The sequence below is a fragment of the Malania oleifera genome, chromosome 9, assembly GCF_029873635.1.
Source record: "Malania oleifera isolate guangnan ecotype guangnan chromosome 9, ASM2987363v1, whole genome shotgun sequence".
In the NCBI taxonomy this organism is placed as follows: Eukaryota; Viridiplantae; Streptophyta; class Magnoliopsida; order Santalales; family Ximeniaceae; genus Malania; species Malania oleifera.
In genome coordinates, this window is record NC_080425.1 from 56,036,870 (window position 1) to 56,181,048 (window position 144,179).

The 144,179-nt window shown below is 35.2% G+C and overlaps 2 protein-coding genes across 2 annotated transcripts; one reads left to right on the forward strand and one right to left on the reverse strand.

The window, feature by feature from the left end:
• The first annotated feature begins 32,658 nt into the window (after positions 1 to 32,658).
• LOC131164361 (protein transport protein SEC16B homolog) lies at positions 32,659 to 42,544 on the forward strand. The gene is made up of 14 exons (XM_058121493.1): positions 32,659 to 32,790; positions 32,918 to 34,925; positions 35,026 to 35,346; positions 36,295 to 36,423; positions 36,520 to 36,642; positions 36,743 to 36,913; positions 37,224 to 37,349; positions 37,457 to 37,591; positions 38,018 to 38,145; positions 38,231 to 38,339; positions 38,418 to 38,735; positions 38,884 to 39,030; positions 39,138 to 39,436; positions 41,581 to 42,544. Exons 2-14 carry the CDS (start codon positions 33,207 to 33,209, stop codon positions 42,098 to 42,100), a joined length of 4,245 nt encoding a protein of 1,414 aa, XP_057977476.1. The 5' UTR covers positions 32,659 to 32,790; positions 32,918 to 33,206; the 3' UTR covers positions 42,101 to 42,544.
• A 2,344-nt stretch (positions 42,545 to 44,888) lies between these two features.
• On the reverse strand, positions 44,889 to 84,817 carry LOC131164597 (asparagine--tRNA ligase, chloroplastic/mitochondrial). The gene is made up of 15 exons (XM_058121898.1): positions 84,204 to 84,817; positions 83,946 to 84,014; positions 83,528 to 83,638; positions 82,159 to 82,263; positions 78,513 to 78,650; positions 62,092 to 62,172; positions 61,202 to 61,279; positions 61,005 to 61,073; positions 60,786 to 60,860; positions 60,599 to 60,682; positions 60,391 to 60,477; positions 56,178 to 56,273; positions 56,028 to 56,102; positions 55,549 to 55,675; positions 44,889 to 45,252 (listed from the first exon to the last, which is right to left on the reverse strand). The coding sequence occupies exons 1-15, from the start codon at positions 84,648 to 84,650 to the stop codon at positions 45,137 to 45,139; spliced, it is 1,758 nt and encodes a 585-aa protein (XP_057977881.1). The 5' UTR covers positions 84,651 to 84,817; the 3' UTR covers positions 44,889 to 45,136.
• Positions 84,818 to 144,179: the final 59,362 nt, after the last annotated feature.

Below are 144,179 nucleotides of genomic sequence, written 5' to 3' on the forward strand. Positions count from 1 at the left end.
AGAGAGAGAGAGAGAGAGAGAGAAATATTTTAGTACTGAAATTGAAATTTATATAGATTCCAGCACAGTAGTCTGCATGAGAATACATAATGAAGTTCAAAATGTGCTATGCTGTGGTTTTGTGTGAAATTTTGGAAAATTATGACCTAGGCCATGCTTGATTCATGAAGGGTCAGTATGGATCAAGGATTTTGCTTGGAGAAAGAAAATAAAAGGAATATTAGGAAGAAACTCATTTTTTCTTGTATTTTCTTTCTCATTTTTCCTAACAATCAAGCAAAAAAATATGAATTTTTTAATATTTTTCTTTCCTTTTTTTAATATTTTCTGAGTTTCAAACGAACCAAAATGTTTATTCCTAGAATTAGAACAGTTGTAATACAAAGATTTAATGAAAGGTTTATTGCTAGAATTAAAGTGGTTGTAATATAAGGATTTGATGGTTTAAAGATGATCTAATGCCACTGTAAAGCATGTCCAAATTGATGAACCCATTCCAAAATTTCATAATATGAATGCCCACTTTTTTTTACTCTTCATGTTTGTGGGAACAACACAAACTTTTGTACCATGATTTTTTCGCTTAAATCGATTATATGTACATACAATTCTTATTATACTTTTATCTAACTCTGTTATATTTTTATAATAAAACCATGTGTAAACCTTAATGTTCAAAACTCAGGACCGGCTGCATGCTCAAGCCAGGGTGCACCCGCGGCAGCCCAACAATCTTCCACGTATAAATTAGGTCCGTTTGACCTTTGGCAAGGACTAGAAAAAAGAAATGTGAAGGTTGGTCATTAAGGAAAGTTGTTAAGATAAATGAAAAATAAAAATATATATATATAGTTAATTAATAAATATAAATTTAATTTATACATAATTAATTAATAGTTAAATTTTTTGTAATTTTTAATCAAATTAAAATTAAAATTTATTTTTAATAATATTTGATGTAAAAAAGAAAATAAATTAAAAAATGATTTTCTTTTTCTATTTTCTATTTTTTTATTTCTTAAAATAATATTTTTGTGATTAATGTCGTGGCTTTTGTTACTTTAAAAAAATGCCGGTTAAGTACCCAACAAGCTAAAACATAATAATAATAATAATAATAAGCCGTTTTGTCATTAATTTCATCATCATTCTTCTTTAATTTATATATAGTCGTAATTAAGTGTAACTCATTTTCTACTTAATGGGTGTGTTTTCCTAAGCAGTGGCAAGGTCAATTCTGCCATGCCACGCCATGAATATGTGTTAAGTATGAACAGAGTGTGAGGGTGGCAGCGTCGGTGATGGGCTGCCAACAATGGGGGCAGGCCAATGAATGTTTAATTTAATTTATTGGACGGCTCATTAACTAATTCATCACATGTTTGGCCTTCCTCGTCAAAATTCAATTTCTTCAAATCCAGTGAGGAAGGTGGTTGTAATGTCTTACTTTGGTTGCTAGTATTTAATGATAAAATAAATTCAGAAAATTCGAAGAAATGATCAATAATTTTGAAATAGAAAAAATTAAAAGTGATGGGTTAAAGGTAACCCAAGTTAATAAATAAGAACATTTAAATGTGAGAGAAGTCTAGTTTTTTAATAAGGTAATTAGGTCTAACACATATTAAGTTAGTTATTAAGTCAATTACCTTATAAATAAATATACCATTTTTTGATATGCCTTTCTAATCCACTATTAGGAAAAAATTAGATCTTTTCGGAGGACCAATATGGTCCCCCACTCAAACCTCCCTACCCGTAAAATCATGTCCATTAAAGGTTGTCATCAGGTTACATATAAGGTCAATCAAATGGACCCATGTGGGGTCCAGTATTTTAACTTGCTTTCATTGATTTTTGGAAGACTTGCTCGGAGGACCAACTAATACAATATACTAAATACAATTATAACATTGTCTTGTGACTGTCAATACATAAATATAATTAGGTTACAACTAGTACTTCACGAGGACTTAATTGTTTTCAAATATACTAAATACAATCATAACATTGTGTTACAATCCGATTATTTTCACACCCTTATGAAGGGTCGTGCGGCGCTAGATAAAACACTGTTGCTTAACTAGCCAACCTATCGTTTACCAACATTCATTCACGAAATACTTTCATTAACATTCATTCAAATAGCAGCGGAAGTAGTAATCAATTCATGAAAGTTGTGACAAGCAAACAGTAAACATTGAATCTACGAAATTCATTAACAACACTTCCGTTGACATCATGTGTTTAGTGAGGGAGGCAAGTAGGCTAAATACGTTAACAATAGTTAGTGAGTTTTACAATGACTGATGAACACTCACCCTCCCCTAAAGAGCTTTCTAGACCATTTCCACTCTAGCATTAGGAAACATCAAAGTGACCGAGTAGTCATACTGTCTTATTTGGCATACAAAGATACTATTAGCAGAAAATAACCCTACACTAGTATTTACAGGATGAAAACTCATCTCAAGCACACAAGATAAGCGGTCACAGACAAGCATAATGCCTTGAACAAGCTTAACTTGTGACACATTGCCATGTAACTATCAATACATAAATACAATTAAGTTATACTTAGGGACAAAGATGGGAGACTTGTAGAGGCCTAGACCCTCCTTCCATTATGATAGTCCCAAAGTTTCATTAACCTGATTTTAACGATAACAAACTATTGTAAACTAATGATTTTGTATAGAAGTTGTGTTCTACGAGATTAAAATCACCGAAATTGAAAAATTGAGAAAAGAATTGAAGAGTTAAATTCTCATTTATTTATATATATTTTTTTCTCTCAATTGTATTGCACTTTGAATTATAAATCAATGAGAAAATATAAGACATGACATATTTGGACCAAGACTAGAGAATTGGAAACAAAAGTTTATCGAACCCTGGCCTTTGTGCTAGGGCAATCAATCGGCCCCTGAAGGCAATTGACCGGTATAGCAGTTTTTACCCTCAATAGTCAGTTTTTGCTCTCTAATAGCTAATAAGCGGTCAATTGGTCTAACAAGTCAAATATCTCTAATAGGTAGAAAGGACTAGATTTGATATAATCTTCATATATAAGCCTTTTAAAGTCTTAAGAATCTTAAAAAAAAAACTAGTATATATTGAACTATAAAGTGCTCTAACCTCAAATTCACTCTTTTTCTCCCTTTGTGCTCTATATTGTCAATCTTTAAGAGAAAACTCTTGTGCCACTATTTTGATTATTCATTGAGACTTTCTTATGTAAGTTTAAGTTTATAAATCTTCATTGTCAGGAATCTTTCAACTGTACTCTTGCTTATATTAATTCCTTGGTTTCCATAGAAAATCAGGATTGTAATTTGGTTGCCTTGTTTTTGAAAAAATAAAGGGTTGTAATTGCTTTATTGGTTTTCATTAAAATAAGGAAATAGTGGAATCTCAACTGGTTCATCTTGAGAAGTAGACGTAGGCGGGATTGTCGAACCACTATTGAAGTGTTTGTTATACTCCTCCCTCTTGGATTGCCACTTTAGCCAACACATTCTAAATTTTTATATAGTATATATTATTTGTAAAAAAAATTAAATGAAGTTCTCCTTACGAATATATAAATGCCAAATAATTTTAAGGAAACATATACTTTCATCCCCTAAATTATATACGATGCTATAAATTTTCCTCTTAGTTATTAAATCTAACATTGTTAATTCTAAATATCTATTTAATTATACAAAATCCCTTTTTATTAGCAAAAATCATTAAATCTTACCTCAACTACCATGTTTATGCCTCTTGTATAACTTATAAAGTTTTTAGACAAAATTTTCTTATCAGCTAACAAACATACAAGCGTTATACAAATTAACTGACTTAAAAGGACATAACATCATTAAAAAGTGATTGATTTAAAAAGCATACAATACATGGAGACTTTTATTTAAATTTGTGATATTTGGTTATATTTTTAAATATTTTATATATTTTAATGTTTTTTATTAATTGAATTTGACAAGGAAATTATTGGAGGTTGTGATGGTAGTTAATTTTATTTTATGTTTGACACTAAATGCATTTAATTATGTGACAACTATTGCCTATTTGAGTTTGCTTAAGTGATAAGGGTAAAGTTGATCTTTGGTGACCCATGATCGCTTCTTAACTCCTGGTTTTCCTTTTGAATTATCAAGAATACATCAACAGGCGGATGACGTTTTTTTTACCCCTTCCCCCCTCTCTGTTTTGGTGCCACTTGGGTGGGTTTGAGGGGCTTGGGCAGGTTGGAGTTTCAGGTTATAAATAAATTATGTTACAACTATAAAAACCTTCAATATTTACATAAAATTCTTTACTTTTTCATGCTGTTGATTTAGGGATGGTTTGGTCTCACTATAAAAATTATAAAAAAACCAAAATGAAAAACAAAAACTAAAAACCAGAAATAGAAACTAAAAATCAAAACCAATAACTTATTTTATTTAATGGTTTTAGAATTAAAACAAATTAAAAACTTGATTAAACAAATACTCATTTTTGTTCGTAAATCAAATAATAATTAAAAAATATAGTTAAAATTATAAAACTATAAAATAATAAAAATTAAGAATACTATAGTGAAATACTATTATGATTTATTTTACCTCATTATTATATTTAGAAATTCACTTTATAAGTACAATCTTATTGTACATAATAATTAAAATATAGTAAACATATTTTGAAAATGACTTATTATTTTTGATATTTTTTGAAATTCGATATGCATTTTTAATTTAAATTATATTTTGAATTCATATCATAAATTTTATTTTAATTTTTTTTTAAAAAAAGTATAGATAAAACGAATGCTTTAATTTTTTAAAAAAATCTAATTACTAAAATATTCTGACAACATATTACCAAAATAATTAGAAATCACGAAATATGGTTTTCAATTTTTTTGCGAATAGAAGAAAACTGTTGACATAAACAAAAAACCAATACCGTAAACAAACACATTTTGATAATGTGTTTTTTCAATGTATAAAAATAAAAATTAAAAATAGAAAACAGAAGTAATATCAAACAAGCCCTTAAGGAATTAATAATTCTTTAGGCCTATTTTTGTGGAGGAAAATATTTTTTATTTTTTATTTTTAGAGATTTAAAAAAAAATTTATTTTTTGGTTTTGCAACATTTGTATAAAAAAACAATAACAAGTTTTTGTTGTAAATGAAATAAAGAGAAATACAAAAAAGTTTGGAGTTATAGAAATGCAACAATTTAATTTTCAAGAACTAGATGTTGCTAATTATCTTATTATCTCATTTTATTGTAATGTATGTCCTTATATAGGCAAATACATTGGCATCCTAAAGGTTAACCACATAATGAACCATTATGTGGGCATACCAAATAGTCATCCACATAAATATACATGTTTTACAACACTTCCCCTTGGATGACTATATACTATGAATATGTCTTGTTAAAACTTTCGCTAAAGAAAACTCGATGGAACAAAACCTTAACGAAGGAAAAAGAGTACAATATTCAAACTTCTCCTAAAAAATACAATCAATTAAGAAATGTCCTTAAGTTGTCGCATTCCAATGTTATGTACATGTTTCTTGAAAATTGAAGTTGACAACGCTTTTGTGAATAGATCTGTTGAGTTGTCACTTGAATGAATTTTGCAAATGTCAACATTTCCTTTCTTCGGAAGTTCATGAGTGTAAAAGAACTTTGGTGAAATATGTTTAGCTCTATCACCTTTTATGTACCCAACTTCGATTTGTGCTATAGATGTTGCATTGCCCTCGTGCAATATTGTTGGTGTGTCATTCTCGAGTGATAATCCACTCGTCTCTTTAATGTGTTGGATTATAGTTTTTAACCATATGCATTCACGACTTGCTCCGTGAACTGTCAATATTTCTGAGTGGTTTGAAGAGGTAGTAGTGATCGTTTGCTACACAGATCGCCATGAGATAACGGTATCACCACATGTAAAAATATAGCCTGTTTGTGATCGAGCTTTATGAGGATCAGAAAGATATCCAGTATCAGCATATCCTTTCAACACAGACTTTACTCCTTTTGGGTGAAACAAACCCATATCAGATGTGCCACGGAAATAACGAAGAACATGTTTTACTCCATTCCAATATCTCTGAGTTGGTGTAGAACTAAACCTTGCTAGCAAATTTACCGCAAAAGCTATATATAGTTTAGTGCAATTTTCAAGATACAAGAGTGCTCTTATTGCACTATAATAGGGTATTTCAGGACCAAGGATTTCTTCATCATCTTCTCGAGGACAAAAAAGATCCTTTTTCACATCAAATAAACGAACAACTATCGGGGAGCTTAATGGATAAGATTTATCCATATAAAATTGTTTCAAGATTTTTTCTATATAAAATGATTGATGAATAATAATTCCACTTGTTAAATGTTCAACTTGAAAAACAAGGCAAAATTTTGTCTTCCCAAGATCCTTCATCTCAAATTCTTTCATTAAGTAGTCACTAGTCGTTGAGATCTCTTCTGGAGTTCCTATTACATTTATGTCATCAACATAAAATGTGACTATGACAAATCCAAAATGTATCTTCTTAATAAAAAAACAAGGATAGATAAGATTATTTTCATATCCAATTTTCAACAAATATTCACTTAGACAATTGTACCATATTCGTCCAGATTGCTTCAATCTATACAAGGATCTTTGTAATTAAACAAAATACACTTGCCGTTATTTTGGATTATATGTTTTAGGCATTTTAAATCCTTCAGGGATTTTCATATATATGTCATTCTCCAATGAGTCATACAAGTAAGTTGGTATTACGTCCATGAGGCGTATGTCGAGTCCTTTAGAAACCATTAAACTAATTAAAAATCTGAAAGTAATTTCATCCATATTAGTGGAATAGGTCTCATTATAATATATACCAGGCCTTTGGGAGAAACCTTGTGCTACAAGACGTTCTTTGTATCTCACAATTTCATTCATTTCATTTATTTTATGTACAAAAACTCATTTATACCCAACAGGTTTGACATTCTCAGGTGTTTGGATTACTGGTTCAAATACCTTACGTTTGGCTAATGAGTTTAGCTCAGTCTGTATTGCTTCTTTCCATTTTGTCCAATCATTTCGATATCGGCATTCTTTTACAGTTTGAAGCTCAGGCTCATTATCATTAATAATTTCTGAAGCAATCACATATGCAAACACATTGTCAACAATAACTTCATTTCTTCTCTGCATATTTCCAAATTTTAATGAGATCTCATAATTTTCTGGTACCGAAACCACTTCTGGTGTTGCTTCTATGGAAATATGGGATTGTTGATCTATATTTCTTTTAACCTCTTCTTGAGTGTTAATGAACTCTTTTGGAGTGTCACTTTTATTCATTGCCTTTTTCTTTCGAAGAACAATATCCTTTGCACCAATTGGTCTATCACGCTTCTAGCGCACTTTAGATTCATTAGCTGTTATTCCCATTGGGTGTTCTTCAGGAACAATCAATCTAGCAAGAATATTTGCGGCCGGAACATGTGATTGAGTGACCCTTTTGGTGTCTGTAAAAACATCTAAAAATCGATTTACAACATTCTCAAATGAATTATTGTTTGAACTTCAAATTTACATTGATTTGTACATCTATCAAGATTAGACAAGTTGGCGTGTTCCAACAAATTTCTTGTGTTTTTAATCCTTTACCTTTTCCTTCTCCTAATGATGGGAAAACTAATTCATCAAATTGACAATCTAGAAATCTTGCTCTAAAAAGATCACCTGTTAGTGGTTCAAGATATCTAATGATAGAAGGAAAATCAAAACCAACATAAATACCAAGCCGACATTGTGATCCCATCTTACTTCGTTGTGCAAGTGTAATAGGAACATATAAAGCACAACCAAAAATTCTAAGATGAAATATATTAGGTTGGTGGTTAAATACAAGCTATGAAGGTGAAAACTTGTGATATGCAGTTGGTCTAATTTTAATCAAAGATGCAGCATGCACTATAGCATAACCCCAAGCAGATGTAGGAAGCTTTGATCGCATAAGCATAGGTCTAGCAATAAATTGTAATCACTCAATGAAGGATTTCTCTAAACCAATTTTGTGTATGAAACATGTGCAATAGAATATTCAACACTTATTCCTATTGACATGCAATAGTCATAAAATGCTTTTGAAGAAAATTCACCTGCATTATCTAAACAGACAGTATGAATCGGATGATCCGGAAAACTTGATCTTAACTTTATTATTTGAGTAAGAAATTTAGCAAAAGCAATATTACGAGTTGAAAGTAGAAAACATATGACCATCGAGTGGAAGCATAAATTAAAACCATGAAATATCAAAATGGTCCGCAAGATGGATGGATTGGACCACAAATATCTCCTTGTATTTTTTGCAGAAAAGATGGAGACTCTAAAGATAATTTAGATAGAGAAGGTCTAATAAGTAGTTTTCCTTGAGCACAAGAAGTACAAAAATAATCACCAGGTAAAAGAACTTTCTGATCCTTTAATGGATGTCCATGTGTATTTTCAATGATTCGTTGTATCATAGTTGAACCAGGATGGCCAAGATGATCATGCCAAAGTATAAAACTTCTAGGTTCAGAGCACTTCCAGTGTATAAAATTTGATTACCATCCTTATTTTTGTGAAATATAGGCTAGATGAAAAACTTGAAAAATTTTCTAATATGATCTTCTGGTTTGAAACTGTAGGTGTAATAAAAGATATTCCATATCTCTTTCATTTTTGGTTTCAATATGATATTCATTGCGACATATATCTTTAAAACTTAGTAGATTTCTTCAAGATCTACTAGAATACAACGCATCATCAATATACAATTTTGTCTCTTTTGGAAACATAATGTGAACTCTTCCAGAGCCCTATATTACATTTGCAGAGTTAGATTTTGTATTAACATTAATTTTAGTTAATGTTAATTGTAAGAAATATTTTTTAACACGAAGAATTGTATGATTCGTGCCACTGTCCACCAAACACATGTCATCCGCCATTTTATCAGGTTTATTTTGTATGATCTAGTAAATGAAAAATAAAATTTTAGAATTAGAAATATAACAAAATATTACCAAGCATATTATATGTAAAACTTTTAAAAATTACATAAATTATTTTTTTCAAAATAACATAAACATGAAAATAATTTAATAGTAGACATTTCCATCCCCAATCAAATGATCAATTTTGCCACTAGGATCTTAAAAAAAAAAAAAATCAAAATCAACATCCAAAGGAGACTCATACTTAGCATCAATGAGTTTAGACAAATTCACTTCAGCATTTTTCCCTTTTCCTTTTAACGATGCCTTGTAAAGATCAACTAGGTGTTTAGGTGTAGCGACCTGATTTTTCATGCCATTTTTTTCCTTATATATATATATATACATATAACTGTAAAATTCTACCATTCGGATACCTGGTACTATAAATCAAACCATCATCACGGCCTAGATAGGACCTGCGGTAATATAAATCAAACCAGAGTGGCAGAATTCTTCCCAAAATATACATACATAACCATTTTAAAAAATATCCTCATCTAAACCTAGGGGCTACCCAAAAATGACTACTCAAAATACTCACCCTACAGTCAGGGCAGTAATATAGTCCCCTCTACATGCGAGTCTGATCTGCTCGCCTAACTGGATCACTTGAAAAATGTTAAATCACTGGGATGAGACAACGCTCAGTAAGACGAAATATGCTATTGCTAGCATGTGGCAGGTGAGTTTACATATTTGTAAAATCTGATTTAGAAATACCATAAATAACTGAATCTGAGAAAACACATATAGATAATGTATAGTATAACTTATACGTATGTTACTTAACATAAACCGTTTTTCTAAATTTTCTATTCATAATACTTCTAATACTCATAGGTATGTCTACGGTTTCTGTAAATATGGATATATATATATATATATATATATATATATATATATATATATAAAACTGAGAAAATTCCCTAAATAGATAACTTAAAGTCATAATTTAACCCCTCGTGACAGGATTGTGCAGCCCGAAGGCGGGACCTACCCTGGCTGGCCGACCACGATAAGTCAACTGAACTCCGAAAGTCAGATCGACTTCCTCAACCCTAATTGACGGGGAGCTTGTCCACAACATAGGCATGATCGACTGCTGATATCAACATACTATCTGAGTTATGTGGTTACACTCTGAACTGAAAATAGTTACGGTACTGTGCTCTACTGACTGAATCTGGTCCATCAGGGTCTAATACTATATATATAACAGATATTTTTATATTACCGTTTTACTATGATTTTGAAATAACCATAACATTGTAAAACTGATCTAAATAATATGAAAATCTAAATAAATGACTGAATATTTAATATTTGTATAACTGAATATCTTTCTGAATATCTGAGTATTTGGGTGTTATGGTTTTGAAATCATGATATTCTGAATTTGCTGAAAATACATGTTTCTGTACATATATTGTAAATCATGATATTTTCGAAATACCATAAATCATGTTTCTAAATATACTGTATAATTTCTATCTATATGTATACTAAAAAGTCATCATTCTATAAAACATGTATATATATATATATCTCATGATATTCTCTACTAATATACTGTAAAACATGGTATTTGTAGCTGCATAAATATTGTGCTAATTTGCTATAAGCTCATGCCACACGATTTAAATAAATAATTTCACATGCTCTAAAATCTTTATTTTCTACTATAGAAATATTTTATAATCTGAGTAATAACAATCTGGTAAAACATATAATTTCTGTTAATAGTCATACTAAAATTCCTAGCATAGCATATTTCCCTTATCTCGTAATTTAGCTCGTCTACTAAAGTTCTAAATTACACCTCTGACATTTATAATTTCATAATCCTGAAAATATTATATATATATACCCTGTCAATCAACAGAATACCCAAAATTTTCTTCATTTTTCCATCTTCGGAATCATAAACTATTCATTATTTACCTGGATTTCTGAAAAGATATCAACTGGGGTCTTAACCCATTCTTGCAAGGTTTCCAAAACACTCTATTCTTGAAAATATAATACCTTAATTTTACTTCACAAAACTCTAGTATATTCTCATATAATACAAAATTTAGGCTCAAATGAACTTGGTAATATTGGAAATACTCAAATAATCCACTTACCTTGGTTTTGGGACGGTTCCCATACTTCTCAAATCAACATTTCGCTTCGACTATGTTGTAGAGAATCTCCTCAGGATCACCGTGGTAGCTCTTAATCGTTGAACCGGGGATAGACGGAGCCAGATTTCTATAGAGAAGTCAGAGGAACTGTGTAGAAAGAGAGAGAAATTGTAAAAATGATTTCCTTTCATTAAAATCCGATTTAGGCTATATATAAAATGTTGTCCACGTAGCCTCGTCGACGAGCCACGTCACCTCGTCGATGAGTCCAAACAATAGTCTTGTCAACGAGCGTCTACTCCTTATCGACGAGATTCAAGCCTTGAAAACGGCCCTCTCGGTAATTTCTCGTCGACGAGACGAATGTCCCTCGTCGACGAACCCAAGAAGGATGATCGTCGACGAGTGCCCTGCGTTCGTCGATGAGACTCTGTAAGTTCCCTTTTAAAATTTTCTTATTTCTCTCTTTTCTTTATTATTTAATTATTAGAATTCTTCGGGTCTCTACATTAGGAGTGCAACATATTCGAGACCAATAACCTTTTGTTCCACACCTATAGCAAATATTATCATTATTTTGCACTTTATTATTTTGTTTAGAACTTTCTTTATTCTTTGCCCATTTTCTTTGAGTCTTTTCAGCACCTTTGCCTTCAAACATTGAAGGATGATCATCACGAGTCCAATAATTTTTCCTATCATGACCCCTTTTACCACCACGACCTTGTCAACAATCTTGAGAAAAAGCTACATTCACTTTAGGGAATGGTGTTGAGCTTGTTGGACAAGATTGATGATTTTTCAACAAAAGCTCATTATTTTGTTCAGCCACAAGTAAACAAAAAATTAGCTCACAATATTATGTAAATCTACGCTTTCGATATTGCTATTATAAGAGCACATTCGAGACATGAAAAGTCGAATATGTTTTTTCTAACATATCATCATCGGTAATTTTTCTCCACAGAACTTCAATTGAGAGCTAATTTTGAATAAAACAAAATTATATTCACTTACAATTTTAAAATCTTGTAGTCGTAAGTGTATTCAATCATATCGAACTTTTGGAAGAATTACCGTTTTTTGGTATTCATATCTCCCCTTTAAGTTGTTCCAAATGACTAATGGATCCTTACTAGTAAGGAACTCAATTTCTAATTTTTCGTGTAAATGGTATCGAAGGAAAATCATTGTCTTTGTGCGATCCTGCAGGGATGCTTGATTTCCTTTTTCAATTGTACTTCCAAGATTCATAACATTAAGGTGAATCTCAACATCAAGTACCTATGACACATAATTTCTTCCAGAAATAGCAAGGGCAATGAGTTCAAGCTTTGTGAGGTTTGACATTATAAAGTCACTTTGAAAACAAATAAAAATTCAAAATTAGGTAAATATTAAATGGAAATGTTATTTTCACATATATCCCAACATAAAAATATTTAAGGACACGTACTCAAGATAAGAAATATAGTTAACATATAAATATAGTTTGACGAAAAACTAAAGTTATATAGATAACAAATGTTAAAAAAAATAAGATTCTTACCTTAAAATAATACCAACAAAACTTACTATATCATTAAAGACTTGATTGTGCTTGATTGTGCTGATAACGTGTTGTAAAGGAAATAAAGAGGAATAAAAAAAAGTTGGAACTATAGAAATTCAACACTCTAGTTATTCATGAACTAAATGTTGCTAATGATCTTTTTATCTCATTTTGTTATAAAACATGTCCTTATATAGGCAAATACATTGGCATCTCAAAGATTAACCACATAATAAACCATTCTGTGGGCATACCAAAGGTTGTAACATATTTTCTAGATAGTCATCCACATAAATATACATGTTTTACAACAATTTTAACATTATTTACTTGTGAAAAATAATTTTATTTTTTATTTTTAATTTTTCAAATATTTACAAAAATGCCATTGTATCTTTATGATTTTCCAAACTTGTATAAGAAACACAGAGAGCATCTTTATTGTTTTTGGATTTGTAGTTTCTTATATAGTTTTTGAAAAATTGAAAAAAAATGATATATTTTTTTTGTAATTATTTTGAAATTTAGAAATGAAAAAATAAAAATTAAAAAAGTATTTTTTTTTTCTACATTTCTAATACGAACTTGGAAAACTAAAAAGTAATTTAGAATTTTTATAATTCTTTGAAAACTAAAATTGAAAATTGAAACTCTTTTTCATAACTAAAAGATTCCAAGTTTTTCCTTTTTTTAGTGTGTTAAATTTTTATATGACAAGTTGATAAGTAATTTTTATTGCTTTAGTTTGTTATTTGATGGATAAATATTTGTATTTCGTAAAAAGGAAAAAATGTAAGAAATATTTCGTAGGCTTTTCTTCATGCCATAAAATAAAAGTTTTTAATCATGATATTTTTTAGGCTTATAAAATCAATTGAGTCTAAAAAAAATTATTAATCACGCATGTGCCACGATGTACATAAATTAGATTTAACCATTTTTGTTAATTGTAGATATCTTTTGTAACTAAATAAATAATTTAAAGGGCTTAAATATACTTTCCCACAATCAAAAAATTAGTTAATCATTTTTTTTAGTTTAGAATTTTTATTTTTTCTTATTATCAGTTTGGGTTTGATTCGACCCATTCAGTAATTATAATTAACTGAACCAAATCAATATATTATAAACATATATAAGAAATGTATATTATAACTAATATTATATAAAATAAAATAATATAAATTAAAAATTGCATGACACTAAGATTGATATTCAAATTTTAATGACTAATATTTTAAATTTACATGTCGATTATGATGAAAGAAAAATATTATTTATAGTGACTAAAAAAGTTTAAATTGCATTAAATGGTTCGGTTTGGTTAACTAGTAGATAAAAACTAGTTAACTAAATTTTGATTAACTGTTTTAAATGGCTCGGTATTGGTTCACATTTTCTATTGAACCGAAATTTTAGTTTGGTTAATAATTTGAAGTGTATGGTTTGGTTAATCAAATCATGTCCACTCCTAATTTTAGTACTTTTAACACTATATGCATTTTTTTTGGGGTTCATTTAGGTCTAAGTTATGCAATTGGAGATAGCTCACCGTGCATCCCATATCTCTTCCCACCCCTTGTTAAGACCGAATCCAAGATATCAAGCATGCGAGTCTAAAACTGCTATTGTGAGATCTCTTATCGGACATATTATGTGCATATATTACATGAATTATATTTTCTTCTTATCCCCCTCCCTTCCATATTGTCATTATTTTGTTGTGTCTATTTGCAAATGACCAAAAGTGTATTCAATCTAGAATGAGTAAATATCTTTTAAATGCTCCATCTCAATTTTAACTAATTAAACTTCATTACTATTGTCATCAAAATTACATTTTTTTAATTCTTTCTATTATGAACTTTCATATTAGTCCTTCCAAGCATAAAATCCAACCTCGTCCATAGTTTTACTCATGCCAATCAAACAAATTGGCTCACCAAAGAAGCCCAACAATTAGTGCATATTTCTTAAAACGAACTTGTAACTTTGTAAGCAAAAACAAGATGATGCATTTAAACATTAAATTATGTGTAGGGATCAACATACAATTTTACTTGCACTTCTACACCTTTTATTAGCTTAGACATTGGAGGGTTGTTGTTGAAGTACTTTTTAGATGATTTTTTCATGTAGATTCTCAGATCGAATATCAAATTTTAAGTCTATTCACCTACATATGCCATCAAACTCAAATTTGAAATCATCAATTAACGTTGGATGTAGAAAATTTAAACAAAGTTTACAATGACCCTTTGAAGCAAAATACAATTCAAGAGTATATTGTGTTGTCAAAATATTTAACTCCAAGCTTCTATAAAACAAAACAAAGTAATCTTTATAAATCAAGTAGTAAAAATACAAGCCCATGCGAATCTCATCATCGAGGGGGCACAAGTCCTAAGTGCAAAAAAGGGTTAGTAAAAGTTACTCATTGAGAAACAAGCTATCAAACCTTGTGAGGAATAGGACAATTACAATCTAGGCTTGGAACAACAAACTTCAATGGTACCAAAGCCTTAGGTCTCATTGTAGTCCAAACCTGCAATGATACGAACAACACAACCAAGAAAACAACTAGGTGAAGATATTTGATCGCAAGGAAATTGAATGGAAAAAAGAATAGGATGCTTATGTAGTATCAGACCTCACTCCCACTATAATGAGGATGATAATTGTACATACATGCCTATGAAAAAAAAGTAATCTAACAAGTTAGGTCCTTAAACTGTACCTTAAAAAGGGCTAACAAGGTGGAAAAGTGAAATATTGGTAATAAGAAACTCAATAAAAGTGGAAAAACAAGTTGTTGACATCAAATCTTGTTCACCTAGGATATTATAGAGAATTTGTTTTCCAAAACTTCCAAGCAAGCAAGAGTTCCAATAGGTTAAAGGACTTAAAAAATGTAAATAATTTTAAGACTATTTGTCACACTCCGAACCCACAGATGGGCCCCAGGTGTGATTTTAGTAACCTAACCTGTCTTTGTATCATTTAAAACATACATGATATTACACTGAATGAGGGTCCGACCCCGTGGGGTATATGTAAACCCTATACACAATCACATACACACACATACACATCAAATACGTAGCGGAAATGTTCTTTCTAATACATACAACATACCATACCAAAGTCTATACATGACTAGAGTTTATGCTCCAAAATACAGTCATACCCCAGGTGTCTACAAAACCCAACCATGACAATTCAGTTACAAAATCAGTACTTACTCAAGTACTATATGTAGCTAACCGACACCCATGCTCCCAAACGTTAGGACGCTAGTGACGACTACTTGAAGGTCCTGAAAAACATTTGTATAATCGAGGTGAGACACCTCTCAAAAAGGAAGAAAATAGGTTATATCAGCGTGTGACATACAAGTGTTATTTCGACATAAAACATCATACGATACAGTTTCAGTATTTTCACAATCCAGTTCCAGTACATACGATACCAAACATACAGTTAGTGTCATCACACTCAAGCACTTGATGCCCTGCAATAACCGAAGCCCCACAACGATATTAATACTAATACGGTGTCCACTCTCACCCATCGGTGACCAGTTGAAACAAACAGGAGATATTTCACACCCTCAAATATAGAGTCAGATACTCTCACCCTTGGTATTTAGCCGAGACATGGCATTTGCCCATGGTAATTAGCCGAGAAGTGGCAAATTTCACAAAACCTAGAATAATTTTGGAACTCATGTTCCTATACCCATCAGCTTACGGTAATTAGCCGTCACAACTGTTTTACAAAACCTGGAACATTTTACATACAACAGTTCATTCCATACTTATTTGAGAATACAACTTAATACAAATACAGGTACGGTCATCTCATTACTACAGTTTTATACAACATACGATTTTTCGATAAAATAGAGATGATACTCGAAACCCTCAAATTTTTTCCAAAACTGTAACCTGAAAATCTCGCATTTTCACCCAATAGATTTTCCCAAATAAGTAGCCAAAACATACATACAATCATAAACTATATGTTTACTGATTTCGATTTCAAAAATAAGTGATATAAATAGAATCCCCTTACCTTAACCTGAAACCAAAACACGAACTCTACGGCTCCAAAACAGCAAACCGAGGTACCAAAACCTAAACTACGAAGAAAAATATTTCCTTACAATACTATTCTCTACAGGTCTATCGAAACGAAAACGAAATCAGACCCTCACCTCAATTTTTGGTCAAAACCCGAAAATCCTTGAAACAAATTTTCGATCCGCTATAAACGTAGAGATTCTCCTCCTGATCTACGTGACAACATCGGATTGTTGATTCCAGAAACTAATGACCTGAAATCCTAGAGAGAGAGAGAGAGAGAGAGTATTCGAGTTCTAGAGAGAGAGAGAGAGAGAGAGAGAGAGGTTTTTGGTTTCTTCCTCATTAAGTAAAGCTAAAAGATATTTATAAGCAAGTTGACTCGGCCAGACTCATTGACAAGACAATGTCCTCATCGACGAGCCGCAGAAGAAAGTTCGTTGTTGACAAGGTGGACTTGTCGACGAGCCTGAGATTTCAGGATTTCCCAAAATCCCTCGGTATCTCCTCGTCGTTGAACCACTAGTACTCGTCCCCGAGCTGCACAAGAGACTTCGTCGACGAGAAAAGAAGCCTTGTCGATCAGCCTTGTAGATTTTTACCTTTTTAATTTTCCTTCTCTTTTTCCTTATTTATTTAATACACCTATCTCGGGTTGGGTTCTTACACTATTAGGATGGAGCATCTGACAGAAACACCATATAGTGTGTCAGGCATTCACTGTGATCTTTAAAAAGGTATTATACTGACTGTCTTAGTTCGCCATTTAGATTGGCTTATAATTTCAATCAATTATCCAGATTATTTGCCACTCGCTTTATTAATGACAAGAAAGTGAGGAACTCAACTATAGATTTTATAGTTATAATTAAGATAAGGAGCATGAATGCCTATGCAACTATATACAAAGATTTAACGTAGAGTCCTTACACATATCGAACCGTAGCATTTATGTGGGCTTTGTAGGAATAATGGAATTAAGTTAAATTGAATTTCTCTCTTCCAAAGTCACCCCCAATGACTTCATTGATTTATTTGTTTTAATAAACAAATATGGTCAAATCTTACAAAGGCAAAATACCTAAAAGGAGATAAAACAAAAGGAAAATGGGGAGAGAAAAAATAAACAATCAATGAGTGGATTGAAATTTCATACCTGTTTCTTAGTGGGAATCAAAATTTCATATGATCGCCAAATTCACCCAATAAAGATTAGGTTTGACATTAATTAAGGGAGCATCAAAGGAAGATGGAGCTTAACAAAGTGAGGAAGTTGTGTGAAATGAAAATTTGGGGGAACCAATTTCTAAAGAAATAGAATAATTGCAGAAACGAAAATTTGAAAGGGAAGACAAATTTCATCCCCAAAATTACACAAGTTCAATTGAAGGAAGAAGTCATCCTTATGGACAATTATAACTAAAACTAGCTTGGAGTAGGGCAAGCCAACACTTGAAAGGGTACTACTTTGGTACTGGATTGTAGAACTTTAGTTTTCGGTCTTAATAGGAACTTTTTTGGAATAACCAAAAATTGAATTGATTTTATTTTGGTAGAAGAATCAAGACCAAACCAAACTGAATAAATTATGAAATCAAACGAAATGCCCTAAACTAGTACGATTCAACCGTTTTTTTTTTTTTTTCCATGGAAACTAAAATATGCACACCCCCACATGTAGATAATGTTAATTTAATTATAAGCCCAACAACAATATTGATTTTTTTTGGTATGTCAATAATGAAATGAAGTATCTCATCAAGAATGGTTTACATGAAAGATGCCTTATTGGGCACTGGCAATTGGAACATTAAGTTAAAAATAGTGTGAACATAGTGGACAATATATAAGCCAACAAATAGGTTATCCAAGTAATCTCGCATGGATCGACTAGAGGTGAGAGCTTAATCAAAAAGCATATGATTAGGTGGGATATATAAGAAAATAACTTGAGAGAACAATAAGGAGCTGACAACCATATTAGATGTTGGCCAAAAGAGCATAAAAACATAAAGGTCCACAGTGATTTATCATATAATGCCAACTATATTGATGTGTTGTTTTGACATCTTCCAAGAAATTAAGGTAAGTGACAAAAAACTAAGGTCAATTATAACTATCTCATCCTAAGAATTGATTTGCCTTTTTGTTCATGCCACCTCAAGTCATAACTTGTTGATTTCATGGAAGCATTCAAGATATATTTTATTACAAGGTAATGCCATTTGGCTTAAAACACAAGGATGACAGTACATTCAGCAAACAAGATGTTTAAGAAGTAAATTGGTCAAAACATGAAGGTTTGGGGGAATGACATGCTAGTTAAGAGCAAGGATGTCATTAAGAACATAATTGACTTGGAAAATGTTTCCACAACTTTATGAAGTATAGGATGAGCTGAACGTACGTAGCAAACTGCACCTTCAAGACCTCTTGCAAGAAGTTCATAGGATTCACAATAACTTAGAGGGAATTGATGATATATAACCTAATTAAAATACATGCTTTGGTAGAAATGATTCCTCTAAAGATGGTTAAGGAAGTTCAGAAGTTACTAGGAGTTTAGCATTTCCATTCTCTACAACGTAACATAACAAACTTTTAGTTGATGCCAATTATAGGATCTTCAATAAGCTGAAGTAGTATCTTAGTTCTCCTATATTACTCGCAAGGCTAACCTAAGACACAATCCATTCTCTACAACGTAACATAACAAACTTTTAGTTGATGCCAAATATAGGATCTTCAATAAGCTGAAGTAGTATCTTAGTTCTCCTATTTTACTCGCAAGGCTAATGTAAGACACAAGTTGCAAACATACTTTGTCATACTAGAGCAATATTTAAGTATAGTCTTGGTGCGAGAGGATAGCAAGATTCAAAAACCTATTTATTGCATTAATAATGCTTTCAATAGACATGAGGAAAGATCCAAACTATTTGGTTATGCACTTCAAGCTATAGCTTGTAAGCCCCATATATACCTCTTTCTAAACCTATATTATCACAATTTTGACCAATCAAACTAGATGCTTTAGGTTCTTTTATGAAGTGGTCACTGGAATTTAGTGAGTTTGACAACATGTACATGCGTAGGTTTGCCATAAAGGTCCAACTCTTGGTTGAATTCATCACTAAGTGCATAATACCTCATGCAAGGGCAACAAAGATGAGCAAAGTGGATATTGCATTTGAATGAAACCTAATGAATGGGGGAAAGGGGATATGTTAAAATACATCCCCAAATTTGTCTTTAAGGCGTATGATAATGAATTTAATTATGAACTTTTATTGCAAGCCTAAGCATAGCTCGAGAGATATGTACATGTCCTCAAAGCACGTATTGAATCTTAGTTGGTGTGGTTAGTCAAGTGTTAAGATCATATGAAGCTCAAGACGGTGCAAAGATACTTGTACAAGGTAAAGCAATTAACCTTATCATTATAGTCAATTATAATAGTGTAGCTTCTCCAAGTTGAGAAAGCAAAAGTTGATATATTCTCAAAATTGGTGATCTCGACTTCTTTGAAATTCTATAGCATTGCCTACTTAGAGCCTAAAGAAAATGGTGGAGTCATGTAAATTTATGCCAATTTGAGCTAAGATAGACACTATGTTAAATGTAAATTTATGTCAATTTAAGCTAGATATACCCTATGTTAACTTGTTGGAGGATCGTGTGGAAGCTAAAAGACTCTTGAAGCATTTATACCAATGCGCCATCCATGGAGGAAATTCATGTAACCTTATTTGAATGCAAATATTATAAGCCATTTCGGGCAACCAATAATCCAAAAGAAATTCTTTATTATGGTCATATACTATGTGAGTGGGGGAGTGGGTGGGTAGAATCTTTTGGTCTAATAACAAACAAGGTCATTCACGTGTTTGTGTACAAATTCATAGTCAGATTTGACATTCCTTATACAATTATGACATTGTTCAACACTTTGATGCTTTATGTCTTATGTGCCAAATTTACAATACAAATCTATTTTAATCCAATTGTTGGTAGCAAGGAAATATGCAAGTAAAGTTGACTAATTAGTCATATTAGTGGCATTACGATATTGAATCAAATCATTCCTGATATACTCAAGATATTTTAAACTTAACAGATCAAAATCAGGCTATCTCTAAGAGACATTGTTTAGATTGAGGAGTTTGAATAATTTGAGTAATTTTATATAACCTTCCATATCATTTTATACAGATTTTATTTCTCCCTATAGTAACATGTCACTGAAATTTTATCTAATTTAAACTTTGACATAGAATGTAATATGTGGCAACAAGTTATTTGTTTCTAACTCATTTTAAATAAAAAAGAAATAAGTTCAACGACTAAAAGATATTACTTTTTATGGACATTCTTTCCTTATCATATGCTCCCTATCCATTGTTTTTATTCATTAATTTAACTATCTCCTTTTGCACGCTATTTCAAGGAGAACATTTGACTATTAAGATTGATGCAAGGAGTTCAATGATTTAGGGTAGGATAGGTTAAAACATTCACATTAGAGGTTTTAAATTATAACCTTAAGAGAAGGGCGAAAAAGGATAGAGATAAAAGATGAAATGCCTTTGACTACCTGGGCTTCCAATAGATTAACAAGGAAATACATCCACATTAGCCTAATTACACGAAAGGTGGTAACATATCTACCATCCCATCATTCAGAATTTGAGCTTAAGATCTCAAATATAAGTTTTAATCATTCCCATGCCCCAAAGAGAGCAAGTATAATAATAATAGTATCTAAAATTAAGAATACAACATAAATGTCACCTAAAGACCACAAGTTTTCTCTATTGAAGTAAATTTAAATTATTTTTTAATGTTTTCGTAATAAATTTTTATTTATTAAATACAAAAACATATCCACCAAAAAGAAAGAAAAACATAGGCTAAACACTTTTTTACCATTCACCCACATAATGAGCAACAAAGATATAAAAAAAATCCTAAAGAGAGACAAATTCTCTTTTGCAAAGACGAGCAAGGTCACACGGTTTCTCTTATATATATATATATATATATATATATATATATATATATATATATATATATATATAGTACATATCAACCATGGAACACACCTTATTTAAAAAAAAAAAAAAATTTTAAAAAGTTATAAAAAAAAAGAAGAAGAATAGAGGGCATTTTAATTTAATTAGGACGCTTGGAGAGTCGAAGAGTAATAACCAAGTATACAAAAAAGATTAGAAGAGTCATTATAAAAAAATCAAGATGTTTAAGGCATTCAAAAAGTTAGATTAAAATTGGGTAAATCATTTTTTTAATATTAGAGATATTTTAATATTTATGCAAAGTATAATATAGACTTGAAAGATGGTGAGAATTAAAAAAAATAACAATTTTAAATTTACTACTTTTAAAAGATAATGAAAGTTGGGAGGGTAAATTTTTAAAATTAAAATTATTTGATTAAATTATTGATTATATTTCATTATTTAATAATCATAAATTTAATTTTGAAAATTTTGAAAATTAAAATTATTTTATTAAATTAATTATTTGATTAGGTTTTATATATGGATAATGTTGTAAAACATGTATATTTATGTGGATGACTATCTAGATTATATGTTACAACATTTGGTATGCTCACATAATGGTTCATTATGTGGTTAACCTTTGGAATGCCCATGTATTTGCTTATATATAAGGACATGTTTTACAACAAAATGAGATAATAAGATGATTAGCATCATCTAATTCTTGAAGAACTAGAATGTTGAGTTTCTATAACTCCAAACTTTTTTGTATTCATCTTTATTTCATTTACAATACGTTATCAGTACGATCAAGTCTTTAATGGTATAACAAGTTTCGTTGGTATTATTCTAAGGTAAGAATCTTATTTTCTTTAACATTTGTTATCCATATAACTTTAGTTTTTCATTAAACTATATTTATATGTTAATTATATCTCTTATCTTGAGTACGTATCCTTAAATATTTTTATGTTATGATATATGTGAGAATAACATTTCCCTTTAATATTTACCTAACTTTGAATTTTTATTTGTTTTCAAAGTGGCTTTATGATGTCAAACCTCACAAAGCTTGAATTTGTTGTCCTTGATATTTATGGAAGAAATTATCTGTCATGAGTACTTGATGCTGAGATTCATTTTAATGCTATGAATCTTGGAAGTATAATTGAAGAAGGAAATCAAGCATTCTTGCAGGATCGCGTAAAGATAATGATTTTTATTTGACACCATTTACACGAAGAATTGGTAATTGAGTACCTTACTATTAAGGATTCATTAGTCCTTTGAAACAACTTAAAGGAGAGATATGAACACAAAAAAATGGTAATTCTTCCAAAATCTTGATATGATTGAATACACTTACGACTGCAAGATTTTAAAACTGTAAGTGAATATAATTAAGTCTTATTCAAAATTAGCTCTCAATTGAAGTTATGTGGAAAAAAAAATTACCGATAATGATATGTTTGAAAAAATATATTCGACTCTTCATGCCTTGAATGTGCTCCTACAACAGCAATATTGAGAGTTTAGATTTACAAAATATTATGAGTTAATTTCTTATTTACTTGTGGCTGAACAAAACAATGAGTTTTTGTTGAAAAATCATCAATCTCGTCCAACTAACTCAACACCATTCCATGAAGTGAATGTGGCTTTTTCTCAAGGTCATGGACGAGGTCGTGGTGGTAAAAGGGGTCATGGTAGGAAAAATTGTTGGACCCGTGATGATCATCCTTCAAAGTTTGAAAGCAAAGGTGTTGAAAAGACTCAAAGGAAATGGGCAAAGAATAAAATAAGTTTTGAACAAAATAAAAAAGTGCAAAATAATGACAATATTTGCTATAAGTGTGAAACAAAAGGTCATTGGTCTCGAATATGTCACACTTCTAAACACCTAGTTGATCTTTACAAGGCATCGTTAAAAGGAAAAGGGAAAAATGCTGAAGTGAATTTGTCTGAACCCATTGATGCTAAGTATGAGTCTTCTTTAGATGTTGATTTTGATGTTTCTGATTGTTTTAAAGGATCCTAGTGGCAAAATTAATCATTTGATTGGGGATGAAAATGTATACTATTAAATTATCTTCATGTTTATGTTATTTTGGAAAAATTAACTTATGTATTTTTTTTTTTTTAAAGTTTTACATATAATATGCTTGGTAATATTTTGTTATCTTTCCTAATTCTTTAATTTTACTTTTCATTTACTAGATCATACAAAATAAACCTGATAAAATGGAGAATGACATGTGTTTGGTGGACAGTGGCACGACTCAACACAATTCTTCGTGTTAAAAAATATTTCTTACAATTAACATTAACTAAAATTAATGTTAGTATAATATCTGGCTCTGCAAATGTAATAGAGGGCTCTGGAAGAGTTCACATTATGTTTCCAAATGGGACAAAATTGTATATTGATGATGTGTTGTATTCTAGTAGATCCTGAAAAAATCTACTAAATTTTAAAGATATACGTCGCAATGGATATCATGTTGAAACCAAAAATGAAGGAGATATGAAATATCTTTTTATTACATCTACAATTTCAAACTAGAAGATCATATTAGAAAAGTTTTCAAGTTTTTCATCTAGCATATATTTCACAAAAATAAGGATAGTTGAATCAAATTTTATGCACCGAAAGTGTTCTGAGCCTAGAAGTTTTATACTTTGACATGATCATCTTGGTCATCCTGGTTCAACTATATTGCAGCAAATCATTGAAAATACACATGGACATCCATTAAAAGATTAAAAAGTTCTTTTACCTGGTGATTATTTTTATACTTCTTGTGTTCAAGGAAAATTACTTGTTAGACCTTCTCCATCTAAATTATCTTTAGAGTCTCCATTTTTCTGCAAAGAATACAAGGAGATATTTGTGGTCCAATCCATCCATCTTGTGGACCATTTCGATATTTCATGATTTTAACTGATGTTTCCATTCGAAGGTCACATGTTTGTTTACTTTCAACTCGTAATGTTGCTTTTACTAAATTTTTTACTCAAATAATAAAGTTAAGATCAAGTTTTCCTAATCATCTCATTCAGACTATCCGTTTAGATAATGCAGGTAAATTTTTTTTAAAAGCATTTTATGACTATTGCATGTCAATAGGAATAAGTGTTGAACAAAGAAGCAATATAGGCTAAGCTAGACTCATTAACCAAACGTAAGGTATTTGGACCAGTAGTCAAAATACTTGAGAATGACAAACCTATTGGGTATAAATGGGTTTTTGTACGTAAAAGAAATGAAACGAATGAAATTGTGAGATACAAGGCGCTTCTTGTAGCACAAGGTTTCTCCTAAAGGTCTGGTATAGATTATAATGAGACATATTCCCCTGTTATAAATGTAGTTACTTTTAGATTTTTGATTAGTTTAATGGTTTCTAAAGGACTCGACATACGCCTCATGGACGTAGTAACATCTTACTTGTATGACTCATTGGATAATGACATATATATATATATATATATATATATATATGAAAATCCCTGAAAGATTTAAAATGCCTGAAGCATATAATACAAAACAACGGTAAATGTATTCTATTAAATTACAAAGATCCTTGTATGGATTGAACCAATCTAGACGAATGTGGTGCAATCGTCTAAGTGAATATTTGTTGAAAATTGGATATGAAAATAATCTTAACTGTCTTTGTGTTTTCATTAAGAAGATAAATTTTGGATTTGCTATAGTCATAGTTTATGTTGATGACATAAACATAGTAGGAACTCCAAAAGAGTGTTGGGAGAGATATCAATAAACAATCACAGTGGAATAATTCTTCTCCCCATATATAAGAAAATATAGTGTGTCTCTACTTTTATACGTGCTGGAAATAATAAGAGAAATAATCAATCACACCAAGCCACAAGAACACAAGCAGTTTTTTATGTGGAAAACTTCCTTGGTGTGAGAAAGAAAAACCACGGGACCTAGTCCAGTTAAAATCTCCACTATCAATCAAATAATGGGTATACAAAGTCTTCTCTAATCGTAATTAGAGGATACAAAAATCTCTCATCAAGATATCTACAATCTTGGCAAATACAAAGAGAATATACCAAATTCGCGGTTACTGTTCATAGGAAAAAACCTCAACTCCCGAGCTCCAAATCCGATCTCCACCGTTCATATTGTAGCTCCTTGAGTTGTGAACCTATCCTCCAAATTTCAGCTTGATCGGACTACAGATGAAGTGGGATCAAAGTCTTGATGAAATCTAGACAGCATGAGAAAAAACCACGTTTTTCTCTCTTTCTTTTGAGAAGTGACGGCTCCTCTCTTCTCCCCTCTCTTTTTACAAATTCCTTTAGGTTTTCCACACTAAAAGGGCTGGGTTTTGGTCTTTTAATAAAGCCCACTTGGGCTTTCCTCCACATGGAAGGAAATAACCCAACAAATCTCCCCATTTCCGACTATATGGAGGGAATCGCCATCCCAGCGATTGAACAACAAATTTCAAGCTTCTCTCTTGGTAGTGTCTTTGTCAACATATCAGAACCATTATCATCAGTGTGAACCTTCTCAAGTTCCAATAACTTATCGTTCAACGCATCTCTGATCCAATGGTATCGTACATTAATGTGCTTCGATCTTGCATGGAAACTGGAATTCTTAGCAAGATGAATAGCACTCTGGCTATCACAAAACAACTCATACCTCTGCTGCTCGAAACCAAGTTCTCTCAAGAACTTCTTTTCCCATAACAACTCTTTAGTCCCTTCCGTTGCTACAATGAACTTTGCCTCTGTCGTAGAAAGAGCAATGCACTTTTGAAGTCTCGATTGCCAAGCTATAGCCCCACTTGCAAAAGTTATCAAATAACCCAAAGTAGACTTACGAGTGTCCACATCCCTAGCCATATCTGCATCTGTGTAGCCAACTAACAATGGTTGTCAATTTCCCAAACCAAGTCTCAAACTGGAAGTGCCTCGAAGATACCTCATGATCCACTTCACTGCATTCCAGTGCTCTCTTCCCGGATTTGACAAGAATCGGCTAACTACACCAACTGCATAGGCTATATCTGGTCTTGTGCAAACCATTGCATACATCAAACTTCCTACTGCTGAGGCGTAAGGAACTCTTTCCATGTCTTCCTTTTCCTTATCTGTAGAAGGACATTCCTTTGTACTTAGTTTGAAGAGGGTAGCAAGAGGAGAGCTAACCACTTTAGCTTTGTCCATATTGAACCTTTGAAGTACTTTCTCAATGTACTCCTCCTGTGACAAATATAATTTCTTGGCACTTCTATCACGACTGATTCTTATGCCAAGAATTTTCTTTGCTGGCCCCAAGTCCTTCATAGCAAATGACTTACTCAATTGCTTCTTCAACTGGTCAATCCTTGAAGCATTCCTGCCAACAATTAGCATGTCATCCACATAAAGCAATAAGAAAATAAAATCATCATCAGAGAATTTCTAAACAAATACACAGTGATATGAAGTTGTCTTCTTGTAGCCTTGCTCCCCCATAACAGACTCAAACTTCTTATACCACTGTCTCGGTGCTTGTTTCAAACCATATAAGCTTTTCTTCAGCTTGCACACATAATCCTCTTTCCCTTTCACTCTGAAACCCTCTGGCTGCTTCATATAAATCTCTTCCTCCAAATCACCATGAAGGAAGGCAGTTTTCACATCCATCTGCTCAACTTCCAAGTCAAGACTAGCTGCTAAGCCGAGTACTATACGGATCGATGACATCTTTACAATTGGAGAGAAGATCTCATCAAAATCAATACCTTTTCTCTGACCGAACCCTTTGACAACCAATCTAGCTTTGTACCGTGGTTGTGAAGAGAACTCATTTGGCTTCTTCTTATAAATCCAATTGTTCTCCAAAGCTCTTTTTCCTTTAGGCAGCTTTACTAACTCAAAGGTTTGGTTATCATACAATGACTGCATCTCATTTTGCATGGCCTCAACCCACTCTGTCTTGTGTTCATCTTCCATGGCTTCTGCAAAACACTGGGGCTCTCCCCAGCCAGTCAATAACCCATATTGTTCTACTGAATACCAAGTGGAAGGATGTCGGTCTCTAGCTGACCTCCTGGATGGAATCTCTGCACTATTTACTACTTATCAGTCTCAACATCTCCCTAAACCTATAAGGGAACATCCATATCACCTCTACCCTGGTGGTCATCCTGAACATCATTCTCAACTTGAGATGAAAAATTCTTCAAAGGAACTGGATCCACATCAGTTAAACTGCCACCCTGCTGAGACATAGGTTTCTCTGCCTTCTCAATATCCTGAATCGTCTGATCTTCTACAAACACAACATCTCTGCTTCTCACAATTTTCTTCTCAACTGGATCATAAAGCTTGTATCCAAATTAATCTTGACCATGGCCAAGGAATATACACTGTCGCGTTTTCTCATCAAGTTTGGCCCTTTCATCTTTTGGAATATGCACAAATGCTTTGCACCCAAAAACACGTAAATGATTATAGGAAACATCCTTACCTGTCCAAACTCGGTCTGGCACATCAAATTGTAGAGGAACACAGGGTGTAAGATTCAACACATGAACTACAGTGCTCAATGCCTCCCCCCAAAAGGATTTTGGCAACCAGGCTTGTGAAAGCAAACATCTCACTCTCTCAAGCAGTGTTTTGTTCATCCTTTCTGCTATGCCATTCAATTAAGGAGTTTTTGGAGGAGTCTTTTGATGCCGAAAAACCTTGTTGTCTGCAATACTCATCAAATGGACCAGAATACTCTCCATCGTTGTCAGTCCGGATGCACCTCAGTTTCTTCCCAGTCTATCTCTTAACTAGGGCTTGAAATTTCTTGAACTCAGCCAACACTTGGTCTTTTGACTTCAAGATATATACCCACAACTTCCTTGAATGATCATCTATGAAGGTCACAAAGTATCTGGAGCCACCAAGTGTTCTCGTCTTCATAGGGCCAAACACATCCGAATGTACTAAATCCAATATCTCTGACTTTCTCGAATGAGGGGAATTCTTGAAGGAAACTCTGCTTTGCTTCCTTGACAAACAATGAGTACACCTTTTCAGAAGTGTACTTTTCAGTCCACATAGTAGACTTTTCTTCCTTTCTCACTTATGTGAGCCAGTCTCTTGTGCCACAACTCTGCTATACCATTATCCTCCATCGCATTAATAATGTCGTTGGAGATCTTTGCTTGCAGAATGTACAATGCAGAGTGCTTCATGCCTCAAGCCACAACTATAGCACCCCTGGTGAGCTTCCACTGGCCATCACTGAAAGTGCTGCAGTACCCTTCGTCATCAAGTTTACCTGCAGAAATCAAATTCAAACGAATGTCAGGAATATGCTTCACATCTCTAAGAACTAAACTCGTGTCATTATTTGTCTTCAGATACACATCCCTAATTCCAATGACTTTAACCAAGCCATCATTTCCCATCTTTACTGTTCCAAAGTCACCAGATCTATAGGATGTAAAGAAATCCTTCCGAGATGTAGCATGAATGGAGGCACCACTGTCAATCACCCAACTGGTCTCATGATATGCAACATTTATCATCTCATCATCATAAACAATGAGGAATTCTGCAGGAGTGGTAGTAGCAACTCTATCATCACCATCTTTGTCATCTCCATTCTTCATTCCCTTCCCTTTCTCATTCTTGTTTTCTCTCTTCAATTGCCTACAATATTTCTTGATGTGTCCCTTTTTCCCGCAATGATGACACTCAACATTTGCAAACTTGTTGGACTTGCTTCTGCTGTTATCTCTATTCTTCGGACCTCTGCTCTTACTTCTCCCCCTCTTTTCTGTAACCAAGATCTTTGACTATGAAGAGGACCCCTGTGTTTTTATTTTCATCTCTTCATTTAGCAAACAACTCTTAGCCATATCCATTGTGATTACACCTTCTGGAGCGGAGTTAGACAATGAAGTTCTGAACGAGTCCGGTAATGAACCAAGCAACCATAACCCTTGTATCTCATCATCAAACTAATACCCATTCTAGCCAACTGATTAATAATTCCTTGGAATGTATTCAGGTGATCTGATAAATGAGTCCCATCTTGGTACCTCAAAGCCATCATTTGTTTAATTAGAAACAACTTATTATTTCCAGTCTTTCTAGCATATAACTGTTCAAGCTTATGCCATAAAGAACGTGCATTTTTTTCTCCACTAATATGGTTCAAAACATTATCATCTACCCATTGCCTGATATACCCACACACCTGTCGATGTAACAAAGTCCATTCCATATCAGACTTTTTTTCTGGTTTTTCAGCACTAAATACCAATAGGTAATAATCTTTCACATAAAGAAGATCCTCCATTTTTCCTTTCCATATGTGATAATTCAAACCACTGAGATTAATCATTTTACTAGTATTTGCTTCCATAACTCAAACTGCCAACCTGATAATTTGGAAACCGGGCTTTGATACCACTTTGTTTGGAGAGATATCAATAAACAACCACAGCAGAATAATTCTTCTCCCTATATGCAAGCAAATATAGTGTATCTCTACTTTTATACGTGCTGGAAATAATAAGAGAAATAATCAATCACACCAAGCCACAAGAACACAAGCAGTTTTTTACGTGGAAAACTTCCCCGGTGTGAGGAAGAAAAATCACGGGACCTAGTCCAGTGAAAATCTCCACTATCAATCAAATAATGGGTATACAAAGTCTTCTCTAATCGTAATTAGAGGATACAAAAATCTCTCATCAAGATATCTACAATCTTGGCAAATACAAAGAGAATATACCAAATTCGCGGTTATTGTTCAAGGGCAAAAATCCCAATTCCCGAGCTCCAAATCCGATCTCCACCATTCAAATTGTAGCTCCTTGAGTCATGAACCTTTCCTGTAAATTTTAGCTCGATCGGATCACAGAAGAAACGGGATCGGAGTCTTAATGAAATCTGGGTAGCATGAGAAAAAACCACGTTTTTCTCTCTTTCTTTTGAGAAGTGACGGCTCCTCTTTTCTCCCCTTTCTTTTTACAACTTCCTTTAGGTTTTCCACACTAAAAGGGCTGGGCTTTGGTCTTTTAATAAAACCCACTTGGGCTTTCCTCCACATGGAAGGAAATAACCCAACAAAGAGATCTCAATGACTGCTGACTACTTAATGAAAGAATTTGAGATGAAGGATCTTGGGAAAAAAAATTGCCTTGGTTTTTAAGTTGAACATTTAACAAGTGAAATTCTTATTCATCAATCATTTTATATAAAAAAAATCTTGAAACAATTTTATACGGATAAATCTTATCCATTAAGCTCCTCGATGGTTGTTCGTTCACTTGAAGTGAAAAATGATCTTTTTCGTCCTCGAGAAAATGATGAAAAAATCCTTGGTCCTGAAGCACCTTATCTTAGTGCAATAGGAGCACTCTTGTATCTTGCAAATTGCACTATATCATATATAACTTTTGCGGTAAATTTTCTGGTAAGGTTTAGTTCTACACAAGCTCAGAGACATTAGAATGGAGTAAAACATGTTCTTTGTTATTTTCGCGACACATTTGATATGAGTTTGTTTTACCCAAAGGGAGTAAAGTCTGTGTTGAAATGATATGCTGATGCTGGATATCTTTCTGATCATCATAAAATTCGATCACAAACAGGCTATATTTATACATGTGGTGATACTGCTATCTCATGGCGATCTGTAAAGCAAACGATCACTGCTTCCTCTTCAAATCATTTAGAAATATTAACAGTTCACGAAACAAGTCATGAATGTGCATGGTTAAGAACTATAATCCCACACATTAAAGGGACAGTTGAATTATCACTGGAGAATGACACGCCAATAATATTGTGCGAGGACAATGCAACATGTATTACACAAATCAAAGGTAGGTATATAAAAAGTGATAGAACTAAAAATATTTCACCAAAGTTCTTTTATACTCATGAACTTCTGAAGAAAGGAGATGTTGACATTTGTAAAATTCGTTCAAGTGACAACTCAGCAAATCTATTCACAAAAGTATTGTCAACTTCAATTTTCTAAAAACATGTACATAACATTGGAATGTGACAACTTAAGGATATTTCTTAATTGATTGTATTTTTTAAGTGAAGTATGAATATTGTACTCTTTTTCCTTCGTTAAGGTTTTGTCCTATAGGATTTTTTTTAGCGAAAGTTTTAACGAGACATATTCATAGTATATAATTATTCAAGGGAAAGTGTTGTAAAACATATATATTTATGTGGATGATTATCTAAATAATAGGTTACAACATTTGGTATGCTCACATAATGGTTCATTATGTGATTAACTTTTGGGATGCTAATATATTTGCCTATATAAGGACATATTTTATAATAAAATGAGATGATAAGAAGATTAACAATATCTAGTTCTTGAAAAATTAGACTGTTGAATTTTTATAACTCTAAATTTTTTTATATTTTTCTTTATTTTATTTACAACAAATACTTGTACTTAGGATTAAAGATAGCTAATAATCTTTGCACGTGCCTTAGTCATAGTCATAGTAAGCATAACTTTTTATGGCCAACAAGGGAGGGAAAAAACGTTTTGCTAATTAGAAACCGCAGTAAATTTCTGTTACTACTTACCAATTAGGGAATTACCAGCTTTCCTAAGAAAAACAAATTAAAGAAAATGTCAGGCGGCCTAATTTCCAGGCATGACAATCACAGATTGCAACAGTGCATTGAACTACGCTTTTCCCAAATTACAATTTCACCCCTCTATCTCTATTTCTATTTCGCCCTAAAAATTACAAAAATGGCGAAAGTATAAAATCCAAAATTAAAATGTTTTTCTAACAAAAAACGAAGGCATTGGTTGTGGGTTGGTGTTGTTGTGTTGCCTCTGGTGCGAAATCCTGGGCTCTCTCTCTCTCTCTCTCTCTCTCTCTCTCTTCACATTCTTTCGATCTGCAAATTCTCGCCTGGATCTGTAAGTTAATTTCCTTACGATGAAATTTGTGGCTTTTTATTCAATTTTACGATTTGAATTCGAGCCAACAAAACATTAAAATTTTTTGAGTTTTTTTTTGGTTGGATGTATGGTTGTGTTATTGCAGAGATCGGGAGATCCTAGATCTTGTGGGTTTTGCATTTTTGTTCCTGATATTTAGTGTTAAAAGGTTTTGTGATCAGTGATCTGTGGTCGGTTTTTGTTTATGTTGATCTTCGATCTCGGGTTTTTGTGACGGTGCGAGCTCGAGTTTTCAGGTTTTGTATTTGAAGAATTGTGAAATTTGGGGAGGTTGAAGAGGGGTGATGTTTGGAGAGCTTTAAGAGGACGTGGTGTTGAATTGTGTATATTTGGGTGGGACGCGGTATTGAATCGCGAGGGTTGGGGTTTGCTAGATGGCTTCGCGTCCTCCATTGCAGGTGGAGGATCAGACGGACGAGGATTTCTTTGACAAATTGGTGGATGATGATTTTGCAGGCACGGAATCGGGCCCTGGGCTTCCCGAGGGTGATGATTCTGACGAGGCAAAAGCGTTTGCGAATCTAAGCATAGGTGAGGTTGGCACCGACTTAGATGATTCGAGCAGTGGCGAATCTAAAGCGAGAGAAATTCATGGGGGTGCGGCATTAGTGGATTCTCATGCGGAAGGCAGCGATTCATTGGTTAAATCTAATTCATTTGGTCTTGATGGTGTGACCGAATCTAACAATGATTCCACAGAATTTGGGGGTAGGTCGGACTCCACTGTGAATGATGGCATTGGATCTGCCGCGTCAGGTATTAAGGAGGTGCAATGGAGCTCTTTTAATGCAGATCCTGCACAGAATGGTAATGATGGATTTGGATCATACTCGGATTTCTTCAGTGATTTGGGAGAAAATTCCCGAGAATTTCCTGGTAAAGTGGAAGAAAATTTGAGCGGGGAAACAAAGGTTGTATCTGGTAATGAAGAACTAAAAAGTGATGGTTTTGCAAATTCATTTAATTGTGAGCAATATCAAGAAGTTCAAGGTTATGCACCAAGTGCAGATCAAAATGCGGACATACAGGATCTAAACAGTAGCCAGTACTGGGAAAATCTGTATCCAGGATGGAAGTTTGACCCAAATACTGGGCAATGGTATCAGGTGGATGGTTATGATGCAACAGCAAATGTGCAAGGGGGTTTAAGTTTTGATGCCAATTCAGCTGGTGATTGGGCAGGTTCTGATAGGAAATCAGAAGTTTCATATTTGCAGCAAACAACTCAGTCTAATGTGGAAACTGTGACTGAAGGTATCACAACTGGGAGTGTTTCCAGCTGGAATCAGGTGTCACAAGGGAGTAATGAGTATCCAGACCATATGGTTTTTGATCCCCAGTACCCTGATTGGTATTTTGACACAATTGCCCAAGAGTGGCGCACATTGGAAACTTATACTTCATCTATACTATCAATGGCTCAACCTCAGGTTCAACATAATCAAAATGGGTTTGCTTCAGCTGGTACTTATTCTCAAAACCAGGATCATGGAACATATAGTGAATATGGACAAGCTAATAGTAGCTATCAGTTACAAGGGCCTAGTAACAGAGGTCAAGATGGCAATTGGACTGGAGCTTACAGTAATTACAATCAGCAGAGTTCGAGTACCTGGCAACCTGAAACTGTTGCTGAGAGCCAGGCTGCTTCAAATTTTAGTGGAAATCAGCAATTGGACAATCTGTATAGCTCAACTGTTTCCACAAATAACCATGTGGATCAACCAAAGTCTTTTAGTTCAATGGGAACAGTTCCACTGCATGAGAAAGCAAGCAGGAGGCATGACGATATTAATGGGACTGTTGGATTACAAAGCTTTATCCCTGGTGGGAACTTCAATCAACAGTATAATAAGCCAAAAATGGAGCAGAATGAACAAATTCATTTCTCAAATGATTACTATGCCAGTCAAAACACTGTAAATTTTTCCCAGCAACCATTACAAAGTAACCATGATTTCTCTTGTGCTTCAAGTGCTAGAAGATCATCTGCGGGGCGTCCTCCTCATGCTTTGGTTACTTTTGGATTCGGTGGAAAACTCATTGTCCTGAAAGATAATAGTTTGCTTGGGAGCTCGTCATATGGAAGCCAGGTTAGGTCCCATGGCCTTTTTCCTTTTCATTTTTCTTGTCCTTTTTGTTTTGAATTTTGCATCACCTTAAGCCTAAATTTGATGTTCTTTTTGTGTGAAGGATCCTATGGGACGTTCTATCTCAGTTCTTAATTTGATGGAAATTGTAACCGAAAAAATTGATGCTCCTGGTGTTCGATTGGGTGCTTGCAATTACTTCCATGCTTTATGCCAGCAGTCCTTTCCTGGCCCATTGGTTGGTGCTAGTGTTGGAAATAAAGAGGTGAATAAATGGATTGATGAAAGGATTGCAAATTGTGACTCTCCTGGTATGGATTATAGAAAAGGTGAAGTTTTGAGGTTGCTTCTCTCTTTGCTCAAAATTGCTTGTCAGCATTATGGAAAACTTCGATCTCCTTTCGGCACAGACACTGCTTCAAGGGTAAATTAAAATTTTCCTTTTTTTCCCTTTCTTCTTTTTGAATGTCTTTTTAGTGTAGAATAATTTCCTCCCATCCCCCATTCCACATCATCTGTCCTAAAGTATTTATAATAGTCATAATCCAAGTCTTATCTGTAATTAGGTTTGAAGTTATGCTTCCAGGATTGCCAATAATCTTGTTCAGATGCCATCTAAAATCCAAGTGCCTCTGAAATAGCATTGCTTTTAAGTACATTCAATATTTTGGTTCTAAATGTACTCTATTTATGACTTTCTGCCAATCCGTGTCCCCAGAAAACAAAGATTTCAGCTGGCCTGCTTTAAAAGATTGTTGGTGGTTATACGCTTATACCACATACTTGGGTTCTGGTTTCCTTATGAGCTTGAGTTCTTTCCTCACCTTCCATCATTCCACTTTTTCATGCCCCCTAAAATAGTCCTCGAAATCAATCCTAAATTTGTAAGCTTTTTTATATCATCTTTTAAGGATTAAATTGATTGGGTTCCCTCATGATTTCTTTGCAATGCATCTAATCACTTTGGTTGGCTCTTCCTTACTTTTGTGTAAGAGCGTACTTTACTTTTAGGTTATAGCATTAATATTCAGGACAAACTACCCTTAATACATCAGTCAAATAACAGTATACCCTCAAAACTGATGTTAAAATACTGTTATGAAAAATTATTTTGGTTCAAGATGAGTGTAAAATTATATGCTCTATGCACTATTAGACAAATGTTTGTCAAAAATTGATGACTGCATGGTTCAAGGGGTATTTAGTTACTGCACAAGACAATTGAAGAGGTCTGTTGTACTTCTTTAGGGGCGTGATTTTATGATTGGCCTTTACCTTTGCCCATGGCAACAATACAGTTAAGAGTTATCTGCTGGTATAACCATATAAATTAAGACATCTGATATTCTACTGGGTTTGTAATTTTAATCAGGAAAGTGATATTCCAGAATCTGCAGTTGCGAAACTTTTTGCTTCTGCCAAGAGGCATGGTGAAAAATTCAATGCATATGGTGCCATAACCCACTGCTTACAGAATTTGCCTTCGGAAGGACAGATTCGGGTATGCAACCTCATTTCATACATTTGTAGATTCCGCATTGTTTCCACAGGAAAATTTGTTTCTTCCGTTAGTAACATATCTATTTTTTTTTTTTAGGCTACTGCTGCTGAGGTACAGAGTCTTCTTATTTCTGGTAGAACCAAGGAGGCTCTGCACTGTGCACAAGAAGGTCAGTTGTGGGGACCTGCTCTTGTTCTTGCTGCACAGCTTGGTGATCAGGTTATCTACTTTGCCTGTCTCTGGAAGGATGTTAAATATTCAATTTTTACTGAATTGTTTCATTTATGCTTTTATGTTATATTTGTGGGAATCATTGCAGTTTTATGTTGATTCCGTGAAGCAAATGGCACTTCGCCAGCTGTTAGCAGGATCACCTTTGAGAACATTATGCCTGCTAATTGCTGGGCAACCGGCTGATGTGTTTTTGACAGACACCACGGCCAATAATGGTTTCCCTGGTGAAGTAAATATGCCTCAACAATCCGGACAGGTAACGTGTCAACTTGAATACTCTGTTGAAATTGGTTACTGTTATTTTCTGCATGTCGCATTTATCTTCTTCTGCTATACTATGGATGATTACAATATTTCCATTATATATAATGTGAAGGAATTAAATTGTTTGTCAACAAGCCTGACCTTGGCAAATAAGTCTGTTCCTGAGAAATGGTGTCATGTCAGCCTAGCTTTTCTTCTTTGTTATACTTTTATTATCTTAGATATCATTGTGTCTGTCTCATGCAAGGTCCACGTTTTTTCTTTTCTTTTTTTTTTTGAAAAAATTTGGTTATCAATTGCAGCTTGGTGCTAATGTTATGCTAGATGACTGGGAAGAGAATTTGGCTGTAATAACTGCAAATAGAACAAAGGATGACGAACTTGTAATTATTCATCTTGGAGATTGTTTATGGAAAGAAAGAAGTGAAGTATGTTCAGCATGTTCTTTCATATTCATTCATTCTCTGCTTTTTATTTATTTGGTAGTGTTTGTTGCTGAAGCTTGCTTCATGCTTACATTAAAGTTATGCTTCAGATTACAGCTGCACACATCTGCTACTTAGTTGCTGAAGCAAACTTTGAGCTGTATTCAGACAGCGCAAGATTGTGTCTTATTGGTGCAGATCACTGGAAATCTCCCCGAACATTTGCTAGTCCAGAGGCAATTCAGGTTCTATTTTATGTCCTTCAGTTTTTGTGCATCAATTTTTCTGCAAAATTTTGAAATTTTCATATATATGCGTGCTGAAGTTGGTCCTTGGATGCATTTTTCCTACTTGGCAAATAGTCTGTCTTCTGGTAGTTGTAGCCATTCCTTACTGCTGAAGTAAATGGAGCGTCAGCTTCCATTGCATCCTGAAATATGGCCAAAATATGATTTATATGCGTATTTGTTGTACGACCTTGGGTTCATCCGTATATGTAAGAGTGGGACAGTGTGCATGCACAATTATCACTCACATGCACACACTCTTGTATGCATATGCATGGTACGACCTTGCATACATGTATGTAAAGAGTAATTGTGCATGTGCAATTGTTACACACGATTGCGCTTGGTGGATCTTTTGAACATGACCTTTTGGTGTATGGACAGAGGACAGAGTTGTATGAATACTCCAAAGTGCTTGGAAATTCCCAGTTTATCCTGCTCCCATTTCAGCCATATAAGCTTATATATGCACACATGCTAGCTGAGGTGGGAAAAGTTTCTGAAGCATTAAAGTAAGTGTGTATATCTCTCTCTTTTTTTATATATGGTTTGTGCAATTTTACCTTCAGTTCTTTTAGCAAAGTGTGGTTGATTCAGGTACTGTCAGGCAGTATTAAAGTCTCTGAAAACTGGACGAGCACCGGAAGTAGACACGTGGAAACAATTAGTATCATCACTCGAGGAGAGGATAAAAAGTCACCAACAGGTAATATTCCATCTTCAATGTGTATCTTGATCAATCTCTCTTGTTTATTTATCCCTGTAAATGAATGTGAATTTTCAGGGTGGGTTCACCACAAACTTGGCTCCAGCTAAATTAGTTGGTAAATTGCTCAATTTATTTGATAGTACTGCACATCGTGTTGTTGGGGGCCTACCTCCCCCTGTGCCTTCAGCATCACAAAGTAGTGTCCAAGATAATGAAAATTATCACCAATTGACTGGCCCAAGAGTATCAACTAGTCAATCTACAATGGCCATGTCATCTTTGATGCCTTCAGCATCCATGGAGCCCATAAGTGAGTGGACAGCAGATGGTCACAGAAAGGCAATGCATAATAGAAGTGTTTCAGAGCCAGACTTTGGTAGAACTCCTAGACAGGTTTGTAATTTCATTCCCTTCCCCCCCCCCCCCCCCCCCCCCCCCCCCAAAAAAAAAAAAAACCTATTTTGAGTTTCTACAAATGATTACTGAATGTGCATGTATGTTCCCGTCATAAATGTTATGATGATTTGCAAGTCTAATGCAGATTGATGCATCAAAAGAAGAAGCTGCATCCAATGTGCATGGCAAAGCTTCAGGCTCAGGGGGGTCCTCCCGTTTTGTTCGTTTTGGTTTTGGTTCACAGTTTTTGCAAAAAACTGTGGGCCTAGTCTTAAAGCGATCAGACCGTCAGGTAGCTTGTTGCATTACCTTGTATTGGACTTACATTATGGAGCAAGCCTGGGTAATGTATTATCATTATTCGCTTGTTTAATTTTTTTGTTTATTTTTTGCATGAAGGCTAAATTGGGTGAGAAGAACAAATTTTATTATGATGAAAACCTCAAGAGATGGGTAGAGGAAGGTGCTGAACCACCAGCTGAAGAAACAGCTCCGCCACCTCCACCAATGACTACAGCTTTCCAAAATGGAATGTCAGATTATAACTTGAAAAATGCTTTAAAAAATGAAGGCTCTCCCACTAATAGGAGCCGAGAATCTAAAACCTCGACCTCTCCAGAATTTAATTCAGGGATTCCACCTATACCGCCCAGCTCAAACCAATTTTCATCTCGTGGACGCATGGGTGTTCGATCAAGGTAACTTCAGAAACCTTTTTTGATTGACTTTGATGTTGTCTTTTAATTTAGCTGCAATATAATTTTCTCTGTGCTAGTATTTTATACTTGTGTAGTTGACCATGTGATGGGGGACTATAGGTAGCATGAAGGCCCATATTACGATGCGCAAGCGAAAGGCCAGTAATCTAGTTATTATAGTCCATATGACATTAATTTCAAGACTAATTGAGCTTGAACGCATCACTTTTTGCCAACCACAGAATGTGGGGAAATTATGCTACTACTACTACTTAAAGAATGTACCATGTTTGGCAGAATATGCCCCGTCGCCATAAACCAATGGTGAAAATTTGATTGGTTTTAATTTTAAAGAATGATTTAGCAGATGTTAGAGCCTGTAAGGATGATAAAAACTCAGGTAGTGAGAAGAAAACTCTCTCAAAGAATGTTGACCTAATTTCTGTGGCCTATGCTACCCTGGTGGGACTTCATGCTTGCTCTGTTGTAGCACATTGTTTCAAAAGCATTCTCTGCAAATGTGTAGGCTTTTCCTGTTTTTATTTGGGGACAGTTTTCGATTTTTCTGGTTAATGGTCCGATTTCGGTTTGGTCCATCCAATAACTGCAGTTAACTGAACCAAACCGATATCTTATAAATATATAATTATATAGTAATTAATAATTTAAATTAAAAAATTCTTTCCAACTATTTAGACTTGATTCGCTAAATTTTTATCTTATTTTGCAAGAACTAGAACTTGGAGCATGGATTTTGTTTATCTTCAATTTATGGGTAGATGTTAAAGCAATTAAGCTTAGGGCAAAAGACATTTACCTCCTCTGAGGTTTGGCAAAAAGACAGATCTGCCATAAGGTTTCAAAAATGCCATAGACCTTCCTGGAGATTTCAAAAATACCACAGACCTCCCCTAAGGTTTCAAAAATGTCACAGACCTTCCCTGAAGTTTGCCAAAAAGAGACATACCTCTCCTAAAAGAACTTGTCTTTTTGGAAAATGCAAAGGGAGGTTTGTCAAGGGAGGTCTTTGAATTCTTAAAACCTTCAAGGAGGTCCTTGAAATTTTTGAAACCTCAGGGCCAAATCTTAGGGGAGGTTAGTGTCTTTTGCCCATTGAAGCTTATGTTGGATGCTAATTTAAAAGTTTATTAAATTATATGACTTCTTATTGATGCTTGAATTTTAAAATTTATGTATAGATTAGAATAGAATAAAAAATATTAATTGGTAGTGAATTTAAAATAAAGTGGAGCCAAGGGTTTGGTTCTTATTGGGCTAAAAAACTTGTTACTTTTGGGATAGTTCAGTTTTGGTATGCATTTTCTAGTGAGCTGAAACTTGGTTCGGCTAGTAGTTTGAGGATTATTATTCAGCTAATCAAACCTTGCTCTGCCGTATCTCCCATGCTTAGTTAATAATTGGATGAACTTTTTGCTTTTTGGGAATAGGATAAGACCTTGCTAAGATTTAGTGGTTTTCCCAATTTGCTCTCATCTTGCCCCATCTATCAAATATGGTAAGGAAGAAAATGACAATCAACAACATGTTAATTTTAAAGGCTAATTTTGCTATTACAGTTTATTCTTTGTAACCACAATTTAAAAATTATAATACCCAAAGGTTTGGACGAATCTGCTCAATTGTACTCAAGGTAGATTAAATCTTGGATATTTGTTTCCTAAACCATGATACTGCTGACATTATTGCTTTCCTTACTACATTCAAGAATTAAATGATGAGATAAATGAATAGAATCAGCAAAAAATTTCAATATAGACCAGAGAAGGGAATCAAGAAAGATGAAGTAACAGCTGATTGGCCCACTGTCTGGATTGCTTAATCAAATCAACACTTGCATGTGCTGGAAGCATAGTGGACACAACCTCTCTTTCTGGTCTAAGTTTTTCATGAGGAAATTTTAGAAGTGACGACTTTTAGGTTTCTCCTTACTCATACCTAGAAACTAAAAACACCATCCAACTCTTTCTTAATATTGTAGTCTTAGTTGTGCCTAGTTCTATTTCTGGAAACTTGAACAGGGAATCTAGCAATTGAAGACATCATTTCATTAAATTTTGGGTTTGAACTTTTTGGAGAACCAGGCCTGGACTTGATTAAAAATTACTTTTATTGGCTTTTGGCAGGTATGTTGACACTTTCAACAAGGGTAGTGGAAGTGGAGCTTCAGCAAACCTATTCCAGTCACCGTCCATACCATCTGTTAAATCTGCTGGTGGTGTCAATCCTAAGTTCTTCATTCCTGCACCAACATCATCAGGTGAACAAACATTAGATACTGTTGCAGAAAATTTGCAAGAATCTGCTGCAGCTGATGAAAATCCCTCAACATCCGGTATGAATGACTCATTTCAGTCTCCAACATCATCCATGTCAATGCAAAGGTTTTCAAGCATGAATAATATCCCGAATCAGGGGGTTTTGGCAAATGGCAATGGCTCAATTTCCTCTCATTCACGACGAACAGCGTCATGGAGTGGAAGCTTTAATGATGCATTTAGTCCTCCCAAAACGGCTGAAACAAAACCATTAGGGGAGGCACTTGGCATGCCACCATCAACATTTATGCCTAGTGACCAACCTTTAATGCAGTTGCAAATGAATGGTGGCAGTTTAGGGGATGACCTTCATGAAGTGGAACTGTGAGCCTGAGTAGTGGGGATGTAAATATCAAGTTTTGCTTTGCCTTGTGATCATACTTGAAATAGACTGGTAAGCAGTGGATCTTGGTTCTGGAGAAGAAACGAAATGTCACTATGAGACCCTCCCCCAGTTCCATATCTCCTGTGCTGTATAATGAAATGCAGTTGATCTAGTTAACTGTTTACCCCTATACACAGATTTTGTTTGAAATTTTCAGGAAATGCAACCTTTGGATACTTGAGGAGCTGGTATTCTTTGGACAATACAAAAGTGCGCATGGGCGCCATTGTACAGTTTATTTGTTCATTTATTGAAAACAGAAATGTTGGGAGAGAGAGAGAGAGAGAGAGAGAGAGAGAGAGAGAGAGGAGCCTAAAACAAGAAAGGGTAAAGATAATGTACTGAATTGCAAAAAATAAGATGCTCTGTTTGTCCTTTATATTCTTATATCCAAATGTGTTTTTCTGAATTTTAATTGAACATTTGGTAAGTGAAGGCTGAACGTTTCGATAGAAACAGGTTTTGGGTGTTGATGAGGTATTTTGTTCACCGGTAATATGGATTTCATTTGGTATTTTTGTTGTTACATCTGTATAGGAAGAATTTTTCATCTGGGAGTCGCAGTAATAACCGTTTGTGTTCATATTGCAAGCCAGTTACATGTAGTTGGCTTGTTGTGCCATGGTCCCAATTTTTAGTAGCTTAAGCTTCAGAAGCTAGCTTTTGATTTCAAAGGATTGCTGGTACCTGCGGGATTATGTTTGTTTACCTATATTATATATTGGTTAAAACAAACTCTTCTTGAGAGCTTGATGATCAATATGCATTCTTGGTTTCATGTCCTAGTCCACGAAATAGTTTTTTCTTGAAATAAGATGAAAAATAATGTTAAGTTGGGAGCCTAGGAAATAATATCTATTTCATTCAATTTCTAATAAGATGAATGCAATGCTGCACATGACTAAATTTGAGACTAGTTTTTTTTTTTCTTATCTATTCATATTATTATTTAATTAATAATAATTTAATTTTTAAATAACTAATTGTATTTAATTTATTGCAATTATTCTATTATTCATAGAAAGTAGACATTTCACGAATCAAATGAAGGGTTAAAGTTTTAAAATATAGGTGACATCAAGAATCTAAAACTGCTTTAAGCCCTGGCTTCTCTTTAAGCTTTTAGTTGCTCAACTATTGATTGGAGTGCTAAAAAACATGGCTCTAAAAGCATATGTATAAACCGTCAATCCTGGTTGGCAATGGCAGATGGATGCTAATGCAGGTTGTGATGGAATATAGATCAATCAATTTATCTTGCTCAAGTTCATCCACGCCTACATGCTTGCCATATCTATGATGGCCCAATTGTTTTTAAGATTGCAAGTCGGCATTGCTTTTCCCATCAAAACAGAGAGAACCCTTCTACCACACCCCTGGTGAGGGGGTGAATCATATGCACCTTCTTAATCCCTGCTGATTTCAAAATTCGACTTCCAGCATGCTTGGTTTACAAAATTGAATAGAATAGAGAAAAGAATGGAATGATAGTATCATTATGAAAATTAGATTCCACTCACAATTTCTTTCTATTCCTACGGATCAAACGTTCATTTAGAGTGCAATAGAGCATGTAACACCTGCAGAAATTTCCATTAACTTACAGCAGAGCTAGGAGCATGCTCATGCTACTTCCCCCTGCCATTGCTCTGAAGCATCCCTGCGCTTTCTTGTAGATTTTCAGTTTCATGCATCATGGGATAGTTCAAGGACTTGAGTACACAACCGCTAACTTGAGTAGGAAACCCTTTTCTCAAATTTCTGTATGGCAACATTCTATTGTTCTTTCCCTGGCTTGGAGCATTCAGTGTTTTAATATTTGGGAAAAGGACTGAGAAGGTAAGGGATTTGAAGGAATAGTTTAAAGGGAAAGAAATACAAGGAATAGCTTAAAATAGCTTCATTTGAGAATTTTACTTTTAGGGAGAAAGAGGGATCAGAAGGTTAATCTTTGCACATTAATAGTAACCTAATGTGCTTGTATTTAATTAATAATAGATGGGAATGTAATGGAAATGCACCCCTTGAAAAACTTGAATAACATTCAAGTGCATAAATTGATTCTTTTGCACAAAATAATAATATGCTTTCTTCATAAGTTAATCATAACTGTTTTATCATAAATACAAAACAAAAAATACCCATTTATTGGAAGAACAATCCCTCCATGGAAGTGTTTTAAGTAGCAGTTTTTTGGAAAGAAACAGGAAGGAGTGCCAGCATGCATTTGGCGGCTTAACAAAACCCTCAGGTCCTCGAGTCTTACAGAGGTCATAACCACCCAGAAAAGAATTACTGTCTGTATTTTTAAATTATGAAAGCAAGGGCAAGTCGACAACTTGCCCGAACGGCGTCGTTTAGCGCTCTTTGGGTTTGGGAGTATAACTAGTGTCATTTTCGTAATGTTGGAGGTATGCATAAAGTAGTAAATCTTTCATGTTCTGTTGCCAAATATTTTCTATATTTATATTTTCCCTCTATATTTATTTATAAAATTTTTTACTAAGGTAAATTCTCTGGTATCTCCAGCAAGACTACATAATACAAATAAGATCCAGATCAGATATGCAGCATTGCATACATGATCTTGTCTCAATGGCAAGCACAAAAATCCTAACAGAAGGAACAAATGATCAATGGACCAAAAGAAAAAAGAGAACTTAATTCATGCAGGAAATTGATCAAATTCAGTGACTTAACTGCATAGAAACAACAATCACTTTGATGTCTCTTGGAGTTCAAATTCTCCGGAATGAAGATTAAGTCATATTTGTTCAAATGTCTCTTGGACACAAGCATGAAGATTAATATACAGCAATATTATAATTTTTCAGCCATTTACACTATCTTATCTTTCGATTAATTGGAAAGTAAACCAATGAAGCTAAACATTTAAGTTAGTGGGAGCATGAGATGAGAAGGCAATTATTTTATAAAGAATTTTAGAACCAAATAAAATGCATGAATGAGATGAAGACTTCAGAATTCAGCTGAACCAGGTGTTCGAGGAAAAGGTATTGCATCCCTTATATTCTCTATTCCAGTTGCAAATTGCACAAGCCTCTCAAAACCCAAACCAAAGCCAGCGTGTGGAACTGGAAATTGCAAAACAAGAAAACAGGACATAACAATGCACAATTTTAGTCAAAGATATTGAAAAGCTACAATTAACATGCAATAATAACTTTCAATACTTATATATCTGGCCCACGACATGATACCTTACATTAACCAGAACTCACTTTCTTGCGTTGCATTATACCATTAAAATTTCAAAATACTTAACATTAAGCACTTCATTAATCTTAGAGCAGAAACCCAACTATCCACATGTCTGTCAATTCAGAGCCTGTATGAGCGTGACCAGAATTCATGCCAGTCTGAGCTAATATGAACCCATGAAGACAATCATAATGATAACAATAAATTGACCACCAACAGATGTTCTAAATTGGCCCACCTTGAGTGTACATTATGGAGAAGATCAATCCAAAAGATAGCACATGGAGTAGCCCGTGTATTAGCAACTACAAGACAAGAAAATTATGTTTATAGACACTAGCCCTACATCCATAATCTGGCAGGAGCAAATTCAATATCAAGGTGAAGGAAAATACCAGAGAGCTTAACACTCCATCTTCACCCCCCAAGCCCCCCGAAAAAGAGTGTAAACCTACAAAACATGTTATAACCCTAGACATGGGCATGAGATAGACACCTGTCCTTCGATAGATCTCGTTAAAATATCAGGTAATTGGAAGATCTAATCACAATGATGGGTCTCTCCTTCTGTTTATAATTATGCCAAGTACATAATAGTGACCATATTACTCTTACTTACTAATTCATGCTTACTAACACAACAATAACACATGACAGTAATACTAAATAACTAAAGTAACTACTAACACTCCCCCCTCAAGCTCCTAGATATTATATGCTCTCCCGGATTGTTACAAAAAGTTAACCCAAGCACCCCCCGAAGGGAACTTTAGCCAAAAAATCAACAAGTTGGAATTTGGACTTCATGAGTTGTAGTATTGAGCTTCTGCAGATGTTTCTCTGAACAAAGTGACAATTAAGTGAATTAACTTCAATGCATTTTGTCTGCTTTTGATAGACTGAGTTTGAAGCAATATGAATAGCAGTTGATTACAAAAATCAACTCTATAGGCTGAGAATATGGAAAATCAAATTCTTGTAACTTTTCTTTAGCCAAATATGCTCGCATGTAATGTTGCAGGCCATGGCCCATACCTTGAATTAGCACTCAGGCCACCAGAGTTTGTTTCCTACTTTTCTCAGATAACAAGTTACCACCAACAAAACCACAATACCCGGTCTTCTTTCGGAAGGTGACCCAAATATTTGCATATGTATATCCCTGAAGGCCTAAACATAAGTGTGACCTTGATTTCAAAACAAGAGACCTCTTAGGTGCACCTTTGAGGAATCTCAAGATACAAATGACTGCATCCCAGTGACTTGTCCTCTGAAAATGAAGAAACTGGCCCACGACATTTGTTGCAAAAGAATATCAGGTTGAGTAACTGCGATAGTTCAACTTTCTGACAAGTCTACGGTATCTTCTAGGGTCAGCAAACAAATCACACACATTTGGCACTAACTTGCTGTTAGTATCGGTGTATTGACATGTTTGGATCCCTACAACCAGATCTCATCTAAAAGGTCTATAACATACTACATCTATGACAAAAAGGTCCACATACGAGATTAATGGCCCTGAATTCTTGGTCTAAAATTTAGTTTGTTGAAATTCTTTATGCATTGGATACCTCGACCATCGTCAACATAATTACAATATCAACTGCATACACAATGAACAGAATACTACCATAGTATGGCAATAAAATACAAAGTGATCTACCACGTACTACTAAAGGCCAAACTCAAATACTACATTAGTGAATTGACTAAAGCATTCTCTGGGATATTGCTTCAAACAATAAAAGGATTTGAGCTAACCCACTAATGATGACTCCCTTTAAGCAGCAAACCTAGGTGGTTGCTCTACATAGACCTCTAGAAAACCATATGGAAAGGCATTCTTCACATCTAGCTGATGCAGAGGCCAATGATACATGATGACTTAATTGATGGACAAAACAAACACAAACACAAACACACATAAACACAAATATACGAGGAGGAAATGAGAACAAAGAAGCCTTTGGGAAGATAATTGAATATGGGATTTTACTACCAAGGATAGTGGATGGCATTTTTTAATTGATGCGAGTGCACTTAGTGAGCATGGTATCACTCCAGAAAATTGTGGGACCGTTCATTTGATACAATAGAGTATGCGTGACTTTGAGAATGTCTTTTTTCCGTTGTGCAACCCCATTTTTTGCAGAGGAGTGCAGGCTCAAGATGACTGATAATACTAGTTAGTCATATAAGTATGTACTCTTTAGCATTATCATTATGAAGTATCGTGACTGGCACATAATCCTTATTTGTGAATAGATGGCACAAAAGATATTAAACAACTCAAAACAATCTTTCATTAAATACAGCCAAGTAATCCTAGAGTAGTTATTGATAAATGTAAGCATCAGAACCCCAACTTTGATGTGACACAACTAGCACCCCAAACATTGGAATAGCCTAGCATGAACGAGCTGACTGCCTGTTTATTGACTTGGGAAGCAAAGGGAACATGACGGTGCTTTCCTAATTGACAAGAAACACTTGAGATTAGACACAGCTCAAAGTAGGAACTAGTTGTTTTCCCTTGTCCAATGAAGGATGACAAGTCGAAGTGGATTTGAAGAGCTATAGCAGAACACTGCAGGCAATAGGAAGAGAAAGCAACTCAAAGTAAGAAAGTTCACCTGCCATTCATCTTCCTCCTCTTCAGATCCTGAAGATAACAAAAGAATTAGGAAAGAAGGTTTCAAAACAATTAAGAAACTTCATAATCTTACTAAAAAATGTGAGATTGAGAGGATTTAGGAGTGTATAAAACAGAAGAAAGAGAGATTAAGGGAGTAGGATTTACTGTTCCTATCTAGCAAAGGAACCAACAGGGAAACTTGAGGTAGATTTTAGAATACTGGAGGATAGAAAAGAAGTTGGTTACACCTGCCATATGGTTAGTGGCAACAAAATCAATAACCCAAGGATTAGCGGGAGCCGAATAACATGCAGCTTGTAGGATTAATTTTTGGGAAAAAGATGCAATGTGATGAGATGCTTGTTGGAATGCCTAATACTGTAGGAACCTTGGATACTCCTCAAGACAGTTATAATATGTTGTTCATCAAGGGCCAAACAAGTGATTGATGAGGGAAACATACTTTTGAGATTTGTGGACTCCATTCCCAAGACACATACAACCTTGATCACAGGAGCAAATAAAAAATACACAACAAACAACATACTTTTGAGGTTCGTGGACTCTTATCACAACATATGCAACCTTCAACATTGGATCAAATGACAAACACACAAATAACAAGATAAACAACTGAACGAATAACAAACACAGCAAATATCACTCTTTCAAACCCCGATGAACTCAGTAAACATTGACAAACAGTTTCAAGCAACACCATTCAATCATTCACGGAATGCCACACATGAGCAACCAAAAAGGTGAGATCTTTGGACAGAAAACTATAGCCAAAAACTCAATTATATGGTTATAGAGGGATTAATGTAGGATTAACTTGGGCCAAAAACATGCATGCATGAAGCTTCACACGCTGGAGTGTGGGGTCAGCCCTGCCTGCCTTCAACTGGCGCGTGAGGATGAGTGGGAGCAGCTCTGGTGATGGGATTTCAATTGTAGGCATATCGTGATCTCTGTGGGTGGCTATTGGGTTGGTTCTTGCAATCTAAAGGGGTTTTTGTGTTGCTGAACTAGCAGTGTCATCTAGGGAGTTTCTGGCAACTTCTGTGGCTTCCCGCAGCTGCTGCCTGGTTCTCAGGCCTACAGTGGTGCTGGAAATTATCATATGATGGTAGTTGTGCAGCAGATTTAGGGTTTTAGGCTTCAGCTTGATGGTGGCTGCGGCAATTAGGGTTAAGGTCTCAAAACCATGCTCTAATACCATGTGAAAATATTGGGTAAATTGGAATACCTAATCAAAATGATAGGTCTATCTCTTTGTTTATAATATTTGCCAATTGCCAAGTACATAACAATGACCATATTGCCCTTACTTACCCTTACTAACACACTAAATCATGCTTACTAACACAGCATTAACAGACCACAATAATACTAAATAACAAAACTAGTAAAAAATCCAACATGCATAATGGCCAATTACTTATTAAATAGCCCGTACAGGACAATTTATGCATTTTTTTTGCCAAAGCCAAGACAAATACTTAGCCAAACATACACTCCTACGAAAGACGCACTCACATGTGCACGCAACCCCAGTTTGACATGATCTTGGAAATAAAAGAAGATGCATTTGTATTAAGCTTGACCAAGCAATAAAGCAATCACAAATCCAATGCTTATAAGCACTATCAGGCATTAATACATGCATGCATTAGCTCTTAAAAGTTTACCACCAACCTATGTTAATATCATGCTAATAAATCCATGCAAGAAAATTAGCCAACCCCATGTATTGGGAGAGGCCATAAATGGTGCTCAACCTTTCATATTTCAAATAGTTCCACCCTCCATTTAAAACAAAAAAAAACTAAAAACTAAAAACAAAAAACAAAACAAAACAAATTTAAACAAGGTGAGTCCCACCACATGGGCATGACCAACCCCTAACCTCCACTTTGACAGAGAAGTGCTACATGCCATGCCACCATACCATCAAATTACCTGAGTAAAAAAAGAATTTCCATGCAACTCAAAGAATTTTCAAGCAACTCACCCTTCTCTATTGGAAATGTTATACCATTTCTTTGAAGTGGATCTATAATTTCTTGCTCCACAACATTTTAGTTCTTCCTTCCAAAGTACTTCGTTTCCCATGCACTTGAACCGCCCACTTTTTTTCATCAATGTGGTGCCGATTGATATGTGCAAGTTTCCCATTCGAGATTCCTTTATCACCAAAAAATGCAACTTTTGATATTTTGACATCTCCACATTAACTTGTGAACTATACCCTCTCATAACTAATTTCAGGAGTAGAATTAAATTTTCTTTCTAATAGAACATGCATGCCATTTTCAAAGGTTCTCATAGTACCATCATCATGTGGGCAGGTAATATGTTAATTCAGGAAACTAGGATTAGATTAGCAACTTGGAATATAGGGACACTTACGGGTAAAAGTATGGAAATTGTGGATACAATGATCAGAAGAAGAATTAATATAATTTGCCTTCAAGAAACTAAGTGGGTGGGGGAGAAAGCTAGAGAAATTGATAAATCAAAATTTAAACTTTGGTACACTGGAAAAGAAAAACATAAGAATGGAGTAGGCATTATTATAGACAAAAACATAAAAGATAGCGTTGTGGATGTAACTAGAGTAGGGGATAGAATTATAAAAATCAAGATGATATTAGAACAAGATATAATAAATATCATTAGTGTTTATGCTCCTCAAGTCTGCTTAGCAGAAAATCTTAAGAGATAATTTTGGGAAGATATGGATAGTATTATACAAGGCATATCAGGGACTAAGAAAATATTTATAGGAGGAGATCTAAATGGACACGTTGGAAGAGATAATAAAAATTATGAGAGGATACATAGAGGATATGGATATGGAGACAAAAATGAGTCTGGGGAGATGATCTTAAACCTCGCTATGTCATATGATTTTAGTATAATGAATACTTGTTTTAAGAAGAGAGAAGAACACTTAATTAACTTTTAAAAGTGGACAAAATAGAAGTCAAATAGATTTTTTTTTTAACTAGGAGGGTAGATCGTTTATCATGCAAGGATTGTAAAGTTATTCCGGGTGAAAGCCTAAACACACAACATAGAGTCTTAGTGTTAGATATATGTATTAAAAAATGGAAGAAAAAGGATAAAATAAACCAGTGTAAGAGAACTAGAGGGTGGAACCTAAAAGGAGAAAATATAATAAAATTTAAAGATAAAATGATCAAAGATGGGGATTGGACCATAGAGGATGGGATAGATACAAGTACTCTTTGGAATAGATTAGCTAACGCTATTAAAAAGATAGCAAAAGAGATTTTAGGTGAATCAAGGGAAAGATTCTTGAATAGCAAAGAGAGTTGGTAGTGGGATAAAGATGTACAAAAAATCATAAAGACAAAGAATTTTGTGTAAGACGTGGCAAAAATGTAGAAACAAAGATAACTGTGAAAAATATAAGGAGGCAAGAAAAAAATGCAAAAAAGGCCGTTAGTGAAGCTAAATATAGATCATTTAATAGTGTGTATGATAGATTAGGTACAAAAGAAGGGGAAAGAGATATATTTAAACTTGCTAAAGTTAGAGAAAGGAAGAGCAAGGACCTAGGAAATGTAAAATATATAAAAAGTGGGGATGATATTGTCTTGGTTAAGGACGAAGATATTAAAGAAAGATGGCGAAGTTACTTTAATAAGTTGTTTAATAAAAACCAAATAGAAGGCTTAAACTTAGAATTGTCAAATGAGGAAAAGACTAAAAATATAAGATTTATTCGCAAAATTAGAGTTCACGAAGTTAAGTTTGCACTAAAAAAGATGAAAAATGGGAAAGCTATGGGATCAGATGACATCCCAATTGAAGTTTGGATATGCTTAGGTGATAACAGAATTATATGGTTGATTAATTTATTTAATATAATTATAAAAACTAAGAAAATGCCAGATGAAAGGAGGAAAAACACTTTAATACCTATATACAAAAATAAAGGAGATATTCAAAATTGTAATAACTATCGTGGAATTAAACTTATGAATCATAAGATGAAACTATGGGAAAGGGTAGTTGAACAAAGATTAAGGTTCAAAATGAAGATCTCAGAAAATCAATTTGGTTTTATGCCTAGGAGATCTACCACAGAAGCTATTTATCTTTTAAGAAGATTAATGGAAAAGTTTAGGGAAAAGAAGAGGGACGTGCATATGATATTTATTGACCTTGAGAAAGCATATGATAAGATACCTAGGGAAGTTCTATGGTGGGTTTTAGAAAAAACAGGTGTATGTAGTAGGTATACCGATGTCATTAACGATATGTGTGATGAAGAAATGACTAGTGTAAGGGCTATATTGCTTTAGTGATGTACCAAATGACTAAGAGTATTCAAAAAGAGGTTCCATGTTATATATTGTTTGCAGATGATATTGTATTAATTGACGAAACTAAGAACAGAGTAGAGGCTAATTTAGAATTATGGAGAGAAGCTTTGGAATCGAGAGGCTTTAGGATAAGTAGAAATAAGACAGAATATATGAAATGTATTTTTAGTAATGATAGGAGGAATATTGGAGACAAAGTTAAACTTGATGATGAAGAAATAAATAGCACTTGTAGATTTCGATACCTTGGATCTATTATGCAAGCTAAAGGATAAATTGAAGATGATGTAAAGTATAGAGTTAAAGCAGCTATATGGACAACTATAAGACTAACTATGCTCTATGGATCAGAATGTTAGGCGACGAAAAAACATAATATCCAAAAAGTAAAAGTTGCCGAGATGAGAATGCTTAGATGGATGAGTGGTATAACATAGAAAGATAAATTAAGGAATGAACATATTCGTGGTAAGTTAGGTGTAGCTCCTATAGAAGATAAGAGAGGGACGACTTAAATGGTATGGACACTTGCAACGTAGACCACATAGTGCACCTGTGAGGAACAGTGACTTAGTTACTGTGGGGGGCAATAGAAGGGGTAGGGGTAGACCTAAAATAACTTGGGAAGAGATAGTAAGGATTTAATATCCTTGAATCTATCAAAAGAAATGGTCCATGATCGCACAAATTGGCAGAAAAGGATTCATAAAACCGACCCCACTAAGTGGGACTAAGGTTTGGTTTTGTTGTTGTTCTCATAGTACCATCATACATTTTGATGAAGATATTCCATGGAGCTAAGGTCCCAAATATGAAATAAACAAGTGTTTCCATGACTCTACCACCCAATCAATTCTATTCCACTTAATCCCCCTTTCATGGCCACATATCTTTCTAGCTAAGGAATGTGCAATCTTTCTCCTGTTACATGAATCCAATTGTTATTACACTCATCATAAGAATCAAACCATGATTTGTATAATAAGCACATAAGACGAGTCGCACTGCAATAATCCAAATTTCATGGGAACCATAATCTTTACCAACAACATGCACTTAGCCATCACTCCTAATGGCAATAGATTCTTATTCTTGATTTGCTTCACCACCATTTTTGTTGTCTTGATTCTTTCTGTACCTACATTCCTTCTTGACATGTCCTTTCTTTCTGCATTGCCTACAAATTTACCATTCTGTACTTTTGAATGGACTCTTGATAATGACCTATATTCACTTAGTTGCCCTCTAATAGCACTAGCTTGATTTCCACCAAACTTTATTTGAATCCAATAACAGGTCATCACACCATCCAACTTGAGTTTGTCTTGGTGAAACTTAAAGCCATGACTAGAACTATCATAGCTATCCAACAGTCACTGCCTCATCTTCATCATCCAACATCAAAGTACTGCCTATAAATTCACAAGGATGTCATTGATGAGACATTGGCAACTTCATTCACCTTAAAGAGAGGAGCTTCCATTCAAGAGAATCTAATAGAGAAATGATTTAGCTTGACACAACCTTTTCAATCTTTCCTAGACCGGACAAAACTAATAAATATCCATTTATCTGAACCGAATCCGACTCGCTTAAACAACCAATCCGCACATTAAATGAGTCAAATATGGTTTTAAAATTTTTTATCCACCTTTAAACAAGTCGGTTGGCAGATTTCAAGTTTTATCCAATGGATATCCGGCAATCCATTAACTAATGTTGCCCATAGATAATTTCATACGTTGATGCTTATTAGCATCAACCAATCAGTAGAAGCCCAATTGACCAAGGCCCAAACCTACGCTCCCAACTCTCGCACTAGCACTACTATATGTGCCTTTGGGTCTGTCCCAAGTCCCCCCTTAAACTCAAGCCCAAAACCCCAATTCTTGTGATCAAAACAAAAGCCTTAATTCATGATCGTAAGAAACAAATAAATATATATAATTTTATGATTGGTTATTAAAGGTTTAATAATTTAACAATTTATAATTTTATAATAACTTCAGTTATTATGTTACAAAATAAATTGTTCATCAAATAGTTAAAAAATTTATACTTAGGATAGGAATGACGGATTATCCACCACGGATTATCTTATCCGAACCACCATAAATCCATCACTTGATTGATTCGGATATGGATTGCAATTTTCTTACCGGATAATCCGCATAATCTGCCATGGATTATCCGACCCGATCCGTTTTGCTAGAGGTCTAATCTTTCCCATGAATTGCCAGTCATCTTCTCTCCTTTTATATTGAATATAATCTCATCTTATAGATATGAACAACTTGTAGAATCCGCTCTCCTATCCATCTCGTCAAATCATTATTATACATTTCTCTGGCTTTATCTCCTTATTTAGCAAGCTTTGTTCTACTGAAGTTGAAACAAGACATTGTGGGCGTTTAGCTCCATTCTACAAAGCTTCTTTTGTCATCATATTTTTCCACATTGAAGCAGTTACCAGCAACCTTTGCTGTATTTTATTTCAAGCAATTTCATTGAACATGTTGCCAATGAGACTGCAACTATAATACCCCTTAGTACAACCGCAAGGGCAAACCACATTGTAATGGGAAAAGGTACAAGATAAAATTGAAGAAATAGAAGCAAATTAAAGCAACCACAAGACAAGAAATTTATGTGGTTTGGCACTGAGTTTATATTATCTAATATTTCAAACCTGAAGGGTTTTCATACGAATTTCTTGTAGATGAATTTTGCATAAATTTGTAGATTATGCAATCCTAAAGATCATAATCATGGCTGACTAGCTCGGCATTTGGATGAATAGTTTTCCACCCCTCAACCCGATCTCTCACATGCACACAAATTTCTATTAATAAATTTACATGCATTCATAAAATCCATTAATTTTGGTATCTATTTTAAGCTGCTGACCTTTCCAACAGCACAAGTTTATGTGCAAAACTCTAGTGCAGTATATCATCATCTAAGACACATTTTAAAGAGATTAACATTATTAATTAAAGGTTATTTAGTACTGCAAAAAGAAAAAGGGTGCATCCCAATTTCTGGAGAGAGAGAGAGCACCATGCCCCACAATCTAGCAGCCAAACGCAACACATATAATATTGTACACAAATTAATGAAGGCTAATAATGAAGTATAAACGAGGAAATTTAACAAGAAGAAGGCTCCCTAACCTGATCCATAACGACGCAGATCAAGATACCACCAATAGCTTTCCCTGTTAAGCTTCAAGTCATCCAAACGAATTTCCAAATGTTCAAGGCGTTCTTCTCTTTGGCTTCCACCAATAATCTCGCCAACCTGATAAAATAAAAGTATAACTGGTATTTGTAACACTTGGGATAAGTGTTGTTCAGTTGCTAACAACACAGGCAACATCTGGGCACATGCATTCACTATTTCCATTTAGTGGCCAAAATTGGAGGAAAAGAAAGATAACTTTTGAATAACATACCATGTAATTGCAGACATCAAACTTTTAAAATGCTTTAATGCTATTGAAACTTTAATTTATCTAGACTCATATTTTTTAAACCAAGAGACTACTATGCAAATATATATATATATATATATATATATATATATTTGCATAATTAAACTTAAATGAAAACAATCAAGAAAAAAAAAATGAAATAGTAAATCTTATGACTACCCTGGGAACCAGCACATCCATGGCAGCCACAGTCTTCTCATCATCATTTTGCCGCATATAGAAAGCCTTGATCTCCTGAAATTTTTGAGAACCATCTTAGTCCCAATCATAGTCACACCCACACCATATGACAAGGACGAGGAGCCTTGCCTTTGGATAGTCTCTGATTATTACAGGGCATCCACCAAAGGCCTGTTCAGTTATGTAACGTTCATGCTCACTCTGCAAATCACATCCCCACTTCACCTACACAATGCAGAGACAACAAATACATAAAAAAAAAAAAAAAAATGCTTTGAGCACATTCTTGTCCTGTTTTTTAGGGGGAAGAGAAATCTAGAAATTAGTGGCATATATGCATGACTAAAAAAATTACAAAATAAAATAAAAACTAATTAAAAGAATGATGCAATTGAGAGAAGGTACAGCAGTGCAAATAAAATGCTCTACTGAAAGAGGAGAAAATCCAAAAACAGAAAGCCAACAAAGCATGTATATAGTCTAAAAGAATATATTTCATATTCAAACTAACGTTGAACATTGGAGACAGTCTTACAAGAAAGAAGCATGATTCAGAATAGAAGAAAAACATATATTGAGATAAATATACATATGACCATGACATCAAATATGTTGAAAAGGCAAAAAAAGATTGGCATTAGTGTTCCACAAAAGGTAGTAATTTGAGTGATGGCAATATGAATTATAAAGATTAGCATATGAAAAAAGGCTCAACCATATAAATATTTTGGGAAAAACACTCACCTCCCTTGAGGTTTGGCAAAAAGACAGAGACCTCCCCTGAAATTTTAAAAATGTCATAGACCTCCCCAAGGTTTGCCAAAAAACTGCAAACCTCATCTCAAAAAGCTTGTATTTTTGCGAAATACAAGGAGAGATATGTGTCTTTGTGCTCAGGGGAGGCTTCTGAAATTCTTAAAACCTCAAGGGAGGTCCCTGGAATTTTCGAAACCTTAGGGGAGATCATTGTCCTTTTGCCAAACCTCAAGAGAGGTCAGTGTCTTTTGCCCAAATATTTTTCCTCCATTCTACATGATCTAGCACAATACCTCAAAAAGTTGGAGTGTTGCCAAATCTTTTCTTACTACCTCGGTCCAAGACTCCAAACTATAGTATGGGTCTGCCCTCCCCCTCATACAACCTCTAGCATCAACTAAATCACTCTTTCACACTATAATGTTATTGGTCTACATTGCAAGTTAAAACCATTTTAGCCTCCCTTCTTTGTACTCTACAAGTGTTATGCATCGCTTTAAATGGATGAGAGAGAGAGAGAGAGAGAGAGAGAGAGAGAGAGAGAGAGAAGCTACACTCCATAATATCCATAGGGCATAACATCTCATCCAAAATTACACTATAAAGAAGTTCCATGCAACGTTGACAATGACAGTGGACTAGATGGTTGTGCATCTATGGCATGATATTAAGCGGAAGAAGCTTTTCTGATATCAAACAAAGCCAACCTTTCATGAATCTTTTAGTACAGAAAAGAATCATGAAAACATCTGCAAGAAACAATCTTTCAGAACTAATTTTCCAGGCTTTGCAAACCAGCATGCCTGGGAATATGAGGTGTCCCAGACACCAATAAGACATCAAAATTCCTCAAGTTCTATAATTCAGAGGTTTCAATGGTAAGCAGACAGCCACTGAAGTCCTTCCAAAACAGGATTTGATTTTGAAATATGTACAGCAAACCATCATGTCAGTATGACAGCATGAAGAGAGTGCAAAGAACATGCACAGAGGTTTCTGACCATCATCCTGAAAAAAACAGATGCCAATCCCAGCACCCAGCTTGAGGTCATTCCAAGTATCAAAGTTCCAATAAGACTCCATGATAATTTTCCCATGCAATGAGAAGAAACATACGAAGCCAGAGTTATGACCTTGAACTGCATTGTCATGTCTCAGAGACTTATAGGTGATCAGGGGGTTTGGTGGGGTAAGGGACATCCTAGGTTCAATCCTTGAAACCAAAAAAATTATAAAATTTTTCACAAGGCAAAGTCTCGAGATCAAATTTCAATAACAGTCCATCTTATACTACTCATCTCAAACCACCAGCAATTGGCATCAGAAGACTCAAGTCCTGAACATGTTAAATGTCTACCAGAATTCCTTTCATAAAGAAATCATACAAACTCATTTTGACAGCAATGAATTAGAGCAACAATTTAAACATAGAAGGGACCAGGGCTATGCAATTCGAAAGGTACTTTGGTTTCAAACTTGAAATTTATCTGACAAGGGCACTCATTTTGCCTCCACCACATTGGACACCTAATAATTATGAAGAAAATAAATATATATATATATATATATATATATATACACATAAAATTATCCACTTCTATACGATTGTAGATGCCGTTTCAATATTTTGGGTGTCAGACAGGTCAATTTTTTGAGCCACCTCATGTGACAGGCCCATACACACATCAATACAGAGATTTATCATTCTGCATTAATAAGTAAGTTAGGAGGAGCAAGGAGAAGCTTGATGAAAAGGAATCCAGAATCTGTGAACCCTGACATCCAAAATAACAAGTAGGCAATTGAAATGGGAAGAATAACAAGCAGGAAATTGAAACAGCTGTAGACAAATGAGATAACAGAAAAAGATACATTATTTTCCACTCCAATAGAACATCATGTGACCATTGCCAGGAGACAAAGTTCATTTGTACTTTGAATGCCTAACAGAACTAATTACAGGCTGTTTCCCATAAGCCACCATACTAAAGCTAATAGAAATACTTCCCTACAAGTGAGACTTTGTCATACGACAAAATCTCACTTTTTTTCATGGACTTCAGTAATTTACTAAGAAAAAACAGACTTGAAAGCAATATGCCCTGTAGGTTTATCTATGGTAATCCAGCGTTGAGTGGTCATGTCATCATTCATGTGCCTCAGGAAGGAAGAATGTCTCTAGGGATCGTAGCAGTTCAAAAAGATTAGGTTTACACAAAACTGATTGTCTGAACCTGTATCTTGTATTTTTCGATAGTGCAAACTGACCCTGAACCATAAACTGATGGTTCAATTGAAAAAATAAGAGCCAGTTTACCAGTTCCTTTCGGTTTTTAGCCTATTTCAATTATTTTTAATAAGTAAATTTAATACATTAGGCTTATCACTGTTCATAGAACAGAGAGCTAGGCCTAAAAGGAGCCAGCCCAGTAGCAAATCTAGAGTTAGCTACAGCCCATTTGTTTGAAGTACAATTGATGCATGGTTGGCTTTCATAAGAGGAAGAGGCCTCACAATCTTGAATGGAGTTGATGTGGGGCAAAGAAATATCAGAGTGTTGCAGTGTTGCATGCACAAAACCAACAAAATGGGAGAAGGAGATCCTCCTCCTTGTTCATTGTCTCGCATCGTTTTGAGAGAGGGGGGGGGAACTCTTTAACTACAAAATGCTTCCATCTCCCCTTTAAAACAAAAGGATTAAAAGCCTAAACTTTTATAAAATGCAGCATAATGCTTCCATCTCCCCTTTAAAACAAATGGATTATAAACCTAAGCTTTAATAAAATGCGGCATAACAGAAATTTTCTATGTCAATCTTTTTAAAACTAAAAGAAAAAAAAAAACAAATAATTTCAAATCCAAGTATTAGTTTTTTCTTAAATATAATTTGGTTTTTCTGTTTTCTCAGTTCGGTTTGCTAGTACAACTGCAACCAAAACAAAAATTGGTTTAAAAAAATTTAAAAACTGAAGCCAAAAATCGTTGAAAAACCAAATTGAAATGTGAAATGGCTTGGTTCCAGTCTATTTTTCTGTATTTTGTTAATTTTTGTACACCCCTAATGTTTTCTAAGACTATCTAAAACAGTCCAGTAGCAATGCTAAAAAATACCACAAACAAAATGCCAACCATGAAGCTATCATTACAAGCAAATTAACCCACCATGATAATGGTGCCAATTTAACAGTTGCTATTTTGAGGGTAATACGTATATTGGCTAACATTCTAACAAAATGGCATATACTGTATTAGCACAAATATTGCTCTAACAGCCAAATGAGAAGGTCCCCTATACAAACTTGGATCAAAATACTAACTAAAAATATTAACTGTGATAAAGCTAAAACATCAGAAGCATGATCCAGACACATGCATATGTAAATGCACTCAATTACAATAGAAAATGAGATATTTGAAAGAACACCACCTAGACATCTTTGGGTAACAAGAATCATATCCTAGAGCAGATCCTTTGGAAAATATCAATAACTCCACATAATAAAATGAAAGCATACTAAAGTTACAAGTTACAAGCAATAACTGCAGCAAAAGTCTGCACAGTGGTAGCAAGAAAAACATGAATTACCGGGAATTCAAAATTCTTATTTGCTCTAAGAAGAAGTTCAATTGCATCAGTGTAGGTCAACTGCACAAAGTCTTTCTCGGCCACATTCTGCATATCAGACAAAGAATCTCTGAAATCCTAGAACATCCATATATTTCTTGGAGAAAAAAAATTGAAAAACTCGTTACAGTACAAGAAGTATTAAGTAAGTCACAGTGAGAGCTCATACAGTCAATCGATTGACAATCCCTTTCTCTATCCAAGTATTGAAAAAGTCCATGTCTTCCTTGCAATTTTCGAGAATGTGTTTTACCTTCCACAAACAAAATATATGTTATTAAAATAATGAAACAACATGCATAACCCTTGCTTAAATGTAAGAATATTATGAACAACAGATACGGATGATAACATACTACATACTGGAGATAGGCAGTTGCACAGGCCATGTCATCATCCAAATCAGCAAAAGCAAGTTCTGGCTCAATCATCTTAAATAGACCCAAAAAAAAGGTGAATTAAAATATATTCAGCTAATTAGCCAGAACAAGTGAATATCATATATCAAATATCAGATGACAACAAATAAATTGTTTGAGCACAATGCAACATAAAATTTTAACAGAGATCATTACCCAAAATTCAGCTAAATGTCTAGAAGTGTTTGAATTTTCTGCTCGAAATGTCGGACCAAATGTATACACCTGGAAAAAGTAAATAATATTGTCAAGGAAAAATTTAAAAGTGATGATTAAGCATAAGTCACAGCACCATAGGTTTTATTGACAACTTAACGGTAAAATGAAAATGAGCATGGGAAGAAAAGATATACATCAGATAGAGCAGTAGCATATGTTTCAGCATTGAGTTGGCCTGAGACAGTCAAGAATGCCGGTCTACCAAAAAAATCCTGATGCATGAAACGAGGAAATGAAATTACATCAACAGTGATTAACAGCATCAACTACTTGCTATTAGCCTTTCGCAGACATTAATCAAGAAAGTTCTAGCAATGAAAAAAGGAAGTCCATCAGCATATGGGTATTTCTTAGGATAGCAGCAGATCTAGAGATCGCTAAATGGGATGACAAAAGTGATAATGTTTTTCTTTGGGAAGACCAAGAAATAATTTTTATAGGAGGTTTTCAGTGAAAAAATAGTTGAACTACAAAAGAAGTTTTCTAATTCTATAAAAACTTCGGGGGGACCAAGGCTACCATCGATGCCCTTCTGGACCATCCCAGTAAAGGAATTTCAAGCTGTTAAGGACTCCCAAGCAGCACATATCTGATTTGAACCGACAATCTCCAATTAACAGAATGCTGCTGAGTTGAGCATTACCACTCTCCTATGTTGCAAGGACTCTGGATTATTATGCTTTCAAAAGTTTTTCTACATGGGATTTATCTGCTTTCAAAAATTCTTTATTATTTTTAAGCACGTATAAAAGTACCCATACAAATATAATGTCATGTCAAGTTGAAATAAATTCTCTGCTTTGAAGCAAACGGTCAGCATATCAGTGCCACCCCCTCCCAGCGTCAGCACTTTCACCATCCTCTCCCCCCCCCCCCCCCAAACCCCCATTCACCATGCTCTCCAACCACCCAAAAGATTTCCCAAACATCTTCTCTAATTCGTTTCCAAAACAACAGTTAAAAACTTGAGATTCTAGATGCAATTAGATGGTAGAGATAGAAATCTAATCAACATTTGACACACCTGTGACCAGTCAATGAAACCATCTTTCGTTTCTGGAACGGCCTTAGCTGTAGAATCTGTGGCTTCTCGGGAGCTTGGAATCTGTAAAGGCATAAGGGAGAAAGAAACCATCAAATGCACTTGCAATATAACACCACATTAAGACAACTTGTGAAATCGCTGAAATATTACTTTCACTGTTGAAATCATAAGCATCTGTATGAAAGAGTGTGTGTTATGTAATATATTATGCATCTCAAACGAGACACTAATTAGCATCATAAATCAAAAAATAGATGCAATCCAAGGACTAGTTAAATTAGAGGGGAAATTTTCTAGTGAACCACGACGTCACATCCTCAAACAAGGGATAAACCACAATAACCCAAACCAATTCATAATATTCAACTCTGTATAAAATCTCTCAAATCACATATTAGTAGGCTTAATATGCTTGGTAATCAAGAGAATAAAATAAGGAAACCTAAAAAAACTAAAACGCTACTTTCCTAATACATAGATACAGAAAATCTTCTAATTTATGACCTAATAAAAATAACATTAGAAAATATCACGAAAATAGAAACAAAAAATTACAAATATAGCTTTAAATTGAGTATTTGATCCCATATGCCTCAATCATGCTTATGTGAGACCTCTTATTAGTCCCCATCATTCTCCCTCGATTGGAGAAAATTCAGCCTTAACTCGAATATTTGAAGGATAAAGAATAAAAGAATCAAGCAAACTTTTGGATAAATTACATGATCCGCAAGCTTCAAAAATCGATATGAATTCAAGTGGCCAAAAACATTGAAGACAAATATATCAACAATGATAAATTCAGTGCAGTTATATACAATCTCAATCACATCTTCAGCCTTAAATTCAATAGATTCACCCTCTACGGATGACTTATTCTTCACATTCTCCACACTTAATCTTCACATTTTCCACCTCCTCACATCCCATCATGCATCCTTTGCTTATACATCAATTTTGACACATCTTTTATGCCTTTGACCCCGTTGCTAGTACAACTCATCACAACTTGGATTTCAACACTTGCTTGCTAAACATCTCTATAGATCTCTCCTCCAATTCATCATGTTCTTTTTGTTAACCATGTTGTTAGCTGTAACAATATCTAACTGACCAAATACATGCATCCTTTCGGCTTAGACATCAATTTTGGCACATTCTTTTATGCCTTCGACCCTATTGCTAGTACAACTGATCACAACTTGAATTTCGACACTTGCTCACTAAACATCCTTGTAAACCTCTCCTCCACTGTCATTTCCATTTTTCAAACATGTTATCAGCTTAAACAATATCTTACTGACCAAATACACACTTAAAAGGACTCTTACCCATGGATCTATTCACAGAATTATTATGAGGAAACTCAACAACAGAGAGCATTAAGTCCCAATGGCTTTGTTTTTCTCCCACTCCACACCTAAATAGATCATCTAGACTACAATTCACAACCTCTAACCATCAATCTAGGGGTGGCACGGAGAAGGAATAAGCAAGTCCCACATATTTTCCCACGTGTCTTCCAAAAGTAGCTAGAAAACTTGATATCCCCACCAAACACTATGGATTTTGGAAAACCACACAATTTGACTAGAATTTGGGCTTAGACATCAATTTTGGCACATCTTTTATGCCTTTGACCCCGTTGCTAGTACAATTGATCACAACTCGAATTTCAACACTTGCTCACTAAACATATTTGTAGATCTCTCCTTCACTTTGTCATTTCCTTTCGGCTAACCATGTTGTCAACTCTAACAATATCTGACTAACCAAATACACACTTAAAAAAACTCTTACTCATGGATCTATTCATAGGATTATTATGAGGAAACTCAACAGCAGGTAGCATTAAGTCCAATGGCTCTGTTTTTCTCCCACTACGCACCTAAGTAGATCATCTAGACTACAATTCACAACCTCTGACCATCAATCTAGGGATGGCATGGAGAAGGAATAAGCGAATCCCACACATTTTCCCAAGCGTCTTCCAAAAGTAGCTAGGAAACTTGATATCCCCATCAAACACTATGGATTTTGGCAAACCACACAATCTGACTAGAATTTAGCCATATAAAAGGCATGAAGTCTTATTACACAAGAATATGGGATGAAATGTAACATCTCGGAAAACTTATCAACAGCATCACTTGTCATGGGTCTTAAAGGCAGTTTTCACTCATCTCTTGGTCCAATTACAATTTGTCAATATCAATTGCATAAGTCAATCTTCAAGTACCAACTAGAGCCAACTAGCATGTCAAGCATATCCTCAAGTCTACAAATAAGGAACCTATACTTGATGGCAATCTTATATATGGTTCTACTATTACAAACATGATTAAGATTCATCATTCTTTAGAGCTGAAAGGGCTAGCACTACACAAAGACTAATTCTATGTCTCACAAAGCTTTTCCAAGGAGTTAGCCTACCCATCCATTCAGTTCAACACGCTCCTTTGATTTCATTATAGAATAAGGCAAATTAAGCAATTGTGAACCTAGGACCACGTTGATGGCATGTTAAATATCCTGCATAGGCGATAGCACAAGAGGAAGCTCCAAGCACTACACCAAAGATCTTAACTGAAAAACCTTTACCTCTAGCAGAAACTCACATGGTAATTCAGTGACCTCAAGAGGAACTAATTAAGCTATAACAACTAAGAAACACTTGTTTTCTAAGCTCTCTCTACGAAAAACCCTATGATCTAGCAATTAGATACTTTTCTAAATAGGGACCTATAAGGGGCTAGCTTGTTCCTAAACGTAGGATCCTTAGGTGTGGGTTTATAAAGGTCAAAGTGATCTTCTTGTCCTTTTACCTAAATACATAAGTGTTCTCTCTACCATGATTAGGTACATCAGGATTATAAAACTACAGGCGCCCTTACAGGACATGGATCACATCCATCGGGAGTACATCACAAAACTCTATTTGTCTCCTATTTGGATGGTGCTAAAGTATGTGTAAATTGGAAGATCTAACTACGGCCATAGATCTCCCCCTTTATTTATAATATATGTCAAGTACACCACAATGACCATAATAGCCTCACTAACTCTTAGTTACTAATATAGGGAATACTACTAAGTCCCTAGTTGGAACATATAAAAAAAATACGTACTTATTATGAAAAGTACTTAAATTAAGTAATTGTGTCAATAAGTAGTGTTTGGTTTACACTTAAATAAGTACTAAATTCAAAAAAGTACTTTTACACACTACTTTTTTTTTTAGGATAATAAGTATTTTTTTGAAGAAGTATTTCTTTTTTAAAAAAAAATACTTATCTAAAAAAGTGCTCATAATAAGTAATCACATGCTACTTTTAGATGAGTACTTATTCCAAAAAAGTGCTTTTCTAAAAGTGGTTCCAAACAATCCTAAACAATAAATAACTAATAACACTCCCTCTAAAGTTGAGGCATCAATATCATGGGCTCCTAGCTTGTTACAAATAGATTTAACATCATCATCCCCTAAAGCTCTGGCTTTAGTGAATCAACAAATTGGTATTCACTATTCAGACTTCACATTAGTAGTTTCAATGAGCTTATATGCAAATTTCTCCCAAAACAAAGCGACAATCAACTTCGATATCCTTCATCCTCTCATGAAAGAATAGACTGGAGGTAGTGTAAATAGTAACCTAATTATCACACATCAATTCCATAGGTTGAAACTATGGAAAACCGAATTAATCCAACATGTTCTTTAGCCAAACCAATTCACATGCAATGTGTGCCCATGGCCCTACATTCAAACTCATGACTCGACCGGGCCACAACAATTCGTTTCTTACTTTTCCACGATACAAGGTTACCACCAAAAAACACACGGTAACATTTGTGGATCTCCTATCAAAGGGTGACCTAGCCCAATGTGCATTTGTATAAACCTAAATACAAGTGCGCCAATCTTGACACAAGGCATCTTCCAGATGCACCTTTGGGGTATCACAAGATGTAAATGATAACATCCCAGTAAATCATTTGAGGAAAATCAAGGAACTAGCTCACAACACTTGTTGCGAAAGATATATCTATTCATGTGATCATATGGTTTTAACTTCCCAACAAGTCACCATATCCAATGATAAATTATTGTTAGGATTCATAGATGTATAAGTAGGTTTGGATCGCAACAGCCTTGCTTTGTCTAAAAGATCTAGAAGATATGTCCTTTGTGACAATACAATCCCTATATGAGATCTGGACACTTCTATTCCAAGAAGTACTATAATGACCCAAATCTTTACATTGACACTTTGTCTGGAGAAACCGCTTTAGACTCTGAATACCTAATCATAACTGCATTGAACGTACCAAACAATGCATAGGAGATTGCTTTAGACTATATAAGGATTTTTTGAACAAACCAATATTGACTTCCCTTGAGTAACGAACCTAGGTGATTGCTCCATATAGACCTCCTCCTAAACATCACTATGTAGGAAAAATTCTTCACTTCTAACTTATGCCAAGGCCAATAAAATGTGGTGGCTAAGGAGATGAACAAATGAACCAAGACAAGTTTAGTGATAGGAAAATGTGTTAGAATAATCCAAACTACACACCCGCGAATCTTTAGCACAAAGTTGAGCCTTTAAATGAGCTACAAAACTATTAGGATTGACCTTCATAATAAACACCCCACGACAGCCAACCCAAATTTCTTAGGAGGAAGAGGTACCAATTCCCAAGTGTCATTATCTTGTATGCACACCATGCATCTCTTCAACCATTGAAATCTTGCCCCAAAATGAAATAAGGCTTTAGAGACAAATTTAGGAAGAAAAATAGAAGATTGATTACTAACAAAATGGTCAAACGAGGGTAGTATGAAATCATAGTAAATGAAATTGGAGATTAGGTGGTGGGTACACGCCATTTACCTTTTCAAAAAGCAATAGGAAAATCAAATCTTTGCAAGTGGGATCATCACATAAGAAAGCAAAGGCATAGCAATAGATGCAAGAGGAGGCTCTCCTCCCTTGAGTAGCTATTATGTATACCACGTGCAAATTAGAATGATCCAGTCATCTAGGCCACAAGGACTCAATCTAGATGAAGATGCAGGTGGATCAAAATTAGATAAAGATAGAGGTGAGCATACAATTGGCCAAATGCAATGTCTGGAGCATTATACCTATGCTCCCTTCCTATCAACAGATTTAAAGCAATTGCCTTAAACGGAATGAGCTGCATTTCTCAGTTGTGAATTCCACTGCCTTCCTGATTTCTTTGAACCATTTTCCAATCAACCTTGAAGCATCAATGTCACACTCAAAGACAAAAACCACAAGGATTGGCAGAGAAAAGGACTCATCAAGGTTCGAAGGGCTCAAGGAATTAGTACAGTAAGGTGTAGATTCAGAGAAGGTAACTTTGAAATGAACAATAAGGAGTAGTATAGTATGGTGTAGATTCAGAGAAGGTAACTTTGAAATGAACAATAATATCCCTTTTGAGCACATAAGTAGCCAAATTCCCTGAAAAATACATATTACACAAGGATTCAACTTATCCACCCTTAAAGTTAACAAATGAGCAAAGGACACACACCCGAATTTATGAAAAGGTAAACAAAAATAAAGAAGCATTCGAGAAGAGAAAAGAATAGGGTGTTTTACCACTTTGTTGATAAGAGAACACAAAACGAGCATGGCATCACTCCAAAACACTTTAGGGACATTCATTTGATAGTAGGGCACGAGTGACTTAAGGATACGTCTCTTTTTTTCCCCTCCACAACTCCATTTGTCATGGAGCGTGGACACAAGATGACTACTGAGTCATACCAAACTTAGTCACTAAAGTATTCCTCTGCATTTTTTACTATGGACATTCAAATCAAATTGTGAGTCTTTATTTCAAAACAACACAAAAGACATGAAATAATTGAAAACGGTCTTATATTAAATAAACCCAAATCATCCTGAGTGCTCACCGACAAAAGAAACAAAATATCAAAAATTGAACTATGACACAACTGGACTAGGATCCCAAATATGAAAATGGACTAACAAAAAAAGGGCTTACTACCTGTTTATTAACTCGGGAAGTAAATGGAACAAGGTGATGCTTTTGACAAGATTCACACTCAAGACTAGAAATAGAACTCAAAGTAGGAACTACTTATTTTAACTTGTTTAATGATGGATGACCAAGAAGACAATGGATTTGAAGAGACATAGCAGCAGTAGTACAGACAAAAGAAGGAAATAGTTACCCAAAGTAGTAAATTCCACCAACTTCATGTCCTTTGCAAATCATCTTCCTTGTTTTCAAATCTTGAATAACAACAAAAATAGGAAAGCATGTTACTGAACAATCATTGATTTCATGACCTTGCTAACTGACATAAGATTAAGGTAAACTAAGGAACGTACAAAATAGAAGAAAGAGAGACACAAAAGGTGGGATAATAGGGACTTTTCAGCAAGGGTGAGACGAGGTAAGCTTTATTTTGGAGGGTGGAAAAGAAAATGGTTACTCTTGTCATATGGTTAGTAGTGGTTGAATCTATTAACCTAAGTGCTAGTGGGAGAAATACTGGAAAGTAGGCAAGCAGTAAGCTCTAATGTTACCTATCTAAGCAAGAGATGCAGTAGGAAGATAAGCTTGTGGGATGCTTGATAATGCAAGAACTTTGAATACTCTTTCTCTGAACGTAACACTGCGTTGCTCCACACTTGCTCAACCTTAGTGATGGTTGCATTGGCGATGCGGGGCAATTTACCGTCAAGATTCCAATGCTCAATCATATAACATCCACATCCATAATGAGCATGATTGCCCTAGGGGCTCTTCCATGTCCATCCCTTTCAGCACTCAAACCACTCGGGAACTTCTACAACTACAACAATAAAAAGAAAACCAAGCCTTAAGTCCCACTAGGTGGAGTCCACTACATGAATCCTTTTTCGCCAATTTACACAATTGTGAGCAAATTACTTATAACAATTTTAAGATTATTAAATCCTTACTATGCCAAGTTATAGGTCTACCTCTACCCATCCTATCACCACTAACAATAACTAGCTCACTCCTCCTTACGAGTGCACTATTTGTCTTACAGTGCACATGCCCAAACCATGTGAGCCGCCCCTCCTTCATCTTTTGCAGATGTTATAACTAACTTTTGCAACTACTAGCTAAGGAATGTGTGTCCAAGGAAGCACAAGGATGCGAAAATAAACATTGGCAAAGGATAGCTACCCTGCACAACCCTAAACTCAGGCTTCAAACCTACTACGACCCAAAGGATTGTCATCTATTTCCTATGTTTTGCATTTCACAAACATTTATAGGATGTACAATGTTGAATTCCTTGTGAACACACTTCATCTGTGCAAAGTACTCTGTGACACTCATGTCTCCTTGCTGAGATTGAAAATACTCCAAGGAAATATTGTAATGTCAATAGAATATACGAGTTTGACATAATCCCATATCTGATTGCATCCAGAGACAATCAATGTGTCTTCCTAAGTCCATATTTCTTCCCTTTTGTTGTCGCTTGGCTTGGATTGGAACAACTATTCAGATTTACCTAAGTCTATCAAATAGATCTTGACAGCCTTAGACCACTGCACATAATTCTTTCCATTCAACTTCTCAATTCTTATCTATAGTAGTAGTGAAGGGAATATACATTTGGGGTTCAAGGGCTCCATCCTAGTACTCACAAACAAAACGAGCAAGGAACATGGCTAATGGAACAAGCATGAACAAGAAAAATAACTAGAACTACCATGAACAAGGTGAAAAAACTAGAACAAGCATGAACAAGTCACAAACCAACTAGCTTCACGCAGACATAGCCCCAAGGAACTTAATTATCATAAAGCACAACTCTCAAACAATCATACAAAGTGCCATAAGTGAACATCCAAAAAAGGTAGGATCTTTGAACAAAAAACAAGACCTGTAACTTGAAATTATGAAATATAGGGCCCAGGGGGGTTCAAGCCATGTGGGAACAAATTGGAGCAAACACAATGCTTAACAAAGCCTCATGCGCCAACATATGGCACTAAAGTAGGCTTCTAACCGGTGCATGAGAGCGCATGGCTAGCCCCCCCATGTTGAAATTTGAGGGGGTTACAAATCAAAAATGTTTGTGAGTAAATAAGAGATTGGTTTTGCAAAATCTAAAGGTATTCTTATGATTTTGAACTCATAGTGATGTCCAGGAGTTTTCCTAGGACTAACGCGCTTTTTAGCAACTAGTTCAGTTGTTTCAAGTGTTTGGTGATATGAACAACTCTCCTATGATAGTGGACATGGTCAAGAGGTTTATAATTTGATTTTACAATGCGGCTCTTAGGGTTAGGTCAGATCATGCTCTTATACAAAGTTAAAGTAACATCTAAATTGGAAGACACAATCAAAAACATAGATCTCCCCCTCTATTTATAATATATGTCGAGTATACCACAATGACCATAATACCTTTACTAACTCTTAGTTACTAACATAGATAATACTACTAAACAACCAATAACCAATTATAGATGGGTACAATGCGCCTTTTACAAATAAGTAGATTTGTCCTATTTACCCAAATCATTCACTTGAGACTATGTCCAGCGAGACATTTTGAGGTACTTTTGACGGCAAAAACTTTCTACTCAAGTGAAAAAAATTTAAAACTCCCCTAACATCCTCCTTAAAACCATTCAAAAATGAGATGATTGTGTGATGTGTGACCTCAAGAGTACCACTTCTAAGTAAAAGCTCCTGAAATCAGTCTATACAACCGGATGGTGGTTTGTCTATGGTCCAAAACCACACTAAACAACTGTTTGTCAGGAAGGGATAGGGTGTAAGAAAATAATTGAAAAACCAAAAACCGAACTAAAATCGAGCCATTTTACATTTCAGTTCGGTTTTATGATTATGGTACTCAATTTGAATATATTTGAAAATCGGTTTTTGGTTCCAACTTTGATTTTGAGAGAAAACCGAACTGAAAAACTAAATTAATATATATATATATATATATATATGACAAAATTTATTGTTTCAATAGCATAGTCTTTGTTTATAATTTTCAAAAATATTACCAAATTTAAATTTCTAATAATTCTCCAATCATTCCCATTTTGGAAGGCTGCTGAAAATGTTATAACTGAATATGAGCATCAAGAGTGTTCTATATATAGCAAGGGAGGGGAGAACCCCACGCTTAAGCCAGTCCGATGTGGGACAAAAGATGTCGTCACTCATCTCATAAACGAAATCCCACATATAGTGGCTAAAATGGAGACCATTCCTCCTCCTATAAATTACATTAAACCTCACCTTTCCAATCTCATCTTATCTGCTATGAGACGCAAGTAAATTTCTGCGAGAGCAGCCCCCTAACATTGGCAGCCTAGTGGGACTATTCAAATGGCTAACCATGTCCTTATTTAGAAGTATAAATAATATCAACTTTTACCAACAGAATTTATTTTTCAGGTAAAAACCAAACCAAACTGCTAAACTGTTGATGGTTTTTAAATAAATAACTGGTTATTGCTACAGTTCTACTATTTTAAAACCGATTAATTCGGTTCAATTTGAGGCCATGAACCAATTACAGCCCAAGAAGGAGCGGCGTACTTCCCTTTCAACAGCTGTCTTGTCACTTGCTATTGGTAGTAGGGGGTTCATCTGACCTTTGGAGGGTCTGTTGAACTGTTTGTCAATAGTTCTTTTCTGGTCCTATAAGTTTCATCTTGGCAAACCAAACTTTGTCCTCGCCTGTCATGCAGTACCACTCAAAGTAATTCGTCTCTTCTACCCAATCTTTGGAGGAATTTTAATCTAATTTTCCATCATAAGTATGCACATCTACCTTGAGCCTCTTAATGATATCTCCAAGTCCTCCAGATCATCAATTGCTGAGTATGTCTACAGTTAGGTTGGTACCCTACATTGTCAATCTCACCAAAACTACCCTCCTCAAACCTGGACTCCAAGTTAAGTTGAGGCTAGAGGGTCTGAACTAGTCCGCTAGACTGTCAAAAGGCCTAGCTCATCTTGTTCAGTGCTATAGCAACTCCTCAAGTGGGAATTTTCCTCGGGCTGAACCAACTGAATATGAGACTCAAAAGGGAGCCAAATCTAGGCCTTCTATTACTTCAAGATTAGTAAAAAATTCTGGTTGTTAGTGGCCATGGGATAATGCAATACAGTAGAATGACATAGAGGATAACTAAACTTGACTATGCGACTATGCGTGATATGAACCCTAAAATTACTATAATGCACTGACATTGAGAATGCTATTGAACATAATGCACATGTCTTGACTGGGCTCTACATAATATGACAACTAGGACTATGGGGAACGAGGATTCAACAAATGAATGAACCAAAGGAACTTATATGAAAACGGCAGATTCTTTTTCAAGATGGAAGCAAGAAATTGGGAATATGCAAATTGCTACTTTTCCTAATCATTTAAACATTAATCAAGATAAATGGGCACAAGTTTTAGTGAGTCTCAACTTAGTCATGCAGTTTTCTCAAACTAGCATCCCAATATCTCAAATCTCCACAAAACAACCTACAAAAAGCATGTCCGAATGTGCTAGAGGAAAATGCAGCAACAGAGTCAGATTCTTGATGTTGGCAGAGACACTTGACACTTCAAAATGCTGATTGGTACCCTGACAGCCCAATTTTCAAGCAACTCGGATCAAAATATTGTGCATGTTTGCAAAATATCATGTCCAAAGTCAAAATATCATGCTGCAGTCCAAACTCTCAGAAAAAACCCAAAGTCTCAATGCTGGAACCAATTTCTTAAGTTTGGAAGTTTCAAAAGGTTCTGGCTCCATTTCACATGCGCATTGCCAGCAGCAGCATGTGCTTGCGCCGCTGGTGTTAATCGTCCCGCAATGGTCTTCTGGCTGGTGGAAGATCAAGTGGTGATGAGGTTGTTGGTGGTACTGCATCAGAGTAAATCCAGCAAGGTGGGAAACTGAAGGAGTCGGCAGCTGGAAAATATTCAGGTTTCGTAGGGGGCTCTTTGGTGGTTGTACAGTGATGAAATTTCAGGGAAGACCTTTCAGTGGTCTGTCCTTGATGGTGACAAAGGTGTTGTGAAATTATTACAGGAACATGGAGTTCAAAAATTAGGGCAGGACGGCAAATTTACTGGGAAGTTGCAGGTTTGTGAACTGTGTACCGATTCTGAACCTCCATTTTTCCTTGATTGCTGTGTGTAAATTGTTGGAATTCTCTGGTTTTAAGCAATGTTAGCAACAGTTGAAATCAATGGACGTAACTGTAACAAATACAGTCATGGGTCAACAATGGCAGCAGTTAAGTAGTTGAAGAGCAGTTACAGATTGCACGAGGAAGACTGTGGGACTGAACTGAATTGAATTTTGCTCTGGCAGCAAATTGATGTAAAGAAACAAAAAGAAAAAGAGAATTAAGAGAGAATAGAAAGAGAAGAAGGAAGAAAAAAGGGAGAATGCAGAACAGAATTTAGAGCAGAACAGAAAATAGAAACATAGCAGAGAGATAAACGAAAAGAAGAGAAGGAAAAAAGAAGAAGAAGAAGAAGAGGGTGAGGACTGAGAGAGAGAAAGGGAGAAACCTGTTCTGGAAACCAATTCTGAAATCAAATGATTACTGTCCATGCAACAAAAAAAGTGTACTTATACCTACATCTAACTAAAACATATAATTGCATAGTAACCCCAACATAACAGGAAATTACACAACACAATGCATAGTTTCCTACACCTGCACTGAAAATAAGAATACCAAATCAGCGAATTGGCAGCCTAAATGATGTAGGCAGCCCTCCATCAACATGCACATAGTTTCCAAATATTATTTGCTTGATTATTTATTAATGAGTAATTCTAAAAATATTTTTATTTGATTGAGTAGAAATATGAAGGTGGTAAATTATATTATTCCATATGTTAGATTTCTTGAATTCTAATATTACTATATCTTGATTTTTTTTCTTCGAGTATATCTCTGTCTAAAAAAGCAAGTTCTTTTGAATAAACTTCCTAGTTTATTTAAAATTGCAACTGGAAATGCTTGATTATTTATCAATGAGTAATTCTAAAAATATTTTTATTTGATTAAAGAGTAGAAATATGAAGGTGATAAATTATATTATTCCATAAGTTAGATTTCTTGAATTCGGAAATTATTATATCTTGATTTTCTTTCTTTGAGTATATCTCTCCCTAAAAAAGCAAGTTCTTTTGAATAAACTTCCTTGTTTATTTAAAATTGCAACTGGAAATATTTTTTATAACAAAAAGAATTTTATTAACAGCAGAACCAGAATGTACAAAGGAGGATAAGAGGTCTACCCAAGAAGACAGTGAAAAACAGCCAAAACCTTACAAAAGTAATTACAAAAGCACTGCCAGCCAATCACTTACAAAGTGAAGCAGTGGCAAACCTCTTAAAACCCGAAAGAGTGGAGCCATACAGAGGTTAAAAGGACAGCACTACCCCAAAAGGCCGGGGAAATAATGCGACTGAATATTCTCACATTTCGTTCAACCCAAAGTGTCCACAAAATAGCAAACACAGCACTATGCCGAAGTACTTCTCCATTAATGTCTTACCAAAACACCCAATAATTGACAAGCGAAAAATCGTCTACAGCCCAAGTAGGAACCCAAGTTTCGCCAAAGCAAGAGAAAAGGGCGCTTCAGAAATGGGTAACAACCCAAGGAAAAGGTGAACATTCGTTTCATTGGACTCACAGCACATCACACATGTCAAGCATGAGAGGCAAGAAAGGCCTTCAGATCTGAAGTAAATCATGCGTGTAAATCCTATTCTGAATCACTGTACAAATAAAGGTTTGAATCTTGAAAAGGGCTCCAGCCTTCCGAACGATGTGGCTCCAAGGAAACAATTTAGTTGTGGGAGGTTTGCAGAGGTAAAGCAAAAAGGATTTGGAATCAAAAAGTCCTCACGAATCACCAACCCACACTGTCTCATCACCCCTCCTAGATGGAACAAAATTATCCAAAGTATTGAGTAAAGTGGTCGATTTGACAACCTCTCTTTCATTGAGATTTCTCAAAAAGTGGAAATCCCACAAATGAGAGCTCCCCTCACCAGAAAGAAAGGTGCTGATGGGTGCACCATGAAGGGAGGATAGCTTATTCAAGGAACCAACGACTCAAATGAACCCTCTCCCACCCAAGGGTCCTCCCAAAATTGGACCTATTACCATTGCTGACATTGAAATGGGTAAGCAGAAAGAAAAGACTAGAAGCCAGGCGCAGGGGCACAAACTTCTAGGGGCTAGCATGAGAAACATAACCACTTCCTCTAGAGACCCACAACTCCCACCCATTCCGATGCACCCTGTACTTCAATCTACCTTGTGCCATAAGGAGTTGACCTCTAAGAAAAACCTCCACAACCATTTTCCCATTAACGCAGTGCTTTTGGAAACCACACTTTGCCGAGCCAATTAACAAGGTGATCTCTCCTCATAACCTATATCCCACCAAAGAAAGTTATGCATCATCCTCCCCAGAATCCTAGCCACACTATTGGGCACCTTAAAAAAGTTAGAAAGTAAACCGGAATATTAGATAGAGCTGGCACTATGATTCTGGCATGACCACCTAAGGAAAAGCACCCCGTTTTCCTCCCCTCCAACCTTGCTATTGAAAGCTTTTAAATACTATTTTGTAAAGAACTCCAACAAAATGTCTTTTGAGAATTCAAATTGTTTCCTCAGGGAGCTTATCGAATAAGAGAAAATCTTTAGAATTTAGATATTGACAGGAACTTTCAATATTGCATAGATAGAACATTTTGTGGAATATCTTAGTTGATTTGAAGTCTTTACATGTCTAAGCAAACAAGATTATATCATCTTTCTTGATTTAAGGTCTTTTAATGAAAGCTTATCTAGAGGACTCAATTCAACCAGGCAAGATATTAATTTTTAACTTGAAAAAGCAAGATTACATTGTGTGATACCATTTTGTTGACATGGTGATGTAGGACAAGAAACCGGACCATGAGAGAACCCTTGTTGGAGAATAATCCAGAAGAATTGGGGCAAGGGATTGTTAGGTTTCATTGATAGTTTATTGTGTGTTTGGTTTAATTAGTATAGGATTTTGTGTATTTTGGGGCTTCTTGCAATATTGCGTATTTTAGGGGTGCGTTTCTAATTTAATGTAGTTTTAGGGGTATATGTGAAATTTCTTGTGTTAGAGGCTTTCTTATAAATAATGTGTGAAAGCCATGTAGGATTTGGTTGTTGATGAATTTGTTGCATCTCCTTTGTTCTCTCTTCCTTCTTCCTTCTTCTTCTTCTTCTTCTTCTTCTTCTTCTTCTTCTTCTTCTTCTTCCCATCTCATCTCACTCTCTCTCTCCCAAATCATGCCATGGTTGTAGTTCATTGATGCTCTCCAGTTTAGAGCTCCAAATTTATTTTGAAGAGCCTCAAAACAACTAATGCTTAGGGAAGATATAAAGGCTGGAATTCAAATGAATGTAGATATCCAAGATAAGTATTTTGTCGTGTACTTGTGCTTGAGAGCTCTTGACACATCTCACTATGTTGTTGAGAGAAAATCTGTTACTCATTCTTCTTCTTTTTGCTGTACTGACATCTATTATACTATTTGTCAGGACCTGAGCTGAAATTTAATTCCTTCTTGAAGCGAATTTTCATCGTTGTTTGAGGGTCAATGACCTGTTAAGAGTGTGAGAGAATTATTCCTGAGTTGTTATAGGTGGAGAACCCATTGAACCTGTACTTGGTATCAAGCATCCTGCGTGCAAATGGTGCATGTGTAATTGTTTTTAGAGAGTGGAAAAGCCCAAATGAACTCTTTAAGAGTTAAGAGATATGTAGGTCAACCAAACCACTACAGAAATTGGAGCTTGCTCTCTTTATCTCACCGCTTTTAATGGTGCTAATTGATGGAGTATGCTAGGATTGGTTGCTTCTGCACTTCTCTATTAATTTTATGTGCACAGATTTAATTGAATCATCAAATTCAAAAACACCTTCAGGGATGCCAAACACATACGTGCATTTTACTGATAAAACTTCAATTATATTTGATGGGACACTAATTGCTCATGTGTCAAGGAACGAACATTTCACACCTTGTGCAAGGCCATGCAGCACTAGTTAAAATAGAATCGCTTAACTAGTCAACCGAAAGTAAAATGTGGTGTCACCACAGTAACAAATTCACAATCATGGAATACAAAGTGGAAGCAATAAACAAGCATTATGTAAACATGAGTCAAGCGGTAATTGGAAAGCAATACAATTTATCATCACACCTCCGGAAGCAATGCGTGTTTTGCGAGAGACACAAGTAAGCCAAACACGTCTACAATAGCTAGTGTTTTTTACAGTGACTAATGAACATTCACCCTCCCCTAAAGAGCTTTCCGTGCTATTCTCAATGTGTCATTAGAAAACATCAAAGTGACCAAGGAGTCATACTCCCTATTTTCACTAAGGCACTATCCTATTTGAAGAAAAAAATCTACGCTGCTATTTATATGATGATTACCCAGCCTATGCACATAAGACAAGCACTCACAGGCAAGCATAATACCCCAAACAAGCTTGGGTCGTGACACTATATCTTGCCATCTTAACGATACATATACTAGTCATCATATGATATAGTTGCAAAACCAATCAGAAAATTGTAGTTGCAATAGAAGTTAAGAAGATTAAGATGGACAAATAGGAAATGAACAAACCATAAATTGTGATAATTTGTAGTAAAATCAAGGAAACTTTATGAATGGAACTTTAGTAGTAGTTCCAAATTGGTCATTAAAATTCAATTTGCAACAAGTTATACACTGAACTTTACACATTGTTTCAATACCATCCAATGTGCAAGCAATAGAATTCATCAAAAGCATTGTGATCCCTGATTTTACTTAACAAAATCCTAATCCCTAACCCTCATATGGTTGGCAGAAAGAGTAAATGAAGTGGTGAATGGGTGTAGATGGGACACAAAAGCTTACTGCAATAGTTGGTTGAGATTCCAGGATAGAATTTTGCCACTAAATGGAGACGAGGGTTGCACATTGAATGGCATTGAAACAATGTCTAAAGTTCAATACATAATGCACTATAAATGTAAGTTGAGTGACTAATTTAAAACTACTTCTAAAGTTCAATGATCACTGATTAAATTTACCCAGTAAAATTACTAAAATAAAATAATCAGCAAGAATCAATAACAGTCAAGAATTCTAACACATTAAAATAATTTCTCACTTCGAATGGTTTGCTTATTGAAAGAATTTAGTACATCAGTTATAAGAAAACTATTTTTTTCCCAAACATAGATTAAGACTCGTCCACTAAAGGAGGAGAACTTTTTTAAGCTAAAGAGCATACCAAAGTAGTCACACAGAACTGTTCGCCAGCACCTTCACAATCTGATGCAGTAATTATAGGACTTGAAATCCAAACAAACCCATTTTCTTGGAAAAACTTGTGAGTAGCATAGGCCAAAGCATTCCTCACTCTCGCAACCTAAATCCATCTTGCAACATCAAAATGACCACATTATTGCCCTAAAGAAGACAATTGCTAAAAAAATGTTGCAGTGTTGCATACAAATACAATGGATGAAAGCATTTTCATTTCTACAAAGTGCATGAGACACATGGAAAAACTAGGGAGTGAAAAACAGAATATCCCAAATAACAAATACACAAGTTAAAGGCAAGTCTCAATAAAATTTTTAGACCTGCATCTAGAGCCTCCAGTGTTCTAAAACAAGCCAGAACGAAATAAACCAAGGTCATCAGCAGTTAACCAGGTTCAAAAGTGGCATTAATTTGATTATAACACTAAAAGGAAGTCCAAGACAAGAACTTCACAAGGGATGCCTGGAAAGATCAGAGCCATAGTAATCAAAGGCGCAAGGCACACTAGGATTCAAAGGATACCTGAAGCCTAGGCACAAGGCAAGGTGAAGGCATGTGCCTCACGAAAGTGAGGTGCACATCTATTAAAATTGTCTGTAAAATACCATATATAATAGATTCTTGACTGTGAACACATTAGCATTATAATTTAAGTTTTGAATATCAAAATCTTCAATACTAGAACATAATAATGAATACCATAACACAAGTTTTCAATAATATGTGATGTTTTTTGCCATAAGTTCCACAAAACAGAAGCAGAAGTAAGCAGCAGAAAACAAAATTAAGGAAAAAAACAAATAAAATAAAATAAAATAAAAAACAGCAAAAGCAGCAGCAGTGCAGCTCTGAGATGCCAGAAATTCCAGATAACAGAAGTTGAAATGCCAAGAAAAAGAAATATGCCCAGGAAAAGAACAGCTCAGTTTCCAAATAAAACAGCAGAAAATCAAAAAAAGGAAAAAAAAAAAAAAGCATCAAAGAGGGGGCCAGAGCAGTTCAGAAGAAGAAGACTGCAGAGCAGCAGAGCAGAAAATTTCAGGCAAAAGGGGCAGAATTCCCCTAAAAAAGGACAGCAAAAGAGAAAAAGGGGGTTTGTAGTTCTGACTGAGAGCAGCACAGCAGGCAAAATGAAGAAGTCTGAGAGCAGCTGAGCAAATATGTCAGGAAAAGTAGCAGAAATTCCATAAAAACAGCAAAAAAAAAAAGAGATGGCTGAGATTAAAAGAGAAAAAAAAACAAATTATAATATAAACATGTGAGGCATGCCTCCCTACACCTCTCAAAGGTTGTCTCACCTCGACACCTATGATGGGCAAGCCTCATCGCCTCAGTATGCCACGCCTACATGCGCCTCTGACAACAAAGATTAGTGCTCTATTAAAATTTTCAATAAACTAAAACCTCAAGAGCCTTTTATCCGCAATAACTGTTCCTTGGCAGCCTCACTGATTATATTTTAACATATCTTAAAAATCACAATTGACATGATTATCCCTATTCAGGCTGCTATATTTTTTGGACTGATTTTTTTAAGTTATTCTTATCACTTACATTCACTTCCTTTGAATTAGTGACATTTTAGTTCTTCCACATGAACCTTCAGTCCCATAAAAGCAAGACAAGTCTCCCTGTTGTCTCAAATCATCATTGTATACAGAATTTATCAATTGAATAACAAGACTAAGCACAAACACAATTTAGAATCCAACTGTAATTAGTATGGTGAAATCCACCTCAATATTACTATTCTCTTGAAGCACTAAGATGATGAATCTAAAAGGCCGCATTTAAGCTTATTCTAGTCAAGAATGTTGCAATCAACCAACCCTAATTTGTAGTTTTAGTGGCCTTGCATCCATGCAGTTGAACCAAGCAGTCCCAAACACCAAGGGGTTGCTCCATGATCACCTCCATAATCAGCAGGTTTTATGCGATGCAACACAACAAAATCACCCATAAACACTATTCACCAACAAATCTGAATTGAAGGTTAAGAAAAAAAAAAACAAAACAAAACATTAAAAAAGATGCTAAAATATTCAAAGGTGTGGCTACTGCTAACAATTTGCTTTGGAGTCGAGGGGTTTATCTTGCACCGCCGTGGGTGTCAGCAAATGGATTTTTTTGTCATGTTTCTCTGGAAGACCTGCAACGAGATTAGTTGGCCTTGCCACATGTTGATTCTCAGCTTATGCTGTGATCTTTGTAACTAGCTTCTATTAATGTAAAGGGAGGATTTCTTATTCTCCCAGTTTTTTTTATTTTTTCTCTTTTCTTTTCTCCTTTTCTTTTTCTGTTGTACATTCTTATCTCTTCTAATACAATTCTTTGCTTATCAAAAAAACAAAACACTATGGAATAGGACTGGCAATAAATTTTGTTCCATGTTTCTAGTCACTTGTTCTTTTTTTACTTTTTTTTATAGGAAAACAGCAGCAAGAAGCGTGACCAATAAGTCAGTTTCAATTTTATTTTTGGAGAACATATTGTGACAATGGACCAAGTTAAGAAGGAAAAAGAAGTTGCTTCCAAATGTTTCTGCATCTCTCAACACGTCTCCATTAAAAAAAAAAAGTGAGTCAAGCCCAATCAAAACATTATGTCAGGAAAAAAAATCAGTTACTCCAGGCAAAACACAAACTCATTGTCCCAGCTAAGTGCTTACCATATTTGTACCCACTGGGGCTAGGACTGTTGCACTCTCACCCCACTGCACAGGCAGCTTTTTCTCTCTCTCAAACTGATAGCACTCCATCTTTCAAGGGATGTTGCCCTAGATCCTACAAAATGACTAAAGGATTCGTATAACCAACCCAAACTAATGGGACTTAAAGCTTTGTTGCCATGAACGTTGTCGTCGTCATCATCATCATCATCATTGTTTTTGTTGTGTATACATGAATGCATGTGCATGTATGCAACCATGCATGCATATGAATTAAACTTTTCAAGAACTCAACATAAATGCCTGCAATGTGAACTAAATTGAACCATATTACTAAATTTACATTTGAACATAAGATTAAAAAATGATTAGCAAGATAATCACATTAGCAATGAGCAGAAAATGACAAAATAAGATAAACTCACAAGAGGCAAAAAAAAAAAAGTGGATCAGAGCTTCTAAAAATTGGTCTCCATGATAAAACACTAACAATTTTAGGCATATACAAAGCTCTCTAGAATTTGTGCACATAAATACATATTAAGAAGTCCAAAAAGGCTCTTCACAGCTTTCTGTAATATGAACTGAAATGACCCACTACAACCATTATTCATGATCACTACACAAGAAAAACAAAACTTTTAACCTGATCGAACAACAATTTTAAGAACTCCCAAATTGAGGCAGCATATGAAGAAAATGGAATCAGCAACAAGGGATCTAAATGTAAGATGACCAAATAAATTAACGAAAGACAGGTGTCATCTCTTCTTTTTTTACTCACAAAATAAAAGCCACTAAAGATAGCTGAAAAGTCCTAACTATCAATCTTCATAACTAAATCATGGGTAAACAAAAAGAGACACTTTCTATCGCATTATTGTGATTTTGGTAAGGTAGGAACCTGAAAACAAAAAATAATAAATAAGAAAAGGAACCATACCGCACCAAATGTGTTCGTTCGAGGGCGAAGATGAGCTTTGGTTCTCAAAAACTCCCTGCTGACCCTTTTCTTTTGGATAGGAAATGAAGGATCACTCTTACCAATCTATAAGAAGAATAAAAGATGTACCATAAGTACAAAGAGGTTGATTAAAAACCAGCAGCATGCAAGCACATCATTTATATGATATACAAGTCAAGAGTTACAAAGAAAAAAAAAAGGAAGAAAGAACTGCACAAAATAGGCATCTCTGAAGGGAGAGTGGATAAAAGCACTAAAAATAGGTAATTCTCAATTTAAATCAATGGATGATTATTTTAAAATGAGTCATCAAATTTAATCCACCTGCTATATCATCCCTGTAGTGATTCAGACTCATTCATTCTTTAATTAAGACAAGCAGGCTTCTCAAATCTCTCAATCTCAAACACTCATGAATGTTGATATTGAACTAAAATTGCCAGAATCATGCTTGCATTGGGATTGTAGATAAATTACTAGGATTTCTATTTCCATTGATCCATCTTTACCTTAAGCTGGTTCCTTATTCCCAAATATAGATGGATTGAAGCATCACATTATTCCCACTTAAGGCCATTAGACAACTAGGATATCTGCAGTAATCTTCATATCTTAAAGAAAATCTGTTGCATAGAGCCAATTCTTCAACATAGTACCAGGAAATTAAGAGGAACATGTCAGTGTGCACTGTACATATCCTTTACGAGCATATGCTTTGAGAGTGGAGAGAAGTTGTGATTTCAACAACAGAAAATTTGTTCACCCCAACTTTACAGGAAGGGGATTACTGAAGTCTATTGCTAGATTGGTATTGGAATTTGAAGTGTTATAAATGTAAGATGTGTAAGCTTAGTTTCCACAGAGGAGGAAGAAGAAGATAAGTTGAAGAGGTTTGCTGCATGTTTGCCTGGCTATGAGCTGTGATACCATGGCACAGCTGATATTCACGTGAGATATTTTTGTATGCTTCTGCTGATGATGAAGATATTTATACACGTAATGGTGATAGTCTAGAACAATGTAAAACACAAATAACAAATATATATATATATATAAGCTATCTTAATAGTGGAATCATAGATAATTCAGTTGAGATTTAATTTTGGTATTTTAACTGCTCTGGGGACTTCTCCAACACTCTAAAATGGATGCAAAGCATTCCAAACCAATGATTAACCGCAAAACAAGGGGGGAAAGGGGCAATAAACTACCAAATATAACTGCAAAACAAGAAGGAGATGGAGGAATAAGCTAATACCCAATTGTCTTAAATATTTTTTTATCACAAAAGAAATTGTTTTAAATTATTGCATTGCTCAACGAGAATAAGGATATTTGAAGTGCTTACTATCAAAATTTTCTCGACCTTCAGTTCTACTTTCTGCTTTGAACCTTGGCTGGTTACCAAAGTTCCTTGTACCCATATCGATGCACCAGTCGTGATAAAGCCAGCTTCCACCTATTTTTTTTTTTATATATAGAAGATTCCACTTATGAACTTAAAATTAAAAAAAAAAAAGAGCAACTATAAATGCACGCCATATATGCCATGAAGATCAGGAAATAATACTTTTGTAAAAATTTCACTGCATTCTATAATCCAAAGGAAAAAAAACTTCAGCTAATTATGGACAACAAGACATGAATGTAATTTTTGAAGAAAAACGTTCAAGATTTTTTTTATGAAGCATGAAATATCGAGAAATAAAAAAAAAATAAAAATAAAAATAAAAGTAAAAAACATACTAAAAGAATGGTGATGATACCTGGTCATAACCATCAGCATCCGAGTTCATCACACATTGCATGTTTGAAAGGCACGACCCGTCATTAACCTTGATATTTAAGAATGTAAATACACCTCGGTTGATGATTAATGATAAAACAGACTTTCCCATCACATTAATCCAAAAAAGCTAATACCTTTTCAACAAAAATTCGGTGATAATGCTATCGGCGAAGCCTCATTTTTTTCAACATATCTTAGAAATTGAATTTATAACAATGAAAACAGCCAAGAGTACCTCGATGAATGTAACGCTGCTTTGTACTCGAAGAGTCCGAACCCAACCCCTCACAACCAGCGTCTGCCCTAACCGGTCCAAGCCCTCATCTGGTCCTCCCTTTATATCAACAATCCTCAACCTCCTTTTGAACTTCCCCACTTTCTCACGAGTTTCCAAACTTGGCTTTCGGCCATCCTCCAGCTTCACCTTCTCCGCGGCCTCGCCGGGGGATAAAGCAGCGGCGATTACAGAGCAGCAACACCTCGTGCAAGGCACGCAGGTGACCGGAGAGCCACCGGAAAATGGGTAGGGCAGAGAGTGATGGCGAAGAAGGGAGAGGGAACGAGGGATTTTGTTTGTCATTCTGGCGGTTTCAAAAGCGTTTGTGCTGTAGAAGGAGATGAGTCGTAAGCTTGAGTACAGGTTGAGCCGGCACGAATTGGCCGGAGCTAAAACGACACCCATTGCTCTCTCTGCCGACAACAGTCTCCGCAGACGTCACCGGTGTTGTATCCGTTCAACAACTCAGTGAAGATAGGCTAGCGTCCACGGCGGAACCCAGCGCGCTGTTCCGCCTATTATTGCTTACATGCTCTTTCTTCTTCTTCTTCTTTTTTTCATTATTAAAAATTATCAAAACCCTATTATTTGACTCAAAATTAAAGACACAGTCGTACACAACTCAACATTATTAGGAGTCTCAAATTTCTTAATATTGTTACTAAATTTAATTTTATACATTATTTTACTAGTAATAAAGACCGGATTATACCCTTAGATAGAATTGATTTTAATACAAAATAAATTTAATTTAAAAATATTAATATTAATATTAAATAAATCATTTATCTACAACCCAAGTGCACACCAAGGGATTATTTATATGTCACTCCGAGAAGCATATATAAATTATACTTTTAAATGTTTATCTTTGTTTTTAGGAAAACAATAGTTTCACTCGGTAAATAATCTTTAACCTAGAGAAATAGAATATTTTTTACTTACATAAGATGCACTCCACTCCTAACTTTGAAAGAAAATCTTTCTAATCTGTCAGTAGTAGGATATATCCAAGTTGACACTCGATACTACATCGAAAGTCAGGACAACAAACCATATTTTTTCTCTCATCTTTGTACATTTTGAGACATTTTTACTCATTTTAACCAAATTTAACCATTCCAAATTTCAAGGCATTCGGGGTGGTTTGAAATAGTTAGACATAGTTCAAACATATTTTTGGTTTCATGCACAAAAAGCAAGACAAAAATTTTGTCTCTTTATTTTCTAACAATTTTTAGCATTTTCATTTTTTTAGTCATTTTTTACCATTTCGAATAAGAAATTGTTAAGGCAAAAGGCACTCACCTACCTTAAGGTTAGGTAAGGTAAAAAAATAAGAACACTCATTGAGGTTTCAAAAATTTTATTGATCTCAAGTTTCAAAGAACGCAACAAACCTTCCCTAAGATTTGCCAAACCTCTTATAAAAAAAAAGTAGGTTTGTGTCTTTTTGACAAATTTCAAAGGATATCACTATAATTCTTGAAACATCAAAGGAGGTTCCTAAAATTTTTAAAATCTAAAGAAGGTCATTGTCTTTTTGTCAACTCTTGGGAAAAGTTAATGGCTTTTGCTAAATTGGTTAAGATCAGTCTCAGGAGATTTTCGACTTTTTGCGAAAGTCAAGAAAGCTTATAATTTTTAAGATTTTTTTCTTTTTCCTACTATTTTTCACCCCTATGAATTTTTTTTTTTTTAGAATCTTTAGATTTTCTCTTGGACCTCATTTATGTTTTTTTTTCATTTTGGTAAATTGATTTTTTTTAAATAAATATAATAATAAAATAATAAATTTACTTAATTTTATACTCCTAGCCATGAGTCGCATGTGGACACCCATGCACACATGCATGTACATGTGTGTTAGAATTAGTGTGATCCCAAGAGGGGGGTGAATTGGATATTTAAAACTTTTTTACTAAATTAAACAATTACGTTGATTCATCACATCTCATATCTCATTCAAAATAAAATATGTATGTAAAGTAAGTAAGCAATGTATGCATACATACACGTGTAGTGCATATCTCATTTGAACTAATTCAGTGTGCATTTAAGATGGTTATAACAAAACATGAACAAACATACACATACTGAAATTAAAGTGCAGAAAGTAAATGAGATAGGGAGAGAGAGACACATGATATTTGCTATCGAGATTCGACCAAATCAGCCGACGTCCCCGCCTTGGGCATACCACTCAGGGATTACATTATCTTTGTTCACTTAAATCAGCGAAGCAGAAGCCATTACAACCTTTCCTTATGGGGTAAGGTAAACTCCAGCTCAAATTCCAAGCTGAGCCCAACTGGTCTCCCTTACGAGGCGGAGACTCCCTAGTTCAATTTTTGGAATGAATCGAATTGGTCTCATTTACGGGGTTGAGACTCTCCAGTTCAATTAATAGGATGAACTCAACTGGTACATGAAAATATTTTTGTACATAAAAATGTTACTGAAGCATATAAGCAGAAATGTACACGTTTAAGCTCTAAATACATGCACTTTAATATGATATGCAATAATACTCAGTAGAGCGAGGGTGCTATCAAATGATTTTACACAAATAAAATATATGAAAAATGAGTATTATTGTTCTCTTATAAATATTTTTACAAATAAAGAATATTTGGAGAATCTAAGAATTTAAACTCAATAAAATATTTGTGGTGCAAATAATTTCTCTCAAAAATATTTATCAAGGAAATAACCAAGAGAAACCAAAGTTATACTCTCAAAAAGAATTTTCAAAAATAAATAATAAGTGAGAGTAAGCATGTAAAAATAAATGCCCAAAAATAAATATACTCTCTTCAAATGTAATTTTGAAAAGAAATAGTGGAAGAGAGTTTGAGAGTTTTGCTTAAAAAATTTTGCCCCGAATAAGAGATTTTAGTAATAAAAATTGGCTTGGGGGAACTTTGATTAATAAAGGTTTAGAGAAAATTTTAGAGTTAATCAAAGTTACTAATTAAACCAAATGAAGGGGTATTTATAATTTTTTACGAAAAATATGACCGTTAGGGACCTATTGGGAATTTTGGAAATATTTTATTTGAGTTTTAATCTTAATTACCTCGATAAAAAATTGGCAACCCGTGAGGTTTGGTTGCCCGAACAGACACACAGAGAAAAGTTAAGATTTTAAGTTCAGGTGCTCGAGGACGAGTCCAGTTGGCTGAGCCAAGGCGATTTCCCAAAGGTTCGAGGTTCAGTCACCCGATGAACGATTCGGTCTGCCGAACTTCATAGTTCGGTTGCTTGGGGTGATTTTGAACTACAGGTTTGGGCGTCCAGGGATGGTGAAAAAAGTGACTTTAGGAGTTCGGTCATCTGGTGACGTTTAGTTCAAAACTGGGACGGTCGCCCGAGCCTTAGTCAATGAATTGACCTCCAGCTAGTTTAGTCGCTTGAACTATTTTAACTTGCTAAGTTCGGTCACCCGAAGCCTGATTTTTTACCTTAAATCATTTAAACCTTTTGTATGATTTTGACTTTTATGAAAAAGTTTGTCTTCCAAAATTTTAGGTCTCCTAAGGTCAATATATGGCCAACTAAGTTAACCCAAAAAATCCGATGTCGGTTGACGATGAGCCCTAAGGTCAATCTACGGTCATATGATTCCCTATAGTCAATCTATGGTCCAGTATGAACAAATAATCATATCATGCAGATGCATGCATTATTACAAACCAAATAATAATAATAAATAAATGCAATACAAACGAAACATGTCTTCTTTTTCTTCTTCGCTCTTCTGCGTGGAATTCGCCTGAAATGCGTAATCTTTAAGTCCATTAGGCTTCCATTTTCTCGTATCTTATGTCAGTGCTGAAATATAAACTTGTTGACATACTAAGTGCGCACATAAGATACAGATGCTTTGTCAGCATCAAAATAGGGATTAGATTTAAAAAGCCAACAATGTGCACCGACTCTAGATGGTCATTTTTTGACTAAACAATCAAAATTGGCGACTAGTACCTATACCAAGAATTGAGACAACAAAAACTTTGATTCTCCATTTTTTATTGCATTTTGGATGTCTTTGCTCCTTTTGACAAATTTTGACCATTTTGGTGACTTATAATGGATGAAATAAGTAAGAATAAATCGAAAAAGTTATAGGTTTATTTACACAAAAATAAAGAAATGTCTCTTTGCCTATTTTAGCCATTTTCGTGTGTTTGTTGGCAACTTCTACTATTTCAAGTGATCTAAAACAACCCAAAATTGTTAGCAATGACCCAAGGAATCTTCGGGTTCTCTGCATAAAAATCAAGAAAAAACTCTTATCTCAGGAATTTCTTCCTTTTTTCTACAAGTGTTTACCCTTTCTAAAATTTTCTAAAAAATTTGAATATTTTTTCCAAACACCATTAATGGTTTTCTTCATTTTAGTGACTTAAAATATTCTTTAATATATATATATTTAAAATTATTTATTAGTAAATACAAATTTCAAGAATTCAAAAAGTAATCGAGCATGCAGCTACACTTACAAAATGAAACGAAACGATACCATTTGACCATCAATAGCCAACAGTCAAAGGCGGGCACGCATGGCAGATCATGTATACCAAAACAATGTCATTCCATTTGGGCAGTATTTCCAAAAAAAAAAAAGGTGTGTGCATGGGTGCGTACGCTTATTAAATGGAATGACATTGTTGACCTTATTGGTCACGCCCGATTTTGGTAATGACAAATACTCCTATATTTAATAAGTATCTAGTTCATGTGCTTGTCTATATCAGCATACACGTTGATGGCATGTGAAAGCTCAAAGCTTGAAGACCAGTTCGTGTTTTTTAGTTGTAATATATTTCTTTGTGGTCAAAATTGGTCTGTAATAGTAATTAGGATATTTGGTTTGTAATAAGCATACACAACACATGCATGGTTTATTTTGTAAGCTCAAACCAAAAAGTGACCATAGAATGACCTTAGGGCTTTCCCGAAGGTCGATCGACACCGGACTTTTTCAGTGTCTTGAAATTGGACCCCAAGTGACCCTAGGACACACACATTTTCACATATATTTGTTAGGCACTTGAATAGGGCTTGTATGCTTCAAGATGGGATTGAAATGTACACTTGGTGCACTTTCGGTCGACCGGCCAATACAGTTCATTTTGGCCTGATCGGTCGAACCAGACTTGGGTCAACTGTTGACCAAGGTCCTAAATAGTTGAAAAAGTTTCGGTCGATCGAAACCCTCTCTGGTCAACATTATGATCATCTGGTCGACCGAACCAGGTAGTTCAAAAAGCCCTGGTCAATCGAAACCCCTTGGGGTCAAAAGTTTGACCATCTGGTCGACCGAGGCAGAAATGAACTACAACTACCTGGTCGATTGAGGGTCCTTGGGAAAATTCTCAACTGTCTGGTTGACCGAACCAGCTAGTTCAAAATGACATGGTCGACCGAACCTCAGAAAATTGAAAAATCACCCTCTCTTGGTTGACCGAGCCCTCAGCTCAAAAATCCCCTAGTCAATCGAACCTAATGAGACTTGGTCGACCGAACCTATTCTGATCGACTAGACCTCTCGGGTTGCCCTGATTTTTACCGCAGTTAAATATTTTTTAAATAGGGTTAAAATGGTTTAAGTGTCATTAAACTTTTTCAATAATTCCTAATAGGTCCCCAACGGTCAAAAACTTTGGTATGTCTATATATACCCTTTCATTTGGGAGAATTAAGCATCGATTAGCAAATATATTCAAAAATTCTCTCTCAAGCTAAATACATCCTACTTCTCATACTCTTGCAAAATCCACTCATACTTACTCTCTTCCATTGCCAAAAGCCTTTGTAAGTTGATTGAGTGATTGTATTGATAAGTTTGCTCTCATTCTTTGATTGTTTGAATCGTTTTTCTCGAGAGCATTACTTAAGTATTCTTAGGGGGCTTTTCTCATAAGCCTATCCTAAGAAGACTTTGCCAAGCTTCTGAGTATTGCATTTTAAGTTGCAATATCTTAGGAAGCTTTGTATTTGTTTTTGGTTTGCAAAAACATTTTCAAACTCACTCAAATATCTTGTGAAATCTTTATTGAACTATTTGTGAAAAGATATTTGTGTTTGATACATTAGTCTTTGTGGCAATATTTATTCAAGTATATATCATTTGCTGAATACAAAGATTATCAACTTTGCAATCCAAGCATATACATATTCATGTGATAGAGATATTCTACTGAGTGATATTCTTGATGCTTGGTTGGTATTCAGTGTGAACATATTTGATTGAAACATTTTGAAATACACAAACTATTATTGATACTCTCACGTACTCACTACACTGATAGAAAATATCGTTGAGAGTTGAACTAGTTAGACCACACTGAACTTACATTTTAAATCATTTGTGGTGTTTGTGATTGTGCGCATTTGTGGTACAAATTTGCTTTACGTGAAAACACCTTTATATTGTACCTTTTGATTGTATATCTGAGAGATTCCAAGCGTGATCTAAGGGGACGGTAATCCAGCCCGGTAAGGATTGGTGTAAAGGTTGAGGTCAGCCCTGTGTTAATTTGACTTGGTTTATATAGGTGTCACTCCACCCGTTTAAGTGAGCAAGTAATTGTGATAATCCTTGTGCTAGTTAGCCAAGGAGGGGACGTAGGCAATTGGCCGAACCTCGATAACATATCTGTGTGTCACCCTTCTCTTTACTGCTTTATGGTGCTTGTGTAATTCATTTAAACTACTTTATTTAATTTCTGATATTACTTGCACTAGATTGACCATAGGATTGTGAACATACTGTTGTTAGGAGGAATATCCAAGGGATAGATTTTAAAAATACCAATTCACCCCCCCTCTTGGGATCACGGTAAAGCTAACAGACATCGTTTTTTAAAATATATATTTATAAAATTTCAAAATCCGAAAAAAATGCTAAAACAACATTGTTTTGGTCTAGGGGTCTTCTCCCACCTTCGAACGCCCGAAATGGTTGGATTTTTGTTGTTTTTCATATTTTTCTAGCAAAAGGCTCATAAATCATGGTTTTAACTTCCTTGACCACCACTACTCTCATTGGATTTTCCTACTTTCTCCCAACCACCCTCAATCCTTAAAAAAAACTTTCCAAAATCACACTAAATTCTATTCTCTCTCGCTCTCTGGGGGCTTGAAAAGGAAGATTTTTAGGAAGGAATATATCTCTCCCAACATATTTCCCTCTTTATTTTATCTCTATCCCCTCCCCCCTCCAATTCCCAGTTCAACCCCTCGAGCAGGTTAGTCTCTTCCTCCCTTTTGGTTTTGTGTTTTCATCTTCCATGCAATAATTCACATATTTGCATTTGAATGTCCATGTATTTAGATTTAGAATCCATGCATTTAAACTAGATTCAAGTGTGTTAGCTTAAATGAATGTATTTGTATGCATTTAGGTATTTATTTATATAATCCATGAATTAAAATATATGTTCCTATATTCATACATACAGATAAATCTATACTATATATTAAAAGACATCATTATGCCCTCAAAAGCCTCAAGAACTCAATTCCAATTTTCTTAGTTTTTTAATTTTTTTTAATTTTTTTTAATTTTTGATTGGTTAATTTTGTAACCACAAGACATCTATTGGCTAATTTAATTACTTATTTTTTAATATATATACATTGATTAATATACTAAAGCAAGATGTTATAGCATCATTCCTCCAAAGTTAAACTCCTAATTTATATCTACATTAATTAGTATATTAAAGTAAGACATTATTTCCCAATTTTATTAGATTCTTTATTTTTTAACTTCATTATTAATTTCAAATTGGTTGATTTTCTAACTCCTACACTTCTATGGGTTAATTCAATTATTTATACTTTTATATATCTACATTAATTAATATACTACAACATTCCTCTAAATTCAAAATCCTAACCTATATTTACATCAATTAGTATATTAAAGTAAGACATTATTATACTTTATTGTACTTTCATGATATCATTTAATCTTATAGGTTGTTTTGTATTTATTCATATTGTTAGCCTTAGTAGCTACATAATCATATTTGATGTATTTTGATTATATCAATCTATTTTGTAGTTGAAAGTTAACCTATCTTTGAAGATCGAGTTAGTACAGGTACAAGTAACAAAGACATGAAAGTACTGGATCAAATGCAAAGATCAAGTGGACATTCAAGTAAGAAAGATCGAAGTGGACAATCACTCAAAAGAATTCAAGCACATCCAATGAAGAACATGTAGAAACATATGTATAATGGGGAGTGTTTGAGGTAATGTTTATTGTGACTCTTATAGTATTGTTTCACACATGTTTATTGAGCAAAAGTTAAGCAAATTGCATGTGCATACTAGTTCATAAGAGTACATAGGATATCACCAAGTCATAAGTTCAGTTTTTACGAGTTTTCAAAGACAAAACAAAGATTTTATAAAAATATCCTTTACTTAAATGTATTTTAATATGGGACAAATTTTAAATCATCTTAGTATTATAAACTTTCATAGACTTGGTCCCGGTTGGGTTAAAACCTCATTCAAGCACCTAAAAATCAAGTTAATGAAGAAACATGGCAAACTGTCGACTGTTTGGCCCAAGTGCATCGATAGTTTTAGACAGAGAGTTTAATGGATTCCAGCCTGAATGAAACCATCCACAGTTTGAGCAAACCATCCACGGTTTGAGGGGAAATTGTCAACGGTTTTGGGGAACCCGTCGAAGTTTTGCATCGGGATTCAAAATCCAAAGGCTATAAATGGCTAGTTTTCAAAGTAATTAATTATTTTATAAGCCCAATGGGCATAAAACGGCTAGTAACTCAATTTGCCTAAAAACACAAGTCCAAAGGTTTGTTTAGATAATTGATTTAGTGATTAACATTCAGTGATTATCATTTCCAAACACACTACATTTTAGTTCATTAATGCTCAATATCTCTTTTACTCTCTAATCTTGTTGTGATTCATTAGTTGAGAGATTAGAAATTGTTTTGTATTGTATTAGATATCAGCTCATTCAATGAGCATTGTTTTTGTAAATCATATTCATCCTCTTGTTGTATAAGGGTTCTTGGTGAACCTAGTTCAACGGGTTATTGGTGAACCAAAGTGTAAAGGTTCTTGGAGAACCGAATTGTAAGGGTTCTTGGTGAACCTTATTGAAAGGCTCTTGGTGAGCGTAAGGGGATTGATTCCCTGATTGTGTAAAAGCTTCTCCTTGATGAAGGAGATCATGATAGTGGATTGAGAATCCTTGAGTGTGTCTCAAGGCGTGGACGTAGGCAAGGGGTTGAACTACATTAAAATTGTTTGTTGAGCTTTTCTTCCTTACTCTTTAATTTACGTCTTGTGCATGATTTATATTTTATATATTGTGACATAATCATTTGTATCTTGCAAAAATTTTACATTTTGTAGAGAAAAGCGAAAATACGTAAAAGATTTTAATCAACCCCACTCTAGACTCGACGCTAGGGCCAACAATTAGTATCAAAGCAAGATGCCTAATTTTTCAGAGTAACTTATAGAGCGGAGATACTACCGAAGTTCAACGACACCAACTACCCACCGTGGAAAAATCGAATGACCGTCTTCATTCAATCATGTGATCTGGATATATGGGAGATCATTTCAAATGGAGACTTCTCCTTTTCCCAGAAAAAAGAAGATATTCCAAAGTCAAGGATGGAGCTAACAACCGTTGAAAAGTGGTTAGTATAACTTAACTTCAAAACAAAACATTGTCTTTATTGTAGCTTGAGTGATGAAGAGTACAACAGCATTTGCGGATGTGAAATCGCAAAAGAAATATGGGACAAGCTCAAAGACACATATGAAATTAAGAAGAACGGTGATAAATGCTATAATTTGGGACAAACTTTATGGACTTTCCACCGACAATGAAACAGAGGAGGAAGTGGAACATTCTTGTCTCATAGCTAACGAGCAAGATGAGGTAAGTTCTAATGATGATGATTGCACTCCTGCATATGATGAATTAGAAATAACGTGTACTAAATTGTTTAATGAATTAGTTTAAGTAAACAGAAATAACAAAAATATTGAGAAAGAGCTTGCTTTATTTAAATAAAATTGAATTCTCTTTAAAAGAAGAAAATGATTCTCTTTGAAAGAAAAATGAGTTCTTAACTACTTTTGAAAATGATCGTGAATATTTCAAAAAATAAGGCTGAAAATTTGAAAAATGAAATTGAAATCATGAAGGAAAGTATTTCTGAAGAGAATGTATCTTTGAAAAAGAAAGTTGATGATTATAGTAAGATTATTTGTAAATTCACCGGTGGGAAAGAAAACTTTGATAAGCTTCTAGAAACCCAAAGAAATAAATTTTACAAAAAGAGTTTGAATTATGGTTCCTCTTATAATTCCCATGGTCATATTAATTTTTATGCATCATCAAATAGGGCAAATAAGTCAAATCCCTTACACAAACAAAATTTATTTATGTTGTGAGAGAAAAGGTCACATTCATTACTCTTGCTCCTTTAGAGGTGCCAAAAGTAAAGAATGGAAGCTGGAATGGGTAGTAAAGAAGAAAAACCCATTAAGACCCAAGGAAGAATGGGTACCAAAACAAATTACCTAATCTTTTTAGACTTTGCTTCCTTAGAACCTATGATTAGTCAATAAGATTTAGGTAGATTTAAACATACCTAGCTAAAAAGGGATAGTGATGACTAAGTAAACCTATATAGTGCAAAAATTTTAGACACTTACCACAATAGCGCTCAAAGTATAAAAACTTAGTTTATGCATAATAATAGCTTGATTACTACGATGGGGACCTTAAAAAATTAAGCCAATATGATGAGTTCAAATGATAAAACCAATATGATGTTTTAACTATAGATATCTTTGTTGATTGGTTAATTTCTTTTTGAAGTATTGACTATAGCTTATGAGATAAAGTAGCATGCACACCGTCACAAGATCTATAATTAGGCTTGTTCTTTACAACTATAAAGGAATGAAATAGCATTTGCTTTAGTAAGATATTAGTCTCCGCATGAATCTATAAGATCTCATTCCTCCAAATGTCCAATGTAAAGGTTTAGGGCTTAACTAGCCTACTTGAGGGATACAATAGAAATCCTTTAAGATCCTTGTATTTCCAAGATGAATAATGTAAATCATTTACTCTTGAATAAAGTCTTAGAAGCATGCCCTATAAATTCACTTCTCAATGGTGTCTTCTTTAGTTATATATCTCATGATGATTTGACTTATGCATGCTTAAACTTGTCAACATGCATAGCTAGTATATCTGAAGTATAGCATATCTTATCCTACATATAGAATTGAGTTTTAGGGGAGTTATTCATGACAACATAAGTAATGTGTACTATCCAACCCTAAACTTTTATTGGAGCATTAACATTGAATGCTTGATCAAAATTTAAAGGCATTCAAAAATGAAAATTCAGTCATCGCAAATAATGCAGCAAAACCCTACTAGTGAAAACTTCTTAGAAATAATCTACTAGTGCTTACCAAAAGATATCCCATCATGATCAATTTGAAGCATCTACTAGGAATTCTTGTTTTCATCTAGAGAATATTCCCTCTATGCTTGATCTACGAAAAACTCGGTAACCATTGTTAATGCAAGAGCATTCTCTTCTATGTGAAAAGACTTACCAAATTACAATAATTCTTGCGATGAAGTATCTATTCGTAGTGTCATATTCTTGTTGAAAATTATGAGCATATTCTTAAGGTACTTTCCCATTAGTGGCTAATCGAGAGAATATATCTCCTATCACCAAGAGCATTGTTCAAATAAAACTTCATATGCTCCTAAATGCTCAATGTCAAGTATTAAGGACATACTTATCATGCTTAATCCACAAGCATGAAAATATTATGCTTATTTTGAAAATGTCCACTTATAAATACTTTGGAATCACGTACTGGATTGAAAAATAGCTCTTGGGCGATACATAACCTAATGAGCATCCCTTGCCAAGGAATACCATTTGGATGCTAATCAAGAAAATAATACCAAAGTAATTTAGAGAGAGGTTATCTTAACATAGGAATTATCTACCTCTTATCTCTGATTCACTTTGTTGAGATATTTGCTTCAAGCACTCAAGAAAATGCTTAGGGAAATTCAATATCATATATTCTGCTATGCTTATATAGACATATCCTAAAGCTGCTAGCTTTCCACATAATCATAATCAACGTCTTTAACTCTTAGAGGAAACTGTAAAAATCTATCCTTTGCAATGGCAATAATGGAAGGCTCTACTGATGTTGCAAAGTAATGAACTGACTTGGTAATCATCCTTAACTCACTTTAATCAAGTAAAGTGTTGCTTTGAGAATCAAATATGAAACTTCATAAGATGAAACATTTTGGATCTTTATACTCACCCGTGGAAACATTAAATAACATTTTGGATCTTTATACTCACCCGTGGAAACATTAAATAAACATGAGATTCATCTTATCAATACCTCAAAGCAATAATGGGTTCTCTAAATGAACATTTGTTGACTGTTTGAGTCCGATCTCTTTTTAATAATGACAAAACACAATTATTTCATCTGTGCATTGAGCTTTTTAGCAGGATCATTATTTAACACGCATGGATGGTACGAATGCTATGGAAGCCATGAGAAACTTGAAGCGTATACGACCTGATATACTCCATGAAATTAAAAGAGCAAAAGGATGAAGACACCTCAAATTTTCAGTTGTAATGTGTATTTAGTCTCACTTGTATTTACATATTTCATAAGATAGTGTTGGAAGCTCAAAATGACATATAGATTAACCTTAGGATGCTTGTTGTTGTTCTTGACATATTCATATGCATTAACTTAGGTTGAATCGGGCCAGATAACAGGCAGCTCGTCGACGAACCTATTGGCCTCATCGATGAATTCATATGGCCACTCGACGATGAACACTTTGTTCTCATCGATGAGAAAATATCGAAAGCTCAAAAATTTCAAATAGGTCTCTCGTCGACGAATTCACGGTCCCGTCGATGAACGAGTGTTGAGCACTCATTGACGAACGTGTGCTTTTGTCGACAAGTTCCTGGCACAGAATGATGATTCAGCGTAGACACGGACGCAAATAGTTTATTTTAAATGATCCAACGACCAAGAATTGATCCAATGCCAAGAATACATGTTTAAACACTCCCAAAACCCTAGGAGAATACAACAAGACTAGAAAAGATCATTTTTAGCATACTTTTGAGAAATTTTGCTTCCTTGCCAACAATCTATCAAGTTCAAACATTTTTTGGGCATTCTCTCAGTTTCACAAAGGGCATTCATGCACACATCTTGCTAAGCAAGTTTTATTAAGAGAGCAAGAACCCTAAGTTTCATATTTTTGTTTGAAAAATCTTATTGGAGAAGTTCATTCTAGGACTTTAAATCTTTGAAGTATTCTTGATATTATTTTTATTCAAAGATTTAATATTTTTTTATTCGTGCCAAAAGTTATTTGAGAAAACCCTAAATCTCCAACACATATTATTTGAAAAATCAATTTTTGGAGATATATTGCATTGGGTGTAGATCTTTGAGAAAACTCATTATACATATTTTTATATACAAAGATCATAAATTTGATTATTATTGAAATCATTACATACATTCATTGAGCTTTAAGTTATATCCTATGAATGTGTTTTAGGAATTTTACTATACTCATTAGCTTGTTGAGAAGCATATGAGTATTTAGGAATTTTATCAATCTATCGTATTGACGGTTCGGGTTGTGAACTGGAGAAGGAGGAAGCTATGACTCTTGTAAGTAGCGGAGTAGGAGGAAGTTATGCCTCTTATAAGCAGCGAAGTAGGAGGAAGCTCTGTGCCTTTTGTAAGCAGCGGGTTTGTAACGAGAAACTCTGTCTCAGTTAAAGGAGTGGGATTAATGGAATTCTTGGGTGTTTTGCCCAAGGAGAGGACGTAGGCTGGGTGTGGCCGAACCTCGTTAAAAATTCGGTGTATGTGCTCTCTCTCTCTTTATATTTTCGCACTTATATTCATATTATATCTGTTGTACATGTTTTAAATATTGGTATATATGAATATCTAAAATACAGGAGAATAATTAGGTAATATTGAATTAATTGAGATATCCACTAATTAAATCAATTTAGTTGTATAATACTGAAATTGGTGTATATCCAAATTTGTGGATGTATGGTTGGGTTTTCAATTGAGGATTGAAATACTAAAATATTTTTAAATACCCAATTCACCCCCTCTTGGGATTACACCTATATCAACATTTGGCAACATAGCCAGGTTTGCATAGACTTAAATGTTTTTGTAAAAAGATCACGATGACTTATTTTGGTGTATCCCCATTCGGTGTGGGACAAATCTCTACTAGGCCTCCAATATTTTATGGTGAAAATTTCGCTGATTGGAAACTAAGAATGACTGTTTTTATCAAATCAATGGATTGGAGGACTTGAAGAGTAAGTGCTCAAGGAAATTTTGTGCCTATGAAAATTGTTAGTAATGTTGAAATTCCTAAGTTAGAAAATGAGTTTAATAAAAATGACATGGAATTAATGCAAGTAAATTTCAATGCCTTGAATATTCTATTTCTTGCTTTAGATGCTAATGCTTTTCATGAAATTAAGTCGTGTCAAAGTGCTAAGGAGATATGGACAAACTCGATGAGAGATTTGGAGAGACCAAAGAAAACAAGTCCACCACTTGGGAAGATTCATTCTCAAATGATCAGGTAGTGGAAAATTATAGCTTAGCTGCATTACTCGATGAAGAGGTACACTCTACTCCTTCTACTTCTCATAATGATTCTCAAAATGATTCATGCAATGATTGTGATAAATCTTGTGATATATATTGTGATAATTTTGGAAGTGAATCTTACGATGAATCAGATAATGATAACATGCCATCTTATGAGGAATTACAAAAGGGATTTGTTAAGGCCCATAAGATTTTAACAAAGATGTCTAAAACGAAAACAATGTTGGAAAATGAAAATAAAAACTTAGCAAAATGGAAACTGATCTTACTAAACTTTTAGGACATTTTAAACTAAATGAATAGTACCTCTCTTTTTGATGATGATCAAAGGGGGAGAAGTTATGTGGTGGTATGTATGTGGGGGAAAAATGTGTTATAGATTGGTGTATTAGGTACAAATCTCATGAAAGCTCAGTTTGCTTGCTGCTTTATACTAAGTGAATTTTCTGATAATTGCATGTTACACTCCAATAAATATGAAATATAGAGTTCAATGATTTAATTATGCCTTATATGCATATAGTAAGGTGGAACAAATTTTTCATATTATTCAATAATATGCATAAATTAAGGGAGAGCTTGTAAATTATATCCTATAATAACATCAATGGTTTGTCATTATCAAAAAGGGTGATATTGTTAGCCTGAGTGACTACATGATCCTAATTATCATATTCTAATTATAACAACCCATTGGTGGTTCTAAGTAAACTAATCTTTGCATATCAAACTATGACAGGTACAAATTCAAATGCAAAGATCAAGTAAACACTCAACAAGTTCAACATCATCAAAAATAGGAAGATTGTTAGTCTTAGTGGCTACATAATCATGTTTGATGTATTTTGATGATATCAACCTATTTTGTAGTTCCAAGTTAACCTATTTTTGCAGATCAAGTTAGTACAGGTACAAGTGACAAATACATGAAGATACTTGATCAAATGCAAAGATCAAGTGGACATCAAGCAGGAAAGATCAAAGTGGACAATCACTCGAAAGAACTCAAGCACATCCAATGAAGAACATGTAGTAACATATATATAATAGGGAGTATGAAGAACATGTAGTAACATATATGTTTATTGTAACTCTTGTAGTATTATTTCATGCATGTTTATTGAGCAAGAGTTGAGCAAATTGCATATGCATACTAGTTCGTAAGAGTACATATGATATTACCAAATCATAAGTTCAGTACTTATGAGTTTTCAAATACAAAACAAAGAGTTTTATAAAATTATTCTTTACTCAAATGTATTTTAATATAGGACAAGTTTTAAATTATTTTAGTATTAAAAACTTTCATAGACTTGGTCCTTGTTGGGTTAAAACCTCATTCAAGAATCTAAAAATCAAGTTAATGAAGAAATAGGGAAAACCATCGACGATGTAGCCCAGGTGCATCTACAATTTCAGGTAGAGTGTTTAATGGATTTTGGTCTGAATGAAATTATCCATGGTTTGAGCAAACAGTCCACGGTTTGAGGGAAAACTATCAATGATTTTGGGGAATCCGCCGACCGTTTGTTTCGGGATTCTAAACCCAACGACTATAAATGGCTATTTTTCAAAGTAATTATTTATTTTATAAGTCCAACGGCCATAAAACGGATAGTAGCTCAATTTGCCTATAAATATAAGTCCAAAGGCTTGTTTAAACAATTGATTTAGTGATTAGTATTTAGTAATTATCATTTCCAAGCATACTACATTTTAGTCCATCATTTTTGAGCTCAATATCTCTCTTGCTCTCTAATATTGTTGTGATTAATTACTTGAGAGATTAGGAATTGTTTTGTATTGTATTAGATATAAGATCATTCAAGGAACATTATTTTTGTAAATCATATTCATCCTCTTGTTGTATAAGGGTTCTTGGTGAATTATTTGTGATATAATAATTTGTATCTTGCAAAGATTTACATTTTATAGAGAAAAACGAAAATACGCAAAAGAGTCTATTCACCCCCCCTCTAGACTCGACTCTAGGGCCAACACATATAATACAAAATGTTTAGATATATGAAAGCGTTCCAAATTTCCAATCTAAAATTTTTAAATTTATAATAATTAAAAATTTTCATTGGATACTTTTTTTTTCTCCCAAATGCTATTTGTTATTATTATTAGCATGTAATTTTTAGAAAAATAAGTAAATACATTATTTATAAAAATCTTTGTTGGCCTATAAATCTTTCTTTCGTCCACTATCTTGGTTTGTGGAAATTTTTAGTTTATCTAAATTCTTAAACTTTTTACATTTTAAAATAACAAAACTAAATTTTCATTGGATATATATATTTTTCTCTCAAATTGCTAATAATTATTATCAACATGCATTTTTGAAAATAAATAAATAATTTTTATATATAAATCTTCATTGATCCATAAATCTTACTTTATTTCACTATATTAATTTTATGTCATATCTCACTCTCTCAATTAATGAAACTTCGTTCTCATAAATTCCTTCCTAGCTTAAATCTCTCTTTCTCTCATTAAAAATCCTCTCTAACAATTATAAAATTTTCAAAATCTTCTCCTAAATTTTTCATCACCGCATTTAATATGACAAACCTTCTTCCTTATCTATTTAATACCCTCTCCCACCTCACACTCATAGTTAATCATCAATATCCTTCTCCATAATCATTATCTTTTCCCTTTCAAGTCTCTTTGTTGTGTAATCATTCTTGATATTTTTTTTTCATCTCATTTGAAGATAAAAGTGGAAAGAAAAACTTGGTATTAAATCATATTTTGAGCTTTCCTAACACCACTACTACCACCAATCGTTTTCATTGTCCCAATAGTTAAAATTTGTTCCTTCTTAAGTTTGATGGCTACTGGTTTTATGCATGTTCCTAAGAATAGTCAGAAACTACATAATACTTCAATTTTTTATTACTTTTTGATTTTTTGAGCTTGTAAATTTTTCCTTAAAAGTCAGTTTTTTTTTTCACAAATTAATGAAAAAACAAAATTTTCCTTTAAAAAGTATATATTTTGTAATAAGAGTATATTTTTGGGTTTTTCTCCTATTCTTGAAATTTAACTTAACAAATGTTTCATTACTTTACTTTTTATAAGATTAAAAGGATTTAGGATGGTCAAAGAAAAAAGGAGATGATGTCAAAATTTTGGTAGCTCTAAATAATCCCTAATGTTTTTGTTTGTGTATATATTAAACTTAAAGGATGAAACATTTTTATTATAAAATTCGAAACATCATTTTAGTTAGTATATTTTTATTTGATTTTTTTCTTTCATTTTACATACTATTTTGTTTGACTAATTGATTGCTTTGAAGTTAATGTTTGATAAATTTGAAATTGAATATTGTAATTTATGTATAATTTTTTTTAAAAAAAATTGTAGGTATGAAATGTCTTAAAAAAATGGGAGATGCTTCAAAAAAATTTGTGACTCATGCTTTAGTTATTGTTAAAATCCCTTGGTGTTATTCACAAAACTAAAATTTGTGTGTGTGTATGTGTGTGTGTGTGTGTGTGTTTTTTTTTTTTTTTTAAAATTTTTGGGGATGTGACTCATATTTTGAGTGTAACGCATGTACCAGGGAAAGCACTGTGAAGTGAGGGACCAAAAGAGAGATGCAGGGTGCAGCCATGGAGGGCAAATCGTCGATGATTTGGGGTGTAACCGTTGACGGTTTCAAGCAGTAGCTGCGAGGTGTTTCTTTCTGCGCCAAATTGTCAACGGTTTTAGTCAGCGCAAGTAATGGATTTTCGAATCCAAGATCAATAGATTGGGCTAATCGAAGGGATTTTCTCTAAGAGATTGCTACAGAATTGTTTTAGATCAACTATAGGTCTTCTGTACACATTAGATTGTTATGTAAACATTATTATGTAACCCTAGATGGGATTAAGCTTGGTGTAAGCTTCAATGGTAGTGAAAAAAGTTGCTGCTCCCGTGGACGTATGCAAATTTCTGAACCACGTAAATTCTTGTGTTTTGATTGTTTTTTTCATTGGTTCTCATTATTGAGTGATTGCTAGGTTTTTATAGTTCATCATTGAATGTTTGCTTGCTTGTTCCATTGATTGTTTGTAAGAGTTTGTGTGAGTCTTCTGCTGCGCACATTCGGCACTGACAATTGATTTCTGAGGGTTGATTGTCGAGAACAACAATCGGTATCAAACCCGGGTGATTGCTAGTGTGGTGAACAAGAATTGGTTTCAGAGCTATTGGTTCTCAATGGTTGTGATTTCTTCTGCGAGATTCGAGGTTGGTAAGTTTGAAGGAACGGGGAACTTCTGGTTGTGGAAGAGGAGGGTGAAGGACTTGCTTATGCAGCAAGGGATGGTGAAGGGTTTATACGGAAGGAAGCATGGACGACGCAAGTTGGAAAGAGCTAGAAGTTAAAATTGTGTCCACTATCAAGTTATGTCTGACTAATGACGTGTTGTATCACGTCATAGATGAGTGCTCGCTAGTAGCGGTTTGGCTGAAACTGGAGCACCGGTACATGTACAAGTCATTAACGAACAAGTTGTATCTTAAGCAAAAGTTATATTGGCTTATGATGACAAAGGGTTCGAACTTGACTCAGCATATCAACACTTTTAATCAGGTCATTAGTGATCTGGGGCAAGTTGATGTGAAGTTCAAGGAAGAGGACAAAGCGGTGATGCTACTGAATTCCCTATCTAGGTCGCCTATGTATGAGAATCTGGTTTCAACGCTGACTTGGGGGAAAGAAACCCTAGAGTTGGAGGATATCATGAGTGCATTGCTAGGGTTCCATCAAAAGAAGAAGGCCAACAGCGAGGGTTCACATGACGAAGGGCTCATGGTGAAGGGTAATCAATATCGTGGGAGAGGCAAGTCCTGGAGTGGATTGAGTGGTAATAAAGCTCAATCTAGGAGGAGGAAGGACATTTGTTGTTTTAAGTGTGGGAAATTAGGGCATATAAAACCTAAATGTCTGGAGTGGGAGAAGGAGAAGGCAAAAGCCCAAGAAGGTTCGTCAAAATCTACGAATATAGTGGAAGAAGGAGACTCGGGGAGCAGTGATTGTGAGATGCTTTCTATTTCATCATGTTCAGAACGCCTCATGGGTTCTTGGATGTTAGACTCGGGATGTTCTTTTCACATGATGTCCAACAAAGCCTGGTTCACCACTTACAAATTAGTGAGTGGTTCCATTCTGATGGGAAATGGTGCGGTCTACAAAGTTATTGGAATAAGGGAAATCATGATCAATATGTATGATGGTGTGGTAAGGACGTTGTGTGGGGTAAGGCATGTACCTGATCTATGTAAGAATGTGATATTATTGAGTGCTTTGGATTGTAATGGGTATAGTTACAAGTTTAAAGGTGGGACAATGATGGTGTGTGATGACGTACTTATAGTGACGAAGGGATGGAGGATACCAAGAAATCTCTATACACTGCAAAGTAACACAATTGTATGTGGAGCTGTAGCTGAGAGTTCTAAGTCAAGTAATACCATTTTGTGTAACATAACCCCACACAAAATGGTGGGCATTCTTAACTACATTGTTTTGGATGTTTGGGGACCGGTAAGGGCAGCATCACGTGTTGGGCAGTACTTCATGTGGTTATCACAAAAGGTCTGGGGGTATCTTATATGGCACAAATTGGAGTTGTTTGTCAGGTGTAACTTGTGGCTGAGGTGGTGTACTATATCAGGAGAGAGTTCCTCAGGTCAGATATTGGTTCTGAGTACGCTAGTGTTCAAGGAGTTTTGTGAGTAGGGCATGGTGTATGCAAGGCTTGCAAGAGACTTCTTGGTGAAGTCAGCAAGTATGGTGTATTTCTCGGTTAATTGATCACCAAAGGTATCACTATATGGGAGAGTTGCATGAGAGACTTGGACAGGTCATGCAGTAGACCTCTCTAATTTAAGAGATTTTAGAGGACCGGCCATTCACATTTCTAGTGAGGTGTGATCTAGGTTTGGTGTTATTTCCGGAGAATGCATTTTTCTAGTATACAAAAAAGATGGGTTCAAGCTAGGTGATCCAATGGCAAAAAGGGTGGCGAGTGGTGGAGAGATGGTTTTAGGTGTTAAAGTCATAAGACAACATAATTAGGTAAATGAAGAGAAATGAGTGTCAAAACGCTGCAATAGCAGCAATGAGCATGTTATGCAGGTGGAGTTAGAGACTCGAGGCAGGAGTGTGTGGAGTTCTAACTCAGGAGACTTGCAGTATCACATGATAAATTGGAGCAGTAAGGAGATTGTGATGCAGGTGGAGTTTCATGCTCAGGGCAGAGATGACATTGGTTATGATGTGGGGAGTTCAAGTTCAGGAGACCAGCATGATCACAATGGGCTTACAGGCATTATCAGGCCACCACCTAGGTGTGATATGATGTCTTTTGCAACCATTACTACCAGGAAGGATCCTACTATTGACTCACTTCTAAAAATGAGTAGCACTAGGGCTATCCTAAGTATAAAAGTTACGTCGTGTAATAATTAGCCTAAATAGGCCAAATTGTCTCCACGAGGAATGCAGTTTAGTTCTAAACTAGTGCGAAATAGGTAAAGAAAATAAGAAAACAAATTCTATTGAACATGGTTCAAATTCGAAATCTTGGGATTTTTAAAAGTTTGTGATGGAATTGAAATGAAGCAAATCCTAAACTAAAAATTTAACATGCATAAACCAACCAAACAACTCACTAATTAAACAAAGATAAACTAAAATTAAACCTCAACAATGACTTAAGATTAAACACCCACTCAACACAATGATGTCTGAAATATAAGGATTATGCAACATTTCAACTAAATAAATAAATAAAAAAAGCTAAACTAAACAATAAGTAAAGCTTAACTAAATAAATAAACTAGACCTAACAATAGATAAACTCAAACAACTCTTAAATAAGTATAACTAGATTTAGACTAATTAAAGCTCCAACAAGACACATGGCATTAACTAAAACAAAACAACTAAACAACCACAAGGGAAAGAGAGAGAATGAGGGAGGGACTTAAAACAAATATTTAGTTTCAACATTAACTTTAAATAAAGGCAAGGTGAACTCAATAACAAAAATACTCAACTAAAATTAATTCCTACAATGACTTCAAAATAAAAAAAAGACAAACTGAATTTAACAATATAAATAACCTAGGAAGAATGTAAATTCAACAATTACTCTAAAGAAATACTGAACTTAATAATTTAAATAATCCAAACAAGTGCTTAAATTCAAGAGAGAGAGAGAGAGAGAGTAAAAGCAAATAATATAAATAATCCAAACAAAGTTTAGAATCAACAATGACATTAAATGAAATAAAGACCATTGAATTTAATATACTACACCAACAATTATTAAAATAACATCAAGAGAAAGAGAGAGAGAGATGGGAAAATGGGGTGGTTGTGAAGAAAGGAACAGTAGTGGCGCTGCCCCCAATGCTACCTGCTCCAAGCCTCCCCCACGCAACCTCTCTTTGCCAAGAAACCCTAGCTCCCTTTTTCTCTTCCTAGCTACCCCCCTCTTTCCCCCAATGCCCCCAATGCTTTTCTCTCCTTTTTGCCCTTAATAGCACACACACACACGGGTTGCCAAAACTCTCTCCCAGCGTGCCCTTAAGTTGCATGGCCAGGTCACATCAATGGACTTGGCCCACATTTTTTATTTCTTCAATTTCTTGTTTTGTTTGCTCCATTTTAAGTTTTTTCCCCCTAGCGAACAAGTCCGATTTAGACCATACTAAAGCCCGTATCTCTCAAAGCTCAAAACACAAAAGTTTTAGATCTCTTTATCAGATTTCCCTAGAATTTTAAATCATCTCGATCGGAGCTCAGACGAGAATGTTACGCCCAGATTACGGAGTAATGCTAAAATAGTCCATAAAACAGCGTATGGTAACTTCACATCTGATTTCGACCTTGATGCAGCTAGTATTTCTCAAAATGCAAAACATGAAAATTGTAGAGTATTTTAGTATATTTTTATATCATCTTGAATCATCAAAATCAGAGGTCAGATAAGAGATTTATGCATGGATTACAGAGTACCATCGATTTTTAGCTTCCAATAGTCGCACTGCGATAAAAAATACCAAAAATTCATAATTTACTCAATAAAACCCAAATGTTATAAACATAACACAATGATAATTTATTGAAATTAATTAGGCATTTAATTAAAAATATAATTTGTAATGCATGAATTAAAATACCTAATTATGCAATTTAAGCGTGTAATCACACTCCCTAACTAACGTTTTGCCAGTCCTTAGAAAATAATGTGAATGCAATCAAACCAGGGAAGAAGTACTAAAATTTCAATACTTATGAAAATTACATGTCATGAAATATGCTTAATGAGTTTAGGAACACAGTATACAGATTAATCCAAGTTACGTCTCAACTGGAAGATTTATACACCATTTAGTAAAACAACCAAGATAATGGAGCGTAACAAAGCTTACGTGTACAAGAGAGGATTAGAGTTCCAAGATTGACCACCAGCAAACATTAACGGTTTCAAATACAATCAATTAGTCTGAGACAACCGCACGGTCTTACTCTAATTCAAAACCATTATACTGGTGGCTTTCACACTATTACACTTTAAAAGGCACCCACTTTCTTGATTAGTTAGGACCCGGTAGTAGGTTACGCTACTACAAGGTACCCATTTTTTTGTTTAGTTAGGACCCCAATAATAGGTAGCCCTTTCCACTACATAATTGTTGCCCTTTTTTTATTCCTTTTTTTTTTGTTTTTGTTTTTTGTTTTTTTGTTTTGCAATTGATCCCTGGCTTGTTTCTTGTTTTCATTTGCTTCAAACTTTTTCTTTTCTTTTCTTTTTCTTTCTAAGCCATTAGGATATGATTTATTAGAGTTCCAAACAACTGAAGTGTATATCAACCAAAAATGGTCTAAGGTAGTCTTTCTTAGTCTTCTAACCTGTGTAGTGTGTGTAGCAAGACTTTCAACATCCTTCTCTTGGTTACAACTAAATGAAATGGATAAAGCTCTCTTTTGATTCAAACTCTGAGCTCAATAACAGTATTTCCCAAATGTGGACCTAACTGACATGCAAACATTACATGCAATTTTCATGTTGAAATTTTTTTTTCATATGGGAGCACACTATTGCACATGCAAATTCTCTCTCCCCAACTAAAATGAGACATTGTCCTTAATGTGAAAGCATAGGGGAGATGGAAAAGATATGCATGGGGGAAACAAACCAACAGAAAAAAAAAAAAGAATAATAGAGAGTCACAACCAACAAACACAGTAGAAAAAGAAAAGAAAGATGCAAATAAAAACAAATAAAAAGAAAAGAAAAAGAAAAAGAACAAAAGAGAAAGGTCAGAGGACTCTCCTGGGGTCTTGCAGAAGCAAGATCTCCTCATCTGGATCAAATGGAGTTATGAAAGGCTTGAGACGCTGGCCATTGACTATGAAACTGTTGCCATTCTTTGAATCTACAATGTCTACTGCACCATGAGAATGAACTTTTTCAACGATGTATGGGTAACCCCATCAGGACTTCAGTTTCTCAAGAAACAGATGCAATCTGGAGTCATAGAAAAACACTTGCTAGGTAGGGAAAAGTTGTTTGTCTTTGATTTTCCTATCATGCAGCAACTTCATCCGCTCCTTTGCTAAGCAGGCATTGTCGTAAGACTCCCTCCTAGACTCTTTAAGCTCACACGCTTGCAATTTCCTTAAACCTTTGGCATCGTCAAGCGAAAAGTTAATCAGTTTTATAGCTCATAAGGTGCGATGCTAAATCTCAATAGGTAAATGACATGCCTTACCGTAGACTAACCTATAGGGAGACTTCCCTAAATTCATTTTAAATGCAGTTTGGTAGGCCTAGAGTGCATCAACAAGTTTTTTTGATCTATATTTTCGATTAGGATGCACCATTTTCTCAAGTATGACTTTGATCTCTCTATTGCCCAATTCAGCTTGACCATTAGTCCGAGGGTGGTATGGAGCAGAGACCTTATGGGTCACTCCATACTTTTGCATGAGTTTTTCAAATGATTTGTTACAAGAGTGCAACCTTCCATCACTAATGATTGCCTTGGGCATACCAAAACGTGCAAATAACTCCTTAAGAAAATGGATAACAACCCTGTGGTCATTTGTTCTACAAGGTATAACTTCCACCCATTTTAAGACATAATCCACAGCAACTAAAATGTAAGAATGCCCAAAAGAGTTTAGGAATGATCCCATAAAATCAATCCCACAACGGTACAAAATTTCAAGAGTCAAAATGGGAGACATAGACATTTTATTCTTTGTTGTGATTTTCCCTAATTTCTGACAAGTCTCACTGGTTTTACAAAAATTCTCAATATCTTTGAACACAGTAGGCCAGTAGAGTCCACTTTGCAGAATTTTTGAAACAGTTTTCTTTACAGCAAAGTGGCCTCTTCACGCTCCACTATGATAAAAATGCATCACAAAAGTAAATTCATCATCGGACACACATCTACGAACCAATTGATAAGAACAATATTTAAATAGATATGGATTATCAAAATAGTAGTGTCGTACCTCTACAAGGAACTTACGCTTATCCTGAGTTACTTAATGGTCTGGCATTCGGTCAATGACAAGGTAGTTCACAATATCAGCAAACCAAGGGGCGTGCGACACTGCAAAAAGATGCTCATTAGGAAAATCATCATTTAAGGGAGAAAGGGATACAAATATATCAGGTAGTTACAAACAAGAAATATGGTCAGCTACAATATTTTCTACTACCTTCTAATCTAGAATGGTGATGTCAAACTCTTGAAGAAGTAGAATCCATCTGATAAATCTGGGCTTAGCATCTTTCTTTGTCAACAAATATTTCAACGCAGAATGATTAACAAAAATAATAAAAGGAGATCTAATGACATAAGAGCGAAATTTTTCCAAGGCAAACACAACAGCCAAAAAATTCTTCTCAGTAGGAGTATAATTTTTCTGAGCATCATTCAAGGTATGACTTGCATAATAGATGACATAAGGCTTGTTATCAACTCTTTGACCAAGAACGGCCCCAAGAGCTAAATCACTAGCATTAGTCATAATCTCAAACGACAAGTCCCACCAAGGAGGTTGTATAATGGGTGTCATGGTCAAATATATTTCCAGTGTCTCAAAAGTCTGTTGGCATGCATCAGTCCATAAAAATTCAGTCTTAGTTTGCAATAAAGAACACAGTGGTTTAGCAATACCACTGAAATTCTGAATGAAATGCCTATAGAAGCCAGCATGGCCAAGGAAAGAATGGATATCCCTCACTGTCTTTTGAAAAAGTAATTGAGAAATCAACTCTACCTTGGTTTTGTCGACCTCTATACCACGCTCAGAAACTAAATGGCCAAGTACTAAACCACTACTCACCATTAACTAACACTTTTCCCGATTCAACAACAAGTTCTTTTCTTCACATCTTTTTAGAATGGTAGTCAAAATTTTCAAATAGGTATCAAAAGACTCACCAAACACAAAAAAAATCATCCTTGAAAATTTCACACATCTCATTTAACATGTCAGAGAAAATACTCATCATGCAGCGCTAGAAAGTAGCAGGTACATTAAATAATCCGAATGGCATCCTGCCAAAGGCGTAAGTACCAAAGGGGCAAGTGAAGGTGGTCTTCTCTTAATCCTCTGGTGCTACATCAATTTGATAATACCCAGAAAATCATCCAGAAAACAATAGAAAGCATTACCAGCTACTTTTTCGAGTATTTGATCTAGGAAGGGTAATGGGAAGTGATCTTTCGGCTAACCGAATTTAATTTACGATAATCAATGCACATTTTCCAACCCGTTACTTTCCTAGATGGGATCAACTCTCCACTAGCATTATCAATGACAGTCAAACCATATTTTTTTGGTACTACCTGTGTCGGGCTTACCCACTTGTTGTCGGAGATGGGATAGATGATATCAGCAGTTAATAGTTTTAGTACTTCTTTCTTTACCACTTCTTTCATGGTTGGATTCAATCTTCGCCGCACATCACGTACTGGTCTTGCATCTCCTTCTAGAAAGATGTTGTGAGTACAGATTGCAGGATCAATCCCCTTGATGTCTGCAATTGTCCAGCCTATTGCTCCTCGATGCTGCCTCAATACTTGTAATAACTTAGTTTCCTACTTCAAAGTAAGATGAGAAGAAATTACCATAGGGAATGTGCCCTTATCTGGGCCTAGAAAAACAAATTTCAAGTCTTCAGGTAGTGGCTTCAACGCAAGTGTAGGGACTTCTTCTTCTAATGACTTTATGACTTTTGGTAAGTCAAGGGCTTCAAAAGTTGGCTTACGCCAACTACTCATATAACCTGCATCTAACAACTGAGGGGAACCATCTATCTCCATGCACTGCCCCTCAGATTTTGTCAACTCTCTAGACAAAGGAACTGTCTCATAAAAAGCATCAGGCTGCTTGCGAAAGTCATTCTTAAATGCATTGTCAGAACCAAATATGGATAACAACTCTGAAATATCAAAATCATCTATCACATCAACTGCACGTACCTCAGAGTCATCAAAACCACTAGGCATCTTGCAAGCATTGAACACGTTCACCTCCAATGTCATATTCCTGAATGTGAGCTTCAACACTCCACTTCGGCGTTTGATCAACGCATTGGAGGTAGCAAGGAATGGGCATCCAAGTATGACAGGTGCCTAGGAAATGGTAGAGATATGCTGGTGCATATCTAAAACGACAAAGTCCACCGGGTAGTAGAATTTGTCGACTTAAACCAATACATCCTCAATAACACCCCGTGGTACCTTCAGTAATCTGTCAGCCAACTGTAGCACAATAGAGGTCTTCTTTAGCTTACCTAACCCCAACTGCTCATATATCGAGAATGGTAGCAAGTTCACACTACTCCTCAAATCAAGTAGAGCTCTTCCAATACGAGATTCACCGATCATAATGGAGATGGTGGGAGAACTAGGACCTCTAAGTTTCTGAGGAGTTTCACTCAATATCAATGCACTAACCTGCTCTGTCAAGAAAACCTTCTTCTTTACATTTAATTTCCTTTCCACTGTGCACAAGTCCTTTAAAAATTTCACATACGAAGGAACCTGCTAAATGGCATCTAGAAGTGGGATATTGATCTTCACCTACTTGAAGATCTCCTGAATCTTAGTATGGTATTTGTTCTTCTGACCAGCTGTCAACCTTTGAGGATAGGGTATAGGTCAGTACTCCTTACTAGTCTCAGCCTCCACGTCGACTAACTTCTTCAATTTTGGACTTACTTTCTCTGATTTTTCTTTGGCCTCATCTGCCTCAACTGCAACTTTTGGTGTAGGGGCAACTGTTTGCCTCTCAGTAGATATCTCAGGTCGGGGGACTTCTTTCCCACTTCTCAACGTAATGACGACCTTTGTCGTCTCAATGGAATCCCCTGAAACATTATGCACTGGTTGCTGTTGTTGCCGGTATACCTAAGGATTAGGTTGAGGCTGCGCTAGAAATTTTCCCTTCTCTAAGGTACTCAACTATGTACTGATCTTATTAAGGGCGCCTTGCAGGTCATTGTTAGTTGTGGTCTGAATTTGCCTAAACTGCTGAAGTGTATCCTCAAGAGACCTTTTCCGTGGAATGGGTGCAACATTAGATGGAAACCCTGGAGGTGAGTAGTGCTGAAAAATCGGATGTGGCTGATACGGGTGCTGAGACTGTGGTGCAAAAGACTGGGGAGGCTGCTGAAACTGTGAAGGAGATTGACTAGCTTGATCATTCCTCCATGAAAAATTTGGGTGATTCCTTCATCCCGGATTGTAAGTGTTTGAGAAGGGCTGATTGTGAGCTTTGTTAACCCAATTTGTTGACTGAATCTAATCAAACCTACTCTCATGTACTACCGTCATGATCGGACAATCCTGGGCCTTATGGCTAGAGTCACTGCATAGAGAGCACACCTCAACTGATTTCGCCGCTTTCACCTTCTCTAACTCCATAACCTCTACCCTCCTAGCTAATGCAGCAATATGAGCCTGGATATTGGTTTCCTCCTTTACCTCATATCTACCTCCACCACCAATTGCCCTGAGAGGTTGCACTGCCATTAGTGCCCGATCATATCATGTATTCCATTGTTGTGCACTTTCAACTAAGTAATCAAAGAATGCTAGTGCCTCATCTGGTTCCTTGTTGAAGAACTCCCCATTACACATAATCTGAACAAACTGCTTACAATCAGGAGTGAGGGCCGTGTAGAAATAATTTACCAGCCTCCAAGACTCAAACCCATGATGCGGACAGATATTTATCAGCTCTTTGAACCTGTTCCAACAAGTCTAGAAAGTCTCATCACCTCTTTGCATTAACTGACTGATTTTCTTCTATAGGAACTAGGGTCTCTGAAAAGGAAAAAAATTATGTAAGAACTCACGTTGCATGTCAGTCCAATTAGAAATAGAGTTAGGTCTTAGAGAATTAAACCAAAACTTCGCTTTATCCTTCAAGGAAAAAGGAAATAAACAAAGCTTAATGTATTCATCAGTTTATGCTATAGTAATGAAGATAGTACATGCCAACTCAAAATCGGTCAAATGCTGATAAGGACTCTCAGAATCCATCCCATGGAACTGAGGTATTACTGACAACATATCATGCTTAATGGTGAAATTCGGTGCATTATTTGGCATGGCAATACAGGATGGTGTAGTGGTGTGTGTAGGCTGCAAAAAGTCTTTCAAAGTGCGTGGTGCAGGTGGAGGTGTAGGTGGATGTTCAGCCATGGTTTCCTCAAAATTTTCTTCAAAAAGATCACTCAAATCAATTTCAGTGTCCTCACTCACAAGAAAAATAGGAAATTTACTACATGTATTAGGTGACAATTTGTATAGCATATGTGAAATGTCTCTAACCCAAGGCATCAAACATCAACCCAAACAGCAGACAGTCACCGACATAGCAGTAGTCAAGCATGATCAAAAATTTTTTTGCTTTTTTTTTTTTGAAAATTTATATTCTTTTTTTGTGTTTTTAAATTATGAGAGAAATCAAAATAAATGGACAAACACTAGATTGAAACTAATTTTGGCACTCCCTGGGAATAACGCCAAAAACTTGACTCACTTCTAAAAATGAGTAGCACTAGAGCTATCCCAAGTATAGGAGCTACATCATGTAATAATAAGCCCAAATAGGCCAGATCTTCTCTGCGGGGGAATGTAGATTAGTTCTAAATTAGCGCAAAATAGGCAATGAAAATAAGAAAACAAATTTTACTGAACATGGTTCAGATTCGAAATCTTGGGATTTTTGAAAGTTTGTGATGGAATTGAAATGAAGCAAATCCTAAACTAAAAATTTAACATGCATAAACCAACCAAACAACTCACTAATTAAACAAAGATAAACTAAAATTAAATCTCAACAATGACTTAAGATTAAACACCCACTCAACACAATGATGTCTTGAATGAAATATAAGGATCATGCAACATTTCAACTAAATAAAAAAAAAAAAATAGCTAAACTAAACAATAAGTGAAGCTTAACTAAATAAATAAACTAGACCTAAAAATAGATAAACTCAAACAACTGTTAAATAAGGATAACTAGATTTAGACTAATTAAAGCTCCAACAAGACATTTAACATGACATTAACTAAAACAAAACAACTAAACAACCACAAGGGAAAGAGAGAGAATGAGGGAGGGACTTACACAAATATTTAGTTTCAACATTAACTTTAAATAAAGGCAAGGTGAACTCAATAACAAAAATACTCAACTAATATTAATTCCTACAATGACTTCAAAATAAAAAAAGACAAACTGAATTTAACAATATAAATAACCCAGGAAGAATATAAATTCAACAATTACTCTAAAGAAATACTGAACTTAACAATTTAAATAATCCAAAAAAGTGCTTAAATTCAGGAGAGAGAGAGAGAGAGACAAAGAGAGAGAGAGAGAGAGCAAAAACAAATAATATAAATAATCCAAACAAAGTTTAAAATCAACAATGACATGAAATGAAATAAAGACCACTGAATTTAATATACTACACCAACAATTATTAAACTAACATCAAGAGAGAGAGAGAGAGAGAGATGGAAAAATGGGCTGGCCGTGAAAAGAGAAACAGTAGAGGCGCTGCCCCCAATGTTGCCTGCTCCAAGCGTTCCCCATGCAACCTCTCTTTGCCAAGAAACCCTAGCTCCCTTTTTCTCTTCCTAGCTACCCCCCTTTTTCCCCCAATGCCCCAAATGCTTTTTCTCTCCTTGTTGCCCTTAATAGCACACATACACGGGCTACCAAAACTCTCTCCCATCATGCCCTTAAGTTGCACGTCCAAGTCACATCAATGGACCCGGCCCACATTTTTTTATTTCTTCAATTTCTTGTTTTGTTTGCTCCATTTTAAGTTTCTGTCCCTCAGTAAACAAGTCCAATTTCGACCATACTAAAGCATGTATCTCTCAAAGCTCAAAACATAAAAGTTGTAGATCTCTTTCTTAGCTTTCCCCATAATTTTAAATCACTTCGATCGGATCTCAGATGAGAAAGCTACGCCTAGATTACGGAGTAATTATGAAACAATCCATAAAATAGCGTATGGTAACTTCACGTCCGATTTCGACCTTTATGCAGCTAGTATTTCTCAAAATTAAAAACATGAAAATTGTAGAGCATTTTCTTATATTTTTATAACATCTTGAATCATCAAAATCGGAGGCTGGATGAGAGAGTTATGCACAGATTACAAAGTACCATTGATTTTTCGCTTCCAATTATCGCCATGTGATAAAAAATATCAAAAATTCATAATTTACTCAATAAAACCAAAATGTTATAAACAGGACACAATGTTAATTTATTGAGATTAATTAGGAATTTAATTAAAATATAATTCGTAATGCATGAATTAAAATGCCTAATTATGTAATTTAAGGGCATAATCAACTAACTTTCAGGAGGCAGTGCGCGGTTAGAAGAAAGATATGTGGATAGGTGTCATGGTGGAGGAGATAGAGTTACTATATAAGAATCAAACGGGGTGTTTGTGGATCTCCTAGAGGGGGAGAGGGAGATAGGCTGCAAGTGGGAAAATATTCTGTTATTTTATGTGAAAGGCATGTCGATTGCTGAAAATGTTGCGACTGAGGTAAATCAATCCGGGGCTCTATTAAGAAAGGAAGTTGACATGAAGGTGTTGGGTACTGCCAAGACTGTTCTTGGGCTGGAGATTTGCAAGGATAAAGTTATAGGGAGATTAGGATGAAAGTAATGGTGTATTCCCAAGAGGGGGGTGAATTAGGTATTTTAAAATCTTAACGTGCGGAAACTTGATTTATTTTAAAACTTAATTATCACGTCCCCTAACTATTTCAATCACCAATGAAAAACTAAACAGCGAACAACTATACTAATGGACAATCCTAAATATAAAATCAAGATACAAGATTTATTATTTCTCCAGCAAATTAATATTGGTAACAAGATATTTAACCAATCAAATATTCTTCTTGTATTTGAACAATTAATCAGTCAATATTAAACAATTTTAGCATATTAAGCCAAGTCTGAATTTTTAGCTTGCAACAACGTTTGATCTTAATATGTATTTAAATCATCCAAAACATCCACAAATCATTCTAAGCATTCATACCAACCCAAATCAATAAATCATTCAAAGATATGAATATCAATATATATGTGCAAGAAATTAAAAAGATCAGGGAAAGAAGAACACCAAAATTTTTTACAAGGTTCGGCAACGTGCCTACGTCCTTGCCTCAAGCAACCCGCTGTAAGTATTTTCGTAACTTTCTCCATTCAATAGGTGGAGTTACATCTCTCCTTTCAGTAGGTGGAGCACCTATCTTCATTTAGTAAGTGGAGATCCCTCTCTAGCAAGAATACCACGCTTGCTAGGCCGATTCTATCCTTAAATCGATAGCTCAATAACAATTATAGCAACATATTTTCGTACAAAATAAAACTCTCTCAAAGGAGCAGATTTGTACAGATTTAATCACTACTATACTTTCAACGATAAGATGTAATGAAGCTCAACAAGTTTTCTAGGGTTTTCTGGATTTAAAGATGTGAAAACGAGAGCAAAAACCATGTTGACTCTGTGAGTCCGATCTCTATTTTGATGCTAACAAAATACCAGGAACTTATATGCGTATTTAGCGTGTGCACAGGTCTATAATTGAGATCACACATAAGGGTCAGAGAGCATAGAGGCCAGTACGGATTATATACATTCACCTGGCGTATCTCGTTCAGTGAAGAGCATGAAGACTAAAGACTATTCTATATTTCATTGTAATTGCATTTTAGATTTCAAGTCTCTAATAATGGACTGTGTCATTTGCATAACATGCATGATAGGATTTAAGCTCAAAGGACTTAGACTGACCTTAGGACCCTCTTGTTTGCATAAAAATGTGGTCTATTACTTTAAAATTAATTATCATATGTATAGGGACAACATTATAAGTGGAATAGATCTAAAATGCTCTAAAAGAGCATGTTCGGTCGACCGAACTATAATGAATAGGGACCTTTGGTTGATCGAACCTTCGTTGGGTCAACATTTTGACCCTTCGGTCGATCGACCAGAAATGTACTCCAATGTCCTAGTCGACCGAACCTCCTTGGGGTCAACAAGTTCACTCTTTGGTCGACCAACCAAAAATGAGCTGCTATGCTCTGGTCAATCGAACCACCTTGGGGGATGTCCCAACGCTTTGGTCAACTGAACCTTCAAGTTCAAAAGATCTTGGTCGACTGAACCTCGAAGATTAGAAATCGCCACAAGTCTGGTCGATCGAACTCGTAGTTCAAATTATCCCTAGTCGACCGAACTGGGCACCACAGTCAACCGAACCATCAAGATGACCCTCTCTGGTTGCTTAATTTTTACTGACTTTAAATTGGGTTAATTTTAATTAAACGCACTCAATCTTTTTCTAAAATACCCAGCGTGTCCCCAATGGCTATAATTTTTTCCCAATTCTATATATAGCCCTTCATTTGCAAAATTAAGAAATTATTAGGGTTTGAGATTAGCAAAAATTCTTTGAAAATCTATTTGGCCAAAATCACCCATAGTTTCATATCTCTTCAATCATATTGCAAAAGTTTACCTCCCATACTCATCTAGTTACTTATTTTGAAAGAAGATAGTGTTTTCATATTCTTTGTATAAGCTAAACTCTCCCTTGGTCTTATTTGATTGTGTGTTGATTTTTGAGAGTTAGTTAAGGTTTTTCCCATAATATTTTATTCATAAATATTTAATTGGGAAAAACTCTTGTGTGACTTAAAAGCATGCATCCTCATTGCAAGTTTCATAAGCTTGATTTGTGTTTTGACGAAAACATCTTTAGCAAGCTTAAAAACCCTATTATCTACTGTGCTTTATATTTGAGAAATATTTATGTGATATTTGATTAGGGTTGTAGAGACTATTTGATTGTTTCCACAAGAAGCATATCTGTTTAAGATCAAAGGTCTTACTCTCACACATACATTGATCTACATTTAGCTGAGAGTTAACAAAATATCACTTGAGCTTAATATCCTATCATATGTGAGTGCATTATTCAGTTGAGCTTATTGTTTCATATCTGTTTAGTGTAAGAAGCATTTTACATGTATGCAAATTATCGGTTAAATTTTTTGTATTCTAGGCACGGGTTTGAAGAGGGAGACTAGCCCTATTGAATAGTCCCAGATTTGCTTAGATCCAATTAGGAAAGTTAGGTGCACCATTTTGGTAAGGTGCGGTTGTAGGTTGAGGTCAGCCCCGTGTATTAACTTAGTTGTATACAGTGCCGCTCCACCCGTTAAGTGAGCCCTTAATGGAATCCTCTTGCTTGTAAGCTTGACGCGGGGACGTAGGCAGTATTGACCGAACCCCAATAACATTTCTTGTGCCAACTTTTAATTTTCGCATTTTAAATTCCAAGCACTTGAATGTTTGTGTTTTATTATTGAGATTGATTGGATTTATGAATATATAGAAAAACCCTAGCTTTGTGTAATACTGGTTGTGATTTTTGGACCAAACTTAGGAGTAATTTTTAAATACCCAATTCACTCCCCCTCTTGGGAATACACCAATTCTAACAATTGGTATCAGAGCCTCGTTGCACTAGGCTTAACAACTTTTGTAAAAGATCGTAATGGCTCTCATTGGTGTATCCCCATTCGGAAAGGGACGATCACCTTCCAGTCCTCTATTGTTTTGTGGTGTTAACTACACCCACTAGAAAATTAGAATGAGCATTTTTATAAAATCTATGGATTGGAGGGTCTGGAAGGTGATTGATAAAGAAATTTGTATGCCAGTAAAAAATGATAATAATTTGATGTATGCAAATTCATATGCCATGGACTTACTATATTGCTCTTTAGATTCTGATATTTTGCTTGAGTTTGTGGCCTATAAGAGTGCACAGGAAATCTGGGTTGAACTCGAAAAGAAGTATGGAGTGACCCAGGAAAAGGAGATTGCCACTCAAAATGTTCCAAGTCAAAATGATTTGGTAGTGGCCAATTATGATCTAATTGCATTGGTAGACAATGAGGCATTCTCCTACATCCTTACGCTAGCACCAAAACTATTTCCACCTTCCTCCATGGCCAGGCCAGATGGACGTGATGATGCTCAGGATATTGCCTACACTTAGGATAACTGGTTCCTGTCAGAACGAGCTGGGATTAGATACATGCGGGAGTTTTGCTCCAAGGAAGTAATACTGGGTAAGATTCTTGACCTTTAATTTATGGAACAACACTTTAGCAACATCATGGATATGTTCCGATTTCAGGGGTGAGAATCATTTATCACAAATCAGCCCAGTGGGCACTATCTCACATTTGTTAGATTATTTTATGCCAATCTTGGAAATGATGAGGATGGGTATTATTCTAGGGTTTTGGAGACCGACATTAGATTCGATGCTGAGTATTTTTTGGATATACTGGACATAGGACGAGGTGATTTTGAGTGCCCTGATTCAGTAACCTCCTGAATAAATGAACGAGAGTTTACTCTTGGGACATTCGCAAACTTGGTTATGACCGATCCACTTGCTGCTAACCCCAATCACCATCCAAACTACAGATCCTTCACCTTAGAGGTTAAGATAGTTCACCACCTGATTACATACAATATTCTGCCTAAGGTAGGATCCAGGGTGCATGTTTCTTTTCTTGACTACTACATTATGTGGTGTCTATTTGCGCGAAAGAAACTTGACCTACCTAGATTGATGATTCGATGGATGATGGCCAAGACTATTGGGTGTAGGGACCATCGTGATCCTTACAAGGATGTAATGAGGATAGAAGCCCCCACCTATGATGGACAAAAGGATCCTAAGTTATCCAAGATTGGTTGACTGGGATGGATGCCTATTTTGACTGGTGTAAGATGACTAACTTTCATCGAGTTATGTGTGCAAAAATGAAGTTAACAGGGCAAACAAAACTCTATTGGATAAATGTTGAGAGGCGTGAAGCAAGGTTAGATCATAGGCCTTGAAAATAGGATATAGTTCCTAAGAGGGAGGGTAAATTGGGCTTTAAAAGATTTATGTTCTTTTTAAAGATTTTGAATTATAACAATGAACACAATCACAAGATACGTGTAAAATAATCAATCCAAATCAACCACAATCAAAATGAAATAACTAAGTGCTTGATTCTTGTAACAATAGTATTAACTTTACCGTGATCCCAAGAGGGGGGGTGAATTGGTATTTTTAAAATTTAACCCCTAGGTATTCCTCCTAACAACAGTATGTTCACAATCCTATGGTCAATCTAATGCGAATAATATAAATATATCAGAAATTAAATGAAGCAGTTTAATTAATCGCACAAGCACCAGGAAGCAATAAATAAAGGGTGACACACAGATATGTTATCGAGGTTCGGCCAACTGCCTACGTCCCCGCCTTGGCTAACCACCACAAGGATTATCACACTAACTTGCTCACTTGAATGGGTGGAGCGGCACCAATACAAACCAGGTCAAATTATCGGAGGGCTGACCTACAATCTTTACACCAATCCTTACCGAGCTGGATTACCGCCCCCTCAGACTATGCTTGGGATCTCTCAGATATACAAACAAAAGGTACAATGTATGAGTGCTTTCACGTAAAGCAAATTTGTACCATAAATGCGCACAATCACAAACATGACAGATGATTCAATAATGTAAGCTCAGTGTGGTCTAAGTAGTTCAACTCTCAAATATATTTTCTATCAATGTTATATGTACGTGAGAGTGTCAACAAGCAATCTTTGTATTTCTAGATATTCTCAATCAAGAAGCTCAAACAAAGATATAATGCAATATTCAAATATCCCAAATAGTAGAATATGTCAATCACGTGAGTAGTGTATATGCTTGGTTTGCAAGATATATGTAATCTTTGTATTTTAGCAAATGATGTAGACTTGAATGGATTTTGCCACAAAGATTAATATCAAACACACAAATATCTTTTCACTAATATATCGATATGAATACCACAAGATATTTGAGTACGTTTGAAAATATTTTTGCAAGCCAAAAACGAATACAAACTTCCTAAGATATTGCAATGAGAATGCAACACTTAGAAGTTCAGCAAAGTCTTCTTAGGATGGGCTTATGAGAAAAGCCCCCTAAGAATACTTAGGTAATGCTCTCGGGAAAAACGATTCAAACAATCAAAGAATGAGAGAGCAAAACCTCAAACCAATAACACTCAAATATACTTACAAATGATACTGAGATGAAGTAGGTAAGTTTGAGTGAATTTGGAAGTAGTGTAAGCAATAGGAAGTATTTAGCTTGAGATAGAAATTTGATTTTTGGTTTTTGCTAATCACACATTAATTCTCCCAAATGAAGTAGTATATATAGACATACAAAAATATTTGACCGTTGGGGACCTATTAGGGATTATTGGAAAAAGTTTAATGACACTTAAACTATTTTAATCCTGTTTAAAAATTATTTATCCGCGGTAAAAATTATGGCAACCCAAGAGGTCCGGTCGACCAGGACTCAAATGGTTCGGTCGACCAGGAGGTTTTTGAACTGAGGTCTTGGTCGACCGGAAGTGGGCGATTTCCCAAATTTTCGAGGTTTGGTCGATCGAGCCATTTTGAACTATCTGGTTCAGTCGACCAAACCGCTGGGAAATTTCCCGAGGACCCTTCGGTCGAGTAGGTTGTTGGAGTATAAGAGTGGTCGGTTGACCGGGAGGTCAAAATATTGACTCCCAGGTGGTTTGGTCGACCGGGGTCAAATGAACTATAAGGGCTCGGTCGGCCGAACCGTGGTCAACATGTTGACCCGGACCAGTTTCGATCGATTAGGAGAAAATGACCTATGTGGGTCGGTCGACCGAAAGTACAAGACTTGTACATTTTTGTCCTTTTTCAAGAATGCAATCACCTAGGTCAAATATTCAAACATATGTATGCATGAGTGAGTATCCTAGTGTCATTTTGTATCCAAATCTAAGATACCGAAAAAATCTGGTGTCTGTCGACCTAAGGATACGCCCTAAGGTCATTTCCAGGTCACTATTTGGTTTGAGCTTACATATTAAACCATGCATGTGTTGTGTGTGTTTATTACAAACCAAATACCCTAATTTACTATTACAGGCCAAATGTGCAAGAGGAATATATATTACAACACTTAATAAGAGATTTGTCTTCAGTTCTTCATTGTCTCCATGTGCTTGTGTATTATGATTTTGACAGTTTTGGTTCCTGCACATATTCTCAAACACCCATTAGATATATAAAGAGTATTTGTTATAATCAAAACCGGGCGTGACCCATAGGGTCAACAAATAGCACTGTAGTAATATGTAATGCTTGTTGGATTTGTATAAGCCCTGTGTTGAAATTCACAATCACACTTCTTCCTAATGTTCATTTTTTAAATAAACTTTCAGTTTAATAAATTTAAGATGATCAACCAATGTAGTCCCTTTCGGTTTCCGCAATCAATGCTGATCAAACCAAAACAAATTATCTTCCAGTCTATTTAACAACCAAACACTCAAGAATTCATAAATTATAAAGCATCCACGCAGTTTATAAAGTGTTCTAAAAAGTAAAGAGTAGGGAAGAGAGAGAGAGGAACACAAGGTTTTACGAGGTTCGGCTTATACCCAACCTAAGTCCTCACCTTTGGCAAACCACCAAAGGATTCACTAGGTCAGTTCCTTTGCCTTACAGAACAACACCGTTTACAACACTCTTTCGATTAGGCTAAATTCTGCCTCTTCAAACTATATCCCCTCGCTTGGCACAACGATCCAATAGCCTTGAATCGTCTATAAACAAGAAACAAGTAGAGAGAATTTTGTGTACAACAAACACTCTCACAACAAAGCTAGTTAGTACAATATTCAGCACAAATATACTTCAATGTAAATCAATATAAAGAGATTGAAGCTCAATTGAATTTAGATCACCGAATCTATCTTCGGTGTATTGAAAGATTCAAACTTTGAAAACTCAAATTCGGAGCTGAGATAAGCAGTAATTCAGTAGTGAACGTAGGATGAGCACTAAAGAGATTGAAAGCTTTGAGAGTACTTTGATTGCTAGAAAATTACTTGGTTAATAAAATTATTGTAGTTTGGGGCTATTTATAGATGTTTAAAAGATAATTCCTTACCCCCCAAGTTTACTTGGAGTAAACATCAAGGTTTCAAAAAGAGTAGAGCCTAAGAAATCCATTTAAAAAATCTTCCCGTTGAGGTTTTTAAAAATCTGTTTGAGTGGCAGTTGCTTGCCACAACCTAGCAGTCGCCTGCCATAGTTAAAACTGTACAACTAGAAGGCTGGCAATCGCCTACCAAGACACAGGTAGTTGCCTGGCTTGACCACTCAGGCGCCTGACAGGGTTCAAGTAGTCGCTTGGGACCCTACTGCCTCCCAAGTTTAATTCCCTTTATTTTTGGCAATCTACTGCCTACATTGGGTAGTCATCTGGCTCTCAAAAACTCCCTTTTTTACTTTGAAAACTTTCTTCCTTTGAGACCTATTATCATTTTGATTTAAAAACATATTATAAGGTCTTTCAAAAATGTGTTTTTTAGTTTCTTTTTATTTGCAAGAGCTTCAATTCAATTTACATTGAGGTTTACATGAAGTACTTACATAAAGACATCCTTAAAACTCTAATCTTTTGATCTTCATGTAAATCCTTGCTTTTCCATGATCGTATATCATCTTTGAGCTTTCAATCAACTTTCATTCTTGAAAGTATTTTCATCATGAGCTTTTATTTTGGCTTTGAAATGCTTGAGCTTTGCTTGCTTACTGAAACTGTTTAACTTGAAAACCATATCAAATTTATCTTGACTTGTTATCATCAAAATAAGAATTATAAGCCCTGTTAGGCCAACAATCTCTCCCTTTTTGATGATGACAAATCTAGAGCAAAAATGAGAAAATACTCCTTAAAGTACTCCCTTTGTATAATAGTCATGGCTCCCCCTTTCAATAAGCATGAATGACAAATGTTTTCAAGCATGAAGTACAATCATATTTCTCTAGTATCAAGCATCAAACATATGCATGAATGACAAATGTTTTCAAGCATGAAGTACAATGATATTTCTTTTTTCTCTTCCTTAAACACTACTCTCCCCCTTTGGACATCAATCAAAAAGGAAAAGAGGGTGATTAATCATAAAGTATATTTAAGTTTGAACTACAAAGTACTTAAGGCCATCCAAAATATGATACAAACAAAAAATGTTGTCCGGTGAAATACATAGAAAGATTAAGGTTTAATACATAAGATAAAGCAACAAAAACATCAGAATTGATCAAGCACATCATTCAAAATCTTCATTGGATCCACTCCCATCTTCATCTTCTTCCTGTTCTGTAGAATTTTCAGCAGATTCATCATCACTAGATGGAACTAAGCTAATGTCCATCGGTGTTGTACCTTTAGAAGAGCTAGATAAATGCTATTCAATTTTATCAACCTGTTGAGTAAGAGTGGCTCCTGAAGTGTACCAAGAACAGATTACATCCCATCGCTAAAGTTCATATAGTGAGTGTAAAATGGTAGAAACCAAGAGGGATTATCTGGGTCTGGCTGTGCTGAAGTAGCTGGCATAGAAGGCTGAGGTGGAGGCACAGATGTGGGGTGTCGATGACCCTTGTGAAACCATCCTTGAGTGGTTTTCTTATAACCCATGTGCTTAAGAATTGTGTCAAAAAATATGTCGTAATGGATTTTTTGAATGAAGTTGAAAGATGGTGTGAGTATGTTAAAATTTGCAAACACCATATTCAAAATCCTAGCATATGGTAGAATAATGCGAGAAGCGTCAACTTTCATATTAATCCATTTGATGAGAAGACTAGGAAGATCCAATTTTTTCCCTTTCAAAATACACCACATGATGACAATTTAAAAAGGAAACACGATCATGTGAACCAGATCGTGGTAGGATATTATACGTAATCAGTTGATGCAAAATTATAGCTTGAAGATTGAGCTGTTTGTAGATGGGTGGATTTCCAAAATAAGTGGGTGTATCAGTCATTACAAGAGGTAGAAATGCCTCTAGGGTGAATCCTTAGGCCATTAATAATTGTTTTTCAACAATTTGAACGTCGAAATCTCCCGATTTGACACATGATTTTTTCTAAAGATATGGGAGTGAGGTGAATATTTTTCCCCAAAAGGTTTGTTTTTAACCCATCGTCTTTATTCAATTAGGTGTAATCCCAAGAGTTAATTGGGTATTTTAAAAAATTCTTTGAAACTTATGTACCTCTTAGTTCCTCTTTCTAAATTTAACTAATTACTTATCAAATTCGTGTGAGGTTATTCAATATACATACATGCAAGCAAGATATTGAAATGTAATGCGGAAAATAAAAGATAAGGGAAGAGAGAATGCAAACGTGATTTTACGAGGTTTAGCTAACCCGGTCTACGTCCTCGCCTTGAGCAACCCACTCAAGGATTCCACTATAATCCCTGCTCCTTAAATTGGGATGGAGCTTCCCTTACAATCCACTACTTACAAGAGGTACAACTTCCTCCTAATTCGCTGCTTACAAAAGATACAACTCTCTCCTCAAACCCGGTTCACAACCCGAACCGTGATTACAATGAAATCCGTAAAACACTCAAAGTTGCTTCTAACAAAGCTAGTGAGTACAATAGAAATTCCTAATACATAATCATATGATCAAACTTGAAGCTCAGAATGTATGTAACGATACAATTGTTGAAAGAATGATATATGATTCAGCAAATTTCTCCTTTATCAAATCTTCTAAAATGTTTGTATGAGTAATAGCTTTGAAGACAAGATGCTCAAATATCAAATATGATCTTATTAAAAGTTTGTCTTGAATATTGTAAAGATATAAATAAAAAATCTTTCTTTCAAATATTCAATCACAACTCAATCTTTGTAATATGCAAATATATATACGATATGTATTCCAAAGATCCAAACATTGAGTATAAGGTTTTCTAAAGAAAATATCCCTCAATAGAGTATATATATAGTTATGAGCTTCTAAGGATATTTAATCAAATGGTTTTGAAGTATTCAAAATATCAAGTCTTTAACTAAGGACACACTTGAATGATAACTATTTAATCAATGGCAAAAGAACAACTTTCTCAAGTAATGACCTTGTCAAAACCACTCTTTATATGTATATATATATATATATATATAACTTTTAGACTTTTCAATCAAGTAGATTTTGGAATATTAAAAATATCAAGTCTTGAATGAAAACTCACTTGAATCAAACTATTTAACCAATAACAAAGCTTTTCTCAAGTGGTAATCTTATCAAAAATGATTTAGTACATGCACACTCAAGATCAACCTCTTAACACATATTCAAAAATGGATTTTGCAATACCAAACTCTTTTGAAAAATGAATATCAATCAGCACATCAGTTTAGATGACAAAAATCTATGAGAATAACTCTTAACAAGTAGTATGATTTAACAAACCTCAATACCAAATAGAGATCAAGATGTGTATACGAAATCCCTTTGTTTTTTTGAGTTGATTTGCCCAAGCTTGATGAATATAGGTTGGAGTGTAGGCAACCGTATAGCAATAAGCTCAAGTTTCTCAATTCTCTTTCAATAAGATGTTCTCTTCTCTTTTCGTTGATCTTAGCTTGTTTCACTAGGGTTTAGACGTTCAATATATAGGCGTCTTACCCTTAGAATCAATCCTAACCGTTGGATCAAAAAATATCTCGCTAGTTCTCTTATTAAAAATTAGATTTTTAAGTTTTCCCGCAAGTTTAGGCAACTGAGGTTAAAGATTCAGGCGACTAAAGTTCCCTAAAGTTTGGAAAAATTAGCCTGGATACAGGGTCAGGAGACTAAAGTTGAGGGTTTAGGCTCCTGAAGTGACAAGTTTAGGCGACTGAAGTTGACTTCAGTCTACCGTAGTGTCTCAGCCAGGTTTTATGTTTCACCATTAATTCTTGAGGTGACTGAACTTAATTTTCAGACTTCTGAAGAAATTCTTCAGGCGACTAAGGTTGAGTTCAGGCTACCGAAGTGGCCATTTCTTAAATATTTTCTTTCCAGTTTAAAATTATGCTTTGCTCTCTTTCTTGGCTCTTTTATAAAAGTATTTTCCATGGTTTTGAAAATATTTCTAAGTCCATGAATGTCCCCTAATGATGTTCATGAAATGCATGAGTCCTAAGGTCATTATTGTTTATGATTTGAGCCTCAAATCAAATCATATGAAAATATAAATACATTGAGTTCTAAGTACCCATTCCCATGACAATCTTGAACTTGTTGCTTGCATATTCATTCTTGTACTCTTTGAGTTCCATGGATTGTGCCAAGATATGTATGCATTTGTCTTCATGACTTCCATGACTTGTTACCCTTTCGTGCATGTTATATAGTTCATGTTCACAATCTCAATGCACAGATCAAATGCCAAGTGATTTGTCATTTTCAAAACCGGATCGGACTCATAGAGTCAATAGTCTTGTTTTTCCATGTTTGCATAAAAGATCCTTACCAAGTTTGGATAATACCCTTTGGCTTGATAGGTAATGAATCTTTCCCATCCAATTTCTTTAAAAAACTTTAAGATTTTAGGAAAATCAGAATTGGAAAATGCAACATTGATTACTTTGCCTAAGATTGGTTCCGATGAAGCGATTTGATTTCTATAGAGTATATTGGCTTGAGGAGTTACTAACCATTTTTCTACTTCATCATTGTTGATGCATGTGGAGGAAGAAGCACCCTTGTTAGCAACCGATTTTTTTCGTGGCATGTTTTCTTTGAGATTTGAATATGAGAAACCCTAGGAATTTGGTGAGAATGATGTAGGTTTTGGGTTTGGATCCTGATTTTGTACGGATTTGAAGGAGAAATAGGCTTGAACAAGAGTAGAAATGAGAGGATTCAAAGTGAGAGGAGAAGTGGCAGGCACCTAAGGGATGTTAGAATGAAAAATAATAGGGTTTTAAACCCTTACCCGCTACGAGGCAGATGCCTGCCACGAGGAGGCAAACGCCTGTCAACCTAAAAGGCACCAAGTCAGTCGCATGGCAGTCACCTGGCAAGCAGATTTTTAAAAACTTGTCTTTAAACAACTTCTTGAACATGCATCCTTCTTAATTCTCTTCTAATGAATATAAATCGATCCTCAGAAAGTGGTTTTTTGAATATGTCCGCTAATTAATCATTTGTATTAACGAATTCTAGAATTATTTCATCGTTTTGTATGTGATCTCTTAAAAAGTGATGTCTTATGTCAACATGTTTTGTTCTTGAGTGAGATACCAGATTTTTTGAAATATTTATGGCACTTGTGTTGTCTCATTTTATTGGGATTGTTTGATATTGAATTTTGAAATCTCTTAATTGTTGTTTCATATATAACGTTTGGGCACAACAACTCACAGCTGCTATGTATTCTGCTTCAGCTATGGATAGTGCCCCGGAATTTTGTTTCTTTCAAAACCAGGAGACTAGTGAATATCCTAGAAAGTGAGAAATCCCACTAGTGTTCTTTCTATCTATTTTACACCCAACATAATCCGCATCTAAATAGCTAATTATTTCAAAATCAGTTCCCTTTGGATACCATAAGCCTAGATCAAGTTTCCCTAGTAGGTACCTAAGAATTTGTTTAACTGCTATCTGATGTGATTCCTTAGGTGCTGATTGAAACCTAGCACACATGCATACTCTAAATATGATGTCGGGTCTACTTGCTGTTAGATAAAATAGGCTTCCTATCATTCTCGATAATGTTTAGTGTCTACTTTTTTTCCTTTTTCATCTTTGTCAAGGCTTGTTGAGGTGCTCATGGGAGTTCCTATGGGTTTGCTTTCTTCCATATCAAACTATTTCAACATATCCTTAATATATTTAGTTTGATTTATGAATGTTCCATTCTTAGCTTGTTTAATTTGTAACCCTAGGAAGTAATTCAACTCTCCCATCATACTCATTTCAAATTCTCTTTGCATACATGTAGCAAATTCTTTACATAATTCTTCATGTGTTGCACCAAATATGATATCATCAACATAGATTTGTACTATTAGCATATCTTTATTTTTAGTTTTTATGAATAAAGTGCTATCTATCTTTCCTCTTGAAAAATCATTTTTGAGTAAAAATTTGTTTAGTCTTTCATACCAAGCTCTAGGAGCTTGTTTCAAACCATACAAAGCTTTTGTTAACTTGTATACATGATTGGGATTTTTCGCGTCTTTAAAACCTGGAGGTTGTTTAACATAAACTTCTTCGTTCATGTATCCGTTTAAGGATGCACTTTTTACATCCATTTGATATAGTTTAAAATCCTTATGAGCTGCATAGGCTAGGAGCATCCTTATTGCTTCCATTCTTGCTACGGGTGCACAAGTTTCTTCATAGTCGATACCTTCTTCTTGATTATAACCTTGTGCTACTAGCCTAACTTTGTTTCTAACAACTACCCCATTTTCATCCTTCTTATTTCTAAAGACCTATTTAGTTCCTATGATTGAATGTTCTTTGGGTTTAGGTACTAGTTGTCATATTGGACTTCTTTCAAACTGATTTAGTTCTTCTTGCATAGCCATAATCCTAGAATCATCATTTAAGGCTTCTTCAATGTTCTTGGGTTCATCTTGAGATAAAAATGAATAGTGGTTGCATATACTTTTCAATGATGCTCTAGTGGTTACTCCCTTTGATGGTTCTCCAAGAATTTGATCTTTTGGATGACTTTTAACATATTTATACTCTTTTAGTTGTTCTTGGTTTTCTATGGGGTTTTCATTTGAAGTTTCATCATTGTTTTCTTTTTTTATTTCAAGATTTTCGTGTTTTTGTGAGATATATTCTCTTTCATCATTCTTAATTTCTTTGACATAGTGTTTTGATTCATCAAAAGTTATATGTATGGATTCAACGATAGTAAGTGTCCTTTTATTACAAACCCTATAGGCTTTACTATTTGTAGAATATCCTACGAAAATGCCTTCATCTGATTTTGCATCAAATTTACCCAAATCATTTTATTATTGAGAACAAAGCATTTACTTCTGAATACATGAAAGTAAGCTATGTTGGGTCTTCTACCTTTCCATAATTCATAAGGTGTTTTATCTAGACTTGATCTAATAGACACCCTATTTATAACATAACACGTTGTATTTACAACTTAAGCCCAAAAGTACTTAGTTAAAATCATTTTCATTTAACATGATTCTTGCCATTTCTTGAAGAGTTCTATTTTTCCTCTCAACAACTCCATTTTGTTGTGGAGTCCTAGGTGTTGAGAAGTTATGGTTTATACCATGATTATCACAAAATTTGTCAACATCTTTGTTTTTGAACTCTCTACCTTGATCACTCCTAAAGTTAGTTATGTTATAGCCTTTTTCATTTTATAGTTTCTTGCATAGAGTTATTAATATGTTACAAGCTTCATCTTTATTTGTTAAGAATAATATCCAAGTATATCTTGAATAATCATCTACGATCACAAAGGCATATTGTTTGCCACCTAAGCTTTGTGTTCTAGTAGGACCAAATAAGTCTAGGTGCAAGAGTTCTAAAGGTCTACTAGTTGATATGTACTTCTTCTTTTTGAAACTTGTCTTGATTTGTTTTTCCTTTTTGGTATGCATCACAAATCTTATCTTTTATAAATTTTGTATTTGGTAATCCTTTTACTAATTTTTTCTTGGATAGTTTAGATAATAGGGTCATGCTTGCTTGCCCTAATTTCCTATGCCAAAACCAACTAGTTTCATTTATGGCAGCCAAACATGTCACATTTTGATTAACTAGGTTATCGAGATTTATACAATATACATTATTTACCCTATGAGCTGTGAATAAGGTTTCATCATTCTTAGGATTTTGAATAATGCATTTTTATTTCTTAAAAATTATTTCAAAACCTTTGTCACTTAATTGACTAATACTCAAAAGATTATGTTTTAAACCTTCTACCAACAACACATCATCAATTGTAAGAGAGGGCTCTTTCCCTATTTTACCAATGCCAACAATTTTACCTTTGGCATTGTCACTGAAGGTCACGTATCCCCCTTCTTTTTGTTTTAGTGTGGTGAACTTGGTCCTATCTCCAGTTATGTGTCTTGAACACCCGCTGTCCAAGTACCACTTTTCCCTTGGTGGTGTTGTCCTAAAGCACACTTACAATGAAGGATTCATGGTGTTAGTTTTTGGAACCCAAATTTTATTTACTTTCTTTTAATTATTTCTAGTTCCATTGTTTACTTTTCATTCATTTTGAACTTTAACATATTTTCTTTTGAGTGGGCAGTTAAACATCACATGCCCTTTATTTTTGCACATGTAGCAAGTCGTATGTTCATGTATATTGGTTGAGGAAGTATTAGCATAGTTCTTTGCTTCTTTTAAAAAATATCCCATGAATAACTTCTTACTTCTTTTACTTGTTTTTCCATTATATCTGATTCCTTCTTTATTTCCATGCAATTTTTGTTGTCCAGTCATCTTTTCAAAATTTTCTTTACCTTTGATAAAGTTATAAATGATTTTCTCCTTATCCTCTATTGATTTCTTAAGTTCAATTATTTCTAAGTCCAGTCCTTTTTATTTTGATCATCTACTTGTATTTTGACTATTTCTTGAGTCATATCTTCTATTTTTTCTTCTAACTTTTCAATATGAGATTCCTTCTCCTTTTCAATGGATTTAGAAAGTTCAAGTTGTTTCATTAGTTTTTCATTTTGTTCTTTCAATTTTATGTTTCTTTTTGAGACTTTGATAAACCTTTTATTTTAAGCAAATAACTCAGCTTGTAGTTCTCTATAAGAGGGCATGCTATCACTAGATTCATCATAATATTCGTTACTAGATTCCGTTGATGAGGAGTAGTAGGAATTTACCTCTTCATTATTTGCCATGAAGCACATATTCTCTATCTCTTGTCTTCTTGACTCGTTCTTCGTTTCACTTGAGCTTGAATCATCCCATGTAGCTTTCATGACTTTCTTCTTCTTCTTTTTATCCTTCTTGAGTAAAGGGCAGTCCGACTTGATGAGTCCTGGTTTCTTGCAATGATAACATGTAGGAGGGTTATTTTTACTTTTGTTTTCTTTCCTACTACTTTCCCTTTTCTCAGATTTCTTTTTACTAAACTTTCTAGGGGACTTTTTATTTCTCCTATAGAACTCGCCAAGTCTTTTAGTGATGGATGCTAATTTATCTTGGTCTAGATCACTAGATTCACTTTCATCTTCACTTGAGCTTTCACTAGCTGCTTTTAAGGCAATAGACTTTTTATGCTTAGGTTCAGAGTTTCTTTCTTTTTATGTCATTTCATAAGTGAGTAGTGAACCTATAAGTTCATCTAGTGAGGTAGTCTTAAGGTTCTTACCTTCAGTTATTGCAGTGGCCTTTGGTTCCTATATGGAGGGAAGACCTCTTAGTATTTTTCAAATCATTTCATAGGTGGTATAGGTCTTTCCTAAGGCACTTAGAGAATTTATTATGTGAGTAAATCTAGTATACATACTAGTGATTGTTTCATCCGGACTCATTTTGAAAGCTTCATACTCACTAGTTAGCATGTCAATCCTGTTGTCTCTAACATCTACCATTCCTTCATAAGTTACTTCTAACTTGTCCCAAATTTTTTTGGCCATTTTGTAGGCCATGACTATATTGAATTCATTAGCATCTAAAGCACAATACAAGACATTTATGACACTTGAATTTATTTGGAGCATTTTATAGTCTATATCAGTCAAGTCTTTTTTTCTCTTTAGGAATTTGTTTTCCATCCAGTATTTTTGTAGGAATTAGATCTCCATCCACAACAACTTCCCAAGCTTTCCGATCCATATGTTGAAGATAGATTTGCATTCATTTTTTTCCAAAAGGTGTAGTTATGTCCACAAAAGATAGGTGGTCGGGTTGAGGATTGGCCCTCTCCGAAGGGAGCTACTCCCAAGTGTGCCATTAGATCACAAAATACGTGTAAAATAACCAATCCAAATCAACCACAATCAAAACGAAATAACTAAGCACTTGATTCTTATAACAATAGCCCTGTAGTAATATGCGATGCTTGTTGGATTTGTATAAGTCCTGTGTTGAAATTCACAATCACACTTCTTCCCAATGTTCAACTTTTAAATAAACTTTCAGTTTAATAAGTTTAGGATGATCAACCAACGTAGTCCCTTTCGGTTTTCACAATCAATGTTGATCAAACCAAAACAAATTATCTTCCAATCTATTTAACAACCAAACACTCAAGAATTTAGAAATTATGAAGCATCCACGTAGTTTATAAAGTGTGCTGAAAAGTAAAGAGTAGGGAAGAGAGAAAGGAATGCAAGGTTTTACGAGGTTCGACTTATACCTAGCCTACGTCCTCGCTTTTGGCAAACCACCAAAGGATTCACTAGGTTAGTTCCTTTGTCGGGTGGAATAACACCGTTTACAACACTCCTTCGATTAGGCTAGAGCCCACCTCTCCAAACGATATCCCCTCACTTGGCACAACGATCCAACAACCTTGAATTGTCTATAAACAAGAAACAAGTAGAGAGAATTTTGTGTACAATAGACACTCTCACAATAGAGCTGGTTAGTACAATATTCAACACAAATATACTTCAATGTAAATTAATATAAAGAGATTGAAGCTCAATTGAATTTAGATCACTGAATATATCTTCCATGTATTTAAAGATTCAGACTTTGGAAAATCAAATTTGAAGTTGAGATCAGCAGTAATTCAGTAGTGAACATAAGATAAGCGCAAAAGAGATTGAGAGCTTTGAGAGTACTTTGATTGCTAGAAAATTTCTTGGTTAATAGAATCATTGTAGTTTGGGGCTATTTATAGATGTTTAAAAGATAATTTCATGCCCCCCAAGTTTACTTGGAGTAAACATCAAGTTTTCAAAAAGAGTAGAGCCCAAGAAATTCATTTAAAAAATCTTCCCGTTGAGTTTTTTAAAAATCTGTTCGAGTGGCAGTCTCCTGCCACGACCTAGCAGTCGCCTGCCAAGACACAGGCAGTCACTTGACTTGACCACTTAAGCGCCTGATAGGGTTCAGGCTGTTTCCTGGGATTCTACTGCCTCCCAAGTTTAATTCTCTTTATTTTTGGCAATCTACCGCCTATATTGGGCAGTTGCCTGGCTCTTAGAAACTCCATTTTTTACTTTGAAAACTTTCTTCTTTTGATACCTATTATCATTTTGATTTAAAAACATATTTTAAGGTATTTCAAAAATGTGTTTCTTAGTTTCTTTTTATTTGTAAGAGCTTCAATCCAATTTACATTGAAGTTTACATGAAGTACTTACATAGAGACATCCTTAAAACTCTAATCTTTTGATCTTCATGTAAATCCTTGCTTTTCCATGATCATATATCATCTTTGAACTTTCAATCAACTTTCATTCTTCAAAGTATGTCCATCATGAGCTTTTATTTTGGCTTTAAAATGCTTGAGCTTTTCCTGCTTCCTGAAACAGTTTAACTTGAAAACCATATCAAACTTATCTTGATTTGTTATCATCAAAATAAGAATTGTAAGCCTTGTTAGGCCAACAGACCCATTGAGCGTTGGGATCTAATGAAGGATAAATTAAGGGAGAAGTATGAACCCCTTAGTTATAGAGAGTACCTTATAGATCAACTTTACAATTTACGTCAAGGTAGCATGACTGTTTCAGAATACATGCGTCAATTTGAAGAGTTGTCTATAAGATATGACGTGACTGTTAGTCAGTAGATCTCCTGATTCCGTTTAGGATTAAAGCCTGAACTAAGGAATAAACTGTTACCATATCACATTGAGTCCCTTCAGCATGCCTATAGTTTAGCTTATGACTTTGAGCAAATGACTTAAGGGTCCATAGGAAAACAGTTTGATACCTCGTCCAAGGAGTCATACTCTCACAAGATTTAGAGTTATGATAAGTCCTGACCAGCGCAATTAGGTCTAGTCTCCTCCTGAGAAAGCAATTCCCCAGTCCAACAACCTATGGACAAAGGAAAAGCACTTATGAAGTTAGCGCTTGGTAGGGAAGATAGTGAGAGAAAAAAAGGAGAAGGGAAAAAGAGAAATTAGTGGAGAATCCTTGAACACCATAAGTAAAAATTTGTGTGAGCAAGAGAGTCAAGATACAAAGGTAATGTTGGTGGATGTTACTAAGGAGACTGAAATACCCCTTCTTGAGAAAGAAACACCATTAGAAGTATCATCTCTACCTTCTGCGTTTGATGATGTCATTCTTGAGCCACCTAGTGAGCTACCTCCCGTGGGAAAGATTCCGCATGTCACAAATCTTGTTCCTTCTTCATCTTTTTCTCATTTACCACATCTTAGAGTGAACCCGATAGAACATGAGAAGCTAAAACAAGTGAATGAATTGAAGGAACATGACTTTGTTCATAAGAATTTAGTTCCACTTCCTTGCCCTAATTTCCGTAATCCCAAGAAAGCTAACACTTTAAGCACATGCATCAAGCATAGAGTAACCAACAAAATTGACATCAAGAATAGGTTTCCCAAAATCATTGTTTTTGGTAAAGATGTGAAGCTCATAGGTTACTTCTTGAAAGCCTTAAGGACCATGTTAGGCACCAAACTTAAATGTCCTAGTGCTTATCACTAGCAATCTAATAGGCAAGTTGAAGTGGTGAATAGGAAGCCGATATATCTTATTCCACTAACACTTAAGTCTAGAGTGAGTGAGCTGAGAAATGCATTTGGTAAACACATACATGCCTTACACTCTGAAAATAGAATGCAAATCAATTTGAATAATGAACATTATAAATCAAGTGCTGATATTCATCGTAGGTTTTAAAAATTTTCAGAGGTTGTTATTGTCATGATCCGTATTCGTCCCGAACGAAAGGTAAGAAAGTTATATGCTAAAAAGATGGGTCCTTTCAATATTTAAAAAAAAAAAATCAGTTCTAATGCTTATATGACTGATATTCCCATTGAATTTGGCATTAGTAATGTGTTTAATGTTAAGGACATAACCCCATTTCTTGAAGCATCTACTTTCGTGGAACCTCCTATTTCTAACCCTGCAGGTGATCCCACTCCATTCTCTACTCATCATGAACCCGAACCTCAAAAATTGCCTTTGCCACCATCACTACCGATATCCAAGAACCGTGATGAAATTGAGGAAATTCTAGATGATAAAACCATGATCACACGAGTTGGATCCTATAATAAATTCTTGGTCAAGTGGAAAGGTAAACCAATTTTAGAGCGTAGCTGGATTTTGAAGGAAGATTTACTTCATCTCGACTCAAATCTAGACTCCTTTCATTTGTTGACATGGTAGGTAGCGCCCTTGAATCAAACAAAGCAGTAGTTGTATATGACAATATTGAAACAAAACCTGTCACCATATCTCCTGCTGCCTCAGCATCGACCCCCAGTGTTAATGTATAAACTCGTACTGGGGCGGTATTCCTCTATTGTTTGCCTTGAGGTGCTTGGTGACCTCCTCCGCAGGGTCTAGGTACAGGCACGATAGCTAGCGGTGCTCAGCAATCTCTTGCCATATATCCAGGCTAATGGCATTGATAACAAACAGTCGCCCTAACCCGACACTCTCTTAGGCGTCTTCTATAGCATATGGGACAAGGAGGGGGCATCTGTCTGCCTTGTACTGCCCGATCTCTCACTCCCTGTCTCCGTCCTCCTCTACTATCCTGCCTCCTCCAAGGCTCTCGGCTGGACCCTATCTGAAAATCTAGAGGCACGAGCCTCTTTCCCTCACTCCGTGTTGCCACGCCTCTCTGAAGGTCACTCTCAATTACTATGGCTTTATCCACTACCTCTGCAAAATTATGGGCCCAGAAGCCTATAACCTACTCAAACAAACTCTGTCTCAGACCCTCCTTGAACTTCCTCGCCTCATCTGGCACCAAATATGGGGCAAACTGAGACTGCTCGATAAATCTTGTAACAACATATATAATTTACCAATTTAATTAATATTTTATAATAATATTCAATATAATAATCCTGTACAACTAAATAATATAATCAACCTGGACCCATGGGTACCGGGGATATACCAAAAATACCACTTAGATACCTTAGCAGCTGGAAACTACCATACAACCAACCACAATACCAGAGTTTTACTACAACTATTATATACATACACACATCCAAAAATAACCAAAAAGTGCCCTAGGGTCACAACCCAGAAATCCATCAAACCCGATCATATCAACTTGCCCTTCTTCAGGGTAGAACAGTCAACCACTAATGCTGCGGAGCTCTATCTACTCTTCTATCCAGGGCTCTTGAAATTTTTATATAGTTGGGATGAGACACCTCTCAGTAAAGGAAATAAACTAATATCAGTGTGTGGTAACATGAGTACTTTCGTGTTGTACATATAACAGTACATAAATCATATCTAGTAAAACCGTCTTTATCATATCGGTTTAAAATATAATTTATCATAACATGATATCACATACTGAGTTTCTATACATGAAATCATCATATATAACTGTACATGAAATAACACCCTGGATGGATAGTTGACTGGTATCATGTCTTACCCCCACATGACTAGGTTGTGCGGCCCGAAGGAGGGACCTAGCAATGGCTGGCCGACCACGCTAGATCAACATAAGTTTGTAAATACGATGGCTCTGTCCCTCCTGGTCCAAACACCAGAGGGACGCCTGCACTACCATAAAACCACATCAAATGCCGATCTCCCACTGCCCCTTATGACAAGTGGTAGCACTAACATATACATGATCGTGATCATATAGCTACAGTACCGTGCTTCGTAAAAGCCTAAACCAAGCCATTAGAGTTTTGATAACATATAATATATTTCCAAATAATGATACATGTCTATTTCATAATAATATCTGTCATGATAATATTTCCATAAAATTTTGCATAACATATCATATAAAATTCACGGTCCTTATGTCGGTATTTTGTATCATGTAAATCACAACCCTTGTATCGGCATAGCATGTCATATAAAACCCTCGGACCTTACGCCGACATATCATAACATACTAAATCATGAAATCTCAGTACTGTTTAACATAATATTTAGAACATAGTTCCTATATTGTTTTAGGGTTTTTCCTAAAAACTGGTAATACATGAATATTCTAGGAAAACATAATATTTCATTATCATAATTTCCATGGTAAATGTTACTCATGCCACACAGAAAGGGTAATATTCAAAACATAAAATCTGTTCTAAAATCATATTTATGATATTATATATGAAAATCATATTTCTGATCAACAACATTATTCCCAACATAATTATACAATATACATATTTACTTGAAATTAAATGCTGTAAAATAATAAATATATTTTCATAAGAAGGCTGACTTAGTTTGTCCCCTTACCTGGCTTCCTAAGAAGCCCACAAAAAACCCAAAATCACACCCATGTGTTCCCCCAGCTCAACACCCTAAAATTGATATTTTCCCAACAAAACTTTAGTATTATCTTCCCTAACATATTCTCCTCAGTCCCGAAATACCAAAAACCTAATAAAACTGAAATTAACTTACTTACCCAAATTTTGGGATGGTTCCCAAGTTGACCCAACCAATGATCTACTCCAGTAGATGTGAAGAGAAACTTCCCAAGAGTAGCGTGGCAGCTTCGGATCGTTGAACCGGCGTGAAGCGAGGCCAGATTTTTAGAGAGAAGGTGAGGGAGCCGAAGTTCAGAGAGAGAGAAAAGGTTTTGCATGAAATTTTCTCGTAGAAATTGGATTTAAGCCTATTTATACACCATCCTTTGCTGACGAGACACATCACTTCGTCGACGAGGCTAAGAAGAGAGTTCGTCGATGAACACTTACACATCGTCGATGAAATTTAGGCTCTGAAAATAGCCCTCTTGGTAGTTTCTATCGATGAGACCTCTAAAAGAAAAATTGGCCACTTATTTTATTACTCACCTTCACTTGTGGCAGAGTAATATCATGGTTACATTCAAGGTTATGAGAGATTACATATACACATAAAATAAAATTCTCCCACAACCAAAATACTATCTACTACCAGAAAATTATTACATCTAACTAACTTGCACAAAAGAAATTTTACATATCCACAAGTAACTTTTCCTAATTACTACTTATCCTCGCTGAAGAGATACTTATATCGTATCTTCTCCTCAAGTTCCCATGAAACTTCCTTTATTGCATGATTTCTCCACAGGACTTTTAATAAAGGAATCTTCTTATTGCGCAATTGGTGTTTTTTCCTATCCAGAATCTACACTGGTACCTCCTCATATGCTAGAGTATCCCTGAGCTCTATCTCACCATAATTGATCACATGGGAGGGGTTTGGGATGTATTTCCTCAACATGGAAACGTGGAATATGTCATGTATTCTGAATAAAACGAGTGGTAAGGCTAGCCTATGGGCAACTGACCCCACACTCTCAAGGATCTCAAACGGCCCAATAAACCTAGGGCTAAGCTTACCCTTCCTTCCAAATCTCATAATTCCCTTTAATGAAGCTATTTTAAAAAACACATGATCTCCAACATCGAACTCTAGTTTCTTGAAGCGAGTATTAACGTAACTCTTTTGAATCACCTTCTCAGTTTAGTTATCTGTTTGAGGATGAAACGTCGTGTTGAAAGATAACTGAGGCCCTAAAGCCTCCTGAAAGCTCCTCTAAACTATGACGTGAAACGTGGGTGTCTCACTCTAATACTATAAACACTGGCACACCATGAGAATGGACTATCTCCTGAACATAAATCTCTGTCAATCTGTCCATGGAGTAGCTAACTTTAATAGGATTGAAGTGAGCGGACTTCGTCAATCTATCAACAACCACCCAAATAGCATTCCGCCCATGCGGTGCCGGTGGCAAACTCGTCACAAAGTCCATAGATACATGATCCCACTTCAACTCTGGAATGTAAAGTGGCCGCAACTTGCCCGCTGGCCTCCGGTGCTCAGCCTTTACTTGTTAGCATGTTAGACACTGATGTATGAACTCAGCAATTTCCCTCTTCATGCCGCTCCAGTAGTAAGATTCTCGCATATCCCTCTACATTTTAGTACTAACTGGATGAACCATGTACAAGGACCTGTGAGCCTCCTCTAAGATCGTCCTCCTGATGTCCGTATCTGCTAGCACGCACAACCTGGAACGAAATCTCAAAGCCCCGTCATTAGTAATACTAAATTCATCTCCTTGTCCATCCAACACCTTAGCTATCAGCTTTGGTAATTCTGCGTCATCTTTATAAATTATCTTAATCCTTTCCTATAGAGTAGTTTGCACTACTAGGCTAGCAATGAATTCCTGAGGATCACTCTCTACCAACTCTACACCGAGTCTCTCCAGATCCATCTGGATCAGATGCTGAACCTCCATAGCTACCAGTGCTGGTCCCACTGATTTCCTAGTTAGAGCATCAACTACCGCATTTGCTTTCCTTGGGTGGTAACTAATGGTGCAGTTATAATCTTTAATAAGTTCCAACCACCTTCTTTGTCTCATGTTTAGCTCTTTTTTTTAGTGAAAAAGTACTTCAAACTTTTATGATTAGAGAATATCTCGCATCTCTCACTATACAAGTAATAGCCCCAAATCTTTAACCCGTGTACCAATGCTTCCAATTCCAGATCGTGGGTAGGGTAGTTATTTTCATACTTTTTCAACTGTCATGAGGCATAAGCTACAACCCTTATATGCTGCATTAATACACAGCTGAACCTTTTTAAAGATGCGTCGCTATAAATAACATAACCATCACCCCCTGATGGAATGATCAGCACTGGTATAGTGATAAGCCTTTATTTCAGTTCCTGGAAGCTCTACTTGCAATTCTCATCCCATTCAAACCTGACATTCTTACTGGTCAGACGCGAAAGAGGTCCTAATAAAGCTGAAAATCCCTCTACAAACCAACGGTAATAACCCTCTAGTCCCAAGAAACTTCTAATTTCTTGAACTTTCTTCGACCTTTCCCAATTCAAAACTATCTCAATCTTACTGGGATCCACTGAAATACCATCCCCTAAGATAACATGCCCCAGAAATGGCACTTTCTCCAGCCAAAATTCACATTTACTAAACTTAGCATACAACTTATTTTCTCTGAGCATCTGAAGTACTAGCCATAAATGTGTTTCATGCTCCTCAAAACTCCTCAAGTAGACTAGTATATCATCAATGAAAACTACAACGAACTGGTCCAAATACTGGTGAAAGACCCTATTCATCAAGTCCATGAACACAACAGGAGCATTCATCAGACCAAATGGCATAACTAGAAATTTATAATGTCTATGCCTGGTCCTAAAAGCTATCTTCGAGACATCTTCTACTTTTACTTTCACATGATGGTAGCTTGATTTGAGGTCAATCTTGGAATATACCCACGTATCCTGAAGCTGGTCAAATAAATCGTCTATACGGGGTAGTGGATACCTTTTTTTGATTGTCACCTTATTAATTTTTCTGTAATCTATACACATCCTCATAGACCCATCCTTCTTCTTTACAAATAACACTGGAGCTCCCCACGGTGATACACTGGACCGAGTAAAACCCTTATCCAGCAAGTCTTGCAACTAATCCTTTAGTTCTCCCAACTCTGCTGGAGCCATTCTGTAAGGAGCTTTAGAGATCTATGTTGGCCCGGGAAGTAGATCAATAGCGAAATCTACCTTGCGGTCGGGAGGTAACCTAGGTAAATCTTTTGGAAAAATGTCTAGAAACTCCTTAACCACTGGTGTGTTGCCCAACTTCAAATTATTTTCTAACACTTCCTTTACAAAGGCCATAAACTCCTGACAACCATCCAAGAGTAATCTCTTCGCCTATATGGCTGATACTAATTAAGGCGGGGATTGCACACGCGACCCTATGAACCTAAATTCTGGTCTTCCCAAAGGTCTGAATATTACTTCTTTCAAACGACAGTCTATACTGGCGTAAATAGTTGCCAACCAGTCCATACCAAGAATTACATCAAACTTGTGCATGTCCAATACTATCAAATTAACTGGTAAGACTTTCCCTTGAATATCAACTGGACAGCCTCAGAGCACTCTACTATACCACATTACTGGCCTTATCAGTGTAGTTACTAACAATTTGGCAACTAACAACTATGTTTTTGCCCCACATAATCTAATACACTCTATAGACACAAACGAGTGTGTGACTCCTAAATCAAACAATACAATAACTTTAAATGAAAGCATGTTACACATACTTGTCACCACATCGTTCGCTGTCTCAGCATATCTAGGCGTCAAAGCATAGACCCTCACTGGAGCTACATTCCTCTACTGGCCTCCACTGGGCACCTGATAACGTCCCCATTACGGTCTGGGAGCAGGAGCGTTACCGGAAGGTATAGGGAAATCTTGCACCAGATTTCCCAGCCTACCACAGCGTAGCAGATGGCTCTCCCCACTCAACATTCTCTCAAGCGTCTCTTTCCACAAGTATGACAGACAAGAAAATTATGCACCGCTTGAAACTCACAACCTCCAATCTCCTGCCTTTGTCCTTTGCCATAGTTTCCTCTCCTCCATTGACCCTGCCTAGCTCCCTACTGGAAGCCTAAATGCATAGATTTCTTCTTCTATCCCTACTCCTCTGCATCCATGCGCTCACTAGCCTCGGCCAAAGCTGCTCTATCGACCAATTTAGCAAAATCCTGAATCTTCAACACTACTACATGCTTGTATATTCCATGCCTTAACCCTCTTTCAAACTGTCTCACCTTCTTTACTTCATCAAGAACAATATACGAGGCGAAGCAAGATAGTTCTATAAACCTCTCCACGTACTGCTGGACCATCTGCTGTCCCTACTACAAATTCAGAAACTCTTCCAACTTTAGCTTCCCTGAAAGTGACTGGGAAATATCTGTTAAAGAATAATTCTTTAAATCGGTCCCATGTCATAGCTATCAACGTCGTTCTCTACTGCTTCAAAAGTCTCACAGCAGTCCACCACCTCTCAGCCTCCCCTGTCAATTTATAGGTGGTGGAGAGGACCCTCTGCTCCTTTGTATACTGTAATACCGCCAAAACTTTCTTGATCTCCTATATCCAATATGTCAGACGATTCATCTTGGTAAATTTCTCTGTCATGCACCCATGGCCTGCAGACGGGCCTCCCTGCTCTCTGGAGCTCCTAGTGATCTCAGCCATAACCTTTTGAACCGCACTGCATAATACAACATCAGAATCAGCCTCGCCTACACTCGAGGGCCCTGCACCATCACTACCGCTCGCATGGGCATTACCTCCTTTAGGGTCCATCTTGAAAAGACAATAAACATGGCTCAAGGATTCTATTCTTATAATTTACGCGTCTAACTAAAATCCCCCATTTTGACATCCTTATCTTATTTTAAGATCCAGTCTTACTCTGTAGAAACATAACCCGGTAATAGTTTAATATGACTTTCCAGAAATTGTCATCCTAAGAAAGACATAGAAACCACCACAGAAGTCCTGCTGCTAGACTACAGGATAAGACCTTAAATTCTTTTCTTAAACTCTGGTATCGTTTCCTCTGCACTTTAAAGTCTACAGAACCTAGCAACCTAGGCTCTGATA

What these genes read in the sequence shown, in the direction of transcription:
- LOC131164361 (XM_058121493.1), top strand. Translation starts at nt 33,207, where the DNA reads ATGGCTTCGCGTCCTCCATTGCAGGTGGAGGATCAGACGGACGAGGAT. An exon ending in CTTCGGAAGGACAGATTCGG is followed by an intron (nt 36,424 to 36,519) that starts GTATGCAACCTC and finishes TTTTTTTTTTAG; the next exon opens with GCTACTGCTGCTGAGGTACA. An exon ending in TGCCTCAACAATCCGGACAG is followed by an intron (nt 36,914 to 37,223) that starts GTAACGTGTCAA and finishes TATCAATTGCAG; the next exon opens with CTTGGTGCTAATGTTATGCT.
- LOC131164597 (XM_058121898.1), bottom strand. Translation starts at nt 84,650, where the DNA reads ATGGGTGTCGTTTTAGCTCCGGCCAATTCGTGCCGGCTCAACCTGTAC. An exon ending in CTGCCTATCTCCAGTATGTA is followed by an intron (nt 60,683 to 60,785) that starts GTATGTTATCAT and finishes TGTTTGTGGAAG; the next exon opens with GTAAAACACATTCTCGAAAA. An exon ending in ATAAGAATTTTGAATTCCCG is followed by an intron (nt 56,274 to 60,390) that starts GTAATTCATGTT and finishes TGCATTGTGTAG; the next exon opens with GTGAAGTGGGGATGTGATTT.